Source organism: Nomascus leucogenys, chromosome 7b (assembly GCF_006542625.1).
Source record: "Nomascus leucogenys isolate Asia chromosome 7b, Asia_NLE_v1, whole genome shotgun sequence".
NCBI classification, from domain to species: Eukaryota; Metazoa; Chordata; class Mammalia; order Primates; family Hylobatidae; genus Nomascus; species Nomascus leucogenys.
Window position 1 is genome coordinate 47,833,806 of NC_044387.1, and position 112,483 is coordinate 47,946,288.

Below are 112,483 nucleotides of genomic sequence, written 5' to 3' on the forward strand. Positions count from 1 at the left end.
CAAATCTATTTTCTCAGCTCTGGACTCTCACTGAGACACTGCTGCTATCCCTCAGTCCTGCCTCTTCCCAAGAAATCCTGCCCTGGAAGGAGCTTGGCACCTGGAGGAAGGTTGGCATTTCCTAAGCATGGACCGTGCCTGGCGTCTTGGGTCTTAGTTAATCCTGAGCCATCCTGCCCAGTGGCTCTCAGTGATGCTCTCAGCACCAGCGATCAGCCGAGAACACACCGAGGCCTCTCCCCAACCCCTGCTCGCATCCTGGGGAGGGGAGGAGAGACGACAATAACCAAGTGAAGGGGAAATATACAGACCAGTGCAAGGAGAAGAGAGCGTGGAGGGTGCAGTCTTGAGCGTGCAGAGAGAGGGCCCCTGGGACGAGGTTGCTGACAGAAGAGGAGCATTGCAGGGAAGGGAACAGCAAGGGCGTGGGAGCGTCCAGAGAGCAGTGCATGGGGGGACGACAGAGCAAAGGGTTTCTCCTTGCCCAGGGAGAGGGCTGGCCTGCGCACCTACTTCTGGGAGCTGATCACCAAGCCCTGGAGGTGTCTTGCCAGAGGGAAGTGGTGCTCCAGGTCACACCGAGAGGCTGGGGTCTGAGCTCCTCCTCCTGGGCCATCACCCAGGCCTATGTGATGGAGACCCAGTACAAACTCTGGGCCCAGCGCAGTGGCTCACACCTGTAATCCCAGCACTTTGGGAGGTCGAGGTGGGAGGATCACTTGAGATCAGGAGTTTGAGACCAGCCTTGGCAACATGGTGAAACCCCCGTTTCTACTAAAAAAAAAAAAAATACAAAATTAAGGGGGCGTGGTGGTGGGCACCTGTAACCCCAGCTACTTGGGAGGCCGAGGCAGGAGAATTGTTTGAACCCAGGAGGTGGAGGTTGCAGTGAGCCGAGAGCACACCATTGCATTCTAGCCTGGGCAACAGAGCAACTCTGTCTCAACAAAAACAAAACAAAAAACTTTGTACTTTGTGGTTGGCTAAACTCTTGCAGGGGCAGTAATAGGAAACGGAGGATGAGAGAGAGGAAGGAGGCCAAATTGCTTCAGCCCATTAATGAACTCTAGCTTTTACCTGGGGCTTTTGAGGAGGTATACATCTGGCTTTTGTTCTAAAAGAATCAATCAGTGAAGAATAGAGTTAAGGAGGCAAAGTTTGTAATTTGGAGGCCACCTGAGCAATAACAATAATCTAGACAAGAGATGAGGGTGGCTCAGGCCCTGGGTGCTGGTGACAGGAGTGGGAGCCTGGGGACTTGCTGAGGGGTTGGACCTGGGATGTGAGAGAAAGAGAGGGGTCAAGGAGGACTGTGAGGATTTGGCCTGTGCCTGAAAAATGGCCATGCCCTTAATTGAGCTGGTGGAGACAGAGGCTTGGTTTGGTCTGTGTTGAGTTTAAAGTGTAGACCTCCAAGTGAGACTGGGAGTGGGCAGCTGTAGGTGAGAGCTTGGGGGTCAGGGGAGGGTTTGTGCTGAGGAACACACTTTTTTTTTTTTTTTTTTTTTGAGACAGGGCCTTGTTCTGTTGCCCAGGCTGGAGTGCTCACTGCAGCCTCAGCTTCCCAGGTTTAAGCAATCCTCCCTCCTGAGCCCCCCAAGTACCTGGGACTACAGGCGTGTGGCCACCACACCTGGCTAATTTTCATATATATATATATATGTATACACACAGAGAGAGAGAGAGAGGAGGTTTTACCATGTTGCCCAGTCTGGTCTTGGGCTCCTGGGCTCAAGCGATCCGCCTGCCTCGGCCTCCGAAAGTACTGCGATTATAGGCATGAGCCACTGTGGTTGGTGAGGAGCACACTTGATCAGTAGCAGGCTCCATGTGGTCTTCCACTGCCAATGAGCTTGGTGGAGATCACCCGTCAGGCCAGTGGAGGGAAGGGAGGAGCCCTAAGGACTGAACTTTTGGGGCCTCCAACATCAGGATGGTGAAGGGCAGGTGGGGAAACAGAGTCTGGTGAGGAAGACAGTGGAGCCCCAGAATCTAAGTGAAGAAAGTGTTCTTAAAAAGCGCCCCACTGTAGGAAATGCTAGTAGGACCATCCAGTAAGCCCAGATGTGACGACGTGACGTTTGGCGACATGATGTTGGAGTGGTTGGGGTGGAACTCTGAGAATGGGAGGTGGGCATGGGAGGCACCCAGGCCAGGCCCTTCTGCGTCATCTTGCCCTGAAGAGTTGCAGAGCAGGTGGGCATAGCCAAAGAAGGTACGTGGAGCCGAGAGCATGGCTTCTACCCTGATGGGGCAGCCCAGTAAGCCGTGGGGGGCAGGACTAAGGGCGAGCCACGTGTTCATGGCAGCAGGCAGGGCAGATGTTTAGGATGGGATGTTTAGTGGTGGGGGCGGGGAGGAGTCCTCTCCCATCCCTATGTTCTCTGTAAAGTTGGACACAGAGTTAGCAGAGGGGAGGAGGGGTGAGATCATCTTCCAGGATGGTGGAACCTGCACAGAGCCGGAAGTGGAGCAGGCGGAGGGTTTTTAGGAGGACTAGGCTTCCCTAGAAACTGGTGTCCCCAAAGTAAGCAGCCAGCTGCAGTGGTGCGTTTCCCAGTTGGGGGAGGGGGCTGAATTTCTCCAGGACAGGCAAGGGTGGGGTGTGGGAAAGGGGTCAGGGAGGAAGTGGGCATGGGGGAGGGCAGCCCCCAGTGGGAGGGCATGCTGAGGCGTGGAGCTGGGACGCTAAAGGGAGGGAGCCCTGGAGCTTGAAGGTGGTGTTCCTGAGTGGGCTGTGGGAAAGTGGATTATAAATGGTGCGACCACGAGGTAGGTGGGGGTGGCAAGCTGCGGGCCTGGCTGATGGTGCTGCCCGAGGCCACCCAGAAGGTTGTGCCTGGGATTTTGTTAATAAAAACAGAGATAGAAATGTTAGGGCATTGCCCAAAATAAGAGTATGTATTAAATCATGAAATTTTGTTCATAAAAATGTGTACTAGATCACAATGTAGGCTTTCTTTTACTACTTTTATCGTGGTAAAATATACATAACATAAAATTCACCATTTTTACTGTTTTTTGTTTTTTTTTTTAAACGGAGTCTTGCTGTATTGCCCAGGCTGGAGTGCAGCAGCTCCATCTCGGCTCACTGCAACCTCCACCTCTTGGGTTCAAGCGATTCTCTTGCCTCAGCCTCCCAAGTAGCTGGGACTACAGGCACACACCACCATGCCCAGCTAATTTTTTTTGCATTTTTTTTTTTTTTTTTTTTTTTTAGTAGAGACGGGGGTTTCACCATGTTGGCCAGACTTGTCCTGAACTCCTGACCTCAGGTGATCTGCCCACTTCTGCCTCTCAAAGTGCTGGGATTACAGGCATAGCCACCACACCCAGCCCATTTTAACAATTTTAAGGGTGCAATTCAGTGACATTCACATTGTTGTACAGCCATTCCCACTACAATTCCAAATTTTTTTATCGCCCCAAACAGAAACGTTGTACAGATAAAATGAAATGGGTCATGTGGTCACGTGGTCATAGTTAACAACACTTGACGCCACCAAGTCCGCGGAAAGATGCTCAACACCACTAATCACAAGGCAAGTGCAAACCAAGCCCATCATGAGCCCCAATCTCACATGCACCAGGCTGGCCACTGTCAAAAACCAGAAAATAACAGTTGGTGAAGATGTGCAGAAACTGGAAGCCTTGTACACTGTTGGAGAGAAGGTTTTCGAAATGGTGCAGCCACGTTGGGAAACAGTATGTAATTGCCTTAAAAAATTCAACATAGAACTACCATATGATCCAGCAACTTCACTTCTGGGTATATACCCAAAATAATTGAAACCAGGAGTTCCAAGAGATGTTTGTACCATCAAGTTCATAGTGGCATTATTTACAATAGCTAAAGTATGGAAGCAGCAAGCCAGGTGTCCACTGACAGATGCACGGAAAAACAAAATGTGGCATCTACATACAATGGAATATTATTCAGCCTAAAAAAGGAAGGAAACTGTGACAGTGCTACACCATCGGTGAACCTTGCAGACATTATGCTAAGTGAAATGAGCCACAAAAGTCACAATAAGACACAAAAAGACAAATACCAGATGATTTCATTTATGTGAGGTACCCAGAGTAGTCAACTCATAGGGACAGAAAGCAGAATGGGGGTGGTACGGGGCATGGGTAGAGGGAAACCGGGAGTCAGTGTTTAATGAGTCCAGAGCTTTACTTAGGCAAGATGAAAATGAGTTCTGGAGAGGGATGATGATGACGGTTGCACAACATTATGAATGTATTTAATACCAGTGAACTGTACACTTTAAAATAGTTAAATGGGGCCAGGCGCGTGGGCTCACGCCTGTAATCCCAGCACTTTGGGAGGCCGAGGCAGGCGGATCACTTGAGGTCAGGAATTCGAGACCACCCTGGCCAATATGGTGAAACCCTGTCTCTACTACAAATACAAAAATTAGCCGGGCATGGTGGTGGGCAACTGTGGTCTCAGCTACTCGGGAGGCTGAGGCAGGAGAATCGCTTGAGCCCGGGAGAAGGAGGTTGCAGTGAGCCAAGATTGCACCACCGCACTCCAGCCTGGGCGACAGAGCGAGACTCCTGTCTCAAGAAGAAAAAACAAAAACAAAAAACAGGCAACATCCAGCCACAATCTAAGTTATGAGTTAGGTGTACATTTAGCGACTTGAAGAGATCTTTACATACACAGTGGCTTGCAGAAAACAGGAGAACACGTCCAGAGGACGCTGATAACAATGTTATATACATTGTGACTTCAATAGAGGTTTTGTTTTCTTTTTTTCTTTTTTTTCAAGAGGAAGAGTCTCGCTCTGTCACCCAGTCTGGAGTGCAGTAGCGCGATCACGGCTCACTGAAGCCTCAACTTCCTGGGCTCAAGTGATCCTCCCGCCTCAGCCTCCCAGGTAGCTGGGACTACAGGCGTGCACCACCATGCCTAATTTCTTGGTTTTTTTGGTACAGACAGGGTCTCACTGTGTTGCCCAGGCTGGTCTTGAACTCCCGGGCTGAAATGATCCTCCTGTCTCGGCCTCCCACAGTGCTGGAATTACAGGCGTGAGCCACTGCACCCAGCCTTCAAATATATATATCTATATATATAGATATATATATTCAAATAATACATATCTATTTTCAAATAATATATATATTTTTTAAAGAAGGGATATGGAACCAAGAAAACAGTGACATTAGAGGCATGGGGGTGGCGCAGGCTGCCGGGGCGTCGGGGGCACTACCCAGAGGAAGGGGCTTTCTGTCGGGTCTGACGCGGCAGTCCTGGAGCAGAGCGAGGGGCCAGACGCAGACCCGGGGGGTCCTCCGTGGCGAGGGGGTCCTAAGGGGTTAGGTCCCTTGGGTTCAGAGAGGGTGGTGGGGACAGGACAGCACGGACGACCGCACTCTGGGGACCCGGCCGCGGAGGGGTCCGGCCAAGGCGGGCCCCGGTCAGGCGCACACGAGCTCGCCTCGGCCTCCACGTCCGCCCCCCAGAACGCGGCCGACCGCGCGGACGGGCGGTACGTGCACGGCGCTGGCCGAGGAGTCTGCGCGCAAGCTCGCTTCAGCCTCTGGAGCTGCGGGCTCTGCACGTCCTCGGCCCATCCCCGCGAGCCGGAGGAGCGGGTGACCAGTGGGCTTCCCAGTGCGCGCGTCCACCACCACTGGCCCCGCGGGCCGAGAGTCCCTCCCTAGCCAGCCTGCGTCCGCGCGCTGCGCTCCTCGCGGAACCCGCCCCCGCTCTCGCCCCGCCCCACGCGGCCCCGCCCCCGCGTCCCTCGGCCCTTACAGGCTGGCTCCGAGGCCGCGCCCGGCGGGTCAGCCAATGGGAGTGCGGCGCGCCCCGCGGCACGTGCGCTCCTGCCCGTCCCGGCCGGGTGCGAGCTGGCGGAGCTCCTTGGCCCGGAGCGCGCGGGGCGGGGGCGCGCGGGGCAGGGCGGGACGCGGGGCGGAACGGAGGCAGGATGGGGGCGGGGCGCTGGCGACACGGCGCGCTGATTGGCCGGCACCGCGCTCCGAGGCCGTTAACGGCGTCTGGGCCGGGCCACGGCTCCAAAACAAAGGGCAGGCGGCCCGCGGGGCGGCGGCGGCGGGAGGATGCCTCGCGCCCTGCCTAGGCGCTAACGGCCTCAGCGCGTCCCGGGCCGCGCCGGGAACGCCTGAGAGCCGAGCCCGCGCTGACCGGGGCCCGGGCCGGATGGGCGCTGCGGGCCGGGGCGCGGACCGCGGAGCGGCCGTGAGTACGGGCGGGCCTGGCTGCAGCTGCGCGGGCGGTTACTTTGTGGCCACCCAAGGATACTGTGGCTGCGGGCGGGCCCGGGAAGCACCTGTTGGGCGTCCGGGCGGGCGGGGGCGCGAGCAGGGCGGGCCTGTGACTTTTTTGTTCCGTTTTGGATTTTGATTTGTTGATATTGGGCTCACTCCGTTTTGGCACAGACAACAACGCCTAATCTTTGATTCCCCCGCCGTTTCTTCTCTCCACCTCCCCCGCTGCCCCTCTTCTCCCGCCCCACCGTGAAAAGATAGGGAAAATGGACAAGATCCCTGATTTTTGGTTTTTCCTTCCTTAAAAAATACAGCCTCAACTGGGCAAGGAAATGAGGGCAAAAGACGTCTCCTAGGAATGTTTATCAGAAAGGCAGAAAAGGTTTTCAAGTTGCCACATAAAGATCATGACTAAAATGGAGCGTCCTCGGTATTTACCACTTGTGGCATAGGTTTCATTAACAGAGATTGCAAAAGCCTGAGCTTCAGAGATCTAAACAGGGTCCGCCTCCCCCATGCTTGGCTCTGATTGACATCTTTGATGTCCAAATTATGTGCTGAGTTCTAAGCATGGGAAAAAGGCTGAGATTCTATTTTAGGCAGATAATGAACATGGAAGACATCAATTTCCCCGCCCCACGCTTTTTCTGTTCCGTTGCATTTCTTCTTCCTCTATCTAAAACATACCCACCTTAACCTGATGTTTCCTTTGCTAAGAATGTTATTCTTCCCACCCACCAGCCCCTGACACTCCTAAATCCCTACTCAGGTCCCAAGACTAGGTTTACCACCACTGGGAAGCCTTTCCAGGCACCTCACCTGAGCAATCTATAGATGTGACAAATGTTTGCTGAGCACCTGTCAGGTGCCAGGAGCTGTGCTTAATCCTGATGTCACTGAGTCTTATAATCATGCACTGGTCCCCCTCAGGGCTCTTGGGAGGCAATGGTAGTGGCATGTTTGAGGAATAAGAGGATCTCTAGGACCTTCATGGTCTCTCCTCTTGGGCCCTACAGGGTAGAGTGTCATCTACTTGTGGGAACCCCTACGGGTTGGGCCAATATTGAGCACTTATATAATAACTGAGCGCTCTTAATTACCAATCTGAGCAATAGTCTTCTTTTAAAATAACGTCTTATTTTGGAAAAACTTTAAATTTACATAAAGGTTGCAAAGATAGTACAGACCATCCCAATATATCCTACACCCAGTGCTCCCTATCCTTACCATCCTGCACTACTGTGGTACACTTGCCAACATGAAAAATTGACCTGGGTGCATTCTTGTCAGTAAACTCTGGGAATTAAGCCTTTTCACTTTTGAATCACTGTAATTTATAAAGCAATTTCTCTGTTTGTTTCTTTGTTTGAGACAGGGTCTCACTCTTGCTCAGGATGGAGTGCAGTGGCACAAATATGGCTCACTGCAACCTCCACATCCTGAGCCCAAGTGATCCTCTTGCCTCAGCCTCCCATGTAGCTAGGACTACAGGTGCACACCACCATGACTGGTTAACTTTACATTTTTTTTTGTAAAGACAGGGATCTCACTTAATGCTTCCCAGGTGGTCTTGAACTCCTAGGCTCAAGTGATCCACCTGCCTCAGCCTCCTGAAGTGTTGGGATTACAGGCTTGAGCTGCTATACCTCACCATACAGCTATTTTCTTTAGGTTGAGAGCAGTGTTCCTCTAACATCTGTTCTTGATTCTTGCCTGTCTTCACTAAGTTCCACCAGCACCTGTGTCAAGGGGCAGGGATGCAGGAAAAGGGAAAGAGGCCACCCTGTGGGTTTTTTCTTTTTTCTTTCTTTTTTTGTTGGTTTGTTTTGGTTTGTTTATTTCAACAAACAAATTAGTTTTTTGAGACAACGTCTCATTCTGTCACCCAGGCTGGAGTATAATGGCACTGTCTCCACTCACTGCAACCTCAACCTCCTACGTTCAAGCCATCCACCCGCCTTCTCAGTAGCTGGAACCACAGGCACACACCACCATACCCAGCTAATTTTTTGATTTTTTTGTAGAGACAAGGTCTCACTCTGTTGCTGGTCTCAAATTCCTGAGCTGAAGCGATCTTCCCCCCTTGCCTCCCAAAGTGCCGAGATTACAGGTGTGAGCCACCACCCCCAGTTAGTTTTGTTTTGTTACTTTATTTATTTTTTGAGACAGAGTCTCACTCTGTCTCACCCAGGGTGGAGTGCGGTGGCATGATCTCGGCTCACTGCAGCCTCCACCTCCAGGGTTCAAGCGATTCTCCTGTCTCAGTCTCCTGAGTAGCTGGAATTACAGGCATGTGCCACCTCACCCAGCCAATTTTGTATTTTTAGTAGAGACAGGGTTTCACCATGTTGCCCTGGCTGGTCTCAAACTCCTGACCTCAGATGATCTGCCCCGCCTCAGCCTCCCAAAGTGGTGGGATTACAGGTGTAAGCCACCGTGCCCAGGCTTGTTTTGTTACATTAGACAGAGTCTTGCTCTGTCACTCAAGCCTGGGGTACAGTGGCACAGTCACAGCTCACTGCAGCCGTTCAACCTCTTGGGCTCAAGCAATCCTACAGCCTCAGCCTTCTGAGTAGCTGGGACTGTGGGTGTGCACCACCATGTCCAACTAAATTAAAAAAAAATTTTTTTTTTGGTAGATATGAGGTTTGGGGTTCTCACTATGTTGCCCAGGCTGGTCTCCAACTCCTGACCTCAAGTGATCCTCCAGTCTCAGCCTCCCAATGTGCTGGGATTTACAGGTGTGAGCCCAGCCTACCCTGTAGTTTTTTTGTTTGCTTGTTTGTTTGTTTTTGTTGTTGTCATTGTTGTTTTTGAGACAGAGTCTCACTCTGTCGACAGGCTGGAGTGCAGTGGCGTGATCTCGGCCCAGTGCAGCCTCCGCCTCCTGCGTTCGAGCAATTCTCCTGTCTCAGCCTCCTGAGTAGCTGGGAGTACAGGCACCTGCCACAACACCCGGCTAGTTTTTGTATTTTTAATAGAGATGGGGTTTCACCAGGTTGGCCAGGATGGTCTCAATCTCAAGTGGTCCGCCCACCTCAGCCTCCCAAAGTGCTGGGATTACAGGCGTGAGCCACCGCGCCCGGCCAACCCTGTCATTTTAATGTATTTGTCTCCATGGAAGACTAATAAAATTGTTTTGAATATGAAGAAGCAATAGAAGCCCCCCTGCTTTCAAACTGTTCTGTGATGCTCTTCATTAGAGTTAAATGAAATTGCGTAAATGTTTTTAAGTAGTTAGATCTAATAATCAGTGAAACCTCTAGGGAGTGGAAATTTTGACAAGAGATTTGAGCGGAGGTTGAGGAAAGTTCCCAATAGCCAAGACACAGGGGGCTAAGGGTTTTTGGAGCAAGCAGTGCGAGATAGATTCAGGAAAGAAGTCAAGAGGATGAAATTGATTCCGCCAGCAAATGCCAGGACATTATACTTGCTATATAGATGCTGAGTACAAAAAACCTGTTGGCGAGTGAAAGTAAAATGGAAATCCTGGTGCCAGCCACTGTTGCCCACACCCCAGGAAGGGGTCAGGAGCCGTTACTCACCCCATTGCTCAGCAGGCCCTCTGGCACCTGTAGGGCCTTGGGCCGGGGCCAGGATTCCTGGTGGGGCTTGTGAGGTGCTTGCTGAGCCCCTGCCGTACTGTAACAGTGACACATGCTCCTGCCATGAGGCCCTGGTCAGACACCTAAACTGTGCCCAAGGATCATCCCCCTTAACATCTCATGTGACTCTGATTGCCCTGAAAATTGCATGTTACCCCACTTTACAAAGAAGATAGCAGAACTTGGCTTCAGGTCCCAGAGCCAACAAACACGTGGCACATTTTGCATGAAACCCTGGGAAACCTCTCAAAGCAAGTCAAACCCTCTTTCACCTTTGTCCTGGGAGTGATGACATCCCTGTTGCAAAACCTCACCTACTTCCTCCCTCCTGGTGCCACCTGCCTTCTCAGCAGCATTGGCATACACCCCCGCCACCCAAACACTTCCCCCTCACCTTTTCTGGTTTCTCTTTGTGTATCTGTGTGTTTTTCCTTCTCTTGCCCCAAGACAGGGCCTTTAATGTCTGATGAGACTTTATTTAGCATGAGGGTAAATAAAGTAGTTTTGAAGATTCTCAACCTCTTTTCTTCTATCTCAATCCAGTCTTCTGGGTCTGGTACCCACTCTATCAACCTAACAAGGCTAGTGTTGCACATAGTTCCTACGCCTCCCCTTTTCTTTCTTTTTTTTCTTTTTTTTTTTTTTTTTGACACAGGGTCTCACTCGGTCATCCAGGCTGGAGTGCAGTGGCGATCACCTCAGCCTCCTAAGTAGCTGGGACTACAGGCACATGCCACCACACCTGGTTAATTTTTAAATTTTTTTGTAGAGACAGGTTTTTGCCATTTTGCCCAGGCTGGTCTCAAACTCCTGACCTCAGATGATCCTCCCACCTTGGCCTCTTAAAGTGCTGGGATTACAGGCATGAGTCACCATGCACAGCCCCCTCTTCTTGTTGTTAGCAAGAAAGTACCTCTACTAGGATGTGTCCCAGGGCCTTGGTTATGGGAAACTTTGTTACTAATGGTAGAAAAAAAAAAAAAAAAGAATGTAGTACAGGTTCTTTGAAAAGAACTTCTCAGTACAAACACATTATCAGTAGTCTCAGGAGAGGTGGTTAGAGGTAGTACTTGAGCACAGGTGGGAGGAGAGATGGAGGAGAGAGCCTGGAGGGCCGAGGCACCCGCGGCCACTGGGCAGTGGAGGAGCCAGGCCCCTTGGGTTCCCCAGAGAGTAGGGGTTGGTGGGGAGTCTACAGAGGGCCATGGAGCTTTGTCTCAGGGCAGCCATATAGGTGGTTTGATGCTGTCAATGAGTCCCATTGTGCACCTAGGCTGCAGTTCCTGAAATGTGGAGGGGAGCTTTTCCTCCTGTAATTCAAGTAGGGAGGAAGTGGATGTGTGTGGATGGAAGCTGGAATTGCCAAAGGCAAATTGTACCCATGCTGTTGCCCTTTGTTGTAAATTTTTCCAGACCTTTCTACACCTGTGACTTCATGTACTATGTGTGAGTTTGAATAGTCAGTGTGGGCCAGACGCCGTAGCTCACGCCTGTAATCCTAACACTTTGGGAGGCCAAGGCCGGTGGATCACTTGAGGTCAGGGGTTCAAGGCCAGCCTGGCCAACATGGTGAAACCCCATCTCTACTAAAAATACAAAAATAGCCTGTAGTCCCAGCTATTTGGGAGGCTGAGGCACAAGAATTGCTTGAATCCGGGAGGCGGAGGCTGCAGTGAGCCAAGATCGTGCCACTGCAGTCCAGCCTGGGAAACAGAGCGAGACTCCGGAAGCTCCATGATGGAAATGTCTCTGATGTGTGTTTATCAGTGCATTTGGCCAGTCTCTTTTGGTTAAACTTTGTTGTTGTTGTTGCTTTTGTTGAGAAGGAGTCTCACCCTGTTGCCCAGGCTGGAGTGCAGTGGCGCAATCTCGGCTCACTGCAACCTCTGCCTCGCGGGTTCAAGCAGTTCTCCCACCTCAGCCTCCCTAGTAGCTGGGATTACAGGCACCCACCACCACACCCAGCTAATTTTTGTATTTTTAGTAGAGATGAGGTTTCACCATGTTGGTTGGCCAGGCTGGTCTCGAACTCCAGACCTCAGGTGATCTGCCCATCTCGGCCTCCTAAAGTGCTGGGATTACAGGCGTGAGCCACCGTGCCTGGGCTTTTGTATTTTTTTGTAGAGACGGGGTTTCACCATGTTGCCCAAGCTGGTCTCAAACTCCTGGACTCAAGCGATGCACCCACCTTGGGTTCCCAAAGTGCTGGGATTACAGGTGTGAGCCACCACGCCTGGCCTAACTTTTAAAAAAATCATTGCCAACCTGCTAAGTGTTAGACAGTATGAGTGTGCCTTCAGAGTTGAACATCTACTTGCATGTTCCAACTTGGACACCGTGGTCCAAGGTGGGGAGACTATGGTTTTGAATTCAGCTTCACAGGTCGCTGGCTGTGCAACCTTGGGTGCTCGGGTAACCTTTTTGGACTTCAGTTTCCCCATGTGCATCGTGGGGCTAATAAGGACACGCGTCTCTTAAGACTGCTGTTAATCGTGCGATTCTTGTGCAGTGAGCAGCTTAGGACAGGGCTGGTGTTGGCTTGCCAGGCTCTGGGAGCCGCTGCATGTCCTTTTCCAGGAGCTGGTGGTTTTATCCGTCGTCCATTCCCTCCGTGATGGCGGTGGCCTTTTCATCTTTCTAATCCCAAGGACAGTGCCTTGCCAGTGAGGGGTGGGAGAGGCAAAGCCAAAAGCAGGGAGGCCTCCTCGGTGGAGAGGAGGGGAAGGAAGGGGCGGCCGAGTGGGAGCGGAGGTGGAGAAGCTGTGGGGACGGCTGGCCGGGCAGGTGACACCACCACCTCTCACCCCTCATCCCTCTCCTCCCTCTCCTCCCTAAAGAGGTGGACCATGATATCCCAGTTCCACTTTCTTTATGAACCCTGGCTGAACATGGCAGGGCCACATGAGCACTGTTCCTTCCCTGCTCTCCCTGGCACTCTGTCCATCCGGCACGCCAGCCCCTTCATCGCCACGCCCAGCAGACACCCTAGTTCTTCTCCAGCTTTGCAGCCTCTGACCCTGACGCACTGGCTTCCATATCTGCCTGAGGCCTCCTTTCCATCTTGGGACACCCTGGAGGGCTCCACGGGGAAGTAATGGGGATGGGCCTCGCACTCACCTGCCAGGTAGTGGCAGTGCCAGGGGTTAAGTGGAGCAGCCTGGGGATTGAGGGGAACAGGCTGTCCTCTACACAGGTGCCCCGGGGATGGGGCGAGGACCCGGTGGGGTGGTTGAAAAAGAGAAGGGGGCACCCCAGTCTGTACTCTATTCCATGAAGTGTCAGAAGCTGCTCAGTTTTGTTTGCTTCCTCAGTGTGTTTGTCTTTAGAAGTGTGCTACCGGCACCATATGGACATGGGCCTGATTCACATTCTCTTAAAATAATTTTACAGGCTTATTTTAGGAGAGAAATTTCTGGATTCCAGAAAATTGTTTTTGCTCTAAAAACATACCCCACATTAATGTCTATTTGGGGGGATGGATGGCAGCTGCCCTCCAAACTTGGGAACACACAGTGTCCGAGAGTGGAGATGATTTTCCTGGTGAATTGCCCGGCATTTTCCTTTCAGTTACTTACTTCAGGGCGGTTCCTTATTTGCCAATAGATCTTGTAAAGGCCCATTTACATTGGTTGTTTCCAAACTTGGCCATGGTTTCCCCTGTGCAACAGTGGATCTGTCATTTAAAGCCAAGTTAAAACTTAACATGACATGCCTCTCAGTGACCACAAATCCAGCCCTGGCCACTACTGCCAGGACCCCTTTGAGGGCTAGTGACAAGGGTCGCCATCAGGACTGAGACCACATGAAGTGCATGGGAGGCATCTGTGCAGTGACCAGATTCAAGGCAGGAGACAGGGACGGGGACTTGGGGGACAGTTGGGGCCCAGGGCAGCAGGCTCTTCGGGTAAGGACGCCTTGGGGGCGGGGCTGTATAATGAAGGTCTCCAAATAAGGCCCATGCGAAGTGTGCTTGGGAAACAGCAAGCCTGTTTTGGTTGGAAACAAGGCTTTTTGTAATTAGCGGTGCCCCCAGTGTTTACTCTGCAGAGCCCTAGGCACTCTGGTCCAGGAAGAGTTAGTAGCGTCCTCTGCATCCCAGTGGGGATGTGTGACACTCGGAGAAACCACCAGGCGGAGGCGAGAGCTGAGATCTGAGCTTGTCGCTGCATCTATCTGCCTCACAGCTGGGAGGCTCAGCCAGTGGCACTTGCTGTGGGGACAGCCCAGGTGCAGGAAGGGGCCAGCAAGGCAGGGCAGCAGGCTGGGCTACAGCCGCCAGAGGTGGTGTCTCCACTGAGAGTTACAGGCTTTGAGCAAATAGAGAACAGTTACAGCATGGAGGACCCTGGGGTAACACAGGACCCTGATGGGGACACACCGCTTCCTCCTGCCTGGAATACTGGTGGTCAGAGGTTCCCCTCCCTCCTGGGGACTGGACTGTCCACCACTGATGTTCCTCCCTCTCAGGCCAGGTAGGACCAAGTAGCGGAGAGCACCTGTGCTCTGGATTGAGCACCCACCTGTGGGACCGTGGTGGCCACTAGCGGGCAGGGATGCCTGTTTCTCAGGATGTTGTGAGAATTCAACGGCCTGAGAATTTGCAGACCCTAAGGTGCAAGTGCATGATGTAAAGGGCAAACGCCTATCTTTGGCAACATTCTTGTCATTCTGGGGGCCTCAGACCCGAGGACCCTGCGCCTGAATAGATGAGATTCCTTCCTGGAACCTTCTGGGACCAGCTTGGGGCCACAGCAGGCTACGGCAGGTCCTTCCTGGACAGCGCTGGTAGGGCCCTGGCTTGTGCACTGCTCTTTGGGGACCATGGTCCTAGACCCTGGGGACATGTGGGTCTGGGTGAGGTGAATCTGCAGCTGCCCCTACCCCATGGCCCCTGCCCACAGAAGCTCCTTGGTGCCCATGGGTCCATGTTTTTAACAAGCTTACCAACGTTTAGTGGCCACTTCTCATATCAAGTACTGATGTTTCTTTTTTTGGACAGGGTTTCGGTCTGTTGCCCAGGCTGGAGTGCAGGGGCACCACCATCACAGCTCACCGTAGCCTTGACCTCCCCGGCTTAAGCAATCCTCCAGTTTCAGCCTCTGGAGTAGCTGGGACCACAGGCATGTGCCACCATGCCCGTCTATTTTTTTTTTCTTTGGTAGAGACAGGGTCTCACTATCTTGCCTGGGTTGGTCACGAACTCCTGGGCTCAAGTGATCCTCCTGCCCTGGGCTCCAGAAGTGCTGGGATGACAGGTGTGAGCTGCTGCACCCGGCCGCAGTAGTGATGTTTCAACCCCCATTTACTTTTGCTGTCTCCGTGTGAGGATTCCCCTGATACGTATTCATTCCCCAGATACTTAAGTGCCTTTCAGGGGCCAGGACACTAGTCAGTGATTTTTTTTCTACCATCTAGGTTTAATAAAACCACCCAAGTGACTTTAAAATGTTATCATTTTAGGCTAGGCACAGTGGCTCATGCCTGTAATCCCAGCACTTTGGGAGGCCAAGGCGGGTGGATCACCTGAGGTCAGGAGTTGGAGACCAGCCTGGCCAACATGGTGAAACCCTGTCTCTACTAAAAATACAAAAAATCAGCTGGGCGTGATGACGTGCGCCTGTAGACCCAGCTACTCAGGAGGCTTAGGCAGGAGAATTGCTTGAACCTGGGAGGCGGAGGTTGCAGTGAGCCGAGATCGTGCCACTGCATGCCAGCCTGGGGAACAGAATGAGACACCGTCTCAAAAAAAAAAAAATTAAAATAAAATAAAATTCCAGCCAGGCACAGTGGCTCACACCTGTAATCCTAGCACTTTGGGAGGCTGAGGTGGGCAGATCACCTGAGGTCAGGAGTTTGAGACCAGCCTGGCTAACATGGTGAAACCCTGTCTCTCCTAAAAATGCAAAAATTAGCTGAGTGTAGTGGCCTGCACCTGTAATCCCAGCTACTTGGGAGGCTGAGGCAGGAGAATGGCTTGAACCCAGGAGGCGGAGACTGCAGTGAACCGAGATCGCGCCACTGCACTCCAGCCTGGACGACAGAGCAGGACTCTGTTTCAAAAAATATTAACTAAAATCTCCCACCAGGCGCAGTGTGCACTTCTGTAGTCCCAGCTACTTGGGAGGCTGAGGCAGGAGAATCGCTTGAACCCAGGAGGCAGAGGCTGCTGCAGTGAGCCAAGATCACGCCACTGCACTCCAGCCTGGATGACAGAGTGAGACTCTGTCTCAAAAAAACAATTAAATAAAATCCCGCCAGGCGCAGCACGCACTGCTGTAGTCCCAGCAACTCGGGAGGCTGAGGTGGGGAGATTGCTTGAACCCAGGAGTTCTGGGCTGTAGTGCGCTATGCTGTTCAGTTGTCCACACTAAGTTAGGCATCAATATGGTGACCTTCCAGGAGCGGGGGACCACCAGGTTGCCTAAAGAGGGGTGAACAGGCCTCAGTTGAAAACAGAGCAGGTCAAAACTCCCTGCTGATCAGTAGTGGCATCATGCCTGTAAATAGCCACTGCCCTCCAGCCTGGGCAGCAGATGTAAAAAAAAAAATTAATTAAAAAAATAAATAATCCCCTAGAAGTCGTTGCCACCCCCTCCTGCCCAGGGTCCTCACTTCCTGTGCTCTAACTCCCAACACAGGTGTCCTTTGTGGAAGGACAAGCGATGTGCACCAGTGTTGGCCCCAGGGGTTACTGACTGTGGAGTGGGGGCTGTGCGTTTTCTCCCAAAAGATGATCTGCAGTTAGGCATTCATGGCATTTAGAAATTCAAAATAAAACCCTTGGCAAATGGGCACTTTTTTTGTTTGTTTGTTTGTTTTTCCGAGACAGAGTCTCACTCTGTTGCCTAGTCTGGAGTGCAGTGGCACGATGTCGGCTCACTACAACCTCCGTCTCCCAGGTTCGAGCAATTCTCCTGGCTCAGCCCCCTCAAGTAGCTAGGATTACAGGCATGTGCCACCATGCCTGGCTATTTTTTTGTACTTTTAGTAGAGACGGGTTTTTGGGTTTTTTTGAGAACGAGTCTCACTCTGTTGCCCAGGCTGGAGTGCAGTGGTGTGATCTCGGCTCACTGCAACCTCATCTCCCAGGGTTCAAGCATTTCTTCTGCTTCAGCCTCCCAAGTAGCTGGGACTACAGGCACGTGCCACCACGTCTGGCTAATTTTGTATTTTTAGTAGAGATGGGGTTTCACCATATTGGCCAGGCTGGTCTCGAACTCCTGACCTCGTGATCTGCCTGCCTTGGCCTCCCAAAGTAATGGGATTACAAGCATGAGCCACCGCAGTGGCCAAATGGCCACTTTTTGAAGTGCTTTCCCTGTATGTGTATACCACGTTCTCTCTATGGACTACTATTCAGCCTTAAAAAAAGACAAGGGAATTCTGTAGTAGGCGACAACATGGATGTACCTTGAAGACATTATGTGCTCAGTGAAATAAGCCAGGTGTGGACAAACACTGCATGATTCCACTTACGTGAGGTATCTAGAGAAGTTAAATTCATGGAATCAAACATTAGGATGGTAGCTGCCAGGGGCTTGGCGGAGGAGGAAATGGGAATTTATTAATCCACAGGCATAAAGTTTCAGGTAAGGAAGATGAACGAGCCCTGGAGATCTGCTGTCCATTGTACCGAGAGTCTACAATGTTCTGTCCACTTAAAATGTGTTCAGGACAAACAGCAATTAAAAAAAAAATGTTGGGCCGGGCACAGTGGCTCAGGCCTGTAATCCCAGCCCTTTGGAAGGCCGAAGCAGGTGGATCACTTCAGGTCAGGAGTTGGAGACCAGCCTAGCTAACATGGCGAAACCTCTTCTCTACTAAAAATATAAAAATTAGCCAGTCATGGTGACGTGCACCTGTAATCCAAACTACTCAGGAGGCTGAGGCAGGAGAATCGCTTGAATCCAGGAGGTGGAGGTTGCAGTGAGCCAAGATCACGCCACTGTACTCCAGCCTGAGTGACAGAACGAGACTCCATCTCAAAAAAAAAAAAAAGTCTGGGCGCAGTGGTTCACGCCTGTAATCTCAGCACTTTGGGAGGCCACGACGGGCAGATCACGAGGTCAGGAGATCGAGACCATCCTGGCTAACATGGTGAAACCTCATCTCTACTAAAAATACAAAAAAAAAATTAGCCGGGCGTGGTGGCACACGCCTGTAATCCCAGCTACTCAGGAGGCTGAGGCTTGAACCCAGGAGGCGGAGGTTGCAGTGAGCTGAGATTGCGCCACTGCACTCCAGCCTGGGCGACAGTGTGAGACTCCGTCCCCCCCCTGCCAAAAAAAACAAATGTTGGCCAGGCACGGTGGCTCACACCTGTAATCCCAGCACTTTGGGAGGCTGAGGCAGACAGATCACTTGAGGCCAGGAGTTTGAGACCAGCCTGGCCAACATGGTGAAACACCATCTCTACTAAAAATACAAAAAAATTAGCCGGGTGTGGTGGTGTGCACCTGTAGTCCCAGCTACTCTGGTGGCTGAGGCAGGAGAATTGCTTGAACCCGGAAGGCAGGGTTTGCAGTGAGCTGAGATCACACCACTGCACTCCAGTCTGGGTGACAGAGCAAGACTCTCAAAAAAAAAACAAAATCGGCCAGGCATGGTGGCTTATGACTATAATCCCAGCACTTTGGGAAGCTGTGGTGGGTGGGAGGCCAAGGCGGGTGGATCACGTGAGGTCAGGAGTTTGAGACCAGCCTGGCCAACATGGTGAAACCCCATCTCTACTAAAAATACAAAATTAGCTGGGCATGGTGGTGCATGCCTGTAGGCCCAGCTACTCAAGAGGCTGAGGCAGGAAAATTTCTTGAACCCAGGAGGTGGAGGCTGCAGTAGGTCAAAATTATGCCATTGCACTCCAGCCTGGGTGACAGAGTGAGACTCTGCCTCAAAAAATCAGTCAGGTGTGGTGGCTGATGCCTGTAATCCCAGCACTTTGGGAGGCTGGGGCGGTTGGATCACTTGAACCCAGGCATTTGAGACCAGCTTGGGCAACAAAGTGAGACCCCATCTCTACAACAAAAGAATTAGCCAGGCATGGTGGCATGGGCCTGTAGTTTCAGCTACTTGGGAGGCTGAGCTGGGAGGAATGCTTGAGCCCAGGAGGTCAAGGCTGCTGTGAGCTGTGACCATGCCACTGCACTCCAGCCTCGGCAACAGACTGAGACCTTGTCTCACACACAGAAAAGTGATACTGCTTTTTTTTTTTTTTTTTTTTTTTTTTTTTTTTTTGATACAGAGTCTCGCTCTGTTACCCAGGCTAGAGTGCATTGGTGCTATGTCAGTTCACTGCAACCTCTGCCTCCCAGGTTCAAGTGATTCTCCTGCCTCAGCCTCCCAAGTAGCTAGGATTACAGGCACCCACTACCACGCCTGGCTAATTTTTTTTTTTTTTTTGAGATGGAGTCTCGCTGTGTCACCCAGGCTGGAGTGCAGTGGCGCGATCTCGGCTCACTGCAACCTCTGCCCCCCAGGTTCAAGCAATTCTCCCACCTCAGCCTCCTGAGTAGCTGGGATTACAGGCATGCTGTAATTTTTGTATTTTTAGTAGAGACGGGTTTCACCATCTTGGCCAGGCTGGTCTTGAACTCCTGACCTCATGATCCACCCGCCTCGGCCTCCCAAAGTGCTGGGATTACAGGCGTGAGCCACCACGTCCAGCCGCCTGGCTAATTTTTGTATTTTCAATACGGGGTTTCGCCATGTTGTCCAGACTGGTCTCGAGCTCCTGACCTCAAGTGATCCTCCCGCCTCACCCTCCCAGAGTGTTGGGATTACAGGCATAAGTCACCGCCCCCGGCTGATACTACTTATTTTAAAATGATGAACAAAGTGAAGGGCGGTTTCTGTAGCTCTCTACTCGAGTCACTTGGAGCAGGGATTCTGAATGCTAGAGACCTGAATACCCAGTTTGCGAATAAGTTTCCTGTCTCTCTCTTAGCTGCTTCACTTCATATTCTTAGTATCTTTGTTAAAGGGAAGTCCAGGGAAAGAAGAGAGAAACGAAAGTTTGTTAATTTAAATCTCATTTTAGTAAAAAGAGAGAAACTTAGGTGAAAATATCACAGAGATCGAACATGAGTTCAGTAAGAAGTGAAGTCAACGCTTCCTTCCATGAACTGGTGGAACATGCGTGGATTTGAATAAGCTACTGACAAGTTGTCACATAACGTCCTCATGCACCGTGTGGGACATGTGGACAGGAGAGCAGAGGTGGAGGTGGTGCTGGGCTCCTGGAGGGTGGTGACCAAGCTGATACCTGTCCCCATGACCTCCCCAGGGCATGTCTGCAAGTTTCATGGAAGAGATGCCAGATGGAAGAGGTGGCAGGGTTCAGATTCATGAAGGGCCCAGTAGTTCAGGACAATAGATAAGATCTAATAAAATGGACTGTGTTAATGCTAAATGTGAGGTCTTCTCCTTGATTCTAAGAAACCCAAGGGAAAATTTCAGGATTGCCACAAGATGACTTAATAGCAGCTAGTAAGAAAAAGAGTTTAAGGTTTGGGGAAATCACCCATCAGGAATATCCAATATAGGCAGACTTTTTCAGAAATTCTTTAACATAATATTGGAGAAAGAAACGGACTTCATTTAGAAGATGGTGTGTGTGTGTGTGTGTGTGTGTGTGTGTGTGCGCGCGCGTATTTACAGGTGTATACCTTTGTACAGAAATTTCCTCCACAAAATTCCTGCTAGATGGTCATCTCTGTTGATAAATGTGATGAACTGTTGATTTTGTTTATGAAATGGGATCCAGCTTGGTTTCTCTTTTCCTGCAGATGCACAATGGCCCAGCAGTATTCCCCTGCGAAACTGTTCTCCAGGCGCTGCAGAGCGCCTCTGTGCTGTCTGTATCCACCTGTGGTCTGTTTTCGGGCTCTCTTTCATGTCACATTGACCTGTTTTTGTATCTTGTGCCAGTCTTTTTTCTTTTTTTATCTATTTATTTTTTATTTTATTTATTTATTTTTTTGATGGAGTCTCGCTCTGTTGCCCAGGCTGGAGTGCAGTGGTGCAATCTCAACTCACTGCAAGCTCCACCTCCTGAGTTCACACCATTGTCCTGCCTCAGCCTCCCAAGTAGCTGGGACTACAGGCACCCACCACCACGCCCCACTAATTTTTTTTGTATTTTTAGTAGAGACGGGGTTTCGTTGTGTTAGCCAGGATGGTCTCCATCTCCTGACCTCATGATCCACCTGCTTCGGCCTCCCAAATTGCTGGGATTACAGGCGTGAGCCATGGCGCCCAGACTCAGGCTTTTTTTTTTTTTTTTTTGAGACAGAGTCTCACTCATTACCCAGGCTAAGTCCAGTGGCACAATCTCTGCTCATTGCAGCCTCGACCCCTTGGGCTCAAGCAATCCTCCCACCTCAGCCTCCCTAGTAGCTGGGACCACAGACACGTGACACCACACTTGGCTAATTGAAAAACACTTTTTTTGCGTAGAGACAGGGTCTCACTGTTGCACAGGCTGGTCTCAAACTCCTGGGCTCAAGCAATCCTCCTGCCTTGGCCTCCCAAAGTGCTGGGATGACAAGTGTGAGCCACTATGTCCAGCTTTTGCCCCACTTCTTGAAAGATATTTTCACTGAATGTAAAATCTGAGATATCAGTTATTATCTTTCAGAATCATAATAGTCCCTTTCTCTGCTGCCTTTTGGGCTCCGTTGTTTTACCTGGGAGCTTGTTCTGTTGAACAGGTCATTTTTCCTTCCTCTGGACACTTTTAAGACTTTTTTCCCCTTTATCTTTGGTGTTCTGCAGTTTCATTATTTCTATAGCTGTGGCTTTATTTTTATTTATCCTGCTTTAGGACGGTTGGGCTTTTTAAGTCTGTGGATTAGTAGCTTTTCGTTAATTCTGGAGAATCCACAATCATCAAATACTCACAAAGCGCCTCTACCCCATTTTCTTCTCGCGTCAACCTTCTGAAATCCAAATAAATGTCATCACTCCCTGCTTTAAGTCTCTTAGTTTAAGACTCATATTTCCACCTTTCTCACTCTTTTTTTTTTTTTTTTTTTTTTTTTTTTGAGACTGAGTATTGCTCTGTCACCCAAGGCTGGAGTGCAGTGGCGCAATCTCAGCTCACTGCAACCTCCGCCTCCCGGGTTCAAGCAACTCTCCTGCCTCAGCCTCCCGAGTAGCTGGGACTACAGGCAGACACCACCATGCCTGGCTAATTTTTGTATTTTTAGTAGAGACCGAGTTTCACCATGTTGGCCAGGCTGGTCTTGAACTCCTGACCTCGTGATCCACCCCCCCCCCCCCCCCACACGGCCTCCCAAAGTGCTGGGATTACAGGCGTGAGCCACGTGCCCGGCCTCTCACTCTTCTTTATTCAGCATAATTTATTCTGACGTATCTTCAGTGTATGTATTCTCTTTTTATTCTCTTATTCCTGTTAAACCCATTGGGCTGAATGCTGTTTATTTCTAGAATTTCTACACCTGTTTTTCTGCAAGGTCATTTTTTTTTTCTCGTTTGCTATTTGTTACAGTTTCAAGCTTATCGGTTCCCTCTGTGAATACAGTTAAGTGGAGGAGCCTCACGGTCTGCCTCAGGTCTTTCAGATATTGAGTCTCTGGATCTGGTCCTGCTGCTGGCCTTTTCTGTCCTTGCTCATGGGGCATTGTTTCCATGAATGCGTGGTTACTTTTGACTGCATTACTCATTGTCCTCGAAAAATGACTTGGTGGGAATTTTTCAGATCTAGGATAAAGATACTTCCTCCAAACTAGGTTTACGCTTCCTTCTGCCAGGTACCTCGGGGCACTGTCAGCCTAAAGCCATTTTAAACTAAATCCATCAACTGTGAGCTTTTGGAATCTTCTCACTGGTGTGAATTTGGGCCATAAGTCCTGTGAGGGCTGTCCTGTGATCACTGCTCTGTGGGGTGGGGACCAGCCTTAGACTTCTCATCGGAAGCCCGGGGTGGCTGGATGGGGGCAGATGTTTTTAGGGCAAGAGCGGCTTGGCTCGCCTGTCTGGTTTCTGCTTTCCCCAGATGGTGCCTGGCGGTTCCTCACTGTCTTGTCAGCCCTTGGATGCCTTTAAGAAAACATCCTTTTATTTTGTCAGCATTTTTGGTACTTCTCAGTGGGAGGGCTGGTCCAAGTATTTGGCTTATCATAGTTTTACAAAAAGTTGGTTTCTATGAAATCTTAAGTCACCTCTTTTTTAAAAATGTACCTTTTAGTCCGGGTGCGGTGGCTCACACCTGTAATCCCAGCACTTTGGAAAGCCGGGGCAGGCAGATCACTTGAGGCCAGGAGTTTGAGACCAGCCTAGCCAACATGGTGAAAGCCCATCTCTACTAAAAATACAAAAATTAGTCGGGTGTAGGGCCAGGCGCAGTGGCTCACGCCTGTAATCCCAGCACTTTGGGAGGCCACGGCAGGTGGATCACCTCAGGTTGGGAGTTCGAGACCAGCCTGACCAACATGGAGAAACCCCATCTCTACTAAAACTACAAAATTAGCTGGGCGTGGTGGCACATGCCTGTAATCCCAGCTGCTCATGAGGCTGAGACAGGACAATCATGTGAACCCGGGAGGCGGAGGTTGCGGTGAGCCGAGATCGTGCCATTGCACTCCAGCCTGGGCAACAGGAGCGAAACTCTGTCTCAAATAAAAAAAAAAAAAAGAAAAAGAAAAATTAGTCAGGCGTGGTGGCGCGTGCCAGTAGTCCCAGCTACTCAGGAGGCTGAGGCAGGAGAATCACTTGAACCCGGGAGGCGGAGGTTGCAGTGAGCGGAGATGGCGCCATCGCACTCCAGCCTGGGCGACAGAGAGAGATTCCATCTCAGAAAAATAAAGTAAATTTAAAAAAAATTAAAAAAATTAAAAATGTACCTTTTATGTTTTTTGTTTGAACTATACATAGTAAACAGCATGGTTTTTTTGTTGTTGTTTGTTTGTTGTTTTGTTGTTGTTTATTTTCTTGAGACGGAGTCTCGCTCTGTCTCCAGGCTGGAGTGTGGTGGTGCCATCTCGGCTCACTGCAGCCTCCACCTCCCGGGTTCAAGTGATTCTCCTGCTTCAGCCTCCCGAGTAGCTGGTACTACAGGCGCACACCACCACGCCCAGCTAATTTTTGTATTTTTAATAGAGACGGGGTTTTCACCATGTTGGCCAGGATGGTCTCGAACTCCTGACCTCGTGATCCGCCCGCCTCAGCCTCCCAAAGTGCTGGGATTACAGGCATGAGCCACCACACCCAGCCTTAATAGTTTTTTTGTCTAGTTACATTTTTTCTTTTAGAGAACTTGAAATCCATTAATGCATATGTACATACATAATCCACACATATATGTATATGTGTGTGTGTGTGTATATATGGCATATCCATTTTATCCGTTTATCCACATACTATATATGCATTATACTATGGTTTCCTGAAGTTACGTCACAGGCACAGTCATGTCCACATTCCAGTAATGCTTATAATTCCACGACCCATATGGCTTAATGTATGCTTTAGTTTTCAGAATATATCACTTACTCCTACAAATCAATAAGGAAAGGACCAGCAGCTAATAGAAAATGTGACAAAGACTTGAAAAGGAGGAACCGTAAACGGTGCCCATCTGTACTGTCAGGCTGAAGCAAATTAAAGCCACAATGAGATGCTGCTGCCTTATACCCGCCAGGCAGCAGAAGTGTTAAAATTTGACCATATCGAGTTGGCGGGATAAAGATCAGCAGGGATTCATGTTCGCTGCTGGCAGGATGACCTTGTCACCAGCACTTGGGAGGTGCTGCTGCGTGCACGGGCATCTGCTCCTGGGATTGTTCCAACGAAACACCTGCCTGTGCGGCTCAGGAGAGATGACAGCGACAGCAGCACCATTTAGTAGCCAGCCTGGGAGCCGATACACATCCACACCCCGTTAGTGGCTGCATGCAGTGTATCTGACGGGACACCAGGTGAAGGGGGCCCAGCTGCACATGGGGACAGAGGCAGACTTGGCTGCACGTCAGCAGAGAAGTCTCACAGCATCGTCGGTGTCAAGTTCAAAACACGGAACACGCAGCAGTGTGGCTCAGGGCCACACATGGGGCACAGCCATCAAGACAAGCAAAGACCAAGAAGCACCAAGTCCAAGTTAGGCAGCGTCTCAGGCCGGGGCACCGAGGAAGGGCACAGCAGCGCCGTGGTGACTGAGTCCCAGTTCCATCCTGGGTGGCGGCCACAGGCTGTTTGTGTCTTATTTTCCGTTCACACGATTACAAACACTGCGTTCTGCCCATGCACATCTTCAGTCCCAGATGTGAGAAGGTGACCCTCTAATGCAGGCGTGCCTGTGCAGGTGGGGGGCAGACGCCGTCCCGGGTGTCGTCCTATGGAAGGGCACAGGACAGGCGGCTGCTGGAGCAGAGGTCACATGGGGTTGGGGGCAGTGGGGGGGTGCGTCTCAGGAGGAGCAGGTGCGAGGACACTGCTAGCGCTTGGCTCTTCCCAGCCCCTTGCTCTCGAATTTGGAGAAGCCCTTGCTCTTCTGTTTGGCCTGAAAGAAAATCCAGTGTGCCTGACTCTCTGCAGGCCCCTTGTCACGGGCCAGGCTGGGGTGGTGCCATCAGGAAAACTTGGCGCACGTCCCTGGTGTGGATGATGGCAGCATCAGTCATGGACTTCTTTTGTTAATGAGACCTTAGAAATGTAAAAACAATACAGTCTTCTTTAAAATAACTTGGTCAATACACATAACTCTTACCGTCTTAACCATCTCTAAGTGTACAGTTCAGTGACATTAAATATATTCACATTTTTGTACAGCCATCACCACCCTCCATCCTCCAGAACTCTTCATGCTGCAAAACTGAAACACCGCACCTATGAAGCGGGGACTCCCCTGCCCCCGGCAGCTCTTTCTGTCTCTGAGTCCCACTACTCTAAGCACCTCATACAATATTTGTCCTTTGTGACTGGCTTACTTCACTGAGCATAGTGTCCTCAGGGTTCCTCCATGCTGTAGCTGTGACAGGAGTCCCTTTTAAAGGCTGGATAACATTCCTCTGTGTGCAGACGCCACATTTTGATCATGAGAATGCCCGTTTGTGGAGGGACACTCTGTTGCTTCCCCCTCGTGGCTGTTGTGGATAATGTCGCTGTGAGCATGGGTATGCAGACATGGCTTTGAGACCGTTTTCAGTTCTCGTGGATTTATACCCAGCAGTGGAATTGCTGGAGCCCATGGTAATTCTATATTTCATTTTTTGAGGAATTACCATACTGTTGCCCATAGTGCCTCCAGCATTTTACATTTTTACCCTCAATGCACCAGGTTCCATTCCTCCACATCCTCACCAACGCTTATTTTCCGTGTGTGCGCATTGATAGTAGCCGTCCTAGAGGGTGTGTGGTGGTGTCTTAACGTGGTCCTTGTCTGCCTCCCTCAGGATCAGTGACATGGAGCATCTTTTCACGTGCTTGTGGGCCATTTGTATATCTTCTTTGGAGAAATGTTTATATAAGTCCTTTGTCCATTTTTAATCAGATTGAGGTTGTTTTGTTGAGTTGTAGGAGTTTCTTAAATATATTCTAATAACTATGTAGAATATAGATATATAGGTCCTTTGTCCATTTTTTAATCAGATTGTGTTTCTTTTTGCTGAGTTTTTTTTAACATATTCTAATAACTAGAATATATAGAGAATATAGATACATAGGTCCCTTATCCATTTCCTTTTTTTTTTAGATGGAATCTCACTCTGTTGCCCAGGCTGGAGCGCAGTGATGTGATCTTGGCTCACTGCAACCTCTGCCTCCTGGGTTCAAGCAGTTCTCCTGCCTCAGCCTCCCCAGTAGCTGGGATTACAGGCTCCTACCACCACTCCTGGCTAATTTTTATATTTTTAGTCGAGATGGGGTTTTGCCATGTTGACCAGGGTGGTCTCAAAATCCTGACCTCAGGTGATCCACCTGCCTCAGCCTCCCAAAGTGCTGGGATTACAGGCGTGAGCCACCGTGCCAGGCCCTGTTTTTTTTTTTTTGTTTTTTTTTTTTTTGTTGTTGTTGTTGTTTTTGAGATGGAGTCGCTCTGTCACCCAGGCTAGAGCGCAGTGGCGCGATCTCGGCTCACTGCAAGCTCCGCCTCCCGGGTTCACACCATTTTCCTGCCTCAGCCTCCCGAGTAACTGGGACTACAGGCGCCCGCCACCATGCCTGGCTAATTTTTTGTATTTTTAGTAGAGATAGGGTTTCACCGTGTTAGCTAGGATGGCCTTGATCTCCTGACCTTGTGATCCGCCCACCTCGGCCTCCCAAAGTGCTGGGATTACAGGCGTGAGCCACTGTGCCTGGCCTTTTTTTTTTTTTTTTTTTTTTCAAGACAGAGTCTCACTCTGTTGCCCAGGCTGGAATGCAGTAGCGCGATCTCGGCTCACTGGAAGCTCCACCTCCCCCAGGTTCACACCATTTTCCTGCCTCAGCCTCCTGAGTAGCTGGGACTACAGGTGCCTGCCACTACGCCTGGCTAATTTTTTGTATTTTTAGTAGAGACGGGGTTTCACTGTGTTAGCCAGGATGGTCTCGACCTCCTGACCTCGTGATCCACCCTCCTCAGCCTCCCAAAGTGCTGGGATTACAGGCATGAGCCACCACACCCGGCCCTTTATCCATTTTTTAACCAGTTTGTTTGTTGGTTTGTTTTGCTGAGTTGTAGGAGTTTATTTTTACATATTCCACTAACTAGGATATATAGAGAATATGTATAGAGAGAATATAGAATATATGTATTCTAGATATTAACACCTTATCAGGTATATGATTTAGAAATATTTCTCCTCATTCTCTGGGTTGTCTCTGTTGATAGTATCCTGTGAAGCACAAAGGTTTTTATTTATTTATTTAGAGACAGGGTTTCACTCTATTGCTCAGGCTGGAGTGCAGTTGGACCATCTCATCTCACTTGAGCCTCAACTTCCCAGGCTCAAGCCATCCTCCCACCTCAGCCGTCCCAAGTAGCTGGGACCACAGGCACAGGGACCACACCCAGCTAATTTTGTGTATTTTTAGTTGAGATGAGGTATTGCTTTGTTGCCCAGGCTGGTTTTGAGTTCCTGGGCTCAAGTGGTCCACCCACCTCAGCCTCCCAAAGTGCTGGGACCACAGGCATGAGCCACTGCACAGAGCCAAAAGTTTTGAAGTTTCACGAAGTCTAATGTATCTGTTTTTCTTCTGCTGCCCATGCTTTTGGTATCATATCCAAGAGATCATTGCCAAATCCAGTGTCGTGAAGCTTTTCCCCTGTGTTTCCTTCTAAGAGTTTTATAGTCTTAGCTCTCACATTTAGGTCTTTTATTTTGAGTTAATTTGTATACGGTGTTAGGTAAGAGTCCAACTTTATATTTTTGCAGGTGGATATCCAGTTTTCGTGACACCATTTGTTGAAAGACTGTCCTTTCCCCATTGAATGGTCTTGACACCCTTGTTGAAGATCATGTGACCATACGTAAGGGTTTATTTCAGGACTGGAATTTCTTAAAGATTAAATAATACTGGATTCATCACTCACATTCCTCAATGTCCTGGTGCTCTGCGTGGTGAATTCCTGGATTCGGGGTGGGGTGCATCCAGCCCTGCCACTGCGCCCACTCACTAGGAGTCTTGGTTCCGCCTCTCCTTTCATGTTTCCCAAAGCCAAACCTGGTATAAGAAGAATTTGAATCAATGTTTTTCTCAAATTATTTGCATGTGAAAGGAGTTCACTTTTTCACTTCCAGCTAAACATTTACCTGCTTGTAAAGTGATTAAGCAGTGGCATGGGGTCACTGTTCATTTTGTCTACAATTGAGACTAAAGATTTGGAGCTTGGTCAGGCGCAGTGGTGCTTGTAATCCCAGCACTTTGGGAGGCCAGGCATGGTGGCATGTTCCTGTAATCCCAGCTACTCGGAGGCTGAGGCAGGAGAATTGCTTGAACCCGGGAGGAGGAAGTTGCAGTGAGCTGAAATTGCACCACTGCACTCCAGCCTGGGCAATACAGTGAGACTCCGTCTCAAAAAAAAAAAATATTTACCTTCTAGTCCTGCCGCCCCCCTGCTGTTGCTTGACAACACATGAATCCCACATGTACCTCCTTCACACGCGTGTTCTCTCTGTAACCCACCACTTTGTCTGATTGGTTGGCAGGTTACGTTTTTCTCTCATCTCAGCTGTGTGGACGGTGCCACACGCCCTCCTGGACAACGACGGCTCTTGCGTGCATTTTCCAGTGTTTCTTTTGTCAGAGAGGCCAGCAGAGCCACGGTTCTTCCAGAACCAGCCCTGAGCTGAGTGAGGAGTGCCCAGGAGAGATGGTGAAAATGACAAAGTCCAAAACTTTCCAAGCGTATCTGCCGAACTGTCACCGAACGTACAGCTGCATCCACTGCAGAGCACACCTGGCCAATCATGACGAGCTCATTTCCAAGGCAAGTGGCTTATGCCAAAAAATTGATGGCACAATGATGATCTGTCATTGTGGTACCTACGTAGTGGAAGAATATTTAAGCATCACATGACTTCCTGAGTCTGCTGTGTCCTGAACGTCTAGAGCCTTCTAGGCAGTGTTGGTGAGCGTTTTGTGCATGGTTAAGTGTGACTATGCCACGATCTCAGATGTGATCCTGGCATGGTGGGTGGTTTTCCAGGGCCAGGCAGCTGGGACTCCCAGGGATTACGAGGGGCAAGGTGAATCACTTGTTATCGCAGAAAGCCAGAGAGGACTGAATGAGCAAAAGAAGTCTAGAGAAATCTGTGGAAATAGTTTAATAATAAGGGTATTAAGACATTTTAAAAACGCAGCGTGGTTAAGAAAAGAAAGGGGTTGCTCAGGAAAATGCCCCAGAGGGTGTGGCTGTGTTTGCAGGGTCTGTAGAAGCCCTAGGTGAAGCTCTGGCTGGTCTCCATGCACAGGACCCATGAGCAGCCTTGAAGATGTAAGCAAGATCCCCTGGCCCCTCCTTACTGTGCTGAGCTCCTTGTTACAGTGTGTGGCATTTATCATCAACCAGTTGTGAACATTAAAACAGGCCAAGCATCACGGAGGAGCTGATGCTTACTCAGGGAATGACAGTGTTCTCCCCCCATCCTCACAGGCCGTGACCTCCCCCCATCCTCAGGAAGATGACGTCTCCCCATCTTCACAGGTCATGACTACTTTGGAAACAAAGTTTGTCAGGAAGTTGTGCCTTTCAGGAATCTTTTTTTTTTTTTTTTTTTGAAACCGAGTCTCGCTCTTTCGCCCAGGCTGGAGTGCAGTGGTGCTATCTCGGCTCACTGCAAGCTCCGCCTCCCGGGTTCACACCATTCTCCTGCCTCAGCCTCCCGAGTAGCTGGGACTACAGGCGCCTGCCACTGCACCCAGCTAATTTTTTGTATTTTTAGTAGAGACGAGGTTTCACCATGTTAGCCAGGATGGTCTCAATCTCCTGACCGCGTGATCCACCCGCCTCGGCCTCCCAAAGTGCTGGGATTACAGGCATGAGCCACTGCGCCCGGCCACCTTTCAGGAATCTTTTCTTCTTTTTTTAAATAGGTATTTTATTTACTTTTGTTTTTTCTTGTAGAGACAGGGTTTTGCCATGTTGCCAAGGCTGGTCTTGTACTCCTGGCCTCAAGTGATCCTCCTGCCTTGGCCTCCCAAAGTGCTGGGATTATAGGTGTGAGCCACCACGCCCAGCCAGGAATCTCTTAGGTTTCCTGTTTAACTCAATGAGAAGAACATTTACCTGCTTGTATTTTCACTAGGTAATAGTGAGAGGCTCCTCATTTCTGTTCATCATCTGAGATAGAAACTGTTGAATGAGGCAGAGTTTCTGCTCTCTCATTGCCTCTGGGGCTCTTGTGTGCACTGGGAGGTGTGAGGTGAGAAGTGGAAGGAGCCAGGCACCCTATTTCCTTGGTGTTTTCTGAGGTAGGCTCAATGTGTAAAATGACATGAGGTAACGAGAGGCGGAGCTGCTCTGGGCCCCCGGGTAGGGGCAGTGAAGCTTGTGGCCTTGTGGAGCCCCGTGACACCTGTTGTGTTGGCCATGACCTAAGCAGGTGATCTGAGCACTGAGAGGTGGTCATTGTCCAGCCCCATGCATGGTTTTGTTTCGGAAGCATGCCAGGTGTGTTCCTTGCTACATGGTCAAAAGGAATTTAAGATGCTTCTGTTGAAGAGCCTGGAGGTCATCAACGAGCTGTTTTAAAAATTGTATCAGCTGGGCATGGTGGCTCATGCCTGTAATCCCAGCACTTTGGGAGACCAAGGTGGGCGGATCACCTGAGGTCAGGAGTTCGAGAACAGACCAGCCTGACCAACATGGAGAAACTCTGTCTCTACTAAAAAAAAAAAAAAAAAAAAATACAAAATTAGCCGGGTGTGGTGGCATGTGCCTGTAATCCCAGCTACTTGGGAGGCTGAGGCAGGAGAATCATTTGAACCTGGGAGGCGGAGGTTGCAGCGAGCCGAGATCGCGCCATTGCACTCCAGCCTGGGCAACAAGAGCGAAACTCTGTCTTAAAAAAAAAAAAAAAAAAAAAAAATTGTATCAAGAATAGAAGCCTGGCTGGGCATGGTGGCTTACACCTGTAATCCCAGAACTTTGGAAGGCCGAGGTGGGTGGATCACTTGAGGTTAGGAGTTCAAGACCAGCATGGCCAACATGGTAAAACACTGTCTCTATTAAAAGTACAAAAAAATTAGCTGGGCATGGTGGCACACACCTGTAATCTCAGCTATTTGGGAGACTGAGACATGAGAATTGCTTGAACCTGGGAGGCAGAGGTTGCAGTGAGTTGAGCTCACACCACTGCACTCCAGCCTGGGTGACAGAGTAAGACTCTGTCTCAAAAAAAAAATAAAAAAGGCAGAAGCCTGCTCAGAAGTCACTCGGTGCCAAGTGAGCATTTCAGGATGAAAAAAAGTGCCGAGAACTAAGCTCTCTGAGCACACAGGCCACCAGGAAGGATCGGACCTCGTGCCTCCGTGGGTGATGGGCCAGGCGAGGTGGCAAGATGACGACTAGAGTGAGCTCTTCTCCCTTCCGTGGTGATTCTGATGAGGATTCATTGAGACCATCGAGAACACCTGCCACGTAGAACAGAATCCAGTACCTGCCAGGCGAGAGGCACTGTCTCCACAGCCTCTAAGTTTGTATTTGTCACTAACAAGGGATTCCCTGGCTCGAGGGAGCCTGTTGCTGCTGTAGGCAGCTCTGGTTACTAGAAGGCTCCATGTAGTTAGCAAACTCTGATCTGTGGTCCAAATCTGCCACACCACCTGTTTATGCAAAGTTTTAATAGATCACAGCTGTGCTCATCTGTTTACAGAGTAATTAGAACAGGGACCATATGTCCTCCAAAGCCTAAACTACTTACCTCCTGGCCCTAATTTACAGAAGGAGTTTGCTGGCCCCAACTCTGATAAGATAGCTCTGAATCTGAATCACAGAGCTGCTCTTGTCTCTGAGCCAAACCCTATTTAAAAATAAGGACTTTCAGAGTAGGTGAGAATTAGGAAATTCAGTCCAGAAAATTGAAGACTGGGCCGGGCGCGGTGGCTCACGCTTGTAATCCCAGCACTTTGGGAGGCCGAGGCGGGCGGATCACGAGGTCAGGAGATCGAGACCATGGTGAAACCCCGTCTCTACTAAAAAATACAAAAAATTAGCCGGGCGTGGTGGCGGGCGCCTGTAGTCCCAGCTACTCGGAGTGGCTGAGGCAGGAGAATGGCGTGAACCCGGGAGGCGGAGCTTGCAGTGAGCCGAGATTGAGCCACTGCACTCCAGCCTGGGCGACAGAGCGATACTCTGTCTCAAAAAAAAAAAAAAAAAAGAAAATTGAAGACTGATGAGGATGTGGGAAAAGTCTGTAAGATGATTATGAGTTAAACTGAACATAGAATAATATTCCTAATCCCAGAACGCCACTTAAGGGAATACTCATTTTTAAGCCTGAATGCTGAGGAAAAAGAGCCTCCCCAGATCTCAACAGCTTCAAACACAGGTTTAGTTCATGCTCACGTGACCATGAACTACCAGGGACAACTGGGGAGTCTTGCTTTGTCGCCCAGGCTAGAGTGCAGTGGTGCCATCTCCACTTACTGCAACCTCTGTCTCCCGGGTTCAAGCGAGTCTCCTGCCTCAGCCTCCTGAGTAGCTGGGATTACAGGCGTGCGCAACCACGCCCAGCTAATTTTTTGTATTTTTAGTAGAGATGGGGTTTCACCATGTTGTCCAGTCTGGTCTCGAACTCCTGGCCTCAAGTGATCCTCCCACTTCGGCCTCCCAAAGTGCTGGGATTATAGGCATGAGGCACTGTGCCAGGCCCTTTTAATTTTTTAAAAATTATATAATATTGTTCATAATCACATTAAAATAATGTGTATGTATAAACAAGGAGACTTGCTTCTTCCTCCTGCCTTGTCCAGCTCCATTCCTTGGAGATGTCACTGTTAGTAGTTTGGCTTCTGTTGTCTTTGTTTTAATAGAAACACATTTTTCACTTTAAAGGGCTCAACTGACACTCACTTTACAGCTAACTTTCCCTCACTTAATATTTTATGACTTTTATGACTATTTTTCTTTTCTTTTTTTTTTTTTTTTTTTTTTTAAGACAGGGCTTCTCCTGTCACCCAGGCTGGAGTGCAATGGCGTAATCTCAGCTCACTGCAACCTCCACCTCCCGTGCCCAAGCGATTCTCCTGCCTCAGCCTCCCAAGTAGCTGGGACTACAGGCTCACAGCCACCATGCCCTGCTAGTTTTTGTATTTTTTGTAGGGACAGGGTTTTGCCATATTGCCTAGGCTGGTCTTGAACTCCTGACCTCAAGTGAACCACCCACCCTGGCCTCTCAAAGTGCTGGGATTACAGCCATGGTGCCTAGCCTATGATTGTTTTTCCATATCTGCTCCTACCTTCCCATCCCCTGCATGAGGCCCGTATGTGGATGCAGTTGCTTACTCACTTATGGATGAGTACCTGACTTCCAGGTTAATTTATTTATTTATTTTTTGTGTGTGTGAGACGGAGCCTCACTCAGTAGCCCAGTCTGGAGTGCAGTGGCACGATATCAGCTCACTGCAACCTCTGCCTCCCGGGTCCCCATTCAAGTAATTCTCCTGCCTCAGCCTCCCGAGTAGCTGGGATTACAGGCACACACCACCATGCCCAGCTAATTTTTGTATTTTTAGTAAGGACGGGGTTTCAGCATGTTGGCCAGGCTGGTCTTGAACTCCTGAACTTGTGATCCGCCTGCCTCAGCCTTGCAAAGTGCTGGGATTACAGGCGTGAACCACCGTGCCCAGCCTTTCTTAAAATTTTTTTTGAGGCAGAGTTTCACTCTTGTCGCCCAAGCTGGAATGCCATGGCACGATCTTGGCTCACTGCAACCTGCCCCTCCCGGGTTCAAGCGATTCTCCTGCCTCAGCTTCCTGAGTAGCTGGGAATACAGGCACTCTCCACCATGCCCAGCTAATTTTTGTATTTTTATTAGAGACGGGGTTTCTCCATGTTGGCCAGGCTGGTCTTGAAATCCTGACCTCAGGTGATCCACCCACCTTGGCCCCCCAAAGTGCTGGGATTACATGCGTGAGCCACCGCGCCTGGCCTATTTATATTTTTTAGAGGCAGGTTCTTGCTCTGTCCCCCAGGCGGGAGTGCAGTGGTGTAATCATGGCTCTCTGAACTCCTGAGCTCAAGCAATCCTCCTGCCTCAGCCCGTTGTTGTTGTTGTTGTTTGTTTTCCTAATTATGAACACTGTAACCTGTGACCATTCCTGTCACATTTCCTTATATACTCAAGCTGGTTTGTTGTTTACAGTAAATTCTTAGAAGTGGGACTGCTGGGTCCTATAGTGTGTGTCTTTTCCACTTCAATATTGTCAAATCGTGTTTCAGTCACATTCCTCATAGCCTTTTGCCTTTGTTAGGCCAAAAACCCCAAAAAAGGGCTGAGCACGGTGGTTCGCGCCTGCCAATACAAAACCATCTTTGTTTTATACAGAAATGTTGCTTTCCTGTTTTCTTTCCAGTGAAATTTAGATGTGAGAATCTGACAGTGTACATCATGTATGTGACATACGCAGTTTCCTGTGGGAGTGGTATTGAGTGAGCATCTCTTACCAGCTCACCTAAGACATTTTTAAATGACAGCCTCCATGATAAACTGTAATGTAAGCCAGGCGCGGTGGCTCACGCCTGCAATCCCATCACTTGTGGAGGCCGAAGCGGGCAGATCACTTCAGTCCAGGAGTTTGAAACCAGCCTGGCCAACATGGCGAAACCCTATCTCTAAAATATCCTATCTCTAAAACTACAAAAATTAGCTGGGCCTAGTGGCGTGTGCCTGTAGTCCTAGCTACTGGAGAGGCTGAGGCAGGAGAATTGCCTGAACCCTGGAAGCAGAGGCTGCAGTGAGTCGAGATGGTGCCACTGTGCTCCAGCCTGAGTGACAAAGTGAGACTCTATCTCAAAACCCCAACTGCCCCCAAAATTTTTGATTTGGTTTGCATTTCTTTGATTATGTTTGAGGTCGATTGAGACTTGAGGCTGGCACTAGAGCAGGTGTTCCCACCTGTCCCATGAGGGCAAAGGTCATGGGGAGTGACCGAGTGCATCAGGGGGTGCACATGCCCTATTCTGGCTCTTTCACGCTCAGCCATCTTAGTATACGTGAATATACCATGAGCTGTTTCTCAGCTCATTTTATTTTCCTGGTGAGATAGATGTCACTGGAGTGGCTTGTCTCTAAGTGAGAGGCCATCTTGTGCTGTGACTTTTTTTTTTTTTTTTTGAGACAGAGTTTCACTCTTGTTGCCCAGGCTGGAGTGCAGTGGCACAATCTTGGCTCACTGTAGCCTCCACCTCCCGGGTTCAAGTGATTCTCCTGTCTTAGCCGCCCAAGTAGCTGGGGTTACTAGTGCCCACCACCACGCCCAGCTAACTTTTGTATTTTTGGTAGAGACAGGGTTTCACCATGTTGGCCAGGCTGGTCTCAAACTCCTGACCTCAGGTGATCTGCCCACCTCAGCCTTCCAAAGTGCTGGGATTACAGGCGTGAGCTGCCGTACTCAGCCATGCTGTGACTTTGAAAACATTTCAGTGGGAAAGTATGGACACCTCCCCCTACCCCCTAATATCTGACAGTGTGAGTGCATCTGAACTGCTGCAGAAGAGGCGGCAAGGAGAGCATTTTGAGTATCTGTGGGTTTTCGGGCAGAGAAAATCATTCGTGATCCCCTCTCAGAACTCCTCTAAGGTAAAGTTGTCCAGACATACGAAGCTCACCATTTAAAAACTGATTTTGCCATGATTCCCAATAATAGTCACTTGCAGAATGTTGACACAGCAGAATCAGCCATTTCCTGACTGTCTACAATGAAAAACAGCTTGCAGCTCCGTTAAGTGGCTGTTATTATTAGAAGTGGAGTTCTGGAGGGGGGACGCCGGTGTCTGCTCCCGGTGACCAGTCCCGGCGCAGCTAACAGAACTTTGGCCGCGGGGCTGGACTCCCCTGGCTCTGGGCAGCACCGCTTCGTTCCAGAAAGCACTCGCAGCCAATCTCACGGGACCTTCTTCTTTCAGTCCTTTCAGGGGAGCCAGGGACGCGCCTACCTCTTCAATTCCGTGTGAGTACCCTGATTCAGCCCGGGGGGCGGCGCGGGCCCCGGGACAGCCTGGATGGCACCTACACAGCACCCTGTGTAGAATCACCTGGGTCTTTAGGGGTCCTGAAAGAACCCACCATCCCCCACCTGGGAGTTTCTGAAACGCGCTAAGGATCTTGCCCTCTAACCTGTCCCATCACTGATATTTCCCATTGATGGTGGGGGTGGGCAGGGCTGGGGGAGAGGCACGGCGCTGCTCTCTGGAAGGTTCCCTGTTTTGGGGGAACTCTTAGGAGGATGGGGGGCCTGCTGAGGGGGCGGGGCCTGGCCAGGGGCCGGCCGGGCCTGCAGCGCGTGGCCCCTCTGTCCCCACAGGGTGAACGTGGGCTGCGGCCCTGCAGAGGAGAGGGTCCTTCTCACCGGGCTGCACGCAGTCGCCGACATCTACTGCGAGAACTGCAAGACCACACTCGGGTGGAAATACGTGAGTGCCGACGGTTACTAAGGGACGCTCGTGCCACAAGGGGATGTGGCCCTAAGTTGCCACCGAGCCACACCTCCCCCTGCAGTGTGGCCCATGGTACCAGTCACAGCACTTTCAGAAACCCCAGTTCCTCAGCCGAGGTGGGAAGTCCAGACTCCAGTGAGGCATGATCTCACCACCGCACTCCAGCCTGGGTGACAGTGAGACCCCAACCCAAAACAAAAAACAAAACCACCACGTTTTCAAGCCCCGTTTCTTCCTAAGCCAGGCTCTCTGCACCCAGCCCGCACTCGGCCCGCTGAGCAGAGCCTGATGTGAGAGGATGCCCAGGGGGCTGCAGGGGGCTGTGGGAGGCTGTGCCCACCGTCAGGGACGTCTGGAAGACCTCAGTGCCAGACCTGCTGGAGTCAGAGACAGAGCTGCCCCATGAGCTCTTTACCCCAAATCCCTCTTTCTCGGGGACCTTGCATTGAAGGTTGCAGTCCCCACGTCCTCTCCAGCCTTCACCTCTAGCTCCCTTCTCTCTCCATCTCATGGCTGATCTGGCCTCCAAAGCCAACAAACCTGGCCCCCTCAGTCCCTGCACCTTCCCGCCCCGCCCGCTTCCCTCCTCCACACTGCCCTGAAGTCTCTCTTCCAGGCTCCACTTTCTCTGGCTGACCTTTGTGGCCGAGTCCTTCCCTTCCTCAGGCCACCTCAGATTCCATGGTTTTGACCCCCTGGCCATCTGCCATCTGGTGGGTGCTCCCATGCCTTCCCCGGTTGTTGTTGTTGTTTGTTTTGTTTTTGTTTGTTTTTTGAGATGGGCTCAAACTCCTGACCTCAAGTGATCCACCCACCTCAGCCTCCCAAAGTGCTGGGATTACAGGTGTGAGCCACCGCGCCCGGCCTGCCTTCCTTGTTTGAAGGAGGCTTTCCCATTCTGGCTCTGGTGTTCTTTGGGTCCAGGCCACCTGCTCTGCCTCTTTCCTGAATTCCTGATCATCTCTGGTTTCCCAGATTCCTCGTGAGCTTTGGAAGGCCACAGTTCACACCATGGAAACGGGCTCCACAAGACTAGCACGTATCCCTAGCCCTTCCCCTGGTCAGTCAGCCCCATACCCATCTGTGGGCCCCACTTCCAGAAACCCGTGCCTTCCCTGCGTGGCCACCACACTGCATTCCCCTCTGTGGCTGCACCCGCTGCTTCCTGCTGGCACAGTCCTTCCTGTGTCTGCCACACCCGGGGCTGCCGCTTGGGTAGGCAGGATCCATCTTGGTCATCTGTGTCCCTAGCACCAGGCCACACACTCAGCAAAACAAAATGAGGATGTGTCTGTGGGAGAGATGTTAACTCCTCCCCATGAAGGACCTTCTCCAGATATCCTGTTTTTGTTGTTGTTGTTTTTTGAGACAGGGTCTTGGTTGATCTCAGCTCATTGCAGCTTCGACCTGCTAGGCTGAAGCAGTCCTCCCACCTCAACCTCCCAAGTAGCTGGGACTACAGGCACACCACACCCAGCTAAGTTTTTGATTTTTTGTAGAAGAAAATCACTGTGTTGCACAGGCTTGTCTCGAACTCCTGAAGTCAAGTCATCCTCCTGCCTTGGCCTCCCAAAATGCTGGGATGACAGGTGTGCACCACTGCGCCCAGCCTCCAGATGTCTTTGACCTGTTTCCGTCGTTCTCCCTGTATTTGCCTTCACTCTAGTTATGCATGGAATTCCTGGAGTGTAGTCTTTTGTATCTCTTCAAGCCTCTTAAATTGTCCCACATGTAGTAAATGTTCAGTAAACAGATCTGCATTCACACTGTCCTACAAGTAATCCCAGCACTTTGGGAGCCTGAGGTGGAAGGATCACTTGAGTCCTGGAGGTCAAGGCTGCAGTGAGCTATGACCAGACCATTGCATTCCAGCCTGGGTGCAGACCATTGCATTCCAGCCTGGGTGACAGAGTGAGACCCTATCTCAAAACAAACAAATGAAAAACCTTTTAGTATATGTGCTGCCGAAGCGAGCACATGAAAAACCTTTAACAACAAATGCAAAGTAAACCTACACTGCCTCAATGGACTCACCTGCAACAGACCCTCCCAGCGCTGGGTGAGTGCACCACTCAGGGAACATCTGGGTATAGTTCACAGTATAGACTTGGGTTTTTTTTTTTTGCCAAAAGAGTGATGAAATTCAAAAATGAAACCTTCTGTCCTGAAACCTTTGTCTCTTCTTTTTCAAGGAGCATGCCTTTGAGAGCAGTCAGAAATATAAGGAAGGAAAATTCATCATTGAGCTTGCTCACATGATCAAAGACAATGGCTGGGAGTAAAGTGCGGACTTTGCCTTCTCCTTCGAATGCTGTTTTGTGAAAGAAACTGTGAATGTAATGGAAACGTAGGAGCATCTGGTGACAGCCTTTCTTGCCCTCTGACCTCAAAGGCTAGCTGCACATAGCTCTTGACACTCTCGGCCATCTCTGTGGGTAAGGTGTCCCTTGGATCTGTCCTCTTCGTGTACACGGTTGTTTCTGAAAATTTTCAGTGAGCTTTTTCTAACTTCTCAAGTTCTAGAGAAAGAATTAACCAACTGATGACTTACCTGCTTAGTTAATACCTTCCTTTCACCTTTGTCTTCAATATAGTTGGGCTCAGCTTTTTTAAGGTTCAGTTGAAAACCAAACTGAGGCTGGGTGTGGTGGCTCACGCCTGTAATCCCAGCACTTTGGGAGGCTGAGGTGGGTGGATCACCTGAGGTCAGGAGTTCTAGACCAGCCTGGCCAACATGGTGAAACCCCATCTCTACTAAAAATACAAAAATTAGCCGGACATAGTGGCGGGCGCCTGTAATCTTAGCTACTCAGGAGGCTAAGGCAGGAGAATCACTTGAACCTGGGAGGCAGAGGTTGCAGTAAGCTAAGATCATGCTATTGCACTCCAGCCTGGGGGACAAAAGCGACACTTCGTCTCAAAAAAATAAAATTAGCTGGGTATGGTGGCACATGCCTTTAATCCCAGCTACTTGGGAGGTTGAGGCATGAGAATCACTTGAACCCAGGAGGCGGAGGTTGCAGTGAGCCGAGATCGCGCCAGTGCACTCCAGCCTGGCGATAGAGCGAGACTCCGTCTCAGTTAAAAAAAAAAAAAAAAGAGAGAGAGAACCAGACTGAGTGTCTGAAGACCATAGGGACAGGGTCTCTTTAGATAGCAAGTCTCACCGTTCCCTTTTTTAGAGAAAGGTATTGTAGCCCACCCTCCACCCCGCTGTTTCTCTTAAATTTGCAGAACTTCAAATTGGCTATTCCTCTTGCAAATGAACCGTTACAGTGTTCATTTAAGAATCTTCCAGAGGCGGTCAACAGACTTATACACTAAGGGCATTTTTGGTTTTTAGCTTGTTCAAAAACAGAGGCCAGCACAGATGACATTTTAGATACACTCTAAATTGAGAATGGTGTCTAGTGGAACATGTTGTTTATTTAAGCCAGTAGATTCCTTATCTAGAAAGCAGGTGAGCTAGCCCTTAGAGAAGGCTGTCCCAGGGGCCTGCAGAGGTGCCCTTACTGAGGTGACAGCCTCACAAGGTCTGGTACCAGGGGTTGTGCCCTCAGCAGTGACAGCAGCTTAGGTGTCAGGCAGTTGCTGAGTGGCTGGTCCATGTCTATAGAGTAACACACTGGACCGAGTAAAAGTCGGATTTCATTTTCTACCCTGGATGTACTTGAAGAAAAAGAATTATTTTTGCATATGAAAGAGGCCAGAACCCACAGGAAAAACTTCAAAACTTGACATTTGCCAGAATGTTTAAAATTTGTTCAGAAAAGGTTAAAGCGACAAGACAGGTTTAGCCTTTGTGCATGAAGACACCTGGCCTGCTAGACGCACTGCCCGTCCCTGCGTGGTGCTGTCCCATGTCACTTGAACTGATAGAGGGGCCTGTGCAATCTCCTAAGGCCTGTGTTTCTGCCATATATTTTATTATAAATTACAATCCACCCATCCACCTGCCCTCCACCAGGAGTGGGCACCCCATAAGGGTTTAGGCCACTTTGCAGAGGATGGAGGTCAAAAACCACTCCCAGATAAGTTTGGTTTTCAACATTTAGTAACTTGTCTCAGGGCAGAGGGCAGGCAGGGGGTCCAAGGGGCAGCAGATAGGAGAGCACTGAGCCCGGATAGTTCTCAGCCTGGCAAGTGGCTCTGAAGCTGCCTTCAGATAAGGCTAGTCTAGGGGCAAGAGTGCGAGCTGGCAGACAATAAGAACATGGCCACCTGTCCAGCTTCACACCTCCCCCGACTTCAGCCCTTCCTAAACCCAGACCTGCGGTCCAGGCAGGCACTGGGCTGTGCCACTCGAGCTCACTGCCCACACACAGCATGCCTTTGGGTGCCATCTCTGCCCGAGCCTCGAAGCCTTGGAATGTGGGAAATGCCGCTGCCCTGGTGGGCATGGCACTGAGATGCATCAACTCAGCAGGAGTGAGAGGCAGAAGTTCCTTTAAAGCACATCTTCCACCTAGGAAAGGAAGGAAATCTTTGTACTGTCTCGTAAGCCTCCACATCCAGCTATGGCCCTGCAAGCTGCTTTATCCCTGTGCTAGTCTCCCCCATGAGTTTAGGCTGGCCCAGCACATCCTGTCCTCCTGAGCTCACCTGCAGCCACCCAGAGTGCAGGGGTCGCTGCACGCTGCAGGGCTCTTGCTGCCATGGTCTCAAGCCTGAAGAGGCTCCGCCCACAAGCTGGCCCATGAAGTTAGCAACGCCTGTGGCTTTAGTCAATTGTCTGAGACTGTGAAGAGGCTGAAAGACACCTTCCCAGCTGGAAGAAGGAGTTCACTGAAAACTTATCTTAAACTGACCCTTCCCCTCAAGTCTTCATTCCTCTCCCTTGTGGGAACCCAGCCTCCGATGTCCCGGGGACTAGGGGAAACAGTTGGGGGTTCGTGCCGTCCCCAGCCTGCCATGGGTGTGAGGACAGCCAGGTCCTGAGTGACTCAAGATGCTTCACTTACATGGAAGAATCTTCTAAAACTCTTCCGAGTGGTTTTTGTATATACTAAAGTTCTATTTAGAGCTTTTCTGTTTTGGGCAAGTTCGCTGCTCCTTCTATTTGGGCACTTTGGTTTTTGTACTGTCTTTTGTGATGGCATTGATTGAACATTTTTTACTAGTAGACTTATGACTTTTATATTTTTTTTTTTTGTAATTTATACCAACAACACTTTTATCACTTTTTTTTTGTTGGGCTTCTGCAAAATACAAGCTCATTTTTAAACCAAATGAACAGACCATGAGCTGGCTTCAGGGGAAGTGCTATTCACAAGACCATATCCACCACCCTCTTAAATTCCTAAACAATATCATCTGGGACTTCTATTTAAGTTATTTAAAATAAATCTTCCTTGAGAGCCTTGGGAGGTGATGTCAGGGTTATAAATGGCACAGTGCATTTGCTGTAGGAATGTGGTTTGGCATTGTTTTATACACAGTATTTTTATACCTTAATGCTTATTCTTGATGGCATCTGTCAGATATTAGAATTGGAAATATCAATCTTCCCAAAATCCTTTAATTTACCTGATGCCCTCATCAGGTCGCTAAAAAGTCAAGTGGTTTTAATAGCTAAAAAACTACAAATTAAGCTCTAAAACAAACTACAGAAATGTAAACCTTCACTTGCCAAAGGTCCTTGGTGGCCTGTCCCCTGCCCCAGGGCAGATGGCCCTGAAGCCCTTCCCTCACTGTGCAGGCCACCGGGTGAGGCTGGACGGTCACCCACGGTGGCTTCACTGCAAGGAGCGGGACTGCTGAGCTCAAGCACGGGGCCTTCAGCTTCCCCTGTCCTCTGGCCACGCAGCCAGCCCTTGGTCCTTATCTGTGTGAGGTTTACAAATAAAGCTTCTGATGTCAAATGTTTAAATTGTGCCCTCAGTGGACGAGGCCGTGTCCTGATGCAGAAGGCTGAGCCCAGGCTCTCTGTGACACCGCTGAGAGCAGAGGGCTGTCTTGGAGTCTTCGAGCTCTGGAGCCAAGGATGGCCTGGTCAGACTTCTCTGCCCCTACCACTGGGGGGATTTGAATGTGGCCAGAGAATACAGTCAGGGCCAGCCAGGGTGTCAGGGTGGGCACAGGGTCCTCTCCAAACCTGCTTCTCCCTCCCTGGTCAGGCCTTCATCCCCACCACCCGCACCTGTACCTTGGACGCTGGCTCAGAGGCCTACAGGTGTGGACACTTGGGCAGTCACTGTGTCCTACTGTGCCCCTCCTGTGCAGGCCCAGCTTGGTGTATGAGCCTCTTACAAGCGAGTTACTGCCAGGGCTGCACCAGGCATTGCTGAGGACAGTGCCTGGCGGGAGGCACGGAGGGCGTCAAAAAGTCACTCTAGAGCCCAGGGGCCCGACCAGTGGTCACAGACAGGGATGACAGGCTGCAGAGGAATGGGCTGGAGAAGAGGCAGAGCCAGCCATGGCGCAGTTCTTGTTCTTAGCATGATGAAAGGCCAGAGGTTGGTGTGCAGCAGGGTGACAAGGGGCAGACGTGCCTCTAGCAGTCATCAGGCAGCCTGTGGCAGTGGACGGGGTGAGACAGGGATGCAGATAAGCCGCCACCCAGCATTCAGGGAGACAAAGGGCTCAGGCCTGCAGCTTCAGCGTCAGTGATGAGAAAAGGAGGGGCAGAGGTACAGCCTGCAAGTTGCTGACAGGTTCAAGATTTGGGGCAACAAAAATGAGAAAACCAAGAACAAGGCCTAAGTTAGGGCTTAGTGTGAAGAACTAGAAGTGGGGGTGGCCTGAGGGCAACAGGGAGCCCGAGAGGCAAGTGTCTCTGTCTCCAGCCCATCCCTCTGCAACCTGTCATCTCTGTGTCCACTGGTCCGGCCCCTGGGCTCTAGAGTGACTTTTTGACGCCCTCCGTGCCTCCCGCCAGGCGCCCTCAGCAGGAGGACGGGGAGAGGGACGTCCACTTGTTCTCACAGCTGGAGACACTGGCCTCAACCAGGTGTGAGTCCCCTCAAGATTCTGACGGGGGCAGAGAGAAGCCAGGCAGGCTTGAGATGAAGCCCAGGTGGTTCGCAGCCAGAGCAGGCGAGTGGGGCCCCGAGAGCCCAGGCAGGGCACGGCAGGAAAGTCAATGCTGCCGTCCAGCACCGGCCTTCAGAAGCCCCTGAAGTTTTGTCAAAACAGACCGAGAAGCCCACCCTGCAGAGGCTCAGGCTCAGTAGGTCTGGGGTCTGAAAACTTGTCCCAGGTGATGGCGTTGGTCAGGGGACCACATTGGTTGTATAAATAGGCTGTCCTTGAGAAGATGACAGAAGAAGGGGTAAGAAAACCAGACATATACAGCTGGACGCGGTGGTGCACACCTGTAGTCCCAGCTACTTGCAAGGCTGAGGCAGGAGGATTGCTTGAGCCCAGGAGGTCGAGGCTGCAGTGAGCCATGATCACACCACTGCACTGGGGCCTGGGCAACAGAGCAAGACCCTGTCTTAAAGAGGAAACCAGAATCTGGAGACACAGTCCCTCACTAACCTGGCCTGCCTACTAGCGGAGAGGCCTGAGGCACCAGCCTGGGGGTAGGGCAGGACTTGTGCTTGAAGGTCCCAACAGTGGGCTCTGGCTGGGCCAGGTCCTGGAGACAGGGCCAAGGCCCTTGGCAACAGGTTAAGGGATGGGGAGGCTGTGGGCTCCCAGGGGCCAGGAAAGGGGTGCAGGCAGCAGGTAAGCGATTTATTGGATGGCAGCAGAGGGCAGGCTAGAAAGGCTGGAAATGGAGATGTGGACATGGGCCCCCAGCCCTGCAACCCCACCAAGGTCCACAGCGGCCAACCTGCTGCTACCAGGAGCTGAAGTCCCCAAAACCCCGACTAGGCTTCTTCTTGGACATGGGGACAGTGGCACTGGTTGAGGGCTCTTCCTCTGCCGCTCGCTTCCTGGGAAGAGAAGAAGCCGCTGGGAGCCCACACCCTCCCTCGGCCCCTCCTGACTTGTCTGTGTCTCCATACGGCCCTCCTGGTGTAGGCCCAACCCCTCCCACCTGCTGCTCCCACGTCCCCATGAATTTGATCTCTCCCGCCCACAGAGGCCCCGGCCAGGCCTTCAGAAGCAGTCCCTCGGCTGCACAGGCCACACAGCACAAGCCCACGCCCAGGACCAGTGCCCATAGCTTGCTTGCCCCTCTGGGTCTGACCCTCAGACCTCAAGTCAGCCTTAGGAAACACCATGGGAAACGGAGGCCAGCCCCGCGGCACTCACGTGGCTGCTGGGTTGATGTACTTGCCCACGCCCTGGCGGAAGGTCTGGGGGCCCTGGCTCCCTGCCTGGGGCTGGCTGCTCTTCACTTTGGTCTCCGGGGCCACCTCAAGCTGTGTCTTCCGCTCCTGGGCGATCTGTGGCACAACAGGGTGGTGGCTAACTGGCAGCACCTCAGGCAGGACAGATGCTAGGCTTGGGGTGGGAAAGTGCACTGGCCCAGACCCTTCTAGGTGGTGGCATCGTGCCCCCTCACCTGGGCATCAGCCTCCTCATAGGGGTCCACGAACACCGTAGTGGCATCGATGCGGATCTCCTCCTAGCAGCAAAGGGGGGCTCAGTGCGTGGCAGGTGCTCCCCCGGCCTGCCTGGCCCCTAGCCGCCACACCCCAACTCCCTGGGCACAGACCTTAGGGCGGTCAGTTTTGGGGTCACTCTCCACATTCTCCATGGCTGTCAGTACGTCAAAGCCCCCAACAACCCTGCAGCAGGGAGACAAGAGGCGGGTCTGCATGTGCTCAAGGAGGGCACCCCCACGGCCGAGCCCCCAAGGCATGTGGGAAGAGGGGCTGAGAGCCCCGAGGCTGGCATGGTGGTCCTCGGGCAGCAGCCAGGAAGGCGATGACAGGGAGTGGCAAGGGCGGGGTCGGCTGACCACGGCCCTGGGCATATCCAGCTGGGTTTTTTTCTGTTTCTTTTTTGGTTCCCCCCACCCACAGGAAAAATAGGAGTCACAAAACGTGGCTTGTGCTCTCCCTGCTGGTTTGGTAAATAGAGTTCCACTTGGCCAGAACCACATCACCTGCGTCCACCCTGTTTCGTGCTGCTTCCACACAGCTGGGTGGGTGTCAGAGACCACGCATCCCACAATGCTGGAAAGACCCCTGGACTAGAGGGTGAAGGGAGCTGGGCGTGGCCAGGCCACGCAGGGGCGAGTTTCCTCCTCTCCTGAGCCCAGTGGGTCTACAGAGCCAGACTTCCCTGGTACATGGAGCACCCTCCATCACAGCTCTGCATAGCCTCAACCCCCAGCAGTGACGGCCAGGATGGCACATGACTCAGGTCCGCGAAAAAGGCAGTGAGGAGGCCTCAGGTGGGGAAGGAACCCACCTAGCCCACTGACCCCCCAGGCTTCACACAGCCACTTCCCTTACCGTCCAAAGATGGTGTGCTTCTTGTCCAGGTAGGCACAGGAGCGAAACGTGATGAAGCTGGGGAGGAGGGCTGGATGGTCAGGGAGAGCATGGCACCTTCTGCACCTGGCCTGCCTAAGAGCACACCAGGAGCTGCCCACCCTCTACAGCCGGCTCTGGGAACCTGCAGCTTCCGCGGATGCATGTGTGCACGTGGCTCCCTGCTGCTGCCCACCAGGGCAGGTCATTAGCCCCCAAGGCTGCCCAGGGGACCCCGGACCTCCAGCTGTCCCCAGGTCTTCCTGCTGCCCCAGCTGCTGCCCACTGTCTGTCAGGTGGTCCCTGTGCCCAAAACCAGGTTGGCCATGCGGCTCTGTGGGAGGTGGCTGGGATGAGGGGACACCTGGAAAACCAGAGCCAGCCCCGTGCCATCAAGGGACCTGTCGAAAGACTGAGGAGAAAGGAGGCAACAAAGCCAGAACAGGAATCAAGGGATTAAGAAACGTGGGTAACATAAATAAACATGGACCAAGAAAATGCTCAGGTCGTCCAGGCACAGTGGCTCACGCCTGTAATCCCAGCACTTTGGGAGGCCAAGGTGGGTAATCACTTGAGGCCAGGAGTTGGAGACCAGCCTGGCCAACATGGTGAAACCCTGTCCCTATTAAAAATACAAAAATTAGCTGGGCGTGGTGGCACGTGCCTGTAGTCCCAGCTACTTAGGAGGGATTTTAATAGATGTCCTTCTTAACCTTAGACCAGAAGTAAAATATCTAACTTCCAAACCAGGAGAAAAGAGAAGCAAATGAAAAGAAATATAAAAAAGGGTAACTAGAAAGCAACAAGATCATAGAACACAATAGACCACCTGAAGAATTAAGTCCACATTTAAGATTGTCAGGCTTGGCCAGGCACAGTGGCTCACACCTGTAATCCCAGCACTTTGGGAGGCCAAGGTGGGAGGATCACAAGGTCAGGAGATCGAGACCATCCTGGCTAACATGGTGAAACCCCGTCTCTACTAAAAATACAAAAAATTAGCCGGGCGTGTGGCGGGCGCCTGTAGTCCCAGCTACTCGGGAGGATGAGGCAGGAGAATGGCATGAACCTGGGAGGTGGAGCTTGCAGTGAGCCGAGATCGCACCACTGCACTCCAGCCTGGGGGACAGAGCAAGACTCCATCTCGAAGAAAAAAAAAAAAAAAAAAACACTGTCAGGATGAAGGAGAACACGACAGACCCCAGCTGTGAGCCTTCAAAAAGCCCTCAGAGGGCAGAGCCAGAGAGGCTGAAAAGAAAACGCTGGAAGACACCAGGTGGGTCCTGGCGCCGGCGGCACGGAGCACTCCCCAGGGTGGTGCAGGCAGGCACAGCCCACAACCCGGCTGGTGAGACGCAGGACTTAACCTCCACTGCATCGAACACGCACCCCCCAGCCACGCAGGGACACGCTCCCGAGCCCACCAAGTCTGAACACACCCGAGGCCACCAGACAAGTGTCCACAGATGTGACATCTGCAATGGTGCAGACCTGAGCTCTGGCCTGCAAGCGGTTCTCTCTCTCGCCGATTTCTAACACAGTGAAGGAAACTAGAAGCAGAATTAAACTCAGATAAGAGGAAAGTAAAAGAACCATCCCGAGGCAACCTCCTAGAAAATCTTTTTTTTTTTTTTTAGACAGAGTCTCGCTCTGTCACCCAAGCTGGAGGGCTGGAGTACAGTGGCACGATCTCGGCTCAGTGCAAGCTCTTCCTCCTGGGTTCACGCCATTCTCCTGCCTCAGCCCCCCCGAGTAGCTGGGACTACAGGCGCCTGCCACCACGCCCGGCTAATTTTCTGTATTTTTAGTAGAGATGGGGTTTCACCGTGTTAGCCAGGATGGTCTCGATCTCCTGACCTCGTGATCCGCCTGCCTTGGCCTCCCAAAGTGCTGGGATTACAGGTGTGAGCCACCACGCTTGACCTCCTCCTGGAAAATCTTTAATTACAAGAATCACAAAAGGGAAAACAAAGCTGTAACAAATTAAAGTCTAATGATCTTTGAATACAGAAAAATAGGCAAACCTTTGGCAACGTTGTCCAAGAAAGCACAAAATACTACTAGAAATAAGAAGAGAAGGCCAAGCATGGTGGCTCATGCCCGTAATCTCAGCACTTTGGGAGGCTGAGGCGGGTGGATCACCTGAGGTCAGGAGTTGGAGACCAGCCTGGCCAACGTGGTGAAACCCTGTCTCTACTAAAAATACAAAAAATTAGCCTGGCGTGGTGGTGGGCGTCTGTAATCCCAGGAGAACCACTTGAACCTGGGAGGCAGAGGTTGCAGTGAGCCGAGATCCCGCCATTGCACTCCAGCCTGGGCGACAAGAGTGAAACTCCATCTCAAAAAAAAACGAGAAGGTGGCAACTGATCTGTCAGCAGTTTCACAGGCTGGTTAAGCCAAAGAGAAATAAAAAATATAAAATGATTCCCTGCCCTGGCCCCTGTCAAACAACAAAAACAAACCATGCACCTAACCTACTTGAAAATAACCAACAGTCCTAGGCAATCCTCGGCTGAGAAGAAATTGAAAGGGAAGCTACCAATAATCAGCAAGCAGTGAAGAGGGAAAGTGCACCCTCAAAATGACAGACGCGGCTATCAGAAGCAGACATGGATTAAAGTGAAGAAGGAGGAAAAGCATCATGAAGAAGCAAAGACAGAAACTGAAAACGATTACACAGGAAGTGAAAACAGACAAACCCTTCAAAGACCACTAAGGGACTGAGGAATGCAAAGTGTGATTAGGAATGAGAAAAAAAAAAAAGTCAGCACAGCGAGGCCAAGAGAATACCAGCCTTCATGGAAACAAGTGCGCGTTAACCCTGAAATGAAAGCCCCAAGGAAGTGGCACGGATGGCTGCCAGCTGCCTTTGCCCAGCTGTTACCCACAGCTGACTCCAGACAGGGTCTCACTGCTGCCCAGGATACAGTGCAGTGGCGCGATCCTAGCTCACTGCAGCTTTGACTTCCCAGGCTCAGATGATCCCCCCACCTCATCCTCCCAAGTAGCTGGGACTGCAGGCGTACGCCACCATGCCCCGCTAATTTTTTTTATTTTTTGTAGAGATCGGGTTTTGCCATGTTGCCCAGGCTGGTCTCGAATTCCTGGGCTCAGGCAATCCACCTACCTCAGCCTCCCGAAGTGCTGGGATTACAGGTGTGAGCCACCATGCCTGGCCACCCCTGTGATTTTAACCATTCCAGGCCACAAAGCCACAGCCAGCCCTGCTCGTAACATGCAGGGGCCACACCTGTCACAGCAAAACCTGCTGGAGCCAGTCCACACAACCGAGACCACGTGTGACAAGACAGTGAGCTGGCGGAAGGCCATGGCAAAGCCACGACAGGCCAGGGTTCACCCCAGAATGCCACGGAGACACCCGTCCACTCTGGCCTTGTAGTGGCCACATCCACAAATCCCGGGAGGACCAGAAAAAGCACAGAATCATCATAATAGATGCTAAGAAAGAAACCTCTAGAAAGTCAGCCACCCTCCTAAAAAACAGCCCAACAACAAATGTTCTGAGAAGGCAAAACAGCGATTTCTGTGGAGCACAGCAAGACGCCCACTTCCTCCTCCCCCATCAGGCCCACGGTGATGTGGCGGTGACGTGACTGATGTGCACACCAGGGAAGCAGAGAGCAGGCCAGCTTTTGGTGATAAGCGTGACTATCTAGAAAACCCAAAAACCTCTTAAAATTTTTTGAATTTTAAGAGAATTTGTTAAAGTGGCTAGATATAAAATGAACGGTAGTTTTTCTCTACATGAGCAATGATCCCTAAAAATTGGAAAAAAAAAAGTCCATTTACAAAAGTATCATAAACTATAAAAAATCCTTAAGAGGTTGCTTTATCCCGGAAGTCACAGGACCCATGTGAAGAAAATGATTGAAAGACTGAAACATAAAATCAGGCCACTGTCTGGGGATGGAAAGGGCAACTCTGTTCTTCCACAATACAGGCATCCGGCCCCTGTGCGCATGGCCCTGCTGGCCCCCCATCCCCTGCCGCCTGCCACCAGCCTGCACACTGCTCCCCACATGCACCAGGGCCAGACCTCCTGTGTCTCTCCAGGCGCCTCTCCCAGTCCAGCCTGTGCCCTGCACAACCCCTCCCACATGCTGCTCTAGCACGCTGACCTCCCCCAGCACTGCCTGGCCACAGGCACCCACACGAATGCCTGGTCCCTATCAAGAAGCCCTTCTGGACCTCCAGTAATTCATGACTTCTGGTCTCTCGAGGACACACCGGGTGCGGGCAGCTCTCCCTGCTGACTCACTCTGGGGAACCCCCTTTTGAACGCAGGTGCACGTGCTTGGCCTAGGTGTGCCGTACACTGTCTGGCTTTGATTCAGAACCAACACACCCTTCAGGGAGGGCCGAGAGGAAGAACCCGCAGGGAGTGCCGGCTCACCTCCCAGGCCACCCCAGCCAGCCTGGCTGACTCACAATTGAGATTTGTTGCTGTTGGGCCCCGAGTTGGCCATGCTGAGGATGCCACGGCCCGTGTGCGAGAGGTTGGGCCGGAACTCATCTTTGAAGGGCTTCCCCCAGTATGACTCCCCACCTGGAAGAGAAAGGCCCACAGGAGCAGGAAAGCCTGGGCCCCAGCCGAGGCAAAACCAGAAACCTCAGAGTCTCGAGAGGCATCGGGGCCTTGCTGAAACCAGCCTGGGGCAGGGGCACTTGACAGGGTGGCCCCCAGCCCCACGTCACCAACTCCTGGGTCCCTTGGAGCCCCCACGCCTCCAAACAGGCAGGCTGCTGCCCACTCACCCCAGCCCTGCCTGGGTCCTGCCCCAGGACAGGGACTAAAGAGTCAAGGCCACCATCATCATCACTCAAGCTATGGGAATACGGAGGTGGGGGGACCTGGACCCAAGCAGCTGCCAGGCTGAGGGGCTTGCAGAGGCTGCAGGAGGGAGGGCTGGCCTCGGTCTGAGGTGGACCCCAGGGGCCCAGGGAAGAGACCACACACTCCTGCCTCCTCTACCATGCAGGCCTCACAGCCACCTGGAAATGAGAAAACTGAGGGCCAGGCCTGAGGGGGCACAGCACTGATGGCTGCCAGTCGTTCCACCCTGGTTTAGCAGATTCCATGTCTGAGCTGTGCACAGCCCCTGCCCAGCTACCCCCTCATGCCCCACGGAGCAGCCAAGGTGCCCAGACGGGCCCAGCACCAGTACCTACCCGTGCCTGTGCCTGTGGGGTCGCCCCCTTGGATCTGTGAAAACAAGCCAGTGAGCAAGTCACACTCTGAGACCCGAGGCCCACCACCTGCCTGACTGAAGGAGACCCCTCCTGCCAGATGGCTCCACACAGGGGCTGGGCTCTTGGTGATAATGAGGGGCCCTCCCAGCCACCTCCCTTTGTGAACCCAGTTCTGGATAGATTGGGGCATCGAGGGTCAGCCTGTGGGTTCCCCAACAGGGGATCACCGACTGGACTCATCCTGGCCACCATGGGATGGGCCAGGGCCCTGGGACGGGGCAGGGACAAGCCCACCCAGCCCCCGATGTCCCACTAAGTTCATCTGTGCAGCCAGTGACTCTCGTCACTCACCACAAAGTTCCGGATGGATCTGTGGAAGATGGTGCCATCGTAATAATGCTTCTTGCAAAGCCTGATGAAGTTTTCGCAGGTTTTTGGTGTCTGCAACATAGCCCCAATACTTGCATGAGGCAGAGAGCTGCCAAAGGCAGCTCACCACCGCCACAGGAGGCTTTTTTTTTTTTTTTTTTTTGAGGTGGAGTCTTGCTGTTGCCCAGGCTGGAGTGCTGTGGCACGATCTTGGCTCATTGCAACCTCCGCCTCCTAGGTTCAAGACATTCTCCTGCCTCAGCCTCCTGAGTAGCCAGGACTACAGGCATGCGCCACCACGCCTGGCTAATTTTTGTAGTTTTAGTAGAGACGGGGTTTCCCCATGTTGGCGAGGCTGGTCTTTAACATGTAGCAGAGTCAGCTGCCCGGCCACACTGGGCAAGGATGGACCCACAACACCAGGCAACAGGACCCGTGCAGTCACGTGGCCCAGAGTACAGTGCATGGGAGAAGTGTGGGCAGAGCAGCAGGTACGGCCTGGCCCCTTCTCTGAGACACTGGCACCTGTGCGCAGTGTCTGCCAACACGGCCCCCTAGAAAGACACAGGGCACTGCTGCGGGTCCCACCTAGTGACAGGCTGAATTTCCTACAACAAGCACATACCAGTGGCAGCCCTATATTTAAGACATGGCTGTCAAATGACCCAGAGATGACCTTGGGGCATGGGGAGGGGCCGGCCTCCACACCCACCAGGTCGCAGTGCAGCTCCAGGTTGAGGTCGCCCTTGTTGGTGTGCAGCCGCACGTAGCCCTTCTTCTTCACAAACTGGTAGCGCAGCACATCCTCGTCGATGGCAGCTACAAACGAGGTCCCAGCTCAGCCCCTGCCCTCACCCTGGGGCAGCCCCACCATGACAGGCAGCATCGGCCTCAGACACACAGGCAGGGACTAGGCTCCAGCTCTGGGGACAGCAGGGGAGCTGGAGGCCAAGGGTCTGCTTAGGCCACGCACAGGCTCACCCCAGCCTCATGCGGCTGGCAGGGGTTCAGCAGCTAAGGGGGAGGACTCGGGGCTCAGGTGACAGTGGGAGCCCCTGACAGACCAAGAAAGTGGGAGTCGGGGAGCACACCCACCCCCTGCCACTTTTGGGTCACGTGGCAGGTGGCTACAGAGGCAAAGGTGGCTACCTGCTTCATGTGTGGTCTCCGGGACCATCGCGGTGGAGGTGAAGGAAGCACTGACCTTCCCTGTGGAATAGTGGGCCTGCCAAGGAAACCAGGGTGGCACCTCAGCAGTGCCATGGGAGGCAGGTGGGTGGGGACGTGTCGCTTGCCTAGAAGCCAACCACACGCCACCCCTGCCCCCCAGGCCCTGCTTGGTGTCTCTCCTCCAGGAGGGCCTCCCCAACCAGCAGGAGGAAGAAGCCAAGGCTAGGCCGAGCCAGGGGCCCCTGGCCTCATCTGGGTCCCGACTCTTATGATATCAGGTGAAACCCTGGAGATAAAATACCACACAGGACTGGCCACCTCAGGGTTAGGAGTGTATGGCTGACTTCTCATTTATTTTTAATTTTTTTATGAGACAAGGTCTTGCTCTGTACCCAGGCTGGAGTGTGGTGGTGTGTGATCCTGGTGCACTGCAGCCTCCAACTCCTGGGCTCAAGTGACCCTCCCACCTCAGCCTCCTGAGTAGCTGGGACGACAGGCGCATGCCACCACATCTGGCTGATTTTTTGTAGAGATCAGGTCTCACTATGTTGTCCAACCTAGTCTTGAACTCCTGGCCTCAAGCAATCCTCCTGCCTCAGCATCCCAAAATGCTGGGATTACAGGTGTGAGCCACCACGCCTGGCCTCATTTCTTTTTAAAAGTTTCAAACTTTCTACACTAAACACATTACATATTTAATCAGGGGTCGGGGAAAAGCCCCAATAAATGTTATTTTTTATCATAGAGGAATACAAAGGGGTTTCTCCCATCAGAAGAAAATACAAGCCAGGCACAGTGGCTCACACCTGCAATTCCAGCACTTTTGGAGGCCAAGACAGGAGGATCTCACTTGAAGCCAAGAATTCAAGACCAGCTTAGACAACATAGCAAGATCCTGTTTCCAAAAAAAAAAAAAAAAAAAAAAAAAAAAAGGTAATATATCAAAGTGCTAAGGGCAGTGTGTTAGAGGGGGTGACACACTGGACAACAAGCTTTCTTTTTCAAATTTTCCAGAATTTGAATAATTCTTTAAGAAGGAGAACTTCAGAGCTACCTGCCCATGTCTCTGCACTCCCCCTAGCTCCAGATCCCCACGCTCTGCCTGAATAGGAGCAAGAAGCAAACACGACAGCCCCAGACAGGCAGCACTGTGCAGTCCCAGGCACGCCGTCCACCTCAGCACTGCAGCAGACCATGGAACGCCCCAACTCTCCCTGGCATGGGCTTTGGGCCCCAGTGCACATTGGGCCCTGCCCTCCCAACTACCACAGAACCACATGTGCCCACTCAACGTGCCTGCCCTGGCTACTGAGCTCAGGCTGGGACCACAGCACAAGGCAGACCTTCTGTGGCACAGGTCTCCCCTGCATGCCCTCACACACCCCTTGGTTCTTCAACGACCAGTGTGGACATCAGCCCCTCCCCTTCTGCCTTCTCAGATTCTATCTGCCTCAGGGCAGCCCTAGGGCTGTGCACTCAGAGCCATCAGGGGCACCACAGCTCTGGGAGATCCTGGCTGCCTTCCTGCCGTGTACCCCAGGCCCCCATGAGCCCCTTTCCCAGGACCACTCCAAGAGGCCATGAGATGGGCAGGGAGACGGGGCTTGGCCGAGTGCCCTCCACCACTCACAGCGTTCAGCTTGTCCACTTTCTTCTTCTCCGGGACCTTCATGGTGGCTGCCAGAATCTCATCCCCTTTGAACTCCTTGTAGAGCTCCTGCAGGGTCTCTCGGGTCTCGGCATTTGTATTTTTCAGATAATAAGACGGGTCCTGTTTGGCCTTCTCTTCATCTACAAAACAGTAGCATGGCCCTGAGCCGCCAAGCCCCCAGTAGCCTCCCCACACACATGTGCTGGGGACACAGATCTAGAATAGGCCAGGGCCATCCAGCCATGGCGTGGGCACCATGCCACTGCCAGCCACAGAATGCCACAGTGCCCCACTACAGGCCTGAAGGTCTCCCCAGGCAGTTCGCAAGGGTCTCAGGATGGACTTCAGGTTGATTTGTATATTTTATATTTATCTGTATATTCTAATCTTTTTAGAGTATACGCTTTGCTTTCTTTCTTTTTTTTTGGAGATGGAGTCTTGCTCTGTCGTCCAGGCTGCAGTGCAGTGGCGCCATCTTGGCTCACTGCAAGCTCTGCCTCCCGGGTTCACACCATTCTCCTGCCTCAGCCTCCTGAGTAGCTGGGACTACAGGCGCCCGCCACCACACCCAGCTAATTTTTTTTGTATTTTTAGTAAAGACGGGGTTTCACCATGTTAGCCAGGATGGTCTCGATCTCGTAACCTCGTGATCTACCTGCCTCGGCCTCCCAAAGTGCTGGGATTACAGGCATGAGCCACCGTGCCCAGCCTTTTTTTTTTTTTGAGACAGGGTCTAGCTCTGTCGCCCCAGCTAGAAAGCAGTTGCAAGATCTCAGCTCACTGTAGCCTCCACCTCCTGGGCTCAATCAATTCTCCTGCCTCAGCCCCCCAAGTAGCTGGGGCTAGAGGCGCGCCAACTACACCCAGCTAATTTTTCTATTTTTTGTAGAGACAGGGTATCCCCATGTTGCCCAGGCTGGTCTCGAACTCTTGAGCTCAAGCAATCTGCCTGCCTTGGCCTCCCAAAGTGCTGGGATTACGGGCGTAAGCCACCACACCCAGTTGCTTTGCTTCTGTAATTTTAAAGGTTATTTTTATTTAAAATAATAGAAGTGTTTGGGGGTCTTTCCAGATGCGAAATCACCCATTCTTGCCGACTCAGGAGGGTGCCTGCTGCCTACTGGGCCTTGGAGAGCAGCCTACTCTATGGAGAGGGGCTGGCATCCCTGTGCAGAGAACACAGACATGGCCCAGCCCCAACCCTGACCTCAGGCTCTCCTGACTCAAATCTCCCCCAGTTCACATGCCCAGCCTTCCTAAAACCCGTTCATACAATGTTCACAAAGTGCCCAGGCCACTGCTCTGCAGCACGAGGCCGAGTGACCTCTGAACATGAGTCCTGCTGGCTCCTCCAAGGCTGCAGGACAGCCACCAGAGGCCAGGAAAACAGGAGGACCCCGTCACCCCACCACCTGCCCACTGATAGCACCGGCCAGTCTCCAGGGAGCAGGGGAACCTGAGCAGGTGTCCTGGCAGGGCAGCAAGTCTATCCCGCCCATTGTTTCTGAGGCTGCAGTTGGCTCGGATTCTCTGAACGCTGGTTCAGAAAATGCAAGGCCTGTCTGGGCTGGGACCCCCTGACCTCCAGGAAAGGGGGGGCTTTACCCAGGGAACACTGTCCCAATTTCACCCAAAAGCCCCCTCGCCTAGCCCAGCCCCTAGGTGTACATACCTGGGTCTATTATTTTCATGTTATTCTTCACATGATAGAAGTTAGAGACATTGAACTTGTCCAAATTGGTGGGGTCCTGTGGCAAAAAGAGAATGCCTGGCACAGTGAACCCAGCCTGTGGCCAAATGGCAGCCACATGCAGCAAAGGACGGCCAGCTGTCAGAGGTGCGGAAGAGGCCAGGGCTACACTGAGGTTGGGGGAGTCAAGCAGGGCATGAGGGAGGAGGTGGTCTGCCCCAGGCAGGACAGCAAACAGGGGCAGGGACAGGGACGCAGCCTCGCTAGCTGCTGGCCGAGCTGTGACCTTCCTCCAGGCACATGGCTAACGAGCATTCGTCGCTGTTAGGGAGCTATCGGACCGGAACGTGGGCAGCCGTTGGCTGACCTCTGGTTAGAATGGGACAAGCCACAGAGGTGACTGACTCAGCAGGCCACGCTCCAGCCAGCACCTGCTTTTCTAAGTCAGTGTTTTTCATTAATTCACTTGGGGTTCTCTGACACCTGCAGGGAGCCCTGTGCCAGACACCGAGGCCCAGAGCTCATGCCAGCTCCTGCCCTCAAGGCGCTGAAGCAGAGCCAGGCCTGCAGAGTGGCCATTCAGATGCCTCAGGTGGCTATTCAGATGCCTCAGGTGGCTTTGAGGACAGATACGAGGGGCCCCGACATGGGGGTAGGGGATCGGGAAGGAGACGTAAGAGCTAGACTGAGGAGGCAACCCTGTAGAGGCCTGGGCTGGCTGCAGGTGCTGAAGGCAGCTGGGGCAGGCGGGCAGGGGACACTCACCTGGAGGGTGATGATGTCCTGCCGGGAGAAGGGCTCGTCAGTCAGCAGGTCCCGGAAGTTCTTGGCCTTGATATTTAGCTGTTCCACTGCCTATAGCCAGGAGGAAGTGGTTTTACGATGCCTGCCCCAAGCCTTGGCACAGGGGACTGCAAGCAGGGAGGCCTGGAGCTGGCCCCGACCATGGCACGATTTGAGAGGCGTGAGGAATGAGACAGACAGCAGTGTACACGCCACTGGCTGATAGCAGTGGCTCCCACAAAGGCAGAGCTGGCGGGGCCTCAGACGATAAGCCAGTTCACCCTCGCAGCAACCTTCCTGCAGGAAGCTCTTGTCTGCACACTGATCAGCAAAAAGACTCAGCGAGTCATCCACCCACTCGCTGCAGGCTTCGCCAAGCTCCTCCCATGCACAGGTATGGTGCCAGGCCCCCATGGGCAGAGGCTGTGGACACAAGATGCCTGTACTCCTGGGGTGCAGTCTAGCAGAGCCCTCACTCCACTAACGAGGACTGACCATGCCAGTTTGTGCAGGCTTCTGGCAAGAAGTGGCCCCCAAGGCCCCTGGAGCAGCGCTGGCCACCTACACCCCACAAACGTCCAGGTGAAGGATTGAAAACGGTGCAAAGGTCGGCTTTCCTGCCATGTGGGGCCTGCCGCGCCTCGTCCCTGAGAGGAGGACTCATGTGTGAACATGGCTGCCTCCTCTCTCCCTACACCCACTCCCTGCCAGAACTCCTCCAGGGAACAGCTCCATCCCGGGGGCAAGTGGCTCCATCCAGATCCAGGGCAAGCACTCCCCTCGCAGCCCTAGAGGCCTGTCCTCGGAACATGGGTGCCTTCCCAGCACCTGGGCTTTGCTGAAGACGCAGGAGGACCTCTTGGGGTTTAAGGGTCCCTGCTGGGCAACTAGGACTGCCTGGATTCCGAAGGATGCACCTCCCCCAACCCTTTTTTTGACCTGCCTGAAAATGGGGAGGCTGCACTACCAGAGCTTTGCTAGATGACCATGCCTGTGGCTGTGACTGTAAACCCCACAAGGACAGGCCGTACCCGTAGCACACAGCCCAGCCAGTGTATACTAGGAACACACAGCAGAGATCTCCCCGCCGCTGTCTCCAGGCCCCGGAGTGAGGACACACCTCATAGGCGTAGACGTTGCCGGTCGTCCTCACAGCCACGATGTGGGTGTTGTTGGTGAACACGGTAAACAGCACTGGGCAGTGGTACTTCCCTAGAGAGAAGGCACACACAGGGAGGCCAGTCACCTCTGCGGGCTGTGAACATCCCAATGAGGACTGCAGCGGGCCAGGGCAGGACAGAACTCAGCCAAAGTCAGCGATGGGAGGAGGTGGAACCCCATGTCAGCTGCCAGAGCAGGGAACCATGGGGACAGCTGCTCACCCCCTCAAGCCCTTCCACACCATTAGGAAACTCCTATTCATCCTGCAAGACCCAATTCCTGCATCATCTTCCTCGGATCCTCCAGCCCACCCCTGGGTGATCACCATGCTAGCCTCCTCCTCCTGCTGAAGTTGGCCCTCGGCAGGAAACAACCCATGCTCCAGTCCTGACAGCTCTACCTCCTCTCACCCACATCCCCCGCCAACCCCCTGGTCAGCTCTTCCTTCAGAACCGCCCATCCCCTTGCCTGCCTACTGTCTTTTTTTTTTTGAGACAGGGTCTCGCTCTGCCACCCAGGCTGGAGTGCAGTGGCGCAATCTCGGCTCACTGCAAGCTCCGCCTCCCGGGTTCACGCCATTCTCCTGCCTCAGCCTCCTGAGTAGCTGGGACTACAGGTGCCCACCACCATGCCCAGCTAATTTTTTGTATTTTTTTAGTAGAGACGGGGTTTCACCGTGTTAGCCAGGGTGGTCTCGATCTCCTGATCTCGTGATCCACCCGCCTCAGCCTCCCAAAGTGCTGGGATTACAGGAGTGAGCCACTGCACCCAGCCTTGTGGGGACTTTTTCTTAAAAAAAATCCTGATTTGAGGCCAAGTTAGAGCCTCAAATTAGTTAGAGCCTCAAGTTAGAGGTGGCTCACACCTCTAGTCCCAGTGCTTTGGGAGGCCAAGGTGGGAGGAGGGAGGATTGCTTGAGGTCAGGAGTTTGAGACCAGCCTGGGTGATAGGCTGAGACCCTGTTTTTTTGTTTTGTTTTGTTGTTTGAGACAGGGTCTAGCTCTATCACCCAGGCTGGAGTGCAGTGGCGCAATCACAGCTCACTGCAGTCTCGACCTCCCAAGCTCCAATAATCCTCCCACCTCAGCCTCCCAAGTAGCTGGGACTACAGGTGCGCTCAACCACACTGGCTAATTTTTAGGTTTCATTTTGTAGAGACAAGGTTTCATTATGTTGCCCAGGCTGGTCTTGAACTCCTGGGCTCAAGCAATCCTCCCACCTTGGCCTCCCAAAGTGCTGAGACTGCAGGCATAAACCATGGTGCCCAGCTGTTTTTCTTGGTGGGGGGATGCTGAGGCAGGAGGATCACTTGAGCCCAGGACTTGAAGACCAGCCTGGGTGACATAGGGAAACCTCATCTCTACAAAAAAAAAAATTTACAAAGTAGCCGGGGCTGGGCACAGTGGCTCACTCCTGTAATCCCAACACTTTGGGAGACCAAAACAGGTGGATTGCTTGAGGTCAGGAGTTCAAGACCAGCCTGACCAACATGGAGAAACCCTGTCTCTACTAAAAACACAAAATTAGCCAGGCGTGATGGCACATGCCTGTAATCCCAGCTACTCGGGAGGCTGAGCCAGGAGAATCGCTTGAACCCAAGAGGTGGAGGTTGCAGTGAGCCGAGATCACGCCATTGCACTCCAGCCTGGACAACAAGAGCAAAACTCTGTCTCAAAAAAAAAAAAAAAAAAAAATTGGCTGGGCATGGTAGTACATGCCTGTGGTCCCATCTACGTGGGAGACTGAGGTGGAAGGAGCACTTGGTCCTGGGAGCTCGAAGCGACAGTGCACTCTGATCACGCCACTACACTCCGGCCTGGACAACAGGGCAAGACCATGTCTCAAAAACAAACAAACAAATATCCTTCTGATGTGAAAACTATTTTTTAAAGTGGGGCTTCAGCATCATGCAAGGGGGTACTGGTGGGAGCAAAGACAGAACTGCATAGATGGGAGACAGCAGGGGCTGGAGTTGGTGATGGGCACAGGGGAGGCGCATCACACCTCCTCTCTCCACTTTCACGCACAGGGAATTCCAATTAACAAAGAAATGGGCCAGGCACAGTGGCTCACGCCTGTAATCCCAGCACTTTGGGAGGCTGAAGCAGGTGGATCACTTGAGCCCAGGAGTTCCAGACCAGCCTGGCCAACATGGTGAAATCCCATCTCTATAAAAAAACACAAAAATTAGCTGGGTGCAGTAGTGGTGCCTGTAGTCCCAGCTACTTGGGAGGCTGAGGTGGGAGGATCTCTTAAGCCCAGGAGGCAGAGGTTGCAGTGAGCTGAGACTGTGCCACTGCATTCCAGCCTGGGTGAGAGACCCCATTTCAAAAGAACAAAGGAAACAAAACAAAAGAAGCTGACTGCCAGGTCAAAGTTTAAAAAAAATAAAGACCGGACCTCATCCCTCCCTCAGTGGCTCCCATCTTGGAGCAGAAGCCCAAGTCCTCCTGTGGCTCCCAGGCCCCACAGGACTGCTCTGTACCCCGTCCCCACCCCGACCTCTGTCACCACATACCCTGCTTCCACCACTAGCACATGCTGTTCCAGCCACACTGGACTCCCAGTTGGGCACGGACACCCTTAAGCGTGTGCCCACCTCAGGGTCTTTGCACTGGCTGTGCCATCGGCCTGGCCCTGCACTCCCCCGATGCCCACACGGCTCTCCCTCCCTGCAGCAGGTCAAGGCAGCCCTCTCCCCTCCCCCTGCTGTGCTCTCCACACACAAGCAGCCTCTGGCACACCCTGCTGAGCTGCTCTCTGGTGTTCTCCCCCACCAGAATGCATGCTCCTTTCATTCAGGAGAGACGCAGCCTGTTGTGCTCTCTGCACATGGCAGGCACTCAATAAATATTTGCCGAATGAGAGACACACACGCACACTGCTGATCACAGAAGGGGAGGCAGCCCGCCCTCAGCCACCAGGGTGGAGCGCTGTGTCCTCCACAGATGTCAATGATGTGCTGAGGTTCACCCGTTCATTCACCTGCGAATGCTGCACCGACTGGGGACAGGGCTCTGGGCTCAGACAAGCGGGGCAAAAGGGCCTTGGCCTCAGGTGCTACAGCATCTCCCTGGAATGCACGCACCCAGTCAGCAAGGACAACCCCTAAACCATGGCATCTCCACGAGCAAAAGACCTGGGCTAGAACCTAGCATAAGATCACCACCTGGGCAGGGGTGGGCTGCACAACTCATTCGGGCCTCTGGCCACAAGAACAGCGGAAAGTGTGTAACGGGCATGAAGCAGGAGCTGCAGCACTGGGCTGGGCTCTACGAGCCGTGGCAAAGAAAAGCCTAGCCCAAGAGCTACTGGACAAATCCCTCCAGACCACCCACATCCCCTACCCAGCCGCCACCCTGGTTCCCAGCATGAGCAACTTCAGCCTCCAACAACAAACAGACCACAGCCTCAGCCAGAGGAGGCCCATGCCCTGCAGATCCAACTGTGCCCACGAAGGCCACTAGCAGCTTACAATGGCCCGATCGCCTTTGTGGGAAGTTCCCACCACCACAGGTTCTGCCCCCACCCTCCCCCAACTTAAAACTACCTAGACCTTTGAGAAGAAATCCTGTGACACCTTTTTTTTTTTTTTTTTTTTGAGACAGTCTCGCTCTGTTGCCAGGCTAGAGTGCAGTGGCACCATCTTGGCTCACTGCAACCTCTGCCTCCTGGGTTCAAGTGATTCTCCTGCCTCAGCCTCCCAAGTAGCTGGGACTACAGGCGCCTGCCACCACGCCTGGCTAATTTTTGTATTTTTAGTAGAAACGGGGTTTTACCATGTTGGCCAGGATGGTCTCGATCTCTTGACCTCATGAACCATCCGCCTCGGCCTCCCAAACTGCTGGGTTTACAGGCATGAGCCACCGCGCCCGGCCCTGTGACACTTTTTGCGGAATTAAAAGCGGGTGTCTAGCTTGGTCAGAAAGCAATGACTGATTCCGTATGAAAACTGGTGAGAGCTGGGACCTTGGGTCTGCAGGCCAAGCCCAGAGTTGGCTGTGATAGTTCCACTCACCCTCACTGTTCTTGGCAAAGTTCAGCTTGATCAGGGACCTCCCGTCCAGCTTCTGGAAGAAGCACAGTTAATAATTAACGATAATGAATAAGTAACTGATGCACAGAGATGCTGGGGTCAGACAGAGATGGGCTGGAAAAGTCTCTGACTAGCCAACCCTGTGCAGCTCTGGACAAAAGGAAAGGCCCCAAGACCCTGCAAGGACCTCAGGGGGGCTGCAGGATGGCGTTGGGCGGTTGTGTTTATGTGGCACCCTCACCACGCTCTGAGAAGAGCCATCACGGGTGACCCTGAGCAGGAGGACCAGGCCACAGGGTGGTGTGTGTTATACTTCTGCAGGGTTTGGACGTCTTTATGGTAAGCACAGATTACTTCTAAAATTAAAAAGTGAACATATTTCTTCAGCTAAAGTGGTGGGACACACAGACAGAGTCCCTCTCTGTCACCAGGCTGGAGTACGGCGGCACCATCTCAGCTCACTGCAACCTCCCACTCCCTGGTTCAAGTGATTCTCCTGCCTCAGCCTCCCGAGTAGCTAGAACTACAGACACATGCCACCACACCAGGCTAATCTCCTGACCTCATGATCTGCCTACCTCAGCCTCCCAAAGTGCTCTGTCATATGAGTATTTAAGAAAAACAAAACATTAAAAGTGGGGAGAAAGTAACAAATACACCCCAATGCTAAGAATGGTTGTGTTGGGAGGGTGGGACGCTATTTTTCTGTTTCTGGATGGTTTTTTTTTTTTTTCTCTTATTTCCCCCACTCCAGGTGGCAGGTAATGTTTTCAGTTTCTGTGGTGTGTCTGCAGTGCAGCTCTTCCACAGCAAACTTTCCCATAAAACAAAGTCTGGACAACTGGAGGTGGGAACTGCTGGGGGCGGGGCTGTAGGGAGACCCTGGAAGGGAGGCAGAGCTATGTGCCGCTGGGGAGCACCTCACTCAGGGCCAGAACCCAGCAGCTGCTGCCACCTGGTGTGGGCTGGGCCCCGCTATGCCTACACAGGCCCAGGGGAGACGCAGAGGGAGCCTCCTGGGGTCAGGCCCTAAGCTGGCAGCAGGTCCTTAAGCTGCCCTCCCCACCCTCCGTGGGCCCTGCCTGCTGCTGGCCAACCCAACTGACCACATCTGATCCTCTAACCACCTTCATTCCTTCCTTTGTCATTCAACTACCCCCACCTCCCTACATCACTACAGGTGTGGAGGAGACCATCAGAGGGCCAGCAGGGTCCCTATTCAGACACAGGACCTGAACAGAGAGACTCTCCCACACAACAGGCTCCTCCTGAGCCCCCAAAAGTCACATGGGCCAGCCAGCCCTTGGCTCAGGAACTCTCCTCAGAGGTTTGGCTAGCAAGGCTCTGCTGACACCCATAGGTCTGGCCAAGCAAGCACACAGCAAGGTCCCTTCCAGAGCAGGCCAAGGGAGAGGCGCAGGAACAGACGTGTGGGGCGCTCCTGCAGACTCACCCCAACACGATGCCTGGAACAAAGAAATGGCTGCACCTCCCTGATGTAAGCCCGAACAGTGTGGCTAACTGCCAGATCAGACTTTGTGGGTGTGGGGGCCAGCACAATCGACAAGTTTGGGAATCCCAAAGAGTACCTGTGAAACAAAACACCCAAAGTAGCAAAATGCACCCCAGCTGCAACCAAATGACAGCATCCACTGGGACAGCAGGGGCCATGAGGGCAGCCGTGGAGAGCAAAACCCCACCTACCCCCACCTCACCACCAGGCTGCTCCTTGAGGCTGACATCCAGCCACACAGGGCACAAGCAGGCAGCAGGAACCCCTGCTGAGAAGAGCAACAGAGAATGACTTCCCAGACTGGGGCACGGACCTTGGGGAAAGCCCCTGGGATCCAATGTGGCTCCCAGCAGCAGACATCACAGAAACAGTCTTCAAGTGACAAAGACCAAGGAAGAAAGAGGCGAGGCCACAAGCCCCCAACCCAAGCATCTGAAAGAGAAAAGCCACAGGCTTTAGTAGCTGGTCCAAGAACACTCAAAACCAGCCCCCTGGCCAAATTCCCCTTGTATTGGAGAGCATGGAAGCCTTGGAGGAGCACCAACTCCATCTAGAAAGAGTCCCCAGAACCCTGCAGCCCCCAGAACATCACAAGGGCCAGAAGAGCTGAGACAGATGAGACAGCTTCTCCTGCTGGCCCGGTAGGGAGGGTCATATTGTCCAGGGAGCTCCCTCCCAGCAGCTCCAGCACAGGGAGCCCGCTCGAGTCCTGACCCTCTGGCTCGCACAGTTTGAGCTCTTGCCCCAGGCCACAGGAAAGAGGTGGACGAATACATACAAGTAACTCCAACAGGAAGGGCAAGGTCACCGGTAAAATACACTAGATCTCCCTCGGAACCAGGCTGCATAATGTCCCCACAAAACTGATGCTCACTGGGAACCTGTGAATGTGGCCTGACTTGGATATAATCAAGGGTTTGTATAGGGTCTTTGCAGATAGAATCAAGTTAAGATGAGGTCATACTGGATCACAGCTATGGCCCGAGAAAAGACATGCACGTATATACATGTGCACAGGCAGGAAGCATTTCCGGAAAAGAATGGGAGTGGGGAGAGGAGGGGAAGACTGTCCCTCCTCACTGGGCCTCATGAACGGTTCTCTCCCATGTTCCTGTGTTCATGAAAACCACCAGAACAAAAGAAGTGAGAGGATGGCATTCACTAGCATCACTGAAACTCCTGCATAGCCACCTACCTCTCCATTGCTGGGGTTGGTCCCGTACTTCTTAAGCCATGGAACAATGTTCCTGAAGGGAAGAGAGAACAGAAAGCATCACCAGGGTGCTTAGGCATCACGTGGTAACAACACTGTGGTCTTGCAGGGCTGCTTCCAGGTTAGAGGCCTGTGAAGGGGTCTTGCTTCACTTTAGGAGAGAAGAGCTCCTCATCTTGTCTCAGGAAGTTGGGGGATATTTGTGGATACACAGGTTTCAAAGTATGTTCAGGGTTATTACTGCAGTTACGTATAAACAACAAAAACTACAAATGAAAACGAGTAAGTAAACGGTTTGGGTTTTTTTTTTTCTTTGAGACAAGGTTTCGCCCTGTCACTCAGGCTGGAATGCAGTCTTTCAATCATGGCTCACTGCAGCCTCCCACCCCTGGGGCTCAAGCGATCCTCCCATCTCAGCCTTCCAAGTAGCTGGGACTACAGGTGCACACCACCATGGCTGGCTAATTTTTGTACTTTTTTGTAGATACAGGTTCTCAGCATGTTGCCCAGGCTGGTCTCAAACTCCTGGGTTCAAGAGATCCTCCTGCCTCAGCCTCCCAAAGTGCTGGAACTACAGACATAAGCCACCACTCCCTGTCATAAATGTTGATACATCTGTACAATTAAATACTAAGCTAGCATCAAAAACTATACTTTCAAGCCAGACATGGTGGTGTGTGCCTAAAATCTCAGCTACTCAGGAGGCTGAGGTGGAAGGATTGCTTCAGCGCAGGAGTTCAAGACCAGCGTGGGCAACACAGTGACACTCTGTCTCAAATTAAAAAAAAGAAAAGAAAAAAGAAAAATTATACTTTCAGAGAATTCTGAATCACATGGGGGAAAAAACCTCTCATCACAACCAAGTGAATAAACAGATCCACACAGTGTTACCTGTCAACACTTCACAGTGTTCACAGTGTTATCTCAATCACGTTACTACAAATAAGTTCACAAAAAATTAGCATATTTACAGTGGTTATCTTGGATAGTGGGACTGTGGTAAAATTTTATTTTCCTAAAATAAGGCTAAAATTTCCTAAAAATTCATTTTCAGGCCAGGTGCAGTGACTCATGCCTGTAATCCCAGCACTTTGGGAGGCCAAGGCAGGAGGGGCACTTGAGGCCTGGAAGTCAAGACCAGACTGGGCAACATAGTAAGACCCCGCCTCTACTAAAAAAAAAATTTTTTTTTTTTTTTTTTTTTTTTGAGACGGAGTCTCCCTCTGTCGCCGAGGCTAGAGTTCAGTGGTGCAATCTCGGCTCACTGCAAGCTCCGTCTCTCAGGTTCACGCCATTCTCCTGCCTCAGCCTCCCAAGTAGCTGGGACTACAGGTGCATGCCACCACGCCCGTCTAATTTTTTTGTATTTTTTTAGTAGAGAAGGGGTTTCACCGTGTTAGCCAGGATGGTCTCGATCTCCTGACCTCGTGATCTGCCCACCTCAGCCTTCCAAAGTGCTGGGATTACAGGCGTGAGCCACCATCTCTACTAAAAATTTTAAAAATTAGGCTGGGAGCAGTGGCTCACACCTGTAATCCCAGCACTTTGGGAGGCCAAGGTGGGTGGATAACAAGGTCAGGAGATTGAGACCATCCTGGCCAACATGGTGAAACCCCATCTCTACTAAAAATACAAAAATTATCCAGGCGTGGTGGCGCACACCTGTAGTCCCAGCTACTCAGGAGGCTGAGGCAGGAGAATCACTTGAACCCAGGAGGTGGAGGTTGCAGTGAGCCAAGACCATGCCATTGCACTCCAACCTGGCCTGGGTGACCAAGTGAGACTCTGTCTTAAAAAAAAAAAAAGGAACCTGAAACATGAAAAAAATTACAGAAGCATATGCTGAAACGCAAAACTGGACATAATGCTTCCAAATACTTCACGCAAAAGGTACACGCCGTAATTACGGCTCTGCTGTCATAAAGTAAAAATATGCGGTTCATTACCATTCTAAAACAGGTTACTGTGTCCAATTAGAATACTAGGACCCCCACTTGGAGGGGTGTGGGGTGATCTACCCCATTCCAGGCAGTGACAGCAGCACCTGACAACTAGAGCTGCCTGCCTAGGGGTCACGGCAGCACTGCTGCCACGTCCCCAAGGCCCTAGCTGTTACTTCTGTGTGCCCAAGAGCCCTACCCAAGGGTACCAAGGGTCCCCTTCCTTAATGGGTGTTGAGAATCTCACATTTGTTAGATCAAAATTCAAGGAAAAACTCACAGCAAGTCAAAGACGACGCCATCAGGAGTGCAGACTGGGTAGACAAAGGGCTGCAGAGAGAGACTGAAAAAGGACAGAGTCATTCCTGGTGAGTTGCCACGCACCCTGGTCAGGATGTGGGCTGGCTGAGCCTGGCATGGTGACCTCCTGAAATGCTGTCCCAGGGAGCCCTCTCTAGGCAGCCTGACCACCTCCCTCTCTCACCAACCTTCTCCTCCAACTACAATAGTGGTTGTGCCACCCCTGGTGAAGGACTGGAGCAGGATCCAACACCAAGGCAAGCTCCTAACATCATGACGAGGACTCTGCATCTTCTCCCAACATGAACTGAAGGGCCACATCTTCAAGGCACACTCTTACGCATAACCCCACATCCACAAGGGGCAGATTCACTATCAGACAGGATCAGAGAACAATTACAAGGGAAAGGTAAACTCGCAAAACTCTTACCTGCAGTGGTCAAAAGGTAAACGACGAAAATTTGTTTGTGGGAGATCTGTTTAAAATGAAATAAAAAACAGAAATCTTACTCTATAAAGTATTTCATCTATGTGCTCCTGCTAGTAATTCAGTTACAGCTTATGAAAAAGTTCATGCAAATTTTCAAGTACAGCAATTGCTGTGGATTAAAAACCTTTTAAAAGATAAACCAAAACACTTGGGGTACATCAAAAAACAACTTACAGGGAAAAGTGCATACTTTTTTACTCCCATTAAAATTATGACAGTGGTCTTGTTATTGTAGTCTTGATAGTTTTGACAGCTGAAAATGTTATCATTCTTTTTATTCCTTACAAACTTGATAGAGAAAAAACATTTAGGCCGGGCGCGGTGGCTCACGCTTGTAAACCCAGCACTTTGGGAGGCTGAGGCGGGCGGATCACGAGGTCAGGAGATCGAGACCACGGTGAAACCCCATCTCTACCAAAAATACAAAAAATTAGCCGGGCGTGGTGGCGGGCACCTGTAGTCCCAGCTACTCGGAGAGGCTGAGGCAGGAGAATGGCATGAACTTGGGAGGCAGAGCTTGCAGTGAGCTGAGATTGCACCACTGCACTCCAGCCTGGGCGCCAGCCTGGGCGACAGAGCAAGACTCCGTCTCAAAAAAAAAAAAAAAAACATTTAAATGTACATGTAATTTTGTATTTTATTTACTTATTTATTTTTTACTTAGCTCCCAGCATCAGGGAATATTTTAATCTACATTTTACAAAAATCACCACTAAGATGAAGCATGTTCTTCTTTCTTGAGTATATTTTTCTTTCGTGACCTGTGTCCTCAGCTCATTTGTCTACCACAGTTTCCATGTTCTTGTTGTCTATTTTTACAGCTCACTGTATCCTGAAGACACTGTTCCCTAATACCACTTCCCCAACGGGGAACAGAAAGACTGCATGCCTTACCTGGCTTCTTGCCACCATAAAAGTGAGTGTATTCAGCACAGGTAATGTACCTGAAGAAGAGAGGAAGATAATACTACCACCACCCCCTTTATAAAGAGGACAAAGTCTTTGGAAGTGAGTAATCTTTGCTTACTCAGCAAATGCTTACTAAATACCTACTATGGGCCGGGCTTGGTGGCTAACGCCTGTAATCCCAATACTTTGGGAGCCCGAGGCAGGTGAATCACTAGAGGTCAGGAGTTTGAGACAAGCCTGGCCAACATGGTGAAACCGCTTCTACTAAAAATACAAAAATTAGCTGGGCGTGGTGGTGGTTGCCTGTAATCCCAGCTACTTGGGAGGCTGAAGCAGAGAACTGCTTGATCCCGGGAAGCGAAGGTTGCAGTGAGCCGAGATCACACCACTGTACTCCAGCCTGGGCGACAGAGTGAGACTCTGTCTCAAACAAACAAACAAACAAACAAAAAAACAGCCACACAGTGATAAACACAACAGACATGGAGACCAGGCACAGTGGCTCACACCTATATAATCCCAACAGTTTGGGAGGCCAAGGCAGGAAGATTGCTCGAGTCCAGGAGTTGGAGAACAGCTGGGGCAACAAAGCGAGAATCTGTCTCTACAAGAAAATTTAAAATTTAGCCAGGTGTGACAGCTCGCACCTGTGGTCCCAGCTACTCCAAAGACTAAGGCAGGAAGGCAGATTGAGGCTGCAGTGAGCTGTGACAGCGCCACTGCACTCCAGCCTGGGGGACAGGGGGAGACTGTCTCAAAAACAAACAAAACAAAAAACAAAAAAAACAGGCCGGGCAAGGTGGCTCACGCCTGTAATCCCAGCACTTTGGGAGGCCGAGGCCGGCGGATCATGAGGTCAGGAGATCGAGACCATCCTGGCTAACACAGTGAAACCCCGTCTCTACTAAAAATACAAAAAATTAGCTGGGCATGGTGGTGGGCGCCTGTAGTCCCAGCTACTCAGGAGGCTGAGGCAGGAGAATGGCGGGAACCCGGGAGGCGGAGCTTGCAGTGAGCCAAGATCGTGCCACTGCACTCCAGCCTGGGCGACAGAGCGAGACTCCATCTCAAAAAAAAAAAAAAAATGGTATCTTATTGCCACAAACAGTCTGTTTTGTCAATCTTATGATTTCTATTTCTTTATTTTTATTTATTTTATGTACGTATTTATTTATTTATTGAGACAGTCTCGCTCTGTTGCCCAGGCTGGAGTGCAGTGGCGTGATCTTGGCTCACTGCAACCTCCGCCTCTCGGGTTCACGCCATTCTCCTGCCTCAGCCTCCCGAGTAGCTCGGACTACAGGTGCCCACCACCACGCCCAGCTAATTTTTTGTATTTTTAGTTGAGACGGGGTTTCACCGTGTTAGCCAGGATGGTCTCGATCTCCTGACCTCGTGATCTGCCCGGCTCAGCCTCCCAGAGTGCTGGGATTATAGGCATGAGCCGCCGCGTCCGGCCTATTTTATTTTATTTTATTTTTAGACAGAGTCTCGCTCTGCCACCCAGGCTGGAGTGCAGTGGTGCGATGTCGGCTCACTGCAAGCTCCACCTCCCGGGTTCACGCCATTTTCCTGCCTCAGCCTCCAGAGTAGCTGGGACTACAGGCGCCACCACCAAGCCCAGCTTATTTTTTTGTGTATTTTTGGTAGAGACGGGGTTTCACCGTGTTAGCCAGGATGGTCTCGATCTCCTGACCTCGTGATCCACCCGCCTCGGCCTCCCAAAGTGCTGGGATTACAGGTGTGAGCCACCGTGCCTGGCCCCTTATGATCCCTATTTCAACATTAATGCTGGTCAGTTGTGTGTCTAAGCCACAAAAATGGAGGGGGATATAACAAGGTACAGCTGATCTCTATCCCATCATGGCCAGGAACTCAGTTTTAAGGTTTTCCTGGGGTTCTCTTGGCCACAAGCGTGTCTGCTTAGCCAGTGGGGGGACTTAGGGTTTTATTTTTAGTTTACAGGGAGGAGCAGGCTCAAGAGCTGAAAATCGAGAGTTCTGTTTAAGGCATATTAAATTTGAAATGTCTGGCCTGGCGCGGTCGCTCATACCTGTAATCCCAGCACTTTGGGAGGCAGAGGCGGGTGGATCATTCGAGGTCAGGAGTTCGAGACCAGCCTGACCAACATGGTGAAAACCTGTCTCTAATAAAAATACAAAAATTAGCCGGGCATGGTGGCAGGCACCTATAATCCCAGCTACTGGGGAGGCCGAGGTGGGAGAATTGCTTGAATCTGGGAAGTAGAGGTTGCAGTGAGCCACGACCGCACCATTGCACTCCAGCCTGGACGACAGAGCAAGACTCCATCTCAAAAAAAAAAAATTTGAGATGTCTATCAGTCCTCCAGTGGAGATATCAAGTAAGCCACTAACTACACAAGACTGGGGAAAGCAGCTTATAAATGACTGGGAAATTATATCACCCACAGAGAAAGTTTATGGAAAAGAAACCTATGAGATCTGAGAGAAGGGAGGAGGGTCCAGAAAGGAGACTGGGAAAAGAGAGGCCGCTGAAGTCGATGGAAAACAAAGAGCACGTGAAATCCCAGATACCAAAGGAGGGCTTCAGAAGGAGGGAGTGGTCAACGGTGTGACATACTGTTGAGAAGCCCAACAAAATGAGGACTGAGGCTGCCCGGGTGCGGTGGCTCACGCCTGTAATCCCAGGACTTTGGGAGGCCAAAGCAGGCAGATCACCTGAGGTCAGGAGTTCGAGACCAGCCTGACCAACATGGAGAAACCCCTTCTCTACTAAAAATACAAAATTAGCCGGGTGTGGTGGCGTATGCCTGTAATCCCAGCTACTTGAGAGGCTGAGGCAGAAAAATCGCTTGAACCTGGGAAGCGAAGGTTGCAGAGAGCCAAGATCGCACCATTGCGCTCTAGCTTGGGCAACAAGAGCGAAACTCCGTCTCGAAAAAAAAAAAAAGAGGACTGAGGATTGAATACTAGATTTAGCAACAAGAAGTCGCTGGGAACCTGAAAAGAGAGGCCGCTGAAGTCGATGGAAAACAAAGAGCAGGTGAAATCCCAGATACCAAAGGAGGGCTTCAGAAGGAGGGAGTGAGTGGTCAACGGTGTGACATACTGTTGAGAAGCCCAACAGTTCTGGGGCAGTTCTGGGGTCGAAATTCTGACTTGAGTGGTTTCAAGAGACTCAGAAAACAGCATGAAGCCACTAGTCTCTCACTTGTTCTTAACAGAAAAAAACAACACGGCGGCAGCGGGAGGGGAACGTGGGACGTGGGGCACGGGGCAGGGGTAGATTTTTAAATTGTATTTATTATTTTTGACACAGCCTCTCGCTCTGTCGCCCAGGCTGGAGTGCAGTGACACGATCTCGGCTCACTGCAACCTCCGCCTCCCGGGTTCAAGCGATTCTCCTGCCTCAGCCTCCCAAATAGCTAGGATTACAGGCGCCCGTCACCACGCCTCGCTAATTTTTGTATTTTTAGTAGAGACGGGGTTTCACCATATTGGCCAGGCCGGTCTTCAACTTCTGACCTCAGGTGATCCGCCCGCCTCGGCCTCCCAAAGTGCTGTGACTACAGGTGAGCCACTGCGCCCGGGCTGGTTTGCTTTAAATTAGAAGGCTCTGCAGCACGTGTGCAGGCTGATAGGCATGAACCAGAACACAGCGAGACGTGAAGTACGGAAGAGGTAGAGACTACTCATTCAGGGGCAAAGCTCGCGAGGAGACGGGGGACGGCCCGGGCAGAATCAGAGTAAAGGAAGACCGGGCTGCGCTCCAGCCTGCAGCTGACGCCATCGGAGCCGCGGCCCCGGGAGAGCGCGGCGGCCCGAGGGTCATTACCCTGACTGGAGAGAGGGCGGCAGCTTCCGGGAGGAAGTGACCTTTGGTCTGGGCTCTGGGGACTAGCTGAGAGCGAAGGCGAGCGGCGCGCAGTGCGGGACAGGCGGTTCACTGAGGCAGAGCGGAGCGCCGCTCCCGACTGCGGCTCAACTTACATTTTGTCCTTCTGGTGCTGTCGCTTCCCCATGGCGGCGCGGCAGCGGCGACTAACGAGCACGAAAAAACAACGGCTGACAACTCAGACCATGGAGCCGCAGCCGAGTTCCGTGACGACTTCCGAGTTCCGCGGCGCGCCCCGGAAACGGGCGCCTGGCGTGCTGGGAATTGTGGTTCGCTAGCGCCAGGTGCGCATGCTCGGAAGGATCGCCTGCCCAGTATGGAGTCCTAGCTAGGTGTGCCATCTCCCGCTGGCGCCTTTTCGGGGCGGAGCTCCCTCACCCTCGAAGCCCCATCTTCTCGAGGGGTCTCTCTGGACCGCCTCGTCTACCCCCACAGCCACGGCTCAGGGCCAATCCCATACTGGGTTCTCAGGTCTTATTTATTTTCGAGACAGGGTCTCGCTCTGTCGCCCAGGTTGGAGTGCAGTGGCACAATCACAGCTCACTACTGCCTCGACCTCCCAGGCTCAAGCGATTCACCCATCTCAGCCTCCCGAGTAGCTACGGGCACGCACCACCACACCCGGATAATTTGTTAATTTTTTGTAGGGACAGGCTCTTACAATGTTGCCCAGGCTGGTCTGGAGCTCTTGAGCTCAAGCAGTCCTCCCGCCTTGGCCTCCCAAAGTGCTGGGATTACAGGCCTGAGGCTTCGCGCCCGGCCAGCGCTCAGGTCTTTTTCAACGTTCTCCTAGAGCTTCAAGTCTCATGAGCCTCCACCCCATCCCTTCCTGCCTCAGTGGCAGACGCCTTCAAAGCCATGTACCACTCTCGTTCTACTCGCTCACTTCTCATTCTCTCTGCATATCCGGTCCTCACCGCCTCCAGGCCCCTCGGAGGCCCAGCAGCAGGTGGCCATCAAACCTAGAGGTCCAAAGCCCTGCCTGATCCCTTCCGTCTCTTCTGCCAGACCTTTCCCTTGGGTCAGATCAGTACCTTGGGCCCCTAGCTACACTCAGGCCCAGGGTAATCTTGCCTAGGCTCCTAATTTTAAATGCCATTTGTATCCCATGACTCCCAGTACTAAGTCACCAGCACTCCAGGTTCCTGATCTCCACTTGGGTAACCACTGATCTGAAATTTAACATGTCTGGATGGGCGTGGTGGCTCATGCCTGTAATCCCAGCACTTTTGTGTGTGTGCATGTGTGTGTGTGTATGTGTTTAGTAGAGACGGGGTTTCACCATGTTAGCCAGGATGGTCTCGATTTCCTGACCTCCTGATCCGCCTGCCTTGGCCTCCCAAAGTGCTGGGATTACAGGCATGAGCCACCACGCCCGGCCAATCCCAGCACTTTGAGAGGCTGAGGCGGGCGGATCACTTGAGGTCAGGAGTTCAAGACTAGCTTGGCCAACATGGCAAAACCCCATCTCTACTAAAAATACAAAAAATTAGCCTGGTGTGGTGGCACACACCTGTAATTCCAGCTACTTGGGAGGCCAAGACAGTAGCTTGAACTGGGGAGGCAGAGGTTGCCGTGAGACAAGATTAGGCCACTGCATCCCAGCCTGGGTGACAGAGTGACTCTGCCTAAAAAAATTAAATTAACATGTCCGGTCAAAGCAGAATTTTCTTTTTTCTTTTTTTTTTTTTTTTTGACATGGAATTTTGCTCTTGTTTCCCAGGCTGGAGCGCAATGGTGTGATCTCGGCTCACTGCAACCTCCGCCTCCCAGGTTCAAGCGATTCTCCTGCCTCAGTCTCCCAAGTAGCTGGGATTATTACAGGCACGTGCCACCACGCCCGACTAATTTTGTATTTTTAGTAGAGAAGGGGTTTCTCCATGTTGGTCAGGCTGGTCTCGAACTCCTGACTCAGGTGATCCTCCCGCCTCAGCCGATCCTCCCACCTCAGCCCTCCCAAAGTCCTGGGATTACATGCGTGAGCCACCGCGCCTGGCCATAAAGCAGAATTTTCAATCCTCCCTCTTCTCCCAGTCCCCACTCTGCTGAGCAGTACCACCATCCACCCAGTCACCGAAAGCCAGCTATCTTTGCCTTATTTCATGGCTGGCTTCTTATTCTCTAGGTTTTAACGTAAGTGTCACCTCCCCAGAGAGACCTTCCCTAACCACCCACTTCCATGCATCTCCCATAGAGTCTGTCACAATTCCTCACAATTTGTAATCCTGTGTAATTCGGTCTGTGTCCCGGTTTACTGAGCACCCTCCCCGACACACCCACTGCCTCCATGACACACACACAGTGGATGGGATGTAGCTCCTTAAGGGCTGGAATCTTAGGCCCAGCATGGTGGCAGCACCTGTGATCCCAGCTACTTGGGAGGCTGTAGTGGGAGGATCACTTGAGCCCAGGAGTTTGAGGCTGCAGTGAACTATGATCAAGCCACTGCACTCTAGCCTGGGCAACAGAGTGAGATCCTGTCTCTTTAAAAAAGGGCCAGGGTGTGGGGAGGGGACAGTCGGTGCGGTGGCTCATGCCTGTAATTCCAACACTTTGGGAGGCTGAGGCGTTTGGGTCACCTGAGGTCAGGAGTTCGAGACCAGCCTGGCCAACATGGTGAAACCCCATCTCTACTAAAAATACAAAAATTAGCTGGGCGTGGTGGCATGTGCCTGTGATCCCAGCTCCTCGGGAGGCCTGAGGCATGGTGATCGCTTGAACCTGGGAGGCAGAGGTTGCAGTGAGCCGAGATCGCGCCACTGCACTCCAGCCTGGGCAACAGAGCACAACTCTGTCTCTAAATAAGTAAGCAAACAAATAAATACAAACCAATTAAAAATAACTCGGCCGGGCGCGGTGGCTCACGCTTTTAATCCCAGCACTTTGGGAGGCCGAGGCAGGCGGATCACGAGGTCAGGAGATCGAGACCACGGTGAAACCCTGTCTCTACTAAAAATACAAAAAAAATTAGCCGGGCGTGGTGGTGGGCGCCTGTAGTCCCAGCTACTCGGAGAGGCTGAGGCAGGAGAATGGCGTGAACCTGGGAGGCGGAGCTTGCAGTGAGCTGAGATTGCGCCACTGCACTCCAGCCTGGGCGCCAGCCTGGGCGACAGAGCGAGACTCCGTCTCAAAAAAAAATAATAATAAAATAACCCATTTGTGGTGATGCACCATGATGACTCAGTCAGAAAGCAAAATGCACCAAGAACCTAAAAATTGACCCCATTGGAGAAATATTTCAACAAGCAAGAACAGTTGAGTAAATGATGTTCCACCCGTTTGATGGAGTATTTTGCATCTATTGTTATTGGTGAACTTAAAGATTTATTATTTTTTTTTTCTTTTTTTGAGACGGAGTCTCGCTCTGTTGCCCAGGCTGGAGTGCAGTGGCACAATCTCGGCTCACTGCAAGCTCCACTTCCTGGGTTCAAGCAATTCTCCAGCCTCAACCTCCCGAATAGCTGGGACTACAGGCGCCTGCCTCTCCCCGCTGGGCTCAAGAGATTCTCCCACTCACGCCTCCCAAGTAGCTGGGACTACAGGTGTGAACCAACACTCCTGGCTAATTTGAACACCTGAGCTCAAGTGATCCCCCACCTCACTGCTCCCAAATTGCTGGGATTACAGTAGTGCACCACCACGCCCGGCCAGAATTCTGAATTGTCTTTTTATAAAACAGTGTGAGTTCCTTACATAAAAAGTCCTCGAATTTTTTTTTTTTTTTTTTTTTTTGAGACAGAGTCTCACTTTGTCACCAGGCTGGAGTTCAGTGGCATGATCTTGGTTCACTGCAACCTCTGCCTCCCGGGTTCAAGCGATTCTTCTGCCTCAGCCTCCCAAGTAGGTGGGACTGCAGGCATGACCCACCATGCCCAGCTAATTTTTGTATTTTTAGTAGAGACGGGGTTTCACCATGTTGGCCAGGATGGTCTCGATCTCTTGACCTCGTGATCTGCCCGCCTCAGTCTCCTAAAGTGCTGGGATTATAGGCATGAGCCACTGTGCCCAGCCAAGGCCTTTGAATTCTTATTCATTGCTGGATGCAAAATGGTAGTCATTTTGGAAGACAGTTTGGCTGTCGTACCCTATGATTCAGCAAGCATGCTGCTTGGTATTTACTCAAATGAGTTGAAAAGTTATGTCCACTCTAAAACCTCCACACAGATGTTTATACTGCTTTATTCATAATTGCCAAAACTTGGAAGCAACCAGGATATCCTTCACTGGATGAATGATAAAATGTGGCATATCCAGGCAATGGAATATTATTCAATGCTAAAAAAGATGAGCGGCCAGGTGCGATGGCCTAACCGCCTGCACCTCTTGACTCCCCACTTAGCCTGTGTGACTCATTCAGTTCTGGCCTCCACCTCCAGGCAGTCGTCCATCCCCCAGGCTGGGTTAAAACCTCCTTAGTTCCCAGCGCCCCCGACCCCATCTCCTGTACCCCAACCAAGCTCAAGGTGGGCGCAAGAGATGGTCCTAATGTATCTGCTGAGTGAATGAAAGCCACGTCATTCTTAAGGCTCTTCTATAAGGTACTTTTCTTCAAGTGAGGCCAACAAACTTGTCCTGAGATTTCCTTTCTATCCTCCAGGTGAAGAATTTGAACATTTCAAGATCTGAAGTGAAATTAAACTGGAAACCCAAGAGGTCGAAGGGGTTTACTCTGGGCTTCAGGGAAATGAAGGAGCATCTTGGGGACTGTCCCATGTGGCAGGCTAGATCACCATTTCTTCTCAGTCTGTTAGTGAATCCTCACAACCATCCTGAGTGCTTATTCTCATTTTACAGGGGAGGGGTCTGGGCTCAGAGGTCGGCTCTGTGTGGGCAGTGCCTGTGCCCATGCTGTAGAACTGCACATGAGGTGTGGAGGGGCCTGGGGCTGATGTCCCCTCTCTGCCCTGTCTTGCAGCCACATGGTTGATCTGACTCCCTTGGTTCTCAACCCTGGAGGCTTCCATTTCTCATATGTGGCTGGAAACAGCGTGCCCAAGTTCCATTGCCCTGGCTCCCCCTGGTAAGCATGCCTCCACACCTCCCTGGGGCCAGACACCATCCTGGCTCTAACCCAGTGCACTTCAGGCAGAGGGTAGCATGGGGAGCCATGCCCACAGGGAGAGGCAGGAGTGGGGCTGGAGATGTGGGAGGGGCCCCCTGGTTTTCCACCTGTCCTTTGGGAGCCCCAGGATCCTGTCTGGTCTACACTATGCCTAGGGTCTTTGGTCCCTTCCCTCCACTGCCCTGCAAGTCGGTCAGTGGGAGCCTCCCCCACTCCAGGCAGTCCTGGGTGCCCCCTGCTCAGAACAATCCCGGGGGCTCTCCTGGGCCTGTAGCCGTGGATCTCAGCCCTCTGCTTTTAAGAAGCAGACCCCTCTTTGCAGACAGGGTCTTGAAGGATAAAGCAGATAAACGGGGTTTGCTCTGGTTAAGGCATTGGGTGGGGGTTGAAGGCACCAAGGGGCTCCACCTACTTGGCTTTAGGCAAGCAAGGCAGCCCCAGGTGCCAGGGGGTGATGGGGTCACTACGGAGACCATGGTGGTGGTAGTGGCAGAGGTGGCAGCAGGGTTGGTGGCAGGCATGGGCCCATAAGAGGTTGGGTTCTGGTTTCTTCTGTCTTGGCTTCCTTCTCGTCTTTTGGTGTCTGCAACAAAAGGTGCCAGTGAGTGCCTATCTTGCAGCCAGAGCAGGGTAGAGTGGGAGCCAAACACACTTTATAGAGACAGGGCCTCACTGTATCACCCAGGCTGGAGCACACCGGTGTGATCATAGCTCACCATAGCCTCAAACTCCTGGGCTCAAGCTATCCTCCTGCCTCAGCCTCCCAAGTAGCCAGGACTACAGGCATGTGCCACCACACCTGGCTATTTTTAAAATTTTTTTGTAGAGATGGGGTCTTGCTATGTTGCCCAGGCTGGTCTCCAACTCCTAGGCTCAAAAGATTCTCTTACCTGAGCTTCCCAAAGTGCTGGGATTACAGGCATGAGCTACTGTGCCCAGCCAAATGCCTTTTTTTGAGATGGAGTTTCTCTCTTGTCGCCCAGGCTGGAGTGTGGTAGTGTGATCTTGGCTCACTGCAACCTCTACCTCCCAGGTTCAAGCGATTCTTCTGCCTCAGCCTCCCTAAGTAGCTGGGATTACAGGCAAACCCAGCTAATTTTTCTGTATTTTTAGTTGAGACGGGGTTTCACCATGTTGGCCAGGCTGGTCTTGAACTCCTGACCTCAGGTGATCCACCCACCTTGGCCTCCCAAAGTGCTGGGATTACAGGTGTGAATCACCGTGCTTGGCCTTTTTTTTTAAAAAATTAAGATGCATTCTAAAGTAGTCAGAGGTATAATGATGTCTGAGATTTCCCTTCAAATACTTCAGAAAAAGGCTTAGGGTTATGGAGAGTGAAACACATTTGGCAAGATGGGGACAGTTGCTGAGGCTGACGACAGGTTCTTGGGGGTGTTCGCTGTTATCTCCAGTTTTGTACATGTTTACTTTAATAAAAAGTGCTTTTTTTTTTTTTTTTTTTTTTTGAGACGGAGTCTCGCTCTGTCACCCAGGCTGGAGTGCAGGGGCGTGATTGCGGCTCACTGCAAGCTCCGCCTCCTGGGTTCACGCCATTCTCCTGCCTCAGCCTCTCCGAGTAGCTGGGACTACAGGCGCCCGCCTTCACGCCCGGCTAATTTTTTGTATTTTTAGTAGAGACGGGGTTTCACCGTGGTCTCGATCTCCTGACCTCGTGATCCGCCCGCCTCGGCCTCCCAAAGTGCTGGGATTACAAGCGTGAGCCACCACGCCCGGCCTAGTGCCTTTTTTTTTTTAAGTGCCAAACACAGGGCCAGAGATAAGCCACAGGGACACACCAAGAACATGGTTGGTCGGTGCCAGGACTCTCTCAACTTTTTTTTTTTTTGAGACGGAGTCTCACTCTGTTGCCCAGGCTGGAGTGCAGTGGTGCTATCTCAGCTCACTGCAACCTCCACCTCCTGGGTTCAAGCAATTCTCCTGCCTCAGCCTCCTAAGTAGCTGGGATTACAGGCACGCACCACCACGCCTGGCTAATTTTTGTATTTTTAGTTGAGACGGTGGTTTCACCATGTTGGTCAGGCTGGTCTCGAACTCCTAACCTTGTGATCCGCCCGCCTCGGCCTTGTCCCAAAGTGCTGGGATTACAGGCGTGAGCCACTGCACCCGGCCTTTTTTTTTTTTTTTTTTTTTTAATTGAGTCAGGTTTGCTGGGTTGCTTGAGCCAGCCCTACCTACAGGCCTTCATCCACCACTCCAAAACACCAAGGTGAGCAATGAGGGCTCTCTCTCTCGGAAAGGCGGCCCAACTTGCTCAGGATCACACAGCCAGGAAGGAAGTAGCAGAGCTGAAGTCAAGTCTCCTAACTAAAGAATCTAGCTAGGGGCAGCGCCTCTCCTCCCAGGTCCAGACTGCCCAGGCCCCTTCCTGGTCTGGATAAAACCTGATCCAAGGAGGGCAAATCCAACTGGAAGAGTGGAGGTGGTCACTTAGCCCTTGGCCTGGCTGCACTGGGCTCAGACCCCCCACCCCCCCAGGGCCCAGCACGGGGAGAGGTTGATCCTCGCCCCGGGAGTAGAGGTGCACGCGGTGGATGCTCTGCTTCAGCTGCTCCACCCGCTCGTGCATCTCCAGGGCGCCCATGCTGTTGCAATGGTTCAGCTCCGCCTCCACAACACAGAAGAACTTCGCCTGCAACAAGAGTAGAAGAGGCAGGGCAGGGGGAGGTCTGGGGCACGAGACGCCTGCCCGCTCCACTCCCCAGGCTGTGCAGCCTCGGTTTTCTGATAGATACTACCCTGCAGCCCCAGCTAGGCCGACGGCGACCTCTCCACCCCACCCCCATCCCCGGCCCCCAAAGCTCCAATCGTCGGAGCTCTTTCCTAGGGAACGGCGGACCTGGGTAGTGACAGCTCCCGCCCAGCCGGTCCCACGCCCCGCGGCCGCACCCGGAGAAAAGACAGCCCGCGCTCTTCCAATTGCACCACTCTCTCCGCCAGCGACGGGTTGCGGACGAGGCTGCGGAAGAGGAGGCGCAGCGCGCGCCCAGTGTAGGTGTCCGCCTGCCTCTCCAAGTCCTCCTCGGAGATCTGCTGGCAGAAGGTCTCGCTCTGCGGGACCTCGCTGTCGAACTCGTCTAGGATCTCCATGAGCGAGCGCGGCTGGAGAGCCCGGGCGGCCTGGAAGCGGAGCAGGCGTCTGGGCGGGGCTCCCGAGGGTCTCGGCGCGCCGACCGCCACTCGCCCCGAGGCCGGAGCGTGGGGTCAACAAGGGAGGCGGGGCCCGTCGGGCGGGACTGCCGGGACGCACCCTTTCTCCACGCGGCCGCGGCGCAGGTGCGGACGCCCTAGCCTACTGCAGCCGCCCCGCCCCGGCCCGCCCCAGCCAATCCGCGCGAAAGCCGGGGGCGGGACCAGTCCCTGGGCGCCTGCCGCAGGCTACAATGCCAGTTGCTCTGGACACGCGCGCTCACGACCTCGAGGGGGCGAACGCGGCTGCGCGGATCCTGGCCCAGTTCCGCAGGGGCCATCGGGCCTTTGACCCGGGCCGGGCTCTTGGCTGCGCCGAGTACGTGGTTGGTCAGCAACTTCTTTAAGGCCCCCACCTCTCGGCAGGCCTCCAGTCCCCTCCGACGGCGCCCCTCCTCGCTGTCTGTAGCCTGCGGGGCCTCATCCAGGCAAGGCCCCGAGAACTTCACTCCGCCCCTAACCCCTCTAGTTCGGACTTTTCATCCTCCTCTCTCTCCTTCACTCTCCAGCGGCCTCCCCAGATTCTGCGCTCTCCTCCCCTTTACAGCCACTTGTTTGCTCTGTACTCGCTGCATCTCCGGCCCCTCCTCAGTGTCCTGTTCCTCCTGCTCCACCTCACTGTCCTTTTCCGCTTGCCCCCGAATGCGTTTTTGAAGGTCCTGGCTTCGCCGTCTCATCTGGGACGATCTTACACACTTCTTGGTCCTGATGAGAAGCCACAACTGACTGAAAAACACACCGACTGTGTCTCACCCTTCAGCTCCAGACCCACATCCAAATGACCACTGGGGACGATTCTTGGGCATCTCATGCTGAACATGTCCACATTCACGCACAGCTTCTTCTCCCTGAAAGCTACTTTTCTTACCCCCTCCCCTCCTACTTGGTCAGCCACTGACCCCAGCCACTAACAAGGAGGTGCACCCTGGACTGCGTCCTCCCTTGTCCCCTCCTTGTCTTCCATCAGCCTGAGATCCATAGTGTGCCTGAGACGTCTAATCAGATTTTTCATCTCTTGCTGTTAAACCACCAGCCCTCAGCTCTTCCAACTATTTCCTCCTGCCTGGGGACAACCAAAGAAGAATGAGGTCTGTCCTGATCATCTTGTCTAGGAGTGCAGGCAGAGAGACTCGGTTAGGTACACCTGGGCTCAAATCACTATTCTGCTTCCTGCCCTGGTGTGACTTACAAAATGAAACTTTAAAATCTATAATATGTGCCTTTCTCTCTCTCTCTCTATCTCTCTCGTCGGAGTCTCACTTTGTCGCCAGGCTGGAGTGCAATAGCGCGATCTCAGCTCACTGCAACCTCCGCCTCCCAGGTTCAAGAGATTCTCCTGCATCAGCCTCCGGACTAGCTGGAACTACAGGCATATACCATCATACCCAGCTAATTTTTGTATTTTTAGTAGAGGTGGGGTTTCTCCATATTGGCCAGGCTGGTCTTGAACTCCAGACCTCAGGTGATCCCCCTGCCTCGGCCTCCCAAACAGCTGGGATTACAGGCGTGAGCCACCGTGCCTGGCCAGTACGTGCCTTTTATCATACAGGACAAGCACCCCCTTGAGGGTCGAGCAGATCCCTAATCACCCTCCCATCATGTCATTCTAGTAACCCATGCTTCACACTTTATACCTGTATTTGTATTTTTAAAAAGTGTAGGCCGGGCACAGTGGCTTACGGCTCCCAGCACTTTGGGAGGCCGAGGCGGGTGGATCACCTGAGGTCAGGAATTCGAGACCAGCCTAGCAAACATGGCGAAACCTCGTCTCTACTAAAAATACAAAAATTAGCCGGGCGTAGTGGCACATTCCTGTAATCCCAGCCACCCAGAAGGCTGAGGCAGGAGAATGGCTTGAACCCAGGAGGCAGAGGTTGCGGTGAGGCAAGATCGCACCATTGCACTCCAGCCTGGGCAACAAGAGCGAAACTCCACCTCAAAAAAAAAAAAAAGGGCGGGGGGAGTTATTGGGCCCCTCCTCTTTGTCAGACACTGCCAAGAGATTTTTTTTTTTTTTTTTTTTTGAGACGGAGTTTCTCTCTTGTTGCCTAGGCTGGTGTGCAATGGCGCAATCTCAGCTCACCGCAACCTCTCCCTCCTGGATTCAAGTGATTCTCCTGCCTCAGCCTCCCGAGTAGCTGGGATTACAGGCATGCGCCACCATACCTGGCTAATTTTGTATATATTTTTTTTATATTTTCAAGAGGGAGTCTTGCCCTGTCGTCCAGGTTGGAGTGCAGTGGCACGATCTTGGCTCACTGCAACCTCTGCCTTCCGGGTTCAAGCAATTCTCTGCCTCGGCCTCCCTAGTAGCTGGGATTACAGGTGCCCACCACCGTACCCGGCTAGTTTTTTTTTTTTTTTTTTTGTATTTTTAGTAGAGACGGGGTTTCACCATCTTGGCCAGGCTGGTCTTGAACTCCTAACCTCGGACCCACCTGTCTCGGCCTCCCAAAGTGATGGGATTACAGGCATGAGCCACTGCGCCCAGCCTAATTTTGTATATTTAGTAGAGATGGGGTTTCTCCATGTTGGTCAGGCTGGTCTCAAACTCCCGAACTTAGGTGATCCACCTGCCTCGGCCTCCCAAAGTGCTGGGATTACAGGCATGAGCCACTGCGCCTGGCCAGAGATTTTTTAAATGACAGTTGTCTCTGTCCTCAGGGGCTCCCAGTCTAATGGACACTTCTGCCACAGGGAGAAAATTTTGATTTAGGCCGGGTGCGATGGCTCATGCCTGTAATCCCAGCACTTTGGGAGGCCCAGAAGGGCAGATCATGAGGTCAGGAGTTCGAGACTAGCCTGGCCAACATAGTGAAACCCTGTTTCTACTAAAAATACAAAAATTAGCTGGGTGTGGTGGCACGCACCTGTAGTCCCAGCTACTCGGGAGGCTGAGGCAGAAGAATCACTTGAACCTGGGAGGCGGAGGTTGCAGTGAGTCAAGATCGTGCCACTGCACTCCAGCCTGGGCGACAGAGCAAGACTCTGTCAAAAAAAAAAAAAAATTGATTTAACAAGCTGTGCTGGAGGAATATTCAGTGCTGTGAAGCCCAGAGAAGGCTTCCACTGGGAGGGAGCCCGTGAGCAGAGCCCTGAGTACAGTCTCCCCCCAGCAAGAGCAGAAGACAGCTGCATGGGGGTCTCCAGCCAGTGGGCACAGAATCTGTACAGGACTAAGGGGTGGCCACCACCAGCCATGGCCCCTGGTGCCTAGAGGAAGGGAGGATGGATCTAAGTCAGATGACCCTGGGATCAAGGAACCCCAAGGGATCAGGACTAGGAAGCCAAGGAGCATGTGTCATTGCCCCTATTCCTCCCACGGGTGCCAGGGCTTCTCTCCCCAGGGTAGGGGTAAAGCAGTTTCCCAATGTGCCAGCTAGGAGTGAGGGAAACTCCCAAAAGCCCATCTGGAAACCTAGTTCTCCTCTAAAGAAGATTTGAATGACTGTGACTGGGCACATAGAAACCTTTTGCACTGTGTCAGGTCTTGATGGTAGAGGTGGTCATCCAAGCATGCCTGGGGTCAGGCTCCTTGGAAGTTCAGCTCTAACCCCGTATTCCAGCCGGGATGGTTGGCATGCTAGACACCTCTGAGTCCCTCCTGCAGGTTCAGGGCACACCTCTCTGTAAGAGAACAAACTGGCATGGTTGGTAGACATCATTTGCAGGCTTTGCATCCCAAGTCCACCCATCCATCTCACATAGTACCACTCCAGCTGAGTCCAGATACGACTGATGTCCTGGGGTGAAGGCTGCCTCCTGAAAGGCCTGCCTTACCCCCTTACCCAACTGCCACCCAGAAGAACATTCTCTCCAGAGCCTGGCCCTGTTCAAGCTTCCAGCAAGGACTGGGTCCAAGCCAGGCCCAGAATGATCTTCCATGCAAAAGACTGGGCCTGTATTTCCCCTAAGACCCTGACCAGGCCTGGAGTTCCAGCCTTACCCCAGGGACCCAATGTGGAAAGACCTTCAAACAAGAGCTTTTCAGAAGCTGGGGAGGTCTGCTCCTGCACCTGTCCAGCCAAGACAGGATAGAGAGTTTAGGGATGATTCTCCAGCCCTGCACCCACCTGATCCTCTGATGGAGGGTCCAGTCCAGCTTCACATCTGTGCCTAATCAGTGGAAACACTTACCCTCTGGGCACCTCAACTTTCTCAACTGGAAAGTGGAGTGAGGCGGCAAGCTCCCTTTCCCCCTCCCAGGGTAGCAGGCCGGACCTGACCGATGCCCTTTCATCATTGCACTGCTTCCCAGCGGCCCATAGTAGTGCAACAGGGAAAGAGTGTCGGGCAGGCCTGCCAGTGCCTCCCCCAGGGTGGTCTGTAGGGATCTGAGACCTGGAATGCAGGCTGGCTGAGGCGGGGCCTCTGCTGGCGGGGGGGGGGGGGGGATGGGTGCCCTCTGACCCCAGAGGCCCAGGCCTGGCTAGAATCTCAAGTTTCCATGGAGAAGGGAGCGAATTGGGCAGGGGGGAGGGGAGGGCCTGCAAGCCCAAGGGGCCCTGCCTGGGGAGTGGGAGGTGAGGGTTGCAGGGAGGGAGATCCCCAAGGCTGGTCCCAGACGCTTTGACAATATCATTGCACTGCTTCTCACAGCACAGTAGTGCAACCTCGTCAGAGCACCTGCGGCCAGCAGGGGGGACCCCACCACCCCCAATACACGCAGGGCGACAGGCTTAACCGTGGATGGGTGGGTGGGGCAGAGCCCCCGTCCAGTCCATCCGGGCAGGGAAGGAGACCGCAGCGGGGTGCGTCCTTGGGGTCTTCAGAACCCAGGACACCCAGGCCTTTCCCAGAACGCTCCGGATTGAGGTGGAGGAGAAACCCCAGACTAGGGGGTAGTTCCAATCCCGGAGCAGGAGCTGACGGGCCACGCATGGGAGGGGGCGCACACACAAAGACGGACCCGCGCTCAGCCGCAGTCCAAAGCCGGCTAGCGCCCGGAGCGGGGTGGGTACAGCCCGACGACCCTGCGCCCTGACTCGGCCCGCGACTCCGGGAGAAAAAGGGCGGCCCCACCCCGGGACGACGCGCCCCTTCTAGCTGACGACCCCATCCCTGGCCCCTTGCCCTGCACTAGATAGACTCTGGGTTCTTTTCTAACATATTCTTTTGCCTGGAAGCCCAGAGCGGAGCAGAGGATGGGGGGTCCCCGCCCTTCTAGAGTTCCCTGCTCCAAAGAGGGCGCCCGGGATCCCGGCCGCGCCCCTCCGCCTGACCCGCCGGGTAGGGCCGCCCAGCCCAGCCCAGGATCCCCTCCTCAGACCCAGCTACTCACGCAGACATCCCTTCCGACCAGGGCCCGCTCAGGACGCGGAGGGTTAGATGGAGGAGGATCCCGGCCATCGTCTGCCCCCGGGTCCCCATCCAGACGACCCTGTACCTCGTGGCGGCCCCTCGCCTGCCGGCTCCATCTTTAACCCGCTGACAGTCGGAGGGGCCGAGCCCCCGACCTCTTACCATAGCGCTGCGCTCATTGGCCGGCGCTGGCGCGGGGATTCGCCTCCTGCATGCCTATTGGCTGAGACGGGAGAGATTTCAAAATAGCCTCCGGGTTCCGATTGGCCCGGCGCCGGCCGAGTCTCGGACTCCGTGGTTTTAACAATGAATTCTACAAACACTTTTTCCCCATTCATAACTTATCAAAAGGAACTTTGCCCGCCTTTTCTCAGCTCCAATCTCTGCGAGTTTTCTAGCGACACCGACAAGAGCGCTTGGAAGCCCGGTGAGGGGCGCCAGGCGCGAGCCCACAGTGGGGGAGGCCAAGACTCTGTGGAAATTTCCGAACCCCCCGCCAAGGCTGCTGTGAACGCGGCCGCGGGCTGCTTTGTTATGCATGCTGAGGTTGCTCTCTGCGCCTCCTGGATGGGATATTCGGACGTGGTGGGCTTCCGAACGGGGGTAGCCCCCCTCCCAACTCAACCACCCCGGATCGCCCGGCAGGACGCGAGTGAGGCTTTCCTGAAAACCCCCGGGTATGGCTGGGCTATGGAGACCAGGTCCTGGGCCCCGTGGTCTTTTGGATCTGTGGGAGATATGGGGAACACAAGTGTAAGCTTTGGTTTCTTCGTGATTGTGATCCACTTTGCGGAGAAGCATTCATTAAGCGCCTACCCTTCGCTGATGACTAGGAAGTATATTGGTCACCGGGCTCTTGAACGGCTCCTAGGGGGAAGGGAGCAGCTGTGCTTAGACAGCTGTGCCCCTGCAACCCCTCCTGCTTTACTATCAGTCCAATGACTGAGAGCAAATGTTTTTGAGGCAGGCAGAGGTGGTTTTGAATCTTTATGAACCCCTGTTGCCTTCCTGCAAAATTGAGATGGCAATCAAACCTGCTCCATAGGGCTGGCTGTTGCCGGCAGCAAATGAGATGCTGTGTAAATTGTTGGCCCAGCACCTGGCATTTAGTAAGTGCTCACTAAAAGTGAGTTCTGCTGCCACTACAGTTTTTATTTTTGGTCTTGTACTGCATTCTGCCTGGAACAATCTTATCTGCTCCCACAGCTAGGGCTTTGGTTGCCCAGGGATTCCCACTTGTGCACTGTTGGGTTCCTCTTAGTCAACACTCCTCACCTCACTGCTTATCCACGTGTGGTAATGGGGGTGGGGGAATAGACAGAGAGGGAGGAGTGGGCTTTGACAGCCCATAGGAGCTGGGGCTGGACCAGAGGAGTGCCCCCTTGGATTTGCAGGGTGATATGGTTTGGCTCTGTGTCCCCAGCCTAATCTCATCTAGAATTATAATCCCCAAGTGTCAAGGGAGGGACCTGGTGGGAGGTGATTGGATCACAGGGGCCCTTTCCCCCATGCTGTTCTCGTGATAGTGAAGGAGTTCTCACGATAGTGAAGGAGTTCTCACAAGATCTGATGGTTTTAAAAGTGGCAGTTTCCCAGCCTGGCCAGCATGGTGAAACCCTGTCTCTACTAAAAATACAAAAATTAGCCAGGCATGGTGGTGTACGCCTGTAGTCCCAGCTACTCAGGAGACTCAGGCAGGAGAATCACATGAACCTGGGAGGCGACGGTTGCAGTAAGCCGACATCACACCACCGCACTCCAGCCTGGGCGACAAAGCGAGACTTCATCTCAAAAATTTAAAAAAGTGGCAGTTTCCCCCGAGCACTCTCTCTTTCTCTCCTGTCACTGTGTAAGACATGGCTTGCTTCTCCTTTGCCTTCCGCCAGGACTATAAGTTTCCTGAGGCCTCTCCAGCCATGCAGAACAGTGAATCAATTAAATCTCTTGTTTATAAGTTACCCAGTCTCAAGTAGTATCATTTTTTTTTTTTTTAACTGAGACAGTTTCGCTGTCATCACCTAGGCTGGAGTGCAATGGCACGATCTTGGCTCACTACAACCTCTGCCTCCCAGGTTTCAAGCAATTCTCCTGCCTCAGCCTCCTAAGCAGCTGGGATTACAGGTGCCCACCACTACTCCCAGCTAATTTTTGTTTTTGTTTTGAGATGGAGTTTCACTCCTGTCACCCAGGCTGGAATGCAGTGGTGCGATCTCGGCTCACTGCGACTTCTGCCTCCCAGGTTCAAGTGATTCTCCTGCCTCACTCCCCGGAGTAGCTGGGATTACAGGCGCCCACAACCAAGCCCAGCTAATTTTTTGTATTTTTAGTAGAGACGAGGTTTTACCATGTTGGGCAGGCTGGTCTCAAATGCCTGACCTCGGGTGATCTACCCACCTCGGCCTCCCAAATTGGTGGGATTACAGGCATGAGCCACTGCGCCCGGCCACTCCCAGCGAATTTTTGTATTTTTAGTAGAGATAAGGTTTCACCATGTTGGCCAGGCTGGTCTCGAACTCCTGCCCTCAGGTGATCCGCCTGCCTCTGCCTCCCAAAGGCATGAGCCACCGTGCCCAGCCTCAGGTAGTATCTTTATAGCAGTGTGAGAACGGATGAATACATAGGATGTAGTCCACCCTGTTGGTGCCCCACCCATATCCCCTTGGCACTTACCTCTACAGAAAGGATGCTCATGGCCAGCACCTGAGGCTCAGCCTGGGGGCCTTATTCTGGCTTCAGAAGTCCCTTACCCAGTGTACAAGGCCAGTGCAAAGTGCTAAAGAGTGGCTCCCCCCACCCACTCAGCAGACCCAGCCTGTGAGGGAAACTACTTTGGGAGGTAAGTACCTCACTTCCTTGCCCCTTGGGTGGAATAGCTTTTATTTATTTATTTATTCATTTATTTATTGAGACAGACTCTCTGTCGCCCAGGCTGGAGTGCCTCAGCCACCCAAGTAGCTGGGATTACGGGCATGCATCACCATGCCCAGTTAATTTTTGTATTTTTTTTTTTAGTAGAGCTGGGGTTTTGCCTTCTTGGCCAGACTGGTCTTGAACTCCTAGCTTCAAGTGATCCGCCCGCCTTGGTCTCCCAATATACTGGGATTACACGTGAGAGCTACTGCACCCAGCTGGGTGGGATAACTTTGATGCATGTTCTGCACTGGGTCCCAGAGATCCCCAGTGGGATTGAGCTCCAGTTGCCCACAGGGGTAACTTGCTCAATAATGCACTTTTCACTGGCTTCTTTCCCTTCCCCTCTCACAGCCCCATTCCTCTGTGCCAGCATTTTCTGGAATCACCTCCCAACAATATACTTCCATTCAAATCCTCTCAGGTCAGATGAGTAATGGGAGAGGTGGATAGACCTGTAGATGATCCTCAAGAAGTTTAACGATGAAGCCGGGCGCAGTGGCTCACAGCTGTAATTCCAGCACTTTCAGAAGCCAAGGCAGGGGCCAGGCACAGTGGCTCATGCCTGCAATCCCAGCACTTTGGGAGGCTGAGGCAGGCACATCACCTGAGGTCAGGAGTTTGAGACCGGCCTGCCCAACATGGCAAAAGCCCGTCTCTACAATACAAAAATTAGCCAGGTGTGGTGGCACATGCCTGTAATCCCAGCTATTCAGGAGGCTAGGCAAGAGAATTACTTGAACCCGGGAGGCAGAGGTTGCATTGAGCCATGGCACTGCCTGGACGACAGAGTGAGACTCCATCTCAAAAAAAAAAAAAAAAAAAAGAAAGAAAAAGAAAAAAAAGGAAACCAAAGTGGGAGGATCACTTGAGCCCAGGAGTTTGAGACCAGCCTGGGCAACATAGCAAAACCCTATCTCTACATAAAATTTATCAATTAGCCAGGTGTGGTATGGCATGCCTGTGGTCCCAGCTACTCAGGAGGCTGAGGTGGGACAACCTCTTAAGCTCAGGAGGTAGAGGCTGCAGTGAGCTGTGATTGCGTCACTATACTCCAGCCTGGGTAACAGACCAAGATCCTATCTCCCCAAAAAAATAAAAAAGAAAAAGCCAGGTGCTGTGGCTTACACCTACAATCCCAACACTTTGGGAGGCTGAGATGGGAGAATTGCCCAGGAGTCCAAATTCACAATTGGCTACAGCTTTTCTCCCACCCCCACCCCCCCCCGCGGCTTTTTTTTTTTTTTTTTTTTTTGAGATGGGATCTCACTCTGTTGCCCAGGCTGGAGTGCAGTGGCACAATCTTGGCTCACTGCAAGCTCCACCCCCCGGGTTCACGCCATTCTCCTGCCTCCGCCTCCCGAGTAGCTGGGACTACAGGCACCGCCACTAGGTCCAGCTAATTTTTTTGTATTTTTAGTAGAGATGGGGTTTCACCGTGTTAGCCAGGATGGTCTCAATCTCCTGACCTCGTGATTCACCCGCCTCGGCCTCCCAAAGTGCTGGGATTACAGGCGTAAGCCACCGTGCCGGGCCTTTTTTTTTTTTTTTTTTTTTTTTTGAGATGGAGTCTCGCTCTGTCACCCAGGCTGGAGTGAGTGCAGTGGTGCGATCTCGGCTCACTGCAACCTCCTACTCCCAGGTTCATGCCATTCTCCTGCCTCAGCCTCCAGAGTAGCTGGGACTACAGGTGCCCGCCACCACGCCTGGCTAATTTTTGTATTTTTAGTAGAGATGGGGTTTCACCATGTTAGCCAGGATGGTCTCGATCTCATGACCTTGTGATCCGCCTGCCTCGGCCTCCCAAAGTGCTAGGATTACAGGTGTGAGCCACCACGCCTGGCCTTTTTTCTTTTTTTTTTTTTAAAGAGGCAGAGTCTGTTGCCCAGCTGGAATGCAGTAGCACCATCATAGCTCACTGCAGTCTCCAACTCTTGGGCTCAAGCAATCCTTCCACTTCAGCTTCCCAAAGCACTGAGATTACAGGCGTGTGCCACCATGTCCAGCTACTCCATCCTGTAATAAGGTCAACTGAGGCCAGGCGTGGTGGTGCAAGCCTGTAATCCCAGCACTTTGGCAGGCTGAGGTGAGCAGATGACTTGAGTCCAGGAGTTCGAGACAAGTGTGAGCAACATGGCAAAACTCTGTCTCTAGAAAAAATACAGCAATTAGCTGGCTGTGGTGGTGCATGCCTGTAGTCCCAGATACTCCAGAGGCTGAGGTGGGAAGATCATTTAAACCTGCAAGGTGGAGGTTGCAGTGAACCGAGATTGCACCACTTCACTCCAGCCTGGGCAACAGAGGCATTGACAACAATAACGACAAAAAAACACGAAGTCAATTGATTTCTCCAGGCCGGGCGCGGTGGCTCACGCTTGTAATCCCAGCACTTTGGGAGGCCGAGGCGGGCGGATCACGAGGTCAGGAGATCGAGACCACGGTGAAACCCTGTCTCTGCTAAAAATACAAAAAAAAATTAGCCGGGCGTGGTGGCGGGCGCCTGTAGTCCCAGCTACTCGGAGAGGCTGAGGCAGGAGAATGGCGTGAACCCGGGAGGCGGAGCTTGCAATGAGCCGAGATCGGGCCACTGCACTCCAGCCTGGGTGCCTGGGTGACAGAGCGAGACTCCGTCTCAAAAAAAAAACAAAAACAAAAAAAAAATTGATTTCTCCAATGCAAGGTGCTCTGTCCACACTACTCCGAGCCTCTTACAGCCAGGTGCCACCCCTAGCCTCTCCTTGGGCTCTTTTGTTCTGCTTCAGGGAAGCAAACCATTATACTCAGCAGCTCCCATGGCCGACCCACAGCAGCCCAGCTGAGTTATCAAGTCCAGGAAGCCTGTAATCTTTGCCATAACCGCTAGAGGCCACCAACACACCAGCAAAGCTAACAGTTCTCTTCCTTTATTAGGGCTTTCCTGTTTCGTCTGTTCCTGCCTTAAAGGTACGATACTCTGGCCTGCCCAAATTTTGCCTACTCTTCCAGGCAGCCTTCTCAGATCTCTGCAGGTAGCAGTTTTATGTGGCTGCCTTCCCTTGCAATATCTTCTGTAGTTCTGTTATCTCATTGAGACTTTCAAAGGTCGTGGTGGGGGCCTGAGATGCCATGTGCCTAGGCAGGCTAGGGTGGGTGGGGTGCCATTTGCACCGAGTGAGGGAAACTGTGATGCTGCTTTCCAGCAGATGGGCAGAATCCTCACCTTTCCCTTGGTCAAATACAGGTGTCAAGACTGCCACAACTGACAGGAGAGTGAGCTCCTCACATCTAGGGATGAGGGAGCTGGAGAGCTTGTGCCCCATCCCAGCTGACAGGGAGTGGGGCTCCCATCCATCCTGCTCTGAGGTCTGGCCTTGGCCCTTAACAAGAAGGTTCATAAAGCTAAGGGGCTGGGGACCTGGGGTCACTTGCCATCAGACTGCCTCAGAGTGGACAGGGGGATGCCCAGGGCAGCACTGGAGTACATGGAAGACCACTGAAAAGGTTAAGATTGCACAGTGGCGGCTGGGCGCGGTGGCTCATGCCTGTAATCCCAGCACTTTGGGAGGCCGAGGCGGGCAGATCACGAGGTCAGGAGATCGAGACCATCCTGGCTAATACAGTGAAACCCCGTCTCTACTAAAAATACAAAAAAATTAGCCAGGCGTGGTGGCGGGTGCCTGTAGTCCCAGCTACTTGGGAGGCTGAGGCAGGAGAATGGTGTGAACCTGGGAGGCAGAGCTTACAGTGAGCTGAAATCGCGCCACTGTACTCCAGCCTGAGTGACAGAGTGAGACTCCGTCTCAAAAAAAAAAAAAAAGATTGCACAGTGGCACCCGCCTGTAATCCCAGCCACTTGACTTGAGAGACTGAGGCAGGAGGAGGCTTGAGCCATGCAGTTCGAGTCCAGCCAGGACAAAATAGTAAGAACCTGTCTCAAAATAAAAGTAATACAACTGTAATCCCAGCACTTTATGGGGGCAGAGGTGGAAGGATCATTTGAGCTCAGGAATTTGAGACCCACCAGGGCAACACAGTGAGATCTTGTCTCTACTAAAACAATTTTAAAAATTAGCCAGATGGGGCAGACACGGTGGCTCACGCCTATAATCCCAGCACTTTGGGAGGGCGAGGTGGGCAGATCACCTGAGTTTGGGAGTTCGAGACCAGCCTGGCCAACGTGATGAAACCCCGTCTCTACTAAAAATGCAAACATTAGCTGGGCGTGGTGGCGTGTGCCTGTAATCCCAGCTACTCAGGAGGCTGAGGCAGGAGAATGGCTTGAACCTGGGAGGCGGAGTCTGCAGTGAGCGGAGATTGTGCCACTGCATTCCAGCCTGGCGACAGAGCAAGATGTCATCTCAAAAAAAAAAAAAAAAAAAATTAGCCAAGCATGGTGGCACATGCCTGTAGTTCCAGCTACTTGGGAGGCTGAGGTGGGAAAATCACTTGAGCCCAGGATGCAGTGAGCTATGATCACTGCCACTGTACACCAGCCTGGATGACAGAGCAAGATCCCGTCTCATCAGAAATAATAATTAGCTGGGCATGGTGGTGTGTGCCTGTAGTCCCAGCTACTCAGGAGGCTGAAGTGGAAAGATCACATGAGCCCAGGAGTTCAAGTTTACACTGAGCCATGATCATGCCACTGCACTCCAGACTGGGCAACGGAGTGAGATCATCTTTAAAAAAGCAAAACCGGCCTGGCACAGTGGCTCACGCCTGTAATCCCAGCACTTTGGGAGGCCGGGCAGATCACGAGGTCAGGAGATCGAGACCATCCTGGCTAACATGGTGAAACCCCGTCTCTACTAAAAATACAAAAAAATTTAGCTGGGCGCAGTGGCGGGTGCCTGTAGTCCCAGCTACTTGGGAGGCTGAGGCAGGAGAATGGCGTGAACCCAGGAGGCAGAGCTTGCACTGAGCCGAGATAGCGCCACAAAAAAAAAAAAAAAAAAAGCAAAACCCAGGCCGGGCGTGGTGGCTCACACCTGTAATCCCAGCACTTTGGGAGGCTGAGGTAGGCAGATCACCTGAGGTCAGGAGTTCCAGACCAGCCTGGCCAAAATGGTGAAACCCCATCTCTACTTAAAATATATATATAAAAATTAACCGGGTGTGGTGGCAGGTGTCTGTAATCCCAGCTACTGGAGAGGCTGAGGCAGGAGAATCACTTGAACCCGGGAGACGGAGGTGGCAGTGAGCTGAGATTGCGCCACTGCACTCCAGCCTGGGGGACAAGAGCGAGAGTTCGTCTCAAAAAAAAATAAAAAAAGCAAACCCTCCCCCCCCAAAAAAAATAATAAAGGGTTTGGACAGATTCAGCAGTCAGGCTGGGCTGGAGACAGGTTTTGCACTGAGGAAGAAATGATCAACTGGGCCTGGGCTGGCACCTCCTGGTTATCCTCAGGCTCACAGTGAAACACAATCATAGACCAACATTCTTTAATCACAAAGGCACTTGAGGACCCCTACAAACCCAAAGTCTCTGCCAAGAGTGGCCCTGCAGATGCCCCACCTGCCACCCTCCATCCACCCATCCATCCACACACTCAGAGTTCGTCGTGACCTGCAGAGGGCTCCACACTAGGCTTGATGAAGATGCCTTCCATGGCCTTCCAGGTATTGTGCGTGTTGGCACTGGGCATGCCGTGGACCTCATGCTGCCCACGGATGGGGCTTCCATACTGCTCACCCGTGACTGACAGGAACACAGAGGTGCCCACGTGCTGGAAGCGCACAGCAGCCTCACGCTCCCAGTGTTGTCCAGAGCAGCGCACTGTCCATAGGTCCAGGTCGTCACCCTCGCCGTCTTCCCCAAAGGCACTCACCTCCTATAGGTGCAGAGGATGAGAAGACAGTGGTCACCACAGAAGGCGGCATTCGCACCTAGTACACCGAGCCTAGGGTTCTTCCCTACGCTTCCTGGAGCCTCAGCTCCCACAGCTGCAAAAGGTGACACCATGACCCGCCCCCGCAACCTCTAGCACTCCCTCCCCAGCATGGGCTCTTCAGACATATGCACACACCATTGCATCTGTCTGTGCAGAGACCACTGGTCCCCAAGGAGCTAAGGCCTCCTCCTCCACATTCTCCCTGTCCTAACCCCTCCGACCTACCTTCAGCCTAAAATTCAGCCCCTCAGGCTAACAGTCAAGCTGTCTATCTATCTCAAACATTTTCTTCCACCAGCTCCCCAAGGGCACCCACTGTTCCATTCCAATCCCCTGAATTCCAATGACCTCCAATGCATTGGCACAATCTCTCCTGCTGGCCTGGGAAGTCTCTCTTTTCCCTTTATGGCTTGGAGGACTCCTAATCATCCTTTCAGATCTAGCCTGAGTTCCTCCTCCCCAGTGGAGTTTCCTATTCCCCACCCTCGAGGCTGTGTGGATTCCCCTTCTGGGTCCCACTTGCCACCAGAGGAAGAGCTATCCAGGCTTATCTCTCCGGATCTCTCACTCGTCGTTCTCCCTGCCGGGCCGGGAGCACCTAGGGGCAGGATCCTGGCGGAGTTACTCTGTGTCCCCCGAGGGGGCGCTCAGTAACCATCTCTGAAGTGAAATTTCCATTTCACGAAGAAGCTGAGGCTCGGATTGGAACCCAGGGCTCTGTCACTGGCCCCTCACACAGGCCAGGAGTCTCTCTAGGGGCTCCGGGAGGGGCTCACCTGGTTGTTGGACAGCGGCGACGGGAAGTGGTGCGTGTGCAGGTTCTTGCCCGTAAGCACATGCGTGAGCCGCACCGCCTGCCCGCAGCGCACCGGGGACCCGCGCGGGCACCCGCCCTCCGAGCCGCCGCGGATCCGCCAGTAGCTATTGGCGTCGTCCGACGCCTCTACGCCGGTCACCGATTGCTGGCCGCTGCCTGAGGAGTGACACCCCACACATCCAGGATCTCCGTCAATCACGGAACCCCGGACCCTCGCCCTGGGACCGTAACATGTCCCAGGGGACCCCAAGGGCTCACCCCCAGCCCCCGCCTGACACCCCCTCAGTCTTTGGGCCCGCAGTTCCCCGACGACCGTCCCCGCCCTCAATATCCTCGACACCCTCAAAGCCTTGCGCCCCTCGACCCCCCAACGACTCTAGAGCCCCGGCCGCCCGGCTTCCTAACGGCCCACAGACCCCCATGACCACCCTGTCTCCACACTCCCAACCCCGAGCCCCCGTTCCCCGCGCTCTCCCAGTCGCTGGCCCCACGCACCGGATCCGTATTTGATGTCGTGCGAGTGCAGCCGCACGCGGTGGTGCGTATTGAGCAGCTTCAGCACCGACCCGCAGGTCACGAGCCCCGCACCGCTCTTGGCGGCACCACCGCCCGGCACTAACAGCGCCAGCAGCAGCCCCAACAGCACCGGCCGGGTAGCCCCGCCGCGGCCCGCGCTCCACATCGCCCCGGCCAGGTTCCAGCCCCTCGGGCCCTGGGGCCGCTTCCGTCCCCGCCGCGGCCCAATCCGGTTCTGACAGCGCCCGCTCGCGGCAGCCAATAGTCGGCCCGCGCGGCACTCCGCTCGCACTGCCACTGGGTCAGCGCGGGGAGGGTCCGCCCCCGGCTCTCGAGAGCAGTAGCTGGGCGGGGACTAGAGACACGAGGAGGGTTTTGATTGGTCCACGCTTCCGAGGACTTACCAATGAGTGCCCAGGGAAGGGCGGCTGAGTCGCCGAGCGGCGGAGAGTGAGCGTGAGCAGTTGGTCAAGACGCGGATCCCCGCAGCCGCTGAGTCCCTGGACACCGGCTCAGGATCCTAGGACCCTGCAGGCACGTTTTCAAGACGCCCCTTGATCCTGGACTCCTGGGCACTCAGTAATGAGTCTCTCCCCTCAGAACCTGGGCCCGCAGCTGCAGGGTCTTGAGGTTGTTGGATCGCTAGATTTTGTGGTCACAAAGTCGACAGATCCCAGAGTCACTGAATCGTCTGGTCCTTCAGTCCCTGGACCCCGGGATTAATGAAACCCCCAGTCATTCGGCCCTAGGCCCTCTCTGATACTGGGTCACCACAGTCCCTAGACCCTGGGGTTTCTGAATTCCCCTGGCCACTTATACATTTGACTCCTTTCGTGGCTAAATCTCGTGGTCACTGGGTCATCGGGCAGGAGAGAGCAGCAGGGAGCTGTGGCGTTGAGAATAATGGCAGCTTCTCACCAGAAAGTCCCAAAGCTGTCTTAGGAAACCAGAGTCCAAGGAGACCAAGGGGCTGTGGGAACCAAGCCTGGGCGACTGTGTCCCAGGTCTCCTGGCCATGAGTAGGTCTCCTTCTTGCCGCCTTTTCAGAGTGTTGTCAGCTCAACCTTCAAGGGAGGAAAACTTACGCCACTGTTTATTTATTCATTCATGGGACATTGTTACAGCAGCTTCACTCCAGATCCTGTGGGGTCACAGAGGAAATAGCTGTGGGCTCAAGAGGCTTGTAGTTGAAGCACAGGCAAAGCAGAGAGAAAAGTTCATATTTAATTAAATCATCCAGAATTTTGCGTTCAGAAAATCCAGAGTAAAGCCATTTTCATTACAGCAACATGTTATTTTGGGGGTTTCGTGTTTAATATTGTTTTTATTTTGAGTTACATGTAGTATAAGACACCTTGATCTTTTCAGCATTTAGGTGTCCAAACGGTTAAAGGTCAGTCTGCCCTGGATTTGGTAGTCCCTGCACTTGAGGGGTCTGCAGTCTAGGGTGGAAGAGCTGAAGTACTATCTGAGAGGCGATGGATATATACTCTTGGACATGTCAGCCATCATCTCAAAATCAACACATCCAAAGCAGAATTCCTGGTCACCACCCTCAAACTATCCCTCCCCCAGGCTTGAGTCTCAGTAAATGGCACCTCCATTCAGCAGATGCTCAGGCCCAAAACTTAGGATTCTTCTTTCATTTGTCTCTTTTTTTTTTTTTTTTTTTTTTTGAGACGGAGTCTCGCTCTGTCGCCCAGGCTGGAGTGCAGTGGCGCAATCTCGGCTCACTGCAAGCTCCGCCTCCCGGGTTCACGCCATTCTCCTGCCTCAGCCTCTCCGAGTAGCTGGGACTACAGGCACCAGCCACCACGCCCGGCTAATTTTTTGTATTTTTAGTAGAGACGGGGTTTCACCGTGGTCTGGATCTCCTGACCTCGTGATCCGCCCTCCTTGGCCTCCCAAAGTGCTGGGATTACAAGCGTGAGCCACCGCGCCCGGCCTCATTTGTCTCTTTACTTTGCTCCTCACGTCTCATTCAACAAGTCTTTTTTTTTTTTTTTTCTTTGAGACGGAGTTTCGCTCTTGTTACCCAGGCTGGAGTGCGATGGTGCGATCTTGGCTCACTGCAAACTCCACCTCCTGGGTTCAAGTGATTCTCCTGCCTCAACCTCCTGAGTATCTGGGATTACAGGCATGCATCATCATGCCCAGCTACTTTTTTTTGTATATTTAGTAGAGACAGGGTTTCACCATGTTGACCAGGCTGGTCTTGAACTTCTGACCTCAGGTGATCCACCTGCCTCAGCCTCCCAAAGTGCTGGGATTACAGGCGTGAGCCACCGCACCCAGCATTTTTTTTTTTTAAACTTTTGAGTCTCCACGTGTGCATCATTCAAGAAGTCTTTTTTTTTCTTTTTTGAGACGGAGTCTTACTCTATTGCCCAGGCTGGAGTGCAGTGGCACGATCTCGGCTCACTGCTGCAACCTCTGCCTCCCGGGTTCAAGCGATTCTCCTGCCTCAGCCCCCTGAATAGCTGGGATTACAGGCATGTACCACCACATCCGGCTAATTTTTGTATTTTTAGTAGAGACGGGTTTTCACCATGTTGGCCTGGCTGGTCTTGAACTCCTGACCTCAGGTGATCCACCCGCCTTGGCCTTCCAAAGTGTTAAGATTACAGGTATAGGCCGGGCCTGGTGGCTCACGCCTGTAATCCAGCACTTTGGGAGTCCAAGGGGGGGCGGATCACCTGAGGTCAGGAATTCGAGACCAGCCTGGCCAACATGGAGAAACACTATCTCTGCTAAAATACAAAATTAGCTGGGCATGGTGGCGCATACCTGTAATCCCAGATACTTGGGAGGCTGAGGTAGGAGAATCGCTTGAACGTGGGAGGTGGAGGTTGTGGTGAGCCGAGATCATGCCATTGCATTCCAGCCTGGGTGACAAAAGCGAAACTCCGTCTCAGAAAAAAAAAAAAAAAGATTACAGGCGTGAGCCACCATGCTCAGCCCATTCAACATGTCTTTATGTCTCTGATTCCAAAACACATTTCAAGGCATCTCTCCTGAGTCCCCATCACAGTTCTAATCCAAGCCCCTCCATCTCCCATTCAGATATTGACCACTGCCTCCTAACAGGTCTAGCTGCTTCCATTATATGCTGGCCCCTCCAAAGCATTCTCTACACAGGAAAGTGGTAAAAGCAGCTGGGCGCGGTGGCTCCCCAGCACTTTGGGAGGACGAGGCAGGCAGATCACCTGAGGTCAGGACTTCAAGACCAGCCTGACCAACATGGTGAAACCCCGTCTCTACTAAAAATGCAAAAATTAGCCAGGCATGGTCTCATGTGCCTGTAATCCCAGCTGCTCAGAAGGCAGAGGTGGGAGAATCGCTTGAACCCAGGAGGCAGAGGTTGCAGTGAGCCAAGATCGTGCCACGGTCCTCCATCCTGGGCAATAAAGTAAGACTTCGTCTCAAAAGAAAAGTGGCAAAAGCATGGATCAAAAAATCATGCCAGTTCCCTGCTAGAAGCTGCCAGCCATTTCCCAGTTGCATTTAGGACCGTAGGAGGCTGAGGACACAGCAGGCAATCTTCCTGACAAGCAAGATAGGATTCTAAGTAGGCTGAGATACCAGACCCAGAGTGGGGGAAGCCAACTTACACTCCCTTGACTCTCACGGGCAGCCTCGTCGCCTCTCTATGCTGTTCCCTTCTCCGGCCTCCTGCTGCAGACCACCTTCTCCCGCTCACCCTATGGGCAGCTCCTCACTGATTATGGCATCTCCAGTGCCCTCCACCTACCAACCATAATTTGTCTTAAGGTTCAGGTTCTCAAGAGAGAATCGGATTGGCTCAACAAGGGCTGCTCAAGGTACAATCAGCTGTGGAGAGGAGGAAGGGTGGTAGCTAGTCTCCAAATATGACCACTAACAATTCCTCCCATCCCCGTAAGCCAAAGAAAAGACATGGAGTCCATTTCCCCTTTACTTGAATCTGAGTAGGTAGCGCAACTTGGTTTTGTTTTTTTTGTTGTTGTTTGTTTTGTTTTTTTTTGAGACGGAGTCTCGCTCTGTAGCCCAGGCTGGAAAACAGTGGCGCGATCTCGGCTCACTGCAAGCTCCGCCTCCTGGGTTCACGTCATTCTCCTGCCTCAGCCTCCCGAGTAGCTGGGACTACAGGCGCCCGCCACCGAGCCCGGCTAGTTTTTTGTACTTTTAGTAGAGACGGGGTTTCACCGTGGTCTCAATCTCCTGACCTCGTGATCCGCCCGCGTCGGCATCCCAAAGTGCTGGGATTACAGGCATGAGCCACCGCACCCTGCTACGCAACTTGTTTTGACCAATCGAATGCCGAAGAAGTGCTGTTTGGGGACATCTGAGCACCGGCCATAAGAACGCTGGCAGGTCTGGCTTTATCCTTCTAGGAAGCTAGACAATGCACCTTGCTGTAATGAAGTGCCAGATTACTGCGTGGTAAGAGGCCACATAGAGAGGGACTCTGGAATGTTCCAGCCTCAGTTCAATGAGCAGCTGAAAGCAGTCACATAGAGCAACTCCAGTGTACACCACTACTCCACTGAGCCTGTCAGACTCCAGTGTTGGGCGGGGCACAGTAGCTCATGCCGTTAATCCCAGTGCTTTGGCAGGCCGAGGCGAGCGGATCGCTTGAGCCCAGGAGTTCGAGACCAGCCTGGCAAATATAGTGAAACCCCGTCTGTATTAAAAATACAAAATTGAAGCCGGGCGCGGTGGCTCACGCTTGTAATCCCAGCACTTTGGGAGGCCGAGGCGGGCGGATCACGAGGTCAGGAGATCGAGACCATGGTGAAACCCCGTCTCTACTAAAAATACAAAAAAAATTAGCCGGGCGTGGTGGCGGGCGCCTGTAGTCCCAGCTACTCGGAGAGGCTGAGGCAGGAGAATGGCGTGAACCCGGGAGGCGGAGCTTGCAGTGAGCCGAGATCGCGCCACTGCACTCCAGCCTGGGCGACAGAGCGAGACTCCGTCTCAAAAAAAAAAAAAAAAAAAATTCAAAATTGTCCGGTGGCAGTGGCTCACGCCTGTAATCCCAGCACTTTGGGAGGCCGAGGCAGGTGGATCACGAGGTCAGGAGATCGAGACCACCCTGGCTAACACGGTGAAACCCCGTCTCTACTAAAAATACAAAAAAATTAGCTGGGCGTGGTGGTGGGCGCCTGCAGTCCCAGCTACTCAGGAGGCTGAGGCAGGAGAATGGCATGAACCCAGGAGGTGGAGCTTGCAGTGAGCAGAGATCAGGCCACTGCACTGCAGCCTGGGAGACAGAGCAAGACTCCGTCGCCAAAAAAAAAAAAAAAAATTTAGCACAGCGTGGTGGCGCACGCCTGTAGTCCCAGCTACTCAAGAGGCTGAGGCAGGAGAATCCCTTGAAGCCGGGAGGTAGAGGTTGTGGTGAGCCGGGATCGCACCAAGGCACTCCAGCCTGGGCAACAGAGCGAGACTCCATCTCAAAAAATAAAAATAAAAATAAAAATAAAAGCCGGGTGTGGTAGTTCATGGGTGTAATCCCAGCACTTTGGGAGGCTGAAGCAGGTAGATCAACTGAGGTCAGGAGTTCGAGACCAGCCTGTCCAACATAGGGAAACCCCATCTCTACTAAAAATACAAAAAAAAATTAGTGGCCAGGCGTGGTGGTTCATGCCTGTAATCCCTGCACTTTGGGATGCAGAGGTTGGCAGATCACTTGAGGTCAGGAATTCGAGACCACCCTGGCCAACATGGTGAAACCCCGTCTCTACTAAAAATACAAAAATTAGCTGGGCATGGTGGCGGGTGCCTGTAGTCCCAGCAACTCAGGAGGCTGAGGAGGCAGAATTGTCTGAAGCCAGGAAGTGGAGGTTGCAGTGAGCTGAGATCATGCCACTGCACTTCAGCCTGGGAGACAGAGCAAGACTTTTTTTTTTCAGACCCAGTCTCACTCTGTCGCCCAGGCTGGAGTGCAGTGATGCAATCTCGGCTCACTGTAACCTCTGCTTCCCCAGGTTAAAGCCATTCTCCTGCCTCAGCCTCCCAAGTAGCTGGGATTACAGGCACCTGCCACCACACCTGGCTAATTTTTGTATTTAGTAGAGACAGGGTTTCACCATGTTGGCCAGGCTGGTCTCCAACTCTTGGCCTCAAGTGATCTGCCCACATCAGCCTCTCAAAGTGTTGGGATTACAGGCATGAGCCCGGCCAAGACTTCATCTTAAATATAAATAAACGAATAAGTAAATAAATAAAATGGCGGCTGAAATCTCAGGACAGCAAACCTGTGTCCCAGCAACACAGGCTTTATTTCTATTTCACTGGCTCCCCTGAGAGTCTCAGCAGAGCTCCTCATGGGCATTCAGCCTGTGGTGACTCCTGCTCATGGCAGGGGCTGGTGTGATGGGCAGCAACTCTGACAGAGCAGGGAATTGAGTGGCTAGTGGGGACTTCATGGTGGGTCACTGTGGCCCACGTCCACAGAGTGGCTGACCGAGGCCTCCTCTCCAGGCTCTGGGAGGCTCTGGACTCCATCCTCATCCTTGTCCTCATCCTGGTCCTCATCCTTGAACTCATCCTCATCTTCATCTTCAATCTCAGCTTTATCACGGCCCTCATTGTCCATGTCCTTGAACTTGGGGGGACTGGAGCCTATGCCGGTGCGGGCAGACACTGAGAGCTTCGGATCCAAAGGGCTGAGCTTCCGGCTGGCTGGCAAGTTGGTGTAGAGGGAGCAGCAGGGCTCTGTGGCCTGGTCCTGGGCAGTGTGGGTGGCCGGTTCCTGCTGCACAGAGGGTGTCTCTGTGCTGCGGTGGGAGGTGCTGAGCCGGGAGGCCTGCCGGGCCCTTTTGGCCTCCTCCAGTTTACGCAGCAGGCAGCTCCGGTGGGTCTCCGAGGACAGGTGGATGCGGGAGCCTTTCACCTTCTTTAAGCCCAGGGAAAGGTCCCTGAGCACGTGGGTGACGGGGAAGGAGAAGAAGCCCAGCTGCTTATTGAGGTCCTTTTCGAACTCGTACTTGCAGATGACCAAGGAGGCTGCCTGCTGGGTCAGGAAGTCGGTGAGCTCCTCATAAAGGCGGTTGGAGAAGTGAGACATGCTGGACTTCGATGAGATGGAGGGCAGCGGCTTCTTCTTCGTGAACCTGCTGCTGCTGCGGGGGTTCTGCATAGCAGCAGGGGAGGGAAAGGGACACATGTCACACCTGCCAGCCCCATCCCTCTGTGACACCCCTTCCAGCCACTGTGCCCTCCTCAGAGCCCTGCCAGCCCTGCCCATCACAAACATGAATGGGTACTCTTAGTGTGACAAACACACTTGCCACACAAAGGGTACAGCCTTGCCACATCTGCTATGATGCTGCACTCAACTGCCCACTCTCATGCTCACTTCACCATCACACCTCCTACAACTGTTGGGCCTGGGGCAAGGGCAGGGACCTGTCACAGGGTAAGGCTAATCTGAGTCTTGACAACTGGATTTGGGCAGGGTCCTGCCCAGGCCTGTGCCCAGAGAGATGCCTGCAGGGGCCTTGATGGCTGAGGAAATGGTCGAGGGACCATGCTGGAGACCCACCAGTGTGAGTCTTGTACCTACGTCTTGTACACATCCTCCCTGGGCAACTTCCCCTCGGCAAAGTCCAGAGACTGGAGAGTCCTGCTTGAGGCAGCTGGATTCAAGGGAGCTAGACCTAGGAGGCAAGGCCCTGGCCGGGCTAGGGCTGCTGTCCACAAGGGACGGGACCTTCCACCCCCATGTAGGAGCGTCTCTAGATTCACATACAAACGTTAGAAAAAATACCCAGCATAAAAAATAGCCTTTATTTATCTGTGACAACACCTGGTAGTAGCTAGGCCAGGATTCATGGGCCCCCATCAGCTTGACCCCTGCCCAGGAGGTTTCCACAGTGCAGGGCAAGAGACCTTGACCTTGAGCACCTGCCAGTGACAGTGGCTGCTAGGAGTGATGGGTCAAGGAGCCCTTCTCCTGCAAACTCATGGCCGGTCCTACTTTCGAGGAGGTCACTTCTGGACACAGTGAGGTGGGAGATGAGGAGGCAACTGGGGAGAGTTCAGGGAGAAGGTAGCAGGAAGAGCCGGGGTAGGGGGAGGCAAGTGGAGGTGTGACAGGGCCCCTGAGGTGGCCCTGGCTGCAGGCCACCTCCACCACAATCCCGGGCACGGGCAGGGTGAGGTGCAGGCCCTCTGGCTGGAGCTCAGGGAAACAGGTGGGTTTTGTAATTTGGGATCTGAGTCAGGTGCCTCCTCCCTGGACTGGAGTGAGGGGCTGGGGACATTGGGCTTCTCCGTGGGTGTCACCTTGAGCTTGAATCTGGTGGCCACCTGGGCACTAGACATGGAGGGGGAGCCTCCTCTGTCCTTGAATTTTCTCTGAAGCGTCTTGGGGCTGGAGACTGTGGGGCGGGGGGAAGCGTGGGGCTGCCCGCCATTGGTGGGTTTAGCCGGCTCAGAGCCCAGAGGTGGCAGATTGCGGTCAACCTGCAGCTCTGAGGTGGGCTTCAAGCTGGTGGGGAACAGAGGACGGCCGTCGCGGCAGCGGGCGCCACGGAGCTTATCCACAGCCTGGCTGACCACGTTTTGCAGGGCGGGAACAGGCGGTGGTCAGCCAGGAAGTTCAGCGTGCGATGGGGCTCACGGAGCGGACAGTAGCCAGGCAGGTCGAGGGACTCCAGCTGGCTCAGCAACGACTTGATCTCCTTATTGAACTCTCGCTTGCAGAAGACTGGCTCCTGTTCTCCAGGCCTCGGCTCTGATGCTTCAGGCACGCCAGAGCTTGAGCCCAGCAGCCCTGAGAACCAGGACAAGGGCTGCTCCTGGGTCCACTGAAAGCTGGTCTGGCTACCCAGCGAATCCCACAGCAGGGAGTCCCTCTGGGAGCAGGACTGACTGAGGCCTTTCTGCAGAAAGAGGGTGACTCTGAGAAGTGTTCAGGAGCAGCCAAGCCAGGGCTGACCCTGGCCTGGGCTCTCCGTGGGAGTCCACCCCCCCCAGCCATGGCCCCAGCTCTCACCGCTTTTTCTCCAGCTGTAGCAGCCGCTTGAGGTTCTTCTCCAGCAGGAGTTTGTCCCTCACAGGTGGCAATGAGCCTAAGCCTTGTGCACCTAGGTCACTGTCCCAGCTGTGGGAGCCCAGCCAGCCGGCCATGAGGCTGCTATGGCTGTTGGACATGGAGCTGGAGCTGGATGGGTAGTTGTTGGGGTGTCCAGTGCAGAGGGTCGGCCGTACACGGTGCGGTGTACGGTGCTGAGGCTGGGCCGGGCATGTGCCCGCCGTCTACCACTTGGCACCTCCACTGGGTCCTGCACCTCCACAAGTGGCACCCCAGCCTCCGTCTTCATGGCAGCCATGCGCTCAGTCGCCTTCTCCACCACTGTCTCCAGGCTGTCCAGGACCTGGCTCTCAGTTAAGAAATCCAGAAAGTGGCCAAAGGGCTGAGTGTGCCTCTTGTTTCGGCGTTGGCCCTGGAGTGCTGAGCTGCCACATGTGGATGGTGGGTGTCGCACATGGCCCGGCCTGCAGGCTGGCCCCATTTCTGGGACCAGTGGCTTCTTGGGCAGCTGCACCTGAGCAGACAGGTATGTCACAGGGGGCAGGGGTGCCCTACAGGTGAAGGGTTCCCTGGGGTAACACTAGGACCTGGGTGGGAGTGAGTAGTGGAAGGAGCTGCATTTTGGAGTCTGGAAGCCCTGGGTTTGGACCCTGGCTCTGCCACCTACAGCCTGATGACAGTGTGCAAGATGGCCCCTCTTGAGGTCCAATGTCCTCATCTGCAAAGTGGAGGTCTATTCAGGGTCGCCCTGAAGCTTTCCTAACACCTACATTTCACACACACAAGTCCTGGCTAAGGAGTCTGCAAGCCTGGTTCTGCCCTGACACATGGCAGGATGAGCAATCATGAACCTCTCGGAGTCTCCCTCCAGCTTCTCATCTGTCCATGCAGCAGGCCATCCCTGTCTCCATGGCAGGGCTGCAAACAACATCTGAGGTCTTGAGTGCAGACAACACCTGAGGTCTTGAGTCCTGTGGTACCCGGGCCTGTTTCTCCAATTTGAGCCATAGGCACCTAGTCAACTCCATGCTCCCACTCTAGGGTCCCAGTCCACCCAAGCCCCTTCCGAGTCGCTGGAAGTCAGGAGGAAACAAGGAATGAAATTGAGTGTGACAGGGGCAAGCGGTGGGGGTCATAGGAGAAGTCAAGGCAATAAGGACTTCACTAAGAGGCCCAGAGAAGTCAATAGACAATGAGAAATGGGGGCTGTGGTCTTGGGAGCCAGCGTTGGTGAGGAACATCTTGTGGCCTCAAGAGTCGGGGCCCTGCTGGGCACACTTACCCGTGCACTGCACATGGAGTGGCTGGCCTCGTCGTCGGCCATGTAACCCGAGTGGTGGCGGCACCTGGCCATGTGGTCACCTGGCAGGTGACCGGGACTGCTGCCCACCTCTCTCTTCAGCTGCGCATTCCTCTCTGCGTGGGGTGGGGAGACAACCTGAGGGTCTCCAATAGGTCCACGCATCTGTGGCCCTGGAGTCTGCGGGTCCCTTGCTCCCTGCACCCCGCCTCCTTCATGCATCCAGCCCTTCCTCTGCTCCATGGCCCCCATGCGTCTGCAGGCAGGCAGTTTCCAGAGTCATCGGGGTGGAATCGCTGAGGACAATCCTGTCTCCGATCATCTTTGGATCTGCGTGTGCTCGACCCTCCCTCCTCCCAAACCCTGGGCAACCTGGCTTTCGCCCCAGCCCAGAATCAACAGACTCACCAGAAACACCGCCTTGCTCCACACAGGCCAGTACAGTCTGGGCCCTGGAGCAGCTGCACAGTGCGAGGAAGTCGGCTGGCGGCCTCCACTTGCTTATTTGCATACCACATCCTCATTGGTTCTTACGGAGGAGCTCGTCCACTTCCCTCTCCGACACAATGGTTAGGGGCGGGGCCCACATTGGCCCCACCTCCAATTCTCTGGGCTCTGCCCTCCCACACTCGCCTGGGAGCCACAGGCTGAGGATGCTGGTGCCCACGCTCCCCGCTGCTGGGAGGACCCCCCACCCACCACCGAAGCTGGGGCTAGGCTCTTTGATCCGCTCCTGCCCCGAGGGGAGCCTAAAAGCCACGTATTCCACCGGTGACACAAGCACCTTCCTCGTGTCCTCCTTGGTCGCTGCGCAGCCCTGGGCCTCCTGCTCCTGTTCGTTTCCAGGGGCCTCTGCCCCTCCCGCGGTGTGCACAGCCCCAGGTTCTGCCTTGAGACCTCTCCCCTCTGCAGTGGAAAGAGTGCCGGCTCTAAGTCACAGACCTAGCTTCAGTTCCTGGCTCTGCTCTTTCCTGCCAATGTGACTCAACCTCTCTTAGCATTGGTCCCATACTGTAAATGGGCTTGAGTGTTCTTCCAGTATGGGAGTATGGGATTCAATAAAATCTCCCTACAACGCACCCGGTACCCCAGTTGAGCCTTGTGTGTTCTTTTATTTATTTATTTATTTATTTGGAGACGGAGTCTCACTCAGTCGCCCAGGCTGGAGTGCAGTGGCGCAATCTCGGCTCACTGCAAGCTCCGCCTCCCGGGTTCACGCCATTCTCCTGCCTCAGCCTCCCGAGTAGCTGGGATTACAGGGGCCCGCCACCACGCCCGGCTAATGTTTTCGTATTTTTAGTAGAGATGGGGTTTCACCGTGTTAGCCAGGATGGTTTCGATCTCCTGACCTTGTGATCTGCCCGCCTTGGCCTCCCAAAGTGCTGGGATTACAGGCCTGAGCCACCGCGCCCAGCGGAGCCTTGTATGTTCTTACCTCCTTTTCCTCCTTCCTTTTCCCCTTTGCTCAGTAATACCTCACCATGGTGTCACTTCTTCCAAAAAGCTTTTACTGTGAATTCTGCCACCCCCTACGCAATTCACAGTAAACCCCATTCCAGACTCTACCATACCATGTTGCTACTTATTTTTCTATCAGATGGTGCTTCTTTGGGGCCAGAACTGAGGCAAGTCACCCTTAATCTCTAATACTTTCAGTGTCTGGCACCAAGTAGGTGCTCAATAAATGTCAGTCTCCTCCTTCCCATCTGCAGACCCTCGGGACCTCTGACCTTTCCAAGATCAGCTTCCAGTGGAGAATGGTGGTTGGTTGAGGTCTGACAATTCACCAGTCACTATAAACACAACAGTCCTTATGCCAAGAGCATGGTTGAAGGACTGTATGAGGCTTTCAATTCTCACATGCCTCATGAAATATTGTTCCTCTCAAGCTTTGCTCTGTCCTCTCAGCTCTGGCTACCCACTAGGTCAGGGACAGAGAGGACATAGCAGGCCTGGGTGCTGGCCCCATGCTGTGAGGTTCAGTCTTAGCTCCACTACTCCTGGCAGGACCACACTTTCGCTCTCTGAACCCTAGTTTCCTCATCTGTGAAACAGGAATGACATTACCAATTTCATAGCCCGGACACAAATACCACACTTTCCATGGAAAAAATCAAGACTGCCACATTGCAGTGGAAACTGGGGCTGCCAACCATAATGACTATTTATACAGTCATGGGTAAGGAAAGCTTTTCTGGACCAAAGAGAAAACAGTGAAGTTATGAATGTAAAAGCTGTAGCCTGGCAGAGAGCTCAAGATGGAAACAGGAGATAATGTTTTCTCAAATGAAGACATTAGTGTATATGCTTTCTTTCATTTTCTTAGTGTCAAGAGCTCAAGAAAAAAAAATCAACAAATTAAGAAAATGCCTGCTCTTAGAAAAATCTGCAAAAGATCAATAGGCAATTTGAAAAAGAATAAAAATAGCTAATAATATGAAAATTTTCGTTCGCACTGCTATCTAAGAAACTACTAGAATGTGAACATTGATGTAATCATCTTTATGTTCTCAAAACAACACACAAAAAAGTTGGGTTGGGGAGAAAGGGAGTTGGGTGTGTTTATTTGCTTAGAGAAAACACCGGAAGGACACGACCCAGAAAGTTTACAATGGCAGTCTCTGGGAAGGGTAGGAGATTCTTTTTTTTTTTTTTTTTTTTTTTGAGACGGAGTCTCGCTCTATCGCCCAGTCTAGAGTGCAGTGGTGCGATCTCGGCTCACCACAACCTCCGCCTCCCGGGTTCAAGCCATGCTCCTGCCTCAGCCTCCCGAGTAGCTGGGATTACAGGGGCGTGCCACCACTCCCGGCTAATTTTTGTATTTTTAGTAGAGACGGGGTTTCCCCATGTTGGCCAGGCTGGTCTTGAACTCCTGACCTCGTGATCCACCTGCCTCGGCCTCCCAAAGTGTTGGGATTACAGGCGTGAGCCACTGCGCCCGGCTTCCTTTTGGTATTTTACATATTAAATATCACTTTTGCAGTCAAGGTTCCGCGTTGCAATGAATCCATCACTGGTCTGGTTAGAGAGGGAGCAGTTGCCGGGTCCTTGCAGGGGCACGCCGGACCGCTAGGTGGCGAGAACAAAGGCGAAGTGCAGCCGCACCTGGGCGTGAGCGTCGGGGCGGGGCCTGGGCAGCGTCTGGGGGCGGGGCCTGTCCTGTCCGGCCCACTCCCCTGGGAGCGCGAGCGGTGGACCCAAGCGGCCATGTCCCGCCCTCGCATGCGCCTGGTGGTCACCGCGGACGACTTTGGTTACTGCCCGCGACGCGATGAGGGTATCGTGGAGGCCTTTCTTGCCGGGGCCGTGACCAGCGTGTCCCTGCTGGTCAACGGTGCGGCCACGGAGAGCGCGGCGGAGCTGGCCCGCAGGTGAGGGAAGGGCCCCTAGCAGGGCGGCGATCGGCTTGAGGCGCGCGGCTCCGCGGCCGCTAGTGCTCCAGCTCGCGCTCCGCCCTCAGGCACAGCATCCCCACGGGCCTCCACGCCAACCTGTCCGAGGGCCGCCCCGTGGGTCCGGCCCGCCGTGGCGCCTCGTCGCTGCTCGGCCCGGAAGGCTTCTTCCTTGGCAAGATGGGATTCCGGGAGGCGGTGGCGGCCGGAGACGTGGATTTGCCTCAGGTGCGGAGCCGCAGCTACAGGAGGATGCTCGTGAGGACCCCCAGAGCTCCGCCCGGAGGGTACTGTGAGGCCGTTAGGAGCTGGCGGTGGATGGCTTCCTCATTCAAAAACACTGGAGCCGTCACACGGAAGCACGAGGAGGGTATCCTTGGCAGCTACTCCCGGTCGCTCAAGGTGTCTCTCGCTCGCCCTCTAGGTGCGGGAGGAGCTCGAGGCCCAACTAAGCTGCTTTCGGGAGCTGCTGGGCAGGGCCCCCACGCACGTGGACGGGCACCAGCACGTGCACGTGCTCCCAGGTGCGTGGTTAGTGATCCCAGTTTGGAGGGCGTTACTCCCAGGCGGGGCTGGGGTGTAGGGGAAGTTCGATGCCCCCAGGTGAAGGGACGTGCTCCTCCCTGACCCGCTCCGCCCGCAGGCGTGTGCCAGGTGTTCGCCGAGGTGCTGCAGGCCTATGGGGTGCGCTTTACGCGACTGCCGCTGGAGCGCGGTGTGGCTGACTGCACTTGGCTGGAGGCCCCCGCGCGCGCCTTCGCCTGCGCCGTGGAGCGCGACGCCCGGGCCGCCGTGGGCCCCTTCTCCCGCCACGGCCTGCGGTGAGGCTCCCCGCCCCGTCTCCTACCATAGCTGCCTCCGTCCCTCCGCACTGGCTGTTCACCTGGCTAGCCGTGTCCATTTCTCAACCCGGAAGCGAGTCTGCCGTCGACCGCTGCCGCCACCCTAGTTACCCCCTCCCGCCCCGCCGTCCCTTCCCTAGACTACCTAGCCTTGGCCGTGGCCCGGCCTGGTCCCACCGCTGATGTCCCGCCCCCCACAGGTGGACAGACGCCTTCGTGGGTCTGAGCACTTGCGGCCGGCACATGTCCGCTCACCGCGTGTCCGGGGCACTGGCGCGGGTCCTGGAAGGTACCCTAGCGGGCCACACCCTGACAGCCGAGCTGATGGCGCACCCCGGCTACCCCAGTGTGCCTCCCACCGGCGGCTGCGGTGAAGGCCCCGACGCTTTCTCTTGCTCTTGGGAGCGGCTGCATGAGCTGCGCGTCCTCACCGCGCCCACGCTGCGGGCCCAGCTTACCCAGGATGGCGTGCAGCTTTGCGCCCTCGACGACCTGGACTTCAAGAGGCCAGGGGAGGAGGTCCCCTGTGAGGCCACTCTGGAGCCCTTCCTGGAACCGTCCCTACTCTGACCCCCTACAGACAACTAAGCACTAATCCCCTTAGTACCAAGAAAGGGGAGCCAGGATTTAGTCCTGGCCCAGCCCAGAGCCGGGCCCTGGAGCAGGATCTGTTGACTTCCCTGGGTAGGACACTGCCACCTCTGGGCCCAGGTACTCATGGCTCCAAATGGCATCTAGAGTTTGAGCAGCCTTCTTGGCTGCAGGTAGGCCCAGCCTGTGGCAGCGGGCTAGGGCCTGCAGAGCATTTGGTGCCCCTCCATGTTGCAGTGCAAACACCTTCACCACTAGGGCAGTGGGGAGAGATGGCTATATTAATAAAATAACGTGTGTCTTTCAAACTTGGGTGGTTTATCAGCTGTGCCCAGGAGACCCTCACAGAAACAAGCACGGACAAAGAGAAGCTCCCTCTTGGCTCAAACCACTCCAGGAAATGGCCCATTCTCCATTCTGGTTTTTTTCATGCTGCGGTTTTCTTTATTCCTTTTTAGGGTGGGAGTGGGAGATTGTCCTCACCAGCCTGCTTTTGAAGAGGCATAATACTGTAATCTCAGTATTGATTTAAGAAGTCACCTGTAGGCCGAGTGTGGTGGCTCACACCCGTAATCCCAGCACTTTGGGAGGCTGAGGCGGGAGGATCACCTGAGGTCAGGAGTGCGAGACCAGTCTGACCAATATGGAGAAACCCCATCTCTACTAAAAATACAAAATTAGCTGGGCATTGGTGGTGCAGGTCTGTAATCCCAGCTACTCGAGAGGCTGAGGCAGGAGAATCGCTTGAACCCAGGAGGCGGAGGTTGTGGTGAGCCGAGATCACGCCCCTGCACTCCAACCTGGGCAACAAGAGCGAAATTCCGTCTCGAAAAAAAAAAAAACAGTCATCTGTTTAGATTTAAGCCATTCTAGGGGATAGGTGTGAGGAGACCCTGCAACCCTGTAGGAATACATTTAAATTTTTCTAGGAGGAGCAGTCTTTCCAGGAAATGGGATACCAGGGTTCCTAACTTGACCTGGCAATGTAGGGATGCCCTGTGGACTGGGGCCCCATGTGGCTTAGGTG

At 52.9% G+C, this 112,483-nt stretch overlaps 5 protein-coding genes across 11 annotated transcripts; 2 read left to right on the forward strand and 3 right to left on the reverse strand.

The window, feature by feature from the left end:
- Nucleotides 1-5,991: 5,991 nt before the first annotated feature.
- YPEL1 (yippee like 1) lies at nucleotides 5,992-42,803 on the forward strand. 3 transcript variants are annotated; one of them, XM_030815888.1, is made up of 5 exons: nucleotides 5,992-6,214; nucleotides 28,991-29,271; nucleotides 36,412-36,455; nucleotides 36,810-36,918; nucleotides 39,135-42,803. In XM_030815888.1, the coding sequence occupies exons 2-5, from the start codon at nucleotides 29,155-29,157 to the stop codon at nucleotides 39,222-39,224; spliced, it is 360 nt and encodes a 119-aa protein (XP_030671748.1). In that variant the 5' UTR covers nucleotides 5,992-6,214; nucleotides 28,991-29,154; the 3' UTR covers nucleotides 39,225-42,803. The 3 variants fall into 3 exon arrangements, with proteins under 3 accessions (XP_030671748.1, XP_030671750.1, XP_030671749.1); XM_030815890.1 differs by lacking the exon at nucleotides 5,992-6,214 and adding an exon at nucleotides 27,941-28,311 and having other exon boundaries at nucleotides 39,135-39,492; XM_030815889.1 differs by lacking the exon at nucleotides 5,992-6,214 and having other exon boundaries at nucleotides 27,941-29,271; nucleotides 39,135-39,492.
- Nucleotides 40,349-72,869, reverse strand: PPIL2 (peptidylprolyl isomerase like 2). 3 transcript variants are annotated; one of them, XM_030815887.1, is made up of 21 exons: nucleotides 72,722-72,869; nucleotides 68,736-68,785; nucleotides 67,782-67,827; nucleotides 67,332-67,394; nucleotides 65,094-65,145; nucleotides 62,368-62,419; nucleotides 58,309-58,400; nucleotides 57,171-57,260; nucleotides 56,388-56,463; nucleotides 54,695-54,855; nucleotides 53,044-53,119; nucleotides 52,607-52,713; nucleotides 51,877-51,966; nucleotides 51,505-51,538; nucleotides 50,764-50,881; nucleotides 46,296-46,352; nucleotides 45,551-45,623; nucleotides 45,398-45,460; nucleotides 45,145-45,278; nucleotides 44,720-44,822; nucleotides 40,349-41,407 (listed from the first exon to the last, which is right to left on the reverse strand). In XM_030815887.1, exons 1-20 carry the CDS (start codon nucleotides 72,751-72,753, stop codon nucleotides 44,726-44,728), a joined length of 1,563 nt encoding a protein of 520 aa, XP_030671747.1. In that variant the 5' UTR covers nucleotides 72,754-72,869; the 3' UTR covers nucleotides 40,349-41,407; nucleotides 44,720-44,725. The 3 variants fall into 3 exon arrangements, with proteins under 3 accessions (XP_030671747.1, XP_030671746.1, XP_030671745.1); XM_030815886.1 differs by lacking the exon at nucleotides 40,349-41,407 and adding an exon at nucleotides 42,445-43,454; XM_030815885.1 differs by lacking the exon at nucleotides 40,349-41,407 and adding an exon at nucleotides 42,445-44,353.
- Nucleotides 72,870-94,510: 21,641 nt separating this feature from the next.
- SDF2L1 (stromal cell derived factor 2 like 1) lies at nucleotides 94,511-96,553 on the reverse strand. The gene is made up of 3 exons (XM_030815891.1): nucleotides 96,289-96,553; nucleotides 95,753-95,949; nucleotides 94,511-94,916 (listed from the first exon to the last, which is right to left on the reverse strand). Exons 1-3 carry the CDS (start codon nucleotides 96,473-96,475, stop codon nucleotides 94,635-94,637), a joined length of 666 nt encoding a protein of 221 aa, XP_030671751.1. The 5' UTR covers nucleotides 96,476-96,553; the 3' UTR covers nucleotides 94,511-94,634.
- Nucleotides 96,554-102,549: 5,996 nt separating this feature from the next.
- Nucleotides 102,550-107,063, reverse strand: CCDC116 (coiled-coil domain containing 116). Its single transcript, XM_030815892.1, is given in 6 exon segments — nucleotides 102,550-103,426; nucleotides 104,581-104,867; nucleotides 104,870-105,179; nucleotides 105,265-105,515; nucleotides 105,518-105,845; nucleotides 106,614-107,063. Coding segments are annotated over 6 exon segments (2,157 nt in total). The 5' UTR covers nucleotides 106,884-107,063; the 3' UTR covers nucleotides 102,550-102,715.
- Nucleotides 107,064-109,573: 2,510 nt separating this feature from the next.
- On the forward strand, nucleotides 109,574-111,764 carry YDJC (YdjC chitooligosaccharide deacetylase homolog). Of its 3 annotated transcripts, XM_030815895.1 has the most exons (5): nucleotides 109,574-110,002; nucleotides 110,092-110,251; nucleotides 110,448-110,547; nucleotides 110,667-110,844; nucleotides 111,066-111,764. In XM_030815895.1, the coding sequence occupies exons 1-5, from the start codon at nucleotides 109,839-109,841 to the stop codon at nucleotides 111,433-111,435; spliced, it is 972 nt and encodes a 323-aa protein (XP_030671755.1). In that variant the 5' UTR covers nucleotides 109,574-109,838; the 3' UTR covers nucleotides 111,436-111,764. The 3 variants fall into 3 exon arrangements, with proteins under 3 accessions (XP_030671755.1, XP_030671756.1, XP_030671754.1); XM_030815896.1 differs by lacking the exon at nucleotides 110,667-110,844; XM_030815894.1 differs by lacking the exon at nucleotides 110,667-110,844 and having other exon boundaries at nucleotides 110,092-110,547.
- The last annotated feature ends 719 nt before the right edge of the window (nucleotides 111,765-112,483 follow it).

Excerpts from the sequence above, each read along its gene's own strand:
- YPEL1 (XM_030815888.1), top strand. The coding sequence starts at position 29,155 with ATGGTGAAAATGACAAAGTCCAAAACTTTCCAAGCGTATCTGCCGAAC. Across the intron at positions 29,272-36,411 it reads ATGACGAGCTCATTTCCAAG|TCCTTTCAGGGGAGCCAGGG; the intron begins GCAAGTGGCTTA and ends TTCTTCTTTCAG. Across the intron at positions 36,456-36,809 it reads GCCTACCTCTTCAATTCCGT|GGTGAACGTGGGCTGCGGCC; the intron begins GTGAGTACCCTG and ends CTGTCCCCACAG.
- PPIL2 (XM_030815887.1), bottom strand. The coding sequence starts at position 72,753 with ATGGGGAAGCGACAGCACCAGAAGGACAAAAT. Across the intron at positions 45,279-45,397 it reads ATGAGGAGGCTGATGCCCAG|ATCGCCCAGGAGCGGAAGAC; the intron begins GTGAGGGGGCAC and ends GTTGTGCCACAG. Across the intron at positions 44,823-45,144 it reads TACATCAACCCAGCAGCCAC|GAAGCGAGCGGCAGAGGAAG; the intron begins GTGAGTGCCGCG and ends TTCTCTTCCCAG.
- SDF2L1 (XM_030815891.1), bottom strand. The coding sequence starts at position 96,475 with ATGTGGAGCGCGGGCCGCGGCGGGGCTACCCGGCCGGTGCTGTTGGGG. Across the intron at positions 95,950-96,288 it reads CGACATCAAATACGGATCCG|GCAGCGGCCAGCAATCGGTG; the intron begins GTGCGTGGGGCC and ends GTCACTCCTCAG. Across the intron at positions 94,917-95,752 it reads CGCCGCTGTCCAACAACCAG|GAGGTGAGTGCCTTTGGGGA; the intron begins GTGAGCCCCTCC and ends CTGCACCTATAG.
- YDJC (XM_030815894.1), top strand. The coding sequence starts at position 109,839 with ATGTCCCGCCCTCGCATGCGCCTGGTGGTCACCGCGGACGACTTTGGT. Across the intron at positions 110,003-110,091 it reads GCGGCGGAGCTGGCCCGCAG|GCACAGCATCCCCACGGGCC; the intron begins GTGAGGGAAGGG and ends CTCCGCCCTCAG. Across the intron at positions 110,548-111,065 it reads GCACGTGCACGTGCTCCCAG|GTGGACAGACGCCTTCGTGG; the intron begins GTGCGTGGTTAG and ends CGCCCCCCACAG.